At 29.1% G+C, this 118,376-nt stretch overlaps 4 protein-coding genes across 10 annotated transcripts; 2 read left to right on the forward strand and 2 right to left on the reverse strand.

The window, feature by feature from the left end:
* Positions 1–8,287: 8,287 nt before the first annotated feature.
* Positions 8,288–19,880, forward strand: LOC107438309 (protein singed wings 2). Of its 3 annotated transcripts, none has more exons than XM_071178506.2 (3): positions 8,288–8,405; positions 10,951–11,821; positions 16,068–19,880. In XM_071178506.2, the coding sequence occupies exons 2-3, from the start codon at positions 10,996–10,998 to the stop codon at positions 16,904–16,906; spliced, it is 1,665 nt and encodes a 554-aa protein (XP_071034607.2). In that variant the 5' UTR covers positions 8,288–8,405; positions 10,951–10,995; the 3' UTR covers positions 16,907–19,880. The 3 variants fall into 3 exon arrangements, with proteins under 3 accessions (XP_071034607.2, XP_015906056.2, XP_071034606.2); XM_016050570.4 differs by having other exon boundaries at positions 8,305–8,363; XM_071178505.2 differs by having other exon boundaries at positions 8,306–8,395.
* A 2,859-nt stretch (positions 19,881–22,739) lies between these two features.
* Positions 22,740–48,184, reverse strand: CNPYb (FGF signaling regulator protein canopy b). Its single transcript, XM_043038555.3, has 6 exons — positions 47,605–48,184; positions 44,897–45,020; positions 42,000–42,134; positions 39,182–39,266; positions 33,111–33,228; positions 22,740–22,967 (listed from the first exon to the last, which is right to left on the reverse strand). Exons 1-6 carry the CDS (start codon positions 47,729–47,731, stop codon positions 22,816–22,818), a joined length of 741 nt encoding a protein of 246 aa, XP_042894489.2. The 5' UTR covers positions 47,732–48,184; the 3' UTR covers positions 22,740–22,815.
* Positions 48,185–48,256: 72 nt separating this feature from the next.
* On the forward strand, positions 48,257–77,391 carry LOC107438307 (DNA-directed primase/polymerase protein). Of its 5 annotated transcripts, XM_016050566.4 has the most exons (16): positions 48,257–48,451; positions 49,203–49,263; positions 50,898–50,981; positions 51,100–51,178; positions 52,075–52,172; positions 57,464–57,510; positions 57,931–58,022; positions 58,132–58,205; positions 61,104–61,177; positions 61,899–62,045; positions 64,258–64,423; positions 69,892–69,995; positions 71,104–71,296; positions 72,388–72,470; positions 74,250–74,597; positions 76,505–77,391. In XM_016050566.4, exons 1-16 carry the CDS (start codon positions 48,430–48,432, stop codon positions 76,711–76,713), a joined length of 1,881 nt encoding a protein of 626 aa, XP_015906052.3. In that variant the 5' UTR covers positions 48,257–48,429; the 3' UTR covers positions 76,714–77,391. The 5 variants fall into 5 exon arrangements, with proteins under 5 accessions (XP_015906052.3, XP_087022159.1, XP_071034604.2 ...); XM_087166033.1 differs by lacking the exon at positions 74,250–74,597 and having other exon boundaries at positions 48,296–48,451; positions 76,505–76,845; XM_071178503.2 differs by lacking the exons at positions 50,898–50,981; positions 51,100–51,178 and having other exon boundaries at positions 48,378–48,451.
* A 31,348-nt stretch (positions 77,392–108,739) lies between these two features.
* LOC147808122 (uncharacterized) lies at positions 108,740–110,152 on the reverse strand. The gene has a single exon (XM_087166892.1). It carries the CDS (start codon positions 110,150–110,152, stop codon positions 108,740–108,742), a length of 1,413 nt encoding a protein of 470 aa, XP_087023018.1.
* Between the last annotated feature and the right edge of the window lie 8,224 nt (positions 110,153–118,376).

The following is a 118,376-nucleotide window of genomic DNA, read 5'->3' on the forward strand; positions in this document are numbered from 1 at the left end:
TATCATTTTAAGAGTATTTTTACGTTCATCCTAAGCATAAAGAATATTTAAATTTTAACGACTGAATTTTAATCAATTTTTTTGCTTAAAAATCATAGTTTAATACTTCATAAAGTATTGCGCTTGAACAATGCGCTCGCTATCCGTTTAAAAAACTTGGTTTCATAATTAAAATAATTGCATTTTAAATTTTAATGATCTAATTTTTTTTTTGTTCAAAAATCATAATTTAATTTCTTAAAATATTTTGCTAGTGCCATACAGTAATCTGTTTAAAAATTTAATTTGAAATAATTAATTAGTTAATTTTAAATAACTAATTAATAGTTAATTTAAAATAAAATTAATTAAAATAATTGCAATACGTTTCAAGTTGCGCTCTTACCGATCAAACATATGACCCCTTTGACTGAATGTCTATTGTGGCAGCAAATCCCACACTAACTTCACTGTACACCACTGATTCGCCAACAGTTGGTTCTGTTAACTGAAATCACTATAAAACCACATTACCAGGGTCGGGATAGCCTGAACGGTAACGCGTTGGGCCCATGTCCTAAAGTTCGTGGGTTTGAACTCCGCCGGCCAAAGACTTCCCGTGTAGTAAAGTGACTGATGCGCGTTAAATCTGTCAGGTCGCAAAAGTCCTCCATGTTCCCATAACAAATCAATACCTCTGGGGGTACTAGATTGAAGATCGATCGTTCTCTGATTCAGGTCAAAATTACTATCTGTGGATGAATGAATGGGTCCGCCCTATAAACGGGAGGGACGTATGGTGTGGCGAAATTCGAATTCGTGGCCATAGATGGCACCACTGGAAAATAAGATCAATCGCACCAACCTCTGCCTAAAGAGGCATACGTCAACAACACCACATTACCTGATTGAAAACTTCATTCATTTTAAATAAATAAGAAATAACAGTCCATATGTTCCGAGCGCTTCAAAAATAGGCGCCCATTTTCAAAACTTGCCAGATGCTTTCTGCTACGTGTCAGACCATTCTAACTGAAATATTTGTGCGGGCGTCAGTCAATATTTTCTTCAGAGCCGAGGTGGCTCTGGGGATAGTGTTCAGCTTCTATTGCGATTACCTAGGTTCAAATTCTAGCGATGGCTGGTTGATACGAACTTTGTTCCAGGCTCGAACCGACCACATCGCTGACACGTAAAATATCTTCAGTGGTAGACGAATAATAGCTTAGAATCCTCTTGCCATCCGAGTAACCATGGAAGGTTCCGTGGTTTTCCTCTACAAGTGACGCAAATGCGGGTTATCTCCATCAAAAAGTAGTCAACGATGGCCAGTTTACCCCAATGCTTAATTCAGTAGTTTTCTTGACTTCTTGGTTGGTTTCAAAATTACAAGACTACGGAGCTGAACATTAATAGTTGTGAGCTCAGAGTTGGATTGGCTGTTCAAAGACGGTTCTCAAATTAAAATTATTCTTCGGACCGTACAATGTTATGTCTTTCTGATCTTTATTGTTTTGTGGGGTTGTTTGGTATCTTTGTTAGAGTCCCCACTTAAACTTTAAAAAGAAATCTAACTCTAGGAAAACGTTCCACATGAAAATGTTTCCGAGAACGGGTTATAGGTTTCTTCATAAATTACGCTAAGTTTAAATAAATAACTATCTTTATTAACATTTAGGAAACTTGTAAATTTCACTAAAGCATTTTAACATATATAAAACTTAACCACTTTAACATTGAGGTAGCATAGAAAAAAACTGCGAAAAGGTAACCGGCGAGAACATGCCGGATTGCTAGCTAGAACCGACGGGGAGAGAGAGCAAGCTGTGAGGATGCGGCCAAGTTATATCCAAAACATACTGTGCGCGTTTTACTGATTTCGCCCTTCACGCATATCTCCATTCAGGTATGAGGTTTACGTCAATTACCGGCTGCAAGCTACGTAGTCCAACGTCAGAGATTCGTAGTTCGGACTTTGCATTTCAGACCGCAACGCCACAGTTTCTTCTTCTTTAATTGATTTTTAAAATCATCAGTCATTTTTGGGACACCACTCTGAAGTTGAAGTAATTTGATTAGTCATTTCTTGTAAAGTACTTTATATGTTAAGCCCTTGCAACTTACAGTATAATACTTAGAATGAAATAAATACTGTTGTTAAACAAAGATCTACTGTTTTTTTTTTTTTCTATCTTTTTCCTTAGTGCTGAGTAAATATGATTACTAGTAAAAAAAAATTTCTCCGAAAAATATTATGTGGAAATTCGTATCACTTTCATTGATCAACCTGAAGTGTCTCCTATTATTTTTTATTTTATTTTATTCATTCATATTTTATATATTTTACGCTGAAAAACGAAATATAACGTTAAAGCCTTTTAACCATAGGAGTTTTTCTCTCATCGTCCAGTTTAAAACATGACATTAAAGGCAAAATTTTTGTCTTTCATTTAAAAGAAATAAATAAATAAAAGAACAGAATTATCTTTAAATTGGATTGAACGAAATGGTTTTATAAGCATCACAAAATTTGGAACTTCAAATAGAAACTAAATTATTGTGCTGCCACCTACGATCGAGGTATCAAGTTACCTATTTATGGGAAGAGGAAAAAGCAATCCTGTTATTCTCTCGCATTCGCAAAAAGACCGGTTGTGGATTAGTCTAAGTCAGTGGTTCTCAACCTTTTGTGGACCATCGCCCCCCTCTTGGGGTTGGCTGACACATATCACCCCTTTCTCTTTTTGCTCAAAAAACCATTCATTGTTGCTTGTGAGCAACCAAACATTGAAAATATGCTATGTTATTTTATTTTAACTTAAATTGTAATACGAATAAGGAGGCACATTTATCCTGTCATTTTTATCAATTAAAAAAAATTGTGCATCTTTTTTTTTTCAAAAAGAAATTATATTTAAAACGGAATAATCAAAACAAAAGTAAATTTTTTTTTAAATTCATATTTTAATGTAATCAAGAAAAAGTTAAAACGTTAACAACTAAAATTTGAGAAAAAAATGAAGAGGAAGAAAGTACATTTTTACCACTTCAATGACTGCCCTATGCTTGGTGTATTTCAAGTTAAAGCTTAAATGTCAGGTTTTATGCTCGTCAGATTTAAACGCGGGTCTTCTTTGAAGCAAATGTCCAAACTATCACTTTGCTTTGTGAGCAACTGGAAGACAGAACTAAATCCTCTCTCCACTAAATATGTTGACGGGAACGAGATGAAAAGCGGCTCAGTTTGTTTCCACAATTGTGGATAAGTATCCATAAGCTTTACCCAAGCTAACTCGTAACCGTATTTTTTAAAGACGACATAAGCCTCACAGTCCACAACTTCGAAAGAGAAAGGATCGAAAATCTAATCTGGAATTTCTAATTTCATCAAATCTTTAAATCTTGATTCCATAACTGATCAAGGTGATCAGTAAAAATTAAGATTTTATTTTCGAGAATCTCGATATCTGCCATTGAACACTTTTTAAGAGTTGGAAATTGCATTAGCTCTTTGCAACCAATGTTTGACTTGTAGATATCAAACTTGGCAATGAATGAAGATATGATTCCCTTAGCCTTGATAATGTTCATCTTATTTCCATGAAGTTTAACGTTGATTTCCTTCTTTTTTTTCAAAATTTTGAGTGAGGTACGCAGTTTCCAACTTGCGTTGCTTCAAACTCTCACTTAAAACAGGATCAGTGGTGTCGAGAAACTCAGTAACCGAATCCAGCAATTCGAAGAAACGGCTCGGTTTCCTTTTGAAAGTCATCTCACAGCTGTATGTAGGAGCAGGAATTCGAAATCTTCATCATTTTCATGGCAAGGTTCTCACAACAAATGATTATTAGGAGAACTAGCTTTTATTTTATTGATGAAAGAAATAACCAATTTTTCGCAGCCAAAAGTTGACGATGAATGACATAATGAATGGTGAGATAACTTCCGGTACTTCTTTTTTAAGGTGACCCAGAAACCCAGTATGACAACCAGACATGGTTGGAGTAGCATCTCTTGCACAAGTACTTACATTTGTGAGTGAAATTTCTTTTACCTCAAAATAATCATTGACCAATTTAAAAATCGACGATCCTTTTGTATCTGTGTTCAAAGTTCTTGTAAACAACATTTCCTCGTTAATCTCCTTACTCTCATTTATGAGTCTCACGTACGCTAAACAGCTTTGTTATCTATCACAGTTGATTCATCAATCTGCAACGCAAATTCACCTTCTTTCAGAAATTTGATGAGTTTTGATTCAACGTCGGCAACCATCTCATCAATGCGCCTGGAAACAGTATTATTGCTCAGAGGAACAGAATGACTTATCAGATTTCCGCCTCCGATACCAAAACGTATGACGGAAACGATCCTGCACTTGAATTTTTTTTAACTGTCATAATTCTTTGTCTACACCAGAACCATAGGTTTCATACATATTTTCAATTTCAATCTCGAGTAGTTTTTATTATTTATATTATTAGCAATTTTTATCTTTTGAGTACTCGTCGCCCCCTGATCGCCCCCTAAGGATTATCGCCCCCTTGAGAAGCTCTATCGCCCCCTTTGGGGCAATCGCCCCCAGGTTGGGAACCACTGGTCTAAGTCTAAGTCATGATCTTGAAATTGCTGCATACTTCCATAAATAGCATATTTTCTTATCCTCAATCTATAAATAAAACACAGTTGCAAAAATATAATTTCTTATCTTTAGCAGAGAATATTTAAACCATTTGATTTGATTTACTCTCTGAAATTTAGATGAAACTTGCTAGCTTTTGTCAGATTAAAATAACTCTTTATTCCTCAAAACTAGACCTTACTGAATTGAATTGGTGTAGCGAATAAAGAGAACCAAAAAAATTAACTAGGATTTATAAATTAATTAAAATTCTTTTTGTAAAATTAACATATGTTCTACCTTTACACGGAAGATTCATTTTTATATAATGAATTTTCAGATTTTTCAAGAGAGAAATATTATATAATATCTATGTTTATATAATAATATATATGTATATATATATATATATATATATATATATATATATATATATATATATATATATATATATATATATATATATATATATATATATATATATATATATATATATATATATATATATATATATATATATATATATATATATATATATATATATATATATATATATATATAAATCATTAGAAATAGTTTTAAATTTTAATAATATTTAGTGCAGGAATTTTTAAAAAAAAATGTGTTGACACTACTGTGACGTCTTTTTTCAAATGGAAAATAATACTCAGATTTCCTTCAATTAAAATATTATACTTATTAACTATTATATGTACAAATATATTTTTTCCGAGAGTAAATTTATAAATTTATTTGTAATTCAGCCATTATACATTTTTCCATACTGATTACCATTTTCAACTTTATTACAGAGGTACTTAGAACTGCTAAACTGAGTCCAAAACAGTCCATATTCGAGACATTAAAATGGCAGCAGAAAAGAGAGCCTATTAATGTTTGAGCAAACTGCATAATAAATAAAAAAAAATTTATAAAATTTCATGTAAGTTTTAGTTAAGTTAATGCAATCTGATTGTGAACATTTTTAGATTAAAAGTGACAAAAAATTCTGGGCATCTTTAGAACTTTTTATTTTCTTGATTCAATTTTAAATTTTTAAAGAGTCTTGAAATCATCTGTAGTTCACCAAAACAGAGCATAGCAGAAAAAAAATAACATTTCAAAAGAAAATTTCTTAAAATATTGTAAAATCAAATTTAGAATTTTAAATAGATTTAAAACAAAGGTCTTGGAATGGTAATATACAGAGTGAAACAGAATTATCTTTACAACTTTGTTGCACATTTTATATCAAGACAAAATTATCTTGCTTGCTTCATTTAATAAAGCTTTTAAATGCTTCTTAAAAATGTTAATAAAACTCATTTATTAATCCTTAATTCACGTCTGAAAGCTTACATATATCAAGACGGAAAGATCAAAAACTGGAAAGAAAAAAATCATGTCATTATAGTTTCAAAAAGAAAAAAAATTAGTAAAATTGCGCAAACCCATATTTGTTTCCAAAACTGACTTCAAATGAAGAATAAAACAAAGAAAAATTATAGAATTATAGACATATGAAAAAAAGGGGGAAATAATAAGTAAAAAAATAACAAACAACAGTTTATTTAAAAAAAAAAAAAAAAAAAAAAGAAAGGTTAATTAAAAAACCGGAAATAAAGTACACTATTGTATTAATATATTTTGCTTTGGCTTTATTGATACAATATCAGAAAGCACTCTGTTTTGCGGATATAATCGGGTGGGCTGAAGAAATGATTATATCTTTTTTTCCGGTTTTTTAATTAGCCTTGCATTTTTTTTTTTAATAAACTGTTCTTTGTTATTTTTTTACTTATTATTCCCCCCCCCCTTTTTTTTCATATGTCTATAATTTTTCTTTGTTTTATTCTTCATTTTGAACTTATCTAATGAGTTCTGTTTACTTCTTGCTGCTTAAGCGCAATAAATGAAACTTATTGTTTTTCTTAACTTTCTTCGTGTTTTCTTGTATTTATATATATATATATATATATATATATATATATATATATATATATATATATATATATATATATATATATATATATATATATATATATATATATATATATATATATATATATATATATATATATATATATATATATATATATATATATATATAAACGCGTAATAAACTTTCAGAAAATATGTAAATACCAAAATATGTATCCCAGAAAACTTACATCGGTCATTTTATGGTTAAACGCCTTTTCCTCCCTTTCTTCCATCGATAAAAATAGTGGTAGAAACGGCATTAAAGTGATTTGGGGGAAAATAATTGTGAAATATTTGGAAAAATAAAAATATAGAAAGAAGAAATTATAAACACGTATATTAAGTTGATTGCAGCTACTTATTTAAATTTGAACTCTTTTATTTCTAATATAAACCACTGGTGGTTTAGCAAATGGTGATATTGAGGGAATGTTTCTCCCCAATACACTATTACCCTATCTAATTACACAGAAAAAAAACCTGTTTTGCTATGTGGCGAAAACTGCAGGTCAAGATATGACTCTTTACGTGCTTGTTGTTGTAGTTTATTCACGTTGCACTAGGACTGCACAATGGGCTATGGGTGACAATCTAGGAAACATCCCTTAGGATGATCCGAAGTCATGCCATCACAATTTTGATCCTCTGCATAGGGGATGACACACCCGCTTTGGTAGCCCGTCAACCTGCAAGCGAAGTCGAGCACTTTACGTTAGAATATAGTTTAAAGATGAACAATACCGCACACCCTTGGTCCCTACGCAGACTAATCCAAGTGACCACCCACCCACAAACTGACCACAGCCAGGATGCTTGACCTCGGTGACCTGCCGCATAGTCAGTTAACTTAACTACAAGATGAAAATTTGGCTAGTTGTCCTTTTAAATTGGAAAATGGCCGGAATAAATCATTCTAATAAATATATTCGGGATAGAAAATTCTTAAAATTTTCCAAAAAGTCTATGTTTATTTTTCATTGTTAAATAACTTAGTCGGCGCTGCTGTACCAAATTCATGCTATGTGAAATCACTCTGCTGACTTAATCTCGCGATAAACTCCCGTCTTTTGCAGTTTCTGTTCTGTTACTTTTGTTGTTGTTAATTTACGTCGCACTAGAGCTGCACAATGGGCTATTGGCGACGGTCAGGGAAACATCCCGGAGGATGATCCGAAGACATGCCATCACAATTTTGATCCTCTGCGGAGGGGATGGTTCCCCCGCTTGGGTAGCCCGACGACCTGCACGCAAAGTCTAGCACTTTACGATAGAACAGTTTAACGAGGACCAATACCACACACCCTCTGTCCCTACGCAGACTGATCCAAGTGGTCACCCACCCGCACACTGACCGTAGCCAGTGATGCTTGACTTCGGTGATCTGCTGGGAACCGTGTCTTATCGATCAGTCCACTGCGGGACTCTGTTACTTTCATAAAAGCTTAGAAACTAAAAACTTTTTGATTGTTTTCAAAAAAAAGTCATAAACCATCCTTCGTCCGACTCTTATATGATTAGGCAAGTAAATATTATTAGAGGTAAAGAGATCTGCCTTACGAGAGGCTAATGGAAAGCTGATTGAAACTGGATTAAATGATGCGAATATTTGCCTATGCGACTGAGAATCTGATTGGTGCAATTGCATCGATTGATTTTATTACAGCGAGAATAAGCCTAACAGAGAAAAATGCTAACATCTGAAATCATGTGCTTACTAATTCGATAATCTGGCAACAAATAATATTTCTGTTTGTTTACAGTCAGTTTTGATTTTAGAAAGGTAAAAGAAGTTTCGTGAAGTCGTGTTTAAATGTAATTATTAGTAAGTCTTTAATTCATTATTCAAATATATTGGTGCAGTTTACTGATTTAGTTAATATTATATTTTAAGTTATTTTTGTTGCATTTTTTCTTTAAAAAAATAGCATCATTTTATAATATTTACTTGAGTTAAAAGAATAAAAAAGGACTGGTTTTGGTTTCAAATTTAATTTCCAAACATTAATCTCTCATCAACATTAACTTTGACACTTTTATTAAAAGTTTTGAGGTCTCCGTGCTGCCTTAATGAGATGTCCTGTAGATATCGCCAGCAGGTAGCAGCATAATAAATGCGATTCACATAAAGTATTACTTTCCTTACCATTATATAACCAAAATTTTTATTACACCTTTTTTCTTATTTTCTTTATTTTTATCTCAAAATACACACAGCTGTTGTTTTACAAGTAGATCCTAATACGAATTTGAGCTTGATGTTTCCATTAGCAAAATATTTTATTTGTTTGGTGGGGATTGGAATTACACATAATGCTACTGTTTAATTTCTTTCTTTATAAAAAATAACAATGCAGTTTTAGGAATTACACTATTGATTATCATAACCAGTGTTTTCATTACAGAAGAAAAATGGGTGAGAATTTCTCACCCTTTCTCAAAAACAGGGTGAGATTTCAAAAAGTTAATTAAAATTTCTAAAAATTAAAAAAAAAAAAAACATGAATAGACTTGGAAAAAAATTCTTTAATTTATAATACATTTTTAACATTTTCTACCTTTTAAACCATAGAATATTTTCATTGCATATGGAAAATGTTCCATATCAACTTTTTCATCAGCTATTCTCATTAGGTTGCTCAAATGCTCATCAGTCAATCTGTTGTGATATCTTATTTTAATTTGGTTTTGGGTGCTAAATGACCTTGTAACAGATTCTGAACTATTCGGAATCACTAATTAAATTTGTAGCATTGTGCACACACTTTCCTGTCCTCTACATCTGCCAGCATAGGCTTTTGAATTATTTCTGTTATAGAATAGCGAAGTTTGCTGAAGTTATTTCCATGTTCATACTTCTTGTTAGGTCTTCCAGCATAATTTTCACAGACTTCAAATTTTACAAATTGCTGTAAATTGTAGAGATGAGGGAGTTTGGTAATTTATTAACATCTAAAAATAGAGCTAACTTTAAACAACTTATTATACAGGACTCATTTTTTTTCTCAACACTTGCTGTAGCTGCTTTCATGTCTTTTTCTAAATGGCATAAGATGAAATTTTTTCCAAAATTTGAGAGATTTCCACGTTTTAAAATTGATTAATAGAGTGCGCGAACTTCTCACATTAATAATTTTTTAATGAGAGGAAAGAAAGAAATATGCGAGATTCTCACGTTCTCGCGCTGTTGTGAAAACACTGATAACTTTAAATATACTCGCGTTTGTACGATGAATATCAAAGTTTTCCATCAGTATTTTATAAAATTTGTAAGGAAATTGCCCTAGAAAATATTTTTTAAAAGTATATTAGTATTTAAGGTTACTATTTTAGTAAATATATTAAAATATCTTTTTTTTCATTAAAAGGTGTTTTAATTTTATCTTGAGAAAACTTAAAAAAGATTTTTAAGTGCTTCTGATTGTAAATAAGAATAAGATTCAATGACTGACAAATTTATTTTCAAAAAAGAGGTATCTACTTACATACCCTCCAACTGCTACGGAATTTCCGTAGTTTCAGAAATCTTCTTTTCAGACGGTAGCAAAATAAATGTCTTAATATTTTAAAAAAATTAATTTTAGCATAACTTGTCCACTATTACTTATAAAAGTGCAGGCCATATGGCTAGATTCTTAAGTTCTGATAAAAGTTTTATGAGACATTGCTTTAAAAATTTCTACTTTGGTTCGCTACCACTAGAAAGAATTATTTTCAAAATCCTCATAAGTTGGAGGGTATGTACTTATGCATATTTATTCCATGTTAGTTTCATACATCTTTGTTATTACTGAAAGTATCTTGCAGAAAGATATTAGTGCTAGAAAGTTTTGTTACAGAAAGCCTGAAAAAATTCTGCTTACGGGGTGGCCAATTTATCTGCATTTAATGGTTATTCTGTACTTTTTGTGAAAGGTCAGTTTTCATAAAATCGTGAAAAATCTACTCATAATTTTGTGAATTCGTTAAATTATGGACCTGATTTCTTAAAAAAATTACAAATACCAGTAGTTGTTCGAACTTTCTGGAAGAAGGAACCGTTCCCGTGATAAAAATTTTATAAAGGATTTGTTTTAAGGGTAAACTATTTTGTGAAGGGTTCTTTTTCATGATAAAAACTTTTGTAAAGAATCCGTTAATCGACGGAAATTTCTCCTAAAATGACTCTCAAATACTCTTTCTTTTATATTCGGAAGAATAGAAGTATTGCATTAATATTATATGAATATTTTTATATCATATTGGTTGACAACATATGTTTTCTGGTAGTTATTATGAAGGAAAAAAATAGTTAGTTTATATTGCCTTTTTAAGTGTTTAAATTAACTGTTTTTTATAGTGTCTAATAAGATTATTTCTTTCTTTTTTAGCCTTTAAAAAACAACACTGTGAGATGCTTTTCTAGAAATACTGTAATGGCTTTATTGTTATTAATTGTCTCTTTATTATTTATAAAATCCAATGCTATCTTGGATGATTCAGGTAATGTCTGTTTTACTAGAAAAATTTTAAATAGCATTTGTAAATGTGAGAGTGTATTATCTCCCGAAGAAGAGCAACTTCAGTTTAATTTGTTATGTGAAGGGCCTGATGCTTTACAGGCTGCTATGAAAGCCACCAAATCTCAAAATGATGTTCGAGATTTTGTAAGTGTGGTTCTACGCAATGGTACATTTACCACTATTGACAGTAGTGATCTAAGAGTCTTTTCATCTGCAAAGATACTTAATTTTTCAAATAATAAAATATCTTCCATCGGAGATGAGGCATTTAAAGAGCAGAAATATTTGGAAATCCTTGATTTATCTATCAATGATTTAAATGAATTACAAAATTCTGATTTTAACCATTTAATGAGTTTAAAAAATCTCACAGTTTCAAAAAATAAAATAAAAACCATTGGGGAAGATACTTTTTCAAACTTGCATAATCTTTTATTTTTAGATCTTTCGGACAATGATATAGAACTCGTTAAAAGTAAGTGGTTCTCACCACTCAGATATCTTCTTTACCTTTCTTTAAGTCACAATAGAATTGAATTAATTAATAACAATAGTTTTGGTCATCTTAGCCATTTGCAGTATTTGGATCTGTCTTACAACAACTTAAAAGCTATTTCTCATGTCGGATTTCAACGAATGAAAGGCCTGAAATTTCTTTCACTGTCTATGAATGAGTTAACTACTTTTAAAGAAAATCCATTGAAACAAAATCTATTATTGGAGCAAGTAAACCTCACAGGTAATGGTTACTTAATATTCCAGCATATATAATAATGCTATATATAATTAAAGCATATAGGTATCAATCAAAATAATATTATATGTGGTTAAATATTATTATTTGGGACAATTTTGTGATTAAATACATCACACTAGAGCTACTCAATGGGCTACTGTTAACGGTGGTAGAAACATCAGTGAGGATGGTCTGATCACATGCCAGCACAATTTCAATCTATCTGCAAAAGGGAATGGCTCCTCCACTTTGGTAGCCAGATGATCTGCGGGCCAAGTTGAGCAATTTATGGTATAACAGTTAAACAATGACCAATATTGTGCATCTTTGGTCAAACTCCAGGCTTAAAAAATTTTTGTATCAAGATTTGCCACGCCAGCTATAATCACCAAGGCCCGAAATGTCGTAGGGTGGCTATAACTTAGACCCCTTCTGTGATTTTTTAAAAAGTTTTTCCCAAGCTGCTGCCATGGCAATCGTTTTGGTATGGTCACTTTACAGGCGGGATGCAACAAGCACTTTATGGTAGTACAGTTTAATGAGGACCGATGCTGCGCACCCTTGGTCCGCTCATAGGCTGATGATAAGGGTCACCCAATGGTTCACTGATCGCAGACGAGTGATGCTTGATTTCGCAGGGATGAGATTTTTCCGCTTTGTAGCGGATTTCCGCTTTTTTCACTTTTATCTCTTGAATTTCAGATTTTTCTAAAAATTTCACTTTTTTTAATAAGTATTCCGCTTTTTCAGAAAATTCACCGATTTTCAAAGAGAAACAGAAAATTCAAACTACATAGCTACCAATCCTTTCTCATTTTTACTTATTTTAACTATTTTCTCCCTTTTTACTCGCGGCAGATAAGATTTTCTGAATTTTTTACCCGCCCTCTTGATACATCCGATTTTTGTAGTTCAAACGACTCTGCTTCTGACAAGCCTTCTAGAGGTCACAAGCCTGGAATCTGCCAATATCTCGATCTTATTCACACGATTTTAATATCAAACATAGCTTTTAATATTTGCGTGTTGCAATTCTTATTCACGCGATGTGAATATTGTACGTTGCAATTCTTATTTACGAGATTTAAAAATCCGATATTGTGATTCATATTTACGCCTTTTTAAAAACCTATGTAGTGATTCGTATTCACGCAAGTTTAAAATTCAATGTCTTGATTTGTTCATGCGGTTTATAATATCAAACGTTGATTTTCGTATTTATATGTGATTTTAAAATAAGGCATTGGGATTCGCAGTCATGCATTCTAAAAATTGATAATTCTTATTTATGCAATCTAAAAATTATGCATCATGATTCGAATTTACGCGATCTAAAAATTATGAATCGTGATTTGTATTTACGCATTTTAAAAATTCTATATCCCAGTTTGTATTTGGAAAAAACAGAATTTGTCACAAGATGTTTGAAGATGGACTAATGACTAAACATAGCAGACCTAAAAGATATAGCAAACAAAAGCTATCACTTAAAAAGGGATTTAAATAAAATTTTTTTCGGGGGGGAAAAGAGTTAATTAACTCATCATCAAAATTTAATTTATAATTGCTGTTATTTATGCTATAAAATGCAAAATTCTTATCAAATAAAAAACAATTATCTAAACAGTTTCTGATTGTCATGTAATTTTTCAAACTAAAATAGCAATTTTTGTATGTTAAGGAGTTACTATATATTTCTACTTCACTGTTATTGATATGTTTCAAAGGGCTCTAGTTAGATAAGACTATAATATGAACATAATGATTCGGTCCATTGTTAAAGTTGTTTTTTTTTTCAATATAATTTAAAAAATAATATTACTGATATATTTGCTATAAATCACATAACAGTATTTATTAAAAGAAATGAAATATTAATTTATATTCTCAGTAGTTTTAATTTGCTGAATCAGGTAGTTTTTCAAGTAATAATTGTCTCTTATGTGAACTGAGGAAAAATATAATTTCCAGCTTTATTTTTTCAGTTGTTAATTTTTATTTTCACTAAATGTTAAGTATCAATGTAATCATTTATATAATAATAGATTAGTACACAATTGTATGTCAACACATTATTTATTACCTTAAACTGTCTGGAATTTATTATTAAAGGGTTGCGCTTGCGTAAAATTTACCATCGTGGAAATTCAGCTTTTTTGCCTTTTGGCTAATCTCATCCCTGATTTCGGTGATGTACTGGGAACTGTGTCCTATGATTAGTCTACTGTGGGACATCTTTAGTCTGATAATGTAACTTGTATAAATACAGAAACATTTATATTCCCTTATAGCTTTTTATTTGTGTAAACTTAGTTTTATATGTTATTATTGATATATACCATTAAGGCAAAGGATGTGTGCTTCTTGTTTTCCAATGGCGCCATCTATGGCCAAGAATTCGATTTCTACCATACACACACGTCACGGCTCTTTTTATACACATACGTCACAGCTCTTTTATATGGCGGATCCATTTATACATCCACTGATCGTAATTTTCACCTGAACCAGACAATGATTAACCTCCAATTTAGTACCACAAGAGGTATGATTTGCTATGGGAACAAGGAGGACTTTGTGATCTGATAGGCACCATTTGCTACATGGGGGATCTTCGTTCAGTAGGGATCGAACTCACAATACCTTAGGCACGGGCCCAAAGCCCTTAGTTTTATGTGTTACATTATAATAAATTTATGGTTTGTTACTTTTGTAGCAGTATATTATTTTAAATTAAAATCATGTCATGAATAAAACATAGTTCTTATTCTTCATTAAATGGCAAAGTGCTCAAATGAATAGAGAGGTGCTCAGCGTTGTTGATGTTGAAGTGGTTAGAGGTGGTAATTCAGTCTAGCTACCTAATTCTGTCATAACATTCACCTTCAATAAAATCACATTATTATCAGACACATATACTGGGCATAGTTACTTGCAAGTGTTAGTCATTTTAGCACAAAGAAAACTTTGTGCTTCTCAGGTCTAACAGAGGTATATTCCCTCTGCCAGGTTTACCACAACACTCATGGTGTCACATTCTCATAGGCATTATAGTGCCATAATTTATAATTCCTTTTTAATTATAGTTATTTTGGCACTTTAGTCTTGCTAGAAAATCCTTTTAAATATTTAGTCTGTAATTTCATGCAACAAAGTCTAGTTATTTACAGATGTGACAAACCAGCTTTTACAATGTTACTCTGTGGGAAATTAAGTTAATAGGAAAAGTCCGTACAAATTAATGAACATACATAAAAAAAAAGTCAAGATAATACAAACATCGAAACATTTTTGACATAGTGAATTTAACTGTTTATCATTGAGTTTAAATTATTTGAACTGACGAACAGACACGAAGCTAGAGAATGGTCTTTTGGGTGCATGGACTGATATATGCACCCAAAAAATAAAACATAATAAAATTGAACCAGCAAACATTGTCACCTTAAATTACAGTAAAACTGGGTAAAATCTATGCAGATCATAAGCACCACGCTGTATAAGTCATCCAATTCCCGAATTTGAATATTTGAAACTTATTATATTTTTTTTAAATCTCTTTCATACCTAGTTCTAAATTTAAAGCATATTTCTTACATATTGCTGTTTATATTTGTGTTACTATCAAATAGTTACATATAAGTACAGTACAGAACCCGTTATCCGGAAATCAGAAAAACGGAAAACCAAAAAACCGGAACGAAATTTGATTCGTTTCCCCGCCATTTTTTTTAAAAAAAATTTCTTTTTTCCTCATAAGATTTTAGGATTTTTCGTTCTTTTTTGAAAAATGTTTACCTTACCATCATTTTGGAAATAATCATTAATGTATTACTTCATCGTTTTTTCTTCTTTTTAAGATTATTTTTAATTTTTTTTTCGTTGGGTTTAACTATAAAAAAACGGCTTTTTGTTGCGATTCAGAAAACCGGAAAAATCAGTTATCCGGAATATCGATGGTCCCGATCGTTCCGGATAATCGGTTCCCTACTGTAATAAGCATTGGATTATCCAGAAATTTCGTGCCAATTGTATAACACTAGATAATGTATTTATCAGCACAATTTTTTTGGACAACCCAATGCAAACTGCTTACTGAGCAGACAACTTCCAATATTTTTATGTTACTGAAATTTAAATCTTAGTTTTTTTAAATTTTGAATCTTGCTATGTGCTTTGCTTGTAATCAAATGTCTGTCTATGCTTAAGGTGAACATGGAATTTTTTTTGAAAGGTTTTCTTCTTGCAGGTAATCCCTGGATTTGTGATGAAAAGTTACTCCATATGAATGATTGGTTAAAAAAATATGAAGCTTACAAAGAAGGAGCCATATGTAAAGATCCACCTGAATATTACAATTATACAGTGCAAAGCGCTTTGGAAATATTATATATTGAACGAAAAATAGACGAGAGTCCCATTTGTAATGAAACTATGTGTAATTGCACAATCTCTAAAGATAAAGTTATAGTTACTGTTAACTGCAGCAATAAGGGATTAGTTAAACTACCTGGAGCAGTACCATACAAAACTAAAGTTCTTGACCTGTACAACAATAACATTAAATCTCTTAATATTGATCACATTAATGTCACTTTATGGTCAGATGTCTCATTTTTGTATTTAAACAATAATGCTATTGATTCTTTAAAGGGATTAGAAGGCACATGGCTGCTAAGGAATCTTGTTGCTTTGCATCTTTCTAATAATAGTTTGACAGAAATACCAATTCATATTCTGGAACAATTCCGTGGTGGTTTATTGGATGAGATGTACCTTTCTGATAATCCCTGGACTTGCGATTGTAACACTGTTCGTTTTCAAACATGGTTACAGGACAACTACCGAGCTGTTCGCAATTTTCAAGGCATTTGTTGTTCAAGAGATAGTGTGTTTTCCAATCAACCAATACATCGCTTGAAGAAATCTCAGTTGTGTCCACAACAAGAGCAGTTGGTAAATTATCTTGATGTTTTAAATGGACTTATTGCTATCACCATTTGTATTATTATCATAAAGCTGTCTTATGATTATTGGTTGCAAAAAAGAACTGGTAAATTGCCTAAGTTCTTCAGCTTGAATTTATAAATTCCAGCCTCTTATTTTAAGTTTATCATTAACATTCTTTCAAGTTTTTAAGCATATATTAAAAATCTAATTAATTCATTATTAGAAAAACATGAATCATGGTTTTCACTTGATGTTTCCTTTGTTTTCTAATTGTAAAGACTGTTTATTTTATGCTGCAGTGTTAGAAATATTGAAGGCACTCATTGTTCAAAAGATATTGTTTCTAGTTAGTTATTAGATTACTTGAAAAATCTTAGTTGTGTTCCCTACAAATGCAGTCAGTAAATTTTCTTGGTGTTTTAAATGAATTTATTGCTATCGCTATTTTCATTATTACCATAAAATTGTTTGATGGTTCATAGTCCAAAAAGGACTGGCAAATTGTTCAAGTTTTTCTGCTTAAATTTAACCCCTGCTTCTTATTTAATGTTTAACATTACATGTTCAAGAATTTATAAGCATATATTTTTTTTATTTCATTACAAGAATTAATTCATTATTCCAAAAAGCCGCAATCATATTTCATGTTTGAAGTCTCGTGTGTCTTGCAATTGTGACATTTTGTTTTATGCAGCTGCTTTAATCTTTGAAATGTCATTGTTCAAGAGATAGTATTACTCTAATTAAACAATGCATCATTTGAATGACTACTGGTTGCAAAACTGAATTATCAAATTGTCTGAGTTCTTTGGCTTAAATTTAATATTGTCATTCTATGTTGATCATTAAATTGTTTTCTGTTCTTGCTATTAGAATCTCATTTCTGTTAATATTTGCGTTAACATTTAACTTTATTTTTTAGCGAGTACTTAAACTGCATGTTTATATCAAAGTGCATTGCATTTATATTCATTCATTTTTTTTCTCATTCCCTTGTTTTTAAAGATTGTGAATGTGTAACTACTGTGTGAAATTCTATGCTCAATTAAACTGCTATGTAGTTTCGAATTATGAAGTGTATTGCTATTTTTTGTATGTTTTCTTTTTTTTTTTGCAAAAAAAATGCTATTTTTTTGCTAAAAAACAGCATAATGTTATTGCAGTATGCTATTCTTTTGCAAAAAAAATTTTAAACATGTAATTTTTTCATAAATGTTTTTTTCAACGTGGAACATGTATATTTCAAAAATCTTCTTTTTTTTTTTAATTTTATTGAAAAAAACTGACTTGTAGCAACTATATTTTAACAAAAATTTTCTACAAAAAAAAGTGTCAACTAAATATAAATAAAAATTTAAGTGTTTCATTTCATCCTTCAGTATTTTTAAATGTTATGTTTTCCTTTATTTTTTTTTCTCCTTTATTAACCTTTTGAAAATTGGTTCTTTCTCTGTTCAAAACTTCAGAAATTCTGCTTTTCCTTGAAATAAAACAGGTTTTTATTTGTAATTTAACACAAAATAGTACATCGAGAAGAAAATATATAATTTTACTTAATTCTTGGCTTTAAAATTAATAATATTTCAGTTAGACATTGCTACTAGATTACTTTTGTAACAATATTGAACATTTCTTTGAATGAATTCTGTAAATTCACATTTATTTTTCAATTTCTGTTGCCATGTGATATTACTTTAAGTTTCCTGATTTATCATATCAGTTTTTTATGTTATGTCAGAAGTTTAGTTTAATTTTATTATTCCTCAAATTGTATAAATATGGTAGCTAATTTTTTAGCATACATAATTATCTAACTCAACATTTTTACAAACTTTTGTGTTCAACTATTAGATCTCATTCTCCCTACTCACAATGATTAATTCATTAAAATTATTTGAATTATAAGTTATTATAATTTTTAAAACTAGTATTACTCTTTATGTTCATCGTAATTTTATTGATTTTTCCTATTATATTTTTATCTATAAATGCGGTTTTGGTTTATAATATTTCCATGTTTTCTCTAAACTAAATAGTTTAACTTATGTGAATTTAAGTCAATTTAATCTATGCTCATTATGCTTATTTCTTTTATATAATTTAAACATTTAGATTTCACAGAATTTAAAGATTTGACATAACATTACTCAGTCACAGCCAAAATGTAATATACTTCAATAGAAATTTTATTTCTTTGAGCTCTTTTGGTTGACCTACTGTTAAAATGGCATAAAATTTCTAGGCGTTCTTCTACAATTTTTAAACTCCTTTACCTGAGAGCAATAAATTTACAGCAACACAATTGTATATATGAAAATACAATTTCAAAAATTGTTATTAATTTAATAATATAAGATAGTAAAATTATTTAAATGTAAAATTAATGCATTATGCATCAGTATGTTGAATATGATACTGAAAAAAATATGATATAATACTGAATTTTAATTGTAATTATGCATTTTAGTTCTTTTATCTTCATACAAATGTTTGAATTTGATCAAATCTATTTTTTTAAAAGATTTATCCCAACCTAAAATGAAGTGTAATTTTTTAAAAAAAAGGTTATTTCTATTGTATTTTCTAATTAGATTATTTCCTTTCCATATATAGAGTCTTTTCAACATTTTTTAATTACATTCGTTGTTTCTTGATCCTTTTTGTAACTGATAGAGTTTTGATAACAAAATATGTTATCAATATGTCAGTATGTTATTTTATAAATATATGTTATCTATGTTCTGTAACACATTTTAAATGTACAGTGCCAAATAGCTCAATTTAATTTTTATTTGTTGTAAATTTTCTTAAATGAAATGTTCCTTTTAGCTATAGTTTTTTTTAAAAATTATATACTATGGTGTGTTATACTTATTGTTTGATGTATTAACTATAATCCGGTGATATAAAATGTTGTAAATTCTTTATAAATTATGCACATTAGTATAGCATTAGAAAAATCAGTTGATGTTTGTTATACAATGAAAATTCATTCCTTGAATGTATTTGAAGTCAAAATGTGTCTGTAAAATGTTCGGAAGCTATATATATATTTCTATGTTGTGTTTGGATGTTTTGTTTGTATGTTTACATATTAAATGTTTATACAGCAGTTTTAGCATTTTTTATTTTAGGCCTGATATGTTATAAAAAAAATTTATATTGTTATACTTATTATTGTTTTAAAGAAAATGTTATTTCTTAATATCCAAGAAACATTTTTAATATTTTGTGTACTATAGGGCTCCCAATAAAAAACAGGGAAAATTTCCAAAGAAAATAAATAGTTTCCAAAATGTAGTCTACATTTGCACAAAAATATTGCATCACTAACACTTGACTAAACTTCAAGAATTGGGCTTTGGAAAATAATTAATTTTCTATTCTCTGAATTCTAAAATATATATATATATATATATATATATATATATATATATATATATAAATTTTTTATAGAAAGTAAACACCTGCTATACTAAATACATACTACATATATACCAAGAATAATGATATGAATGAATTCTTTAATAAAAATATATATATATATATATATATTTAGATACATTGCATTTGATAGATGCTTTGCTTGCTTGGTTTCTAATTCACATTTTGAGGGAGAAAACTAATCGACTGTCCAAAAGTAATAATTTTTCTATTTTAATGCTTGTATGTTACAGTAAAGAGAAATAATTTATTTAAAAGTAAAACATAAGAAATGACCAGGAAAAAAGGCAGATTAATGCAACAAACATTATGTATAAAAATGTAGATAGTCTTTTGAAAATGAACTTTCAACATAAAATTGAAAGAACATTTGACTGTAAAAATTTTTTTTCCTTAAATGGCAGTCATCCTTGACTAATGATAATCATCTCTGATAAAAACTGATGTGCATTTATGACAGTTTAAGTTTTTTTTTTTATTTTTCTCAAAAAAACAAAAAGGTGTAATATCACCTAAGACTTTCTCTTAAGAACTTTTTTTTAAATAAATACTTTTGCCAAAGCTAATTTTCTTCAGCTTAAACTGTTTTTCAAGTTAACTAGTTTCAGTTTTGATTTCTGGTTATATAAAAGTTTACTTGTGAGAACTTTTTTCTTTTATGATATATAGATTTATAGGTTTGTTATAGCAAACCTATATATATATGATATATAGGTTTGTTATAATCATAGAGGCATCAGTTTGTTATATATTACTTATAAAATTTTATCTAACATCTTATTTAAAAGACTTAAACTATATAGACTCTTAAATTGTAAGTTATCAATGTGATTTTTACATAAGGAAATCTACTAAAAATCAGATCTTTGTACTTAAGACAAATTTTGGAAAAGACCAGAGAATTTGATATTGCCACACATCTTTTCATTAACTTTAAAGAAGCTTACTATAGTATTAATAGAAATTGCTTTAATGAAGCTCTGGTTGACTATCAAATACCTCCTAAATAAATCATACTTGTAGTAGCTAGTTGCAAGTATATCTACATACAGGATGAAATTTTTGGGGTTTTTATCTAAAGAAATCAAAATCAATAATAGTCAGGGTGATTCTTTACCTTGTCTTCTTTTCCGCATCGATTTATAGAAAGTCATATGAGATGCAAGAATTAACAGAGGCTACATTTTTCAAAATCAATATAAATTCTGGCCTTTGTGGGTGATATTGACATCATTTTAAGAACTGTTCCCACATTAATAGAGACTATCCTTATTTTAGAGAGTGCTACTAATAGCATAAACTGTGCTAAGACGAAATATATGTCTATACTAGGCAATGAAATCTTTCATGAATCTCATCTGGAAATTGGTTCTCACAAATTTCAGGTTATTAGACAGTTTTACTTATCTTGGTTTTAAAGTTAATCTTCACTACTATTGAGAAATACAAAATTTTTACCATCCATAACAGACCAATACTTATCTATAACTCAGAGAACTGGATCCTGACCGAAGCTGGAGACAATAAAATAGACATTTTCGAGAGAAGAGTTTTGCAAGCTATTTTTGGTGGGATAGAAACCAACTATGTTTGGAGAAGAAGATATAGCTTTGAGTATTGATATATAAAATCTAAATAGGGCCAAGTAAAGTTCTTAAAATAACCTTATGAACTGGGCGGCTTCATGTATTTAAAATGGATGATGATTCCACATAAAAAAAAAAAATTTTTTTTCACAAACCGCCAACAAGCACGAAAAGGAGTAGACTCAAATTGACAATGGGATGGATGGAGCTAAGGGATGCTGACTTCCTTGCTATTTGGGAAAGAAACTGGTGCAGAGGTGTCAAAAATAGAATGCTGTGAGGTAGATTTCAGAAAGCACTGGCTCACTCTGGGTTGCCTTGCCAAATATAATGATGATGAAAGATAAATATTTACTTAAAATATTTGAAATTTTTTTTTTTTTTTTGAAACACTACTTTTATCAATGCAAACAATACATTTTCAACGTTTTTAATAGATTGATGTTCATTTTCTGTAAGTTTCTGTATTCATAGTCTTCATCAGTATCACTTTGCACTTCTTAAGCAGCTTCTACAATCATTTCTTAAACCAACAACACACGTTTAAACTTTTTTATCAAATGATGCATCAAACATGATGTTCGAGGTGTTTTTCTCAAAGTATATTAAAATTCTAATTTTTTTCTTCATCACTAGCATAAAGAGTTATCATTTTCTTTCTGAAAATGATTTTTTTTAATGTCAGAATTTCTGAACGATAGACACAGGAAACAGCTATCTTTAGAAACGATCAAGACGAGTATCATTAGTGTGATAAGATTAGCATTTGTGACGGTACTATTAAAACAAAATGATACAGACGTCTAAACCCAAAGATAACAGAATTGATGGATCAAGGTTCAACTGTATAATAAAAACTACATTACTTTCTTTAAAGTATTATTACAAACATGCCATTAATAAATGGGAATATTCACAATTTTTTTAAAAAAGTAAATAAATTGAAAGTAAAAAATTATAAAAGATTTATTAAATTTAAATTACATAAAATAAAACTACTTATAAATTTTTTTTTCTCTACAATTCATCTTTTGTTTCACCTTTTCTATTTTCTTTTTTATTACTCTCTTCCTTTTTATGTTTTGTTCTTTTTTTCTTTTTGGCATCTTTAGAATCTCCTTTCGGCTTTTTCTCAGGTGGTGGAGGAACATAATTTTCATCTAAACATTCTAAAGACACAAAATAATTCATTTTAGCAAGACAAACCAAAATACATTTTAGTGAACCAAAAATTTCTGTTACAAACTTACTGGTATCATAAAAAGTTTCCAATGTTGTTTTTTTAATTTATAAACTACATGCATAAAATTTTAAAAACTCAGTACACAGGGCCAAATGCAACTAGCCAATATAGTTGTTTATACAACTTCAGCAACAGTTTACCCTTTTTTTTTTGATTTGATGATGGACAGAATTAAATCTAGAAACCTTATCAGGGTACCATACCCAAAATCTTGGAGCTCTTCACAACTTTTCATAACAATAGTCCAAAACATTGAATGCACACAGTATAACATAACACAAAACAAATTAAAATATCAATGCTGGAGAAATGCAATTAAAAGCATAAAAAATTAAAATATAATATATACTATCACTCGCACATAATATCCCTAGAATCAATTTCACCTTGGCCACAGTTCTGACTCAAAATTGGCTAAATATGCTTCCTATAAGAACATGTGCCAAATGACAAATATTGGGCTGTCTAAATTTTTTTAAATATTGGTCCTAAGGGCTGGGATAGAATGGTTGGTAGGGGTTTGGGACCATGTCCAAGAGGTCGTAGGTTTGATCCCTGCAGGCCCAAGAATCCCTGTGTAGTAGACTGGTCCAAAAAAAACTTTTTTTAAAAATGTGCAGGTCTTAACCCTGAATACTTGTACATGTGACAAAAGAAGCCCCCATGCAAAATTTCAACTCATTTGAAGTACATTTAGAGGTAGCTCAAAGACTTTGAAGTTTGGGATTTTGCATTTCATATAAGGGTCATTCTCACAAAAACAGTCATTTTCATGTCCCCAGTATATTTTATGTTTGTTATACAGCTTACGAAAAAAAAAAAATTCAGGGAAAGTGCCCCTCACAATGCAAGCTAACAAAAGAATAAAAATAAAATTATCAATTTTTATTTTTTTTTTATTTTAGGTAATTAAAATATACCAATATGTCATTCCCTCACTTGTCCCCACTGCTGAGTTAAAAAAAGAAAAGAATTGTTTCTGAAATAAAAAATTATTTTTTACAAATTCGTGTTTTTTATTTCAGAACACTGAAATATAGAATTCAGAAAATCAATTTCAAATTTAATTTCTGATAAAAATATTAACACAGCGCTATTTTAAACTTTGTCCCCAGTGTTTTGCATCATTCCCTCACAACAATGTTCTTATCACCTGCAATCTTCTTAGAATAAAAATATTTTAATAAAAACTTCAGAAGTTAACAACTGGCATCATAGAACAAAATTGCAGTATGTTTCCATCTTCAACTTAAAGAAGCTTTGCTGTGGAATAAATTTGAATGAATCAAACCAGGTAAAATTTTTTATATTTGTCATTCCCTCATGTCAGTTTTTAGAGTAAAATAAAATACAACTTCATCGAGAAAGTGGATAATTATATGTTGCTTTCTTGTATGAATATAATTGTATGTGATTGACTTCAGAAATTAATTAGGCCTAACTGTTATTTTCAAATTTTATTGAATTCGTCATTCCCTCACTAGTGTATAAAGTGAAGGAATGATTCAAGATGAGTATATTATCAAATTTTTTTTGTTCAATCGTGCCAGCCAATTTTATTTCCCAAACCTGTAAAAACTATTAAATATATAAGACTAAATTGTAATAAATTTAGATATACTTAGTATGTTATCATTTTCAAACTTTAAGTAGATGTAACTTAGATAAAAACATGTATTGAAATAAAATATCATTCCCTCACTATTAGTGTCATTCCCTCACTTTTTAAATAGTGAAAATAATTAATTTACTTATTAATTAATTTGAAAAATAAATTAAAAAATTATTGAATTAATTTATTAAATTAATTAATTTATTTATTAAATTAATTTATTTATTTATTAAATTAATTAATTAATTATTATAAATTAATTAATTATAAATTAATTATTTAAAAAATTAATTAATTTAAATATTAAGTATAATTAATAGGATATATACTTTCTTTATAATGCCATTACATATTTCTATTAATATAAAAAGTTTCAGAGCTTTTTATTCACTTTACTTTTTGGGGATTTTATGAACTGAAAAATGACAGTTTTCGTGAGAATGACCCATAAATAAATGACAAAAAAAAAAAAAACATTGACACTATACCTTTATTTGTATTTTCCCATCAAAAACCATGAATTGTACACTCATATATACATATTTCTTATTTATATCATAAAATACAAGGGAGCGAGCCAACACAATATCTATTAGTAAGCATATATGAAGAAAATCCTAATAAAAAATCATACATTTTGAACAAGTGTGGTTTTTTTAGTATCCTTAAATTTCTTTCTGTGGGATTCCACAACTTGAAGTAAGAATTGTTTTTGTTCTTCATATTTAGTTATCAGTTCATTGTAGTCTGTAATGAGCGCTGCGCCACTTTCTGCGCAGTCATTTACTGTCTTTAAACATTTCACTTTCTTTTCACCATCATGGTAAGAATAAAATTTCTTCCATTCCGATGGGGACGAATGTAAGAAATCGCCTTGTATATTCAATGACTTAAATATCATCCAAAATTTCTCATTAACAAAATCATGCAATGATTTTTCATTAACATTTCCGATATCTTTTTCCTTTAATCATTTAGAAGCATTGGTTACATCTTCTATATGTTTATCTATTTTAAACAACTTCTCAACCATTAAAACCTTATCTTCTGTGCTTACATGACAGCTGAATAGGCTGAGCATGAATAAGTCACCGTTTAATTACCACAGATGCCTCTTCAACCCATTGCGTGCAGCTTTTGAGATTTCTTTGCATTCATTTTTCACCAAATTTAAATGTTTCAAAAATTCTAAGTCTATGAAAGGTGCATTAGCTGCGTTAGAGCAGCGAAACCAGGCTTTCATGTACAAGTGTGTGTTAAAATCATTAAATCGTTTCAACCCTTTAGCTTTTGGTGTGAGCTTGAACTGTTCACGAAACATGTATATTTTTAAACAGTAAATAACTTTGGCCATCCACCGTGCATGATGGAATGCTCCTGGTGCTGCAAAATGTAATCCACATGGAGGCTACTGTCCATGATAGATCAAAGTCAGTTCTAAAAACTCTCTGTAGTCATTTCTTGCCAATGATTTTGTTTCAAACGTAAGATTATGTTTCGCAAGTTTAATAGCTTCTTCTTTTAATACTTTCCAATTTTCTGAAAGTACTATTGTTTCTTCTGGACATTTGAAAGAAGATTTGTCTATAAAAAAGACTTTGGAATCTCTTATATACGAGAACACAAGGTGCACTAGAATATCCAAATACTGCAGAAAACACATCACCGATAATGATTTCATAAATATGATGCCTGCAAGCCAAACTGAGGAGCTGTTTTCCAATCTTCTGTTCCAATAATTTACATGCTCCTGTGTGAATACCAGCGTTACAAGATGTAGTGTCAAAGCACATGCCTTGAATTTTATCTATGATCTCCCAATCATTAAGTGTATCAAATACTGCTTTTGCAATTGCCTTGCCTGTGCCAACTGGCAGTTTTGGCACACCAAGTAATTTCTCCACATCATTTCCTGTGACAAGAATAGGAAGGCGGTCAAATTCCTCCATTTCTCCAGAAATACTAGCCATGAGTTTCCCATCCCAGTGGACGACAAGCGGACCATCAGGTTTGAAGTTATGCTTCAAATCCTTTGCTAACTGGGCTCGAAATTTTGTTCTGTGTCTGCGAAGTGTACTTCGTGAAACAGTACTTTCACTTACATTTATTCCTACTGTTTGGGCTGTTGCTGCAATTAAAAATGTAGCACTGCGATCCGAGGTTTTTGTTCGATCCAATGCAGACATCAAATTAGGTGAAAGAAGTTTTTTTTTCTCCCCTTTGCTGTCTTTTCTGAAGTACTAGGATATTGAAAAGTATCATCATCAGTATCACTTTCTGAGGACTAGTTGAACCACAGTCTTCTTTAATTTCAGCACTTGATGAAGGATAACATACAGTTTTGTTTTTATTCATGTCCACACTATTAGATGGTAGTGTCTCAAATTGCCTCCTTTTAGATGAGCGTTTCTTTTTCTTCTCAAGTTTTCTGTCGACTGACAACATACAGCCTTCAAATCCTTCCCGCTGTTTAAGCAAAAACTTCTTATCCTCTTCAATTTTTATGATCTGTAAAGCACCGACATGAGCAATATCCCACAACATTTTGCATTCTTTGAAAAAATTCTGTTCATTGTCTTGAGTATTCGTACGCCGATTTCTGTTCTTTTTCAATTTTTGGTACCGCTCAACTAATTTTTCTAACTTTCTTACTGCATTCTGCTTTTCGGTTGTAGGAATTCTAGCCTTATTCCAGAAGGTCAACACACTATCAACAGTGTGACTTGCACTTTCATGTATTGTTTTTGTCTCATGGTGAAAGAAGAAGTTTCTTAGTACTGCATTAATGGAAGGTAGTTTACATCCTTTTATTTCACTTATGGGAAAACCAAGTAACCAAATTTAAGAGTCTTTTCTAAATCTAATATTGTTTGTTGACATTGTTTCAATAAAATCTCACCTGGTCACAGATGTAAATAAACAATGTGGTGTTGCCAAACCCAAATAAAGTAATTTGGTGTTGCCAAAACAAGAAGCAAAATGTTAACTATATAATAATTATATTTATAATTATTATATTTATCATAATATATGGTCCCGCAGTGGACTGATCCTTAAGACATGGTTGACAGCAGATCACCGAAGTCAAGCATCACTGGCTACGATCAGTGTGCGGGTGGGTGACCACTTTCCCAAACTGTCGCCAATAGCAAATTGTGCAGCTCTAGTGCGACGTAAATTAACAACAACAACATCATAATATATGACCATTGTTTATGAAAATAAGTAAAAAAATAATAAATAGTGATAATATGGAAATGACTTTTTTAAGGTTTCAAAGTAAAAACTTCAAAGCCTTTGAGCTACCTCTAAATGTACTTGAAATAAGCTGAAATTTTGCATGGGGGCTTCTTTAGTCATGTGTACAAGTATTTAGGGTTAAGACCCGCAAATTTTAAAAAAAAGTTTTTTTTGGACCAGTCTACTGTGTAGTAAATGGTGATTGATTCATGTTATATCTGTCGAGTCACTAAGTCCTCCATAATCTCGTAACAAATCATACCTCTGGGGGCACTGATCCAGGATTTTCCTTGTCTTCTGGATTGGTTCAAAATTACAAGGCTACGGAGTAGAACATTCGTAGTTGTAAACCCAAAATTGGGTCGGCTGATCAATGACGGTTATAAAGTAAAAATAAAAATATATTGGTTCTAGAATGGCTATGAATCTGCTCTTTTCCAGCTATCTAAGACCAATATTACAAAATATAGACATCCCAATATTGTAGATCTAGATTGAATAGAAATGAATCATGGTTCATTACTGAAAGTCATTCTAGGACAAACACGAAAAAAATCTAGACATCCCAATATTATAAGCCTGTAAGGGTCCCATATAGAAATTAACTTTGGTCCCATATTCAAAACCATTCTAGGATCAATGTTCAAAATATAGATACACAAAACTGGGTCCATATTGAAAGCCATTACAGAAACATTACAGGCTTGCAATATAGGTCCAGTTTAGGATTTACATCTATTGAATCTAGAAAGACTTAAAATATTTTAACAATATCCATTTCCATATCAAGTTCCCTTATAAGTGATTTACAATACAAACAAACCTACCCATATCAGAGTTTTCCTTTTTGCTCATAAGACGTTTCCGTTTATTTCCTAATAGTGTCTAAGTACAATAAAAACATTTATTTTTTGAAAAGAAATATTTTTTCTTTATTTGCCTATTAAACTTCTGATAGTTTATGAAAAAATTGTGGTAAAATTGCGGAGGGCAGAAAGAAAATTTCTTTTAAGGATTATTTCATTTTAGGTCATTCACAAAAACAGTTTTAAATGATAAGCTTTTCACAAAAGAAACAAAAGTAAAGTTCTCTTGAGATTCATATAAAGGAGGCATTCATAGAGAATAACTCCCCAAGATAACTTAAAGTATAGAAAACTACGCAAATAAACAATGACAAGACTTTAAACAAAGAGTGAACTTTGAACTGAGCTTAATTCATATTTGCTATACAATTACACATTCCATAAACACATTTTCAAATTATTATCACATTTAGTTTTTAATCCGTCTCTTGTTATTTATATATAAAAGACGGGTGGTCATCAATCTCATAAGGGATGAGAGAAATTGATTTACTTTCACATTGATTTTGAAAATTTATCACTTTGTCATAAACTAGGCAAAAACTTAAAATATTCTGCAAAAAAAAAAAAAAAAAAGATATCTAATATATTTGCAAGAAAAGAAACAGTGCAAGTTATTGAAATTAAATTAATATTAAATATATTATTTTTCTTAGTATTTATTCAACAATGAGATAACACTTGAGACAGGCAATATAGCTCATTTCTGTCAAACTATTATACCACCTTTAATCTCTTTGGGACAGGTGAGTCAATATGCATTCTGTAAGAATATTTGTCACATCCAGGCAGATCACTCATGCGTTGTAGGAGAACTAGTTTAGTGAAAGGGTGAGGCATATGCGTTTTTTTAAGCTCAAATAATCTTTAAAGACCACTTAATTTCCTCCTGTGTCCATCGTGTTACTGTTAAAAATATTTTTTGTGCTTCTCTTTTTTTCCTGAAGACATCGACTCCAGATTTTTATGGCGAAAAAGCATTATTTGTCTCAGGATGAATATACTCTCATAATAAATTAACCAAAAATTATGGCATTAAGGTTTAACCTTTGTAATTTGTGATGTTTTTCTTCTAAGGTTAGGCTTAGCGACTATTTCACTCCCACTTTGTTCCGAGGAAACACCTTAAACAAAGGTGTACATATATTCCTTTTTCACTCCGAATTGCAGCATAGGGCTTCTATAATAGCTTTCCATCTCACAGAGAACATGATCAATCCATTCCTATTTTTTAATTTCCAGATCAATCGGTTTCTGTTTTGCTTTTCTACAGATTTCTGCATTACAAATTTTATGGCACCACTTGAAATGCAAGATTCTTCTTAAACAGTTGTTAATAAAAACTTAAAGGTTTTTCATGTTATTTTTATTGCAGTGCCATTTCACAGATCTATACAGTAGGACAAATTTAAGATTAGCATTGAAAATTCTAATTTTTGTTGAATTTCTTATGTTTTTATTTTTCCAGAATTTGTTGAGAATAGTATAAATGCCTTGACTTTTGAAAATACATTCAATAATGAAAATTTTGAATTGATTTATTATTTAAAGAAATTCACAAATAAAACAGAATTCTTTTTACTTAAAAATAAATAAAACTTTCTATATTTTTTTTTATTAAACCCTGTCTACTATTAGAAAACAGCATTATTTTGTTCTTCTTAGTGCAACAGAAATATAAGGAGAAATTTGGGTTTCTTAGCAGACTCTTCACTAAACTTTTTGCCCTTAAAATGCATCCTTCATTAAACAGTTTATCATGAGTATATTTTATCATCCTTCACAAAACTTCTGAAAAATTATGTTTCTAACTCAATTTAGCACTGAAATTCCTTAAAAGATATAAATTGTTTTTTTTTTCCCTCACAAAAATAGGACTTTTTTCTTTCCTATTCCCAAAACTATGAGTAGATTTTTCACAAAAAGCGTATGTTTTACAAAAAGTCTGAACAAACTACTGATTTTTGTTGTTTTTCCCAAGATTGGGCACCTATTTTTGCAAATTCATTAAATAAAGATTATACCTTTCATAAAAAGGACTGTTCATAAAAAGTATGGAATAAACCTTATGGTATATATAGACTATTCTTTGCTTGGGATACACTGTACATGCAAAGACTATGTTAAAAAGATAAAAAGTTTTAAAAAAAGACGTAGGCAAGCTGTTTAGTTGTTAGAGATGCCAGTCATACATGAGTGACATTTAATGTAGAGAAATATATCAGAATCAAGAAAAGTTTTTTTTTTTAAAAACTCTCTAATAAACTTTAAAACAGAAATCAATTAAAACTATGATGAAACAACACAGAACAATCCAAGTCCCTACAGAAAAACTTATGTTAAGAATAGAACTATTTATGCCCAACATCCTACACGTGACAGTTTAAGATAAAAATCTAATCATAATTTTTATTCCATTTATAATGTAATATAATAGTAAATTTATAATATAATAGTAAATTTATAATATAATGCAACTATAAATAATTTTGTTTAAATAAAAAGGTTCCTTTTTATAATTTTAGTTCGGAAAATAAAATTATTTGCCACTAAAAAACGTAATTTACTAAGGAGAGTTGTTTTTGACCAACAGAACATTTCTATTTAATATGTCTTGTTACAGAAGATATGAAATAATTCTTGTTCTAGAGCACTCCTACTATCTATCAAACAGTCACAAAAATGCTTTTGTGTAGTCTACAAGAATGCAAAATTACAATTTAAGAATTTAAAATAACACTTTTGGAATAAGAATGGACAATTTTTATGAGTGAGCAAAAGCTACCCTTATCATTTTAAGGCGTGTAATTTAACTAACTACTTTTTATGACTGAAATTAATTTACAATTATAAGGCATGGTAATAATTACAAATGTAAGTAGAGTCTATGAAATTATATAACATTGCTGATATGTTAAAAAAAAAAAGGAGAGTGAGAAGATAAACATTGCTCAAAGCTTGCATTTAACATTTCAATAAAAATAAAAAGGACTTGAAGGTGTAAATAAATTTTTTTTTATATATATACTAGGAGGCTCTACATGCGGTCTGCTTTGCTTACCAAACCCCGTAGTTGCTTTTTATTAATCACTGAAGATCAAGGGGAATGAACGGCTTATGTCAATTTTTTACAGAAGTTCCGATTGGATTGCCATCTGTTGCTGACTAAATTTTAGCAAATCAATAACATGAAAATTGGAACTCTTTTACCCCCACGAGTTTTTCCTTAGTGAAGATAGAACATGCTATGAAAAAAACATTTCATGTCCACGAGCAAATCGCTTTTTTCTCAGAATCAGATTTAATGATAGAAACTGTTTTTTTCCTTTGATTTTCTTAAAACATTTTCCTTAAAAGTTTATAAAAAAAGATAATTATGTTAAGAAATGTAATTACAATTTTATACAAACACATTGTATTAATATGTTAATCGTCACGAAAAGAAATGATAGCTGGATTAAAATAAACTTGAAAAATATAAACTTATGAATACAGAATATGGGATGAAATAAGCATTAATAAATGAGAAGTAATTTTACTTGTTAACAAGGTAAAATGATAACCTTATACAGTCGAACCTGCTTATCTTGAATTCAAGGATGAAAATTTGAGATAAAGAGGTTTCGAGTTATACAGGTACTTTAAAAAATTCAATTTAATTAAAAAATTCTATTTAAAGTGCTTTAATTGTTTTTAGTAGAAAAAATACTGGCATTTTTGTTAATTAATTGTACCACACACATCTATTTACATAAAAGTTTTTAAACATACATTTAACACTGCAAATAATTTTTCAAAGATTTCTGACTATTAACCTTCTTTGTTTCGATAATTCTTTTCAGGTTAGAAAGAGCAGCAAATCCCTCATAGCCAACATTTTCTTGGGATTCAAGAATTGTTTGTAAGAGTTCTACAACTTTTTCTGCAAATTAATTATTTAAAGAAAAAACTGCAAAAAAACACTTCAAATTGTAATAAATTTCAAGCAAATAGGAATTTTGAAAAAAAAAAATACTCTCACTTAAGTTATTATTCAAAAAGGTCCAATCAGCACATAGAATTTCAACAAAGTCATTTTCACGGACAATTGAATGTCTAACAAGGTTTTTTTTAACTACAAGTTTAACAACTAATAATAAACTAACAGTCAAATTGTATTTTTATTCCATCCCCAGTACACTTTTCTATACATTTTAGTAATATCAAGTTTCTAAATCTTATAGTTTTTTCACTATAAACAAAATGAACATCCAAAGCAGCAGTGGCCTTACAATTGTTCAATATTGAAATAAATAAATAATAGAATAAGATACAAAATACATGAAACATTTAGAATAAAATAATTTTATACCTGTATCTCCTTTATGCAAAGCCTTATCCATACATAAAAACTGCTTTAAAGGAACAGCTTGATGATTAAAATACCAATCTTCAATATCAGCTTCATGTTTCTCTAGTAAATTTTCACACTGAAAAAAAATTATACAGTTTATATTATACATCAGGGAAGACACTAGGCTTTCAAAATCCCGGGTCCCTGGGACCCATGACTTTTAAAAAACTGGGTCCTTTTGAAAAAAAATGGGTCCTTTACATAAATTTTTAAACAAATACAGTAGAGAACCATTTATCCGGTATCCAGATAACCGGGAAACCAGAAAACTGGGAAAAATTTTGCTCGATTTTCCCACCATTTTAAACTAGAACGAAAAAAGCGGAATTTGGACTCATCCTTGAAGTTGAGTAGAGGAAAATGTAAGGAAGGGGAAAATTTTTCCCCCCGTTTACCCAGAGAAACGTCATTTCCTCTGTGACCTTGAAGGCAGGGAAGGGAGGAATGTTTTATTTTTTCCTTTAGGCCGTCAATCAAACTCAAGGGTGTGGCATGCTGATTTCGTTTTCTGCTTGATTTACGAGGGGGGTGGGGAAAATGCATTGCATGCATATCAGTGAACAGAAAAAGAAAAATATATTTATTTGACATCAACTAATAAAAATAAAATCTTTTTCTTTTGAATAAATTCTCATTCTTTGGAAGTGCGGTATCAATTGGTTGCGGTTTTTCTTGGTGTGGAATCACATCTGCAGTAATTAAAAATGTTGTTTTATCAACAAAAAAAAAAAATAAAATAAGAGGAGAATTGTTTATTAATTTAAACATAGGATTATTTTATGAAGCAGATTACAGTTTTGTTTTTCTGATTCCACTATGTTTGATTTTTTTTCTTTTCGCGATAAATTTCGCACTCAATAAATTAATTCTTTCTATTCATAAATTTTATCATTAGGTTTTTTTTTTTTTTTTTTTGAATTCCGTTGATTTTGCCTTGTTCCGGGTTTTAATATTTATGCTAGTGCCTTTTTTAACTATCGTTTAAATCATTATTTTTATTTCATTGTCTGGCAAAGTCATACTTAAATAATATGTTATTAGCTTTTTAAGATTAAGAAATTAAAAGTAAATAACTAAATGTAGCACACATCCTATAATGTATTTTTATTTGAAAGCTTATCTTTTACAATCACGAATAAAATTGGGAAAGCATTCAAAATAAAATAAAAGAGAGAAAAAATCTTTAGTACTCTTGAAAATATTCCTGTACGATGCGACCGCCAGCTATGAATTTTTCGCCAAAATGGAAACCTCCATCTTGGAACAAGTTTTCAGAGCCCAAACAATAGACTAGCTCTCTCTACCCTAATATCTCCTCTAAGTGCTATAATGGTCAACATTTTGAGTCATAGAACTGGTTTCCCACCTGTGTGTCTAACATGTGTTGGTCTAACTCTGGAGACAGGGTTTTTTTTTTTTTAATACCGAGGATGCATACAGATTTATTTTTTTGCGTCCCAATTTTTCGATTTTATTAAAATGTTTCGATATCAAAGATTAAAAAGTCGGGAAATTTATAAACTTTCTTCAAAAATTTACGCGTCCCGCGGGACGCGTAGCGATCATTTTTTTGCGTCCGATTTCAATTTTTTGCGTATTTTACGCGCTATAGCGCGTAAATGTCTTCCCTGTTATACATAACAATTTCTGTGATAAGATTAAATGTGTGTATTTTTATGATAATTAATATAAGTATATATTTAATAATTTATTTTAAGAAAATGCGAATAATTGCACATAAAATCAAAACTAATTAGATGTTTAAAAGTTAGAAAAGATGGAAGCTTACATAACAGAATACAGGGAAAAAATTGGGGTGTTTTCCTTAGAAATAAAACAAAAAACCAAGTACAGAAGGGAACTGATTATCCGAAACGATCAGGACCACCGCTATTCTGGATAACTGAATCGCTATAAAAAGCCATTTTTTTTCGTGTTAAACCCAACTAAAAAAAAATATTTGGAAATAATCTTAACAAGAAGAAAAAACGATGAAGATACACTAATGATTATTTCCAAAATGATGGTAAGATAAACATCTTTCAAAAAAGAAAGGAAAATCCTAAAATCTTAGGGAAAAAACATTTTTTTTTAAAAAAATGGCGGGAAAATTTATCGAATTTCGTTCCGGTTTTTTGGTTTTCCGATTTCCGGATATCAGGTTCTGTACTGTAGTAAAAAAAAGGAAAAGTGTAAAAGATCTATCAAATATTTATAAGGATTAATTTCATTTCACTTGAAAAGCAATTTTTTTTATAGAAGAGAAATTTGAATTTTTCATAATTTTAGGGGTTGTTTAATCAGAGTTTGTACACCATTCATTAATGATAGTTGACCACTACCTCAATTATTATGATTCCAAAGGAACTTATATTTGCAAATTGTACTCAATATAAATTAGAATAAGTTGAATTTATACAACAATAATCTCTGTCTAATTGCCTTACGGTAAAATCAGAGGAATTTGGATTTATGAAGATAGTGCTCCAGATTCATTTCATAAATTCTGCTACCGGGTATTTCATATACAAAAGTACTACAAATCATAAAATTTTGTAAGTGATAAATGATAATGCATGATGTTCCAAAGTGAATAAAAAAAAAAGAGCATAGTAAGGAGAGGTCGCAGTATTTGGAAAATATATTAATTCATCATCATCATCATAGTTGGCTAGACAGCCCAATGTGAGCAAATGCCTTCCTCTGAAGATTTCTCCATGACGACTTCCGATTTATCTTTGATCTCCAATTATTTTCATTAATTGCGAGAAAATCAGACTCCACTGAGTCAGCCCATCTCAACCGTGGCCATCCCTGCTTTCTAATTCCAGTGGGTCTAAAAAGCAGTATCTTAATGACTAATTAATATATTTGTACAAATATATTAATTAGTCACTAAATTAAACACTTTGAAAATTAATGTGCAAGGATTAAGGATACTAACATATAAATATACATATGTAATTCATTTATTTATTTATTTTTGCATTACTCTTTCCCTTTCTGAAATTAGATACAAATTTAAACTAGACGTGAAAAACGAAATTACAAATCTAAAAATGTATTTAGTTTTAATCTATTTAGTTATTTATAATGTATGTCCTTACGAAATGAATGCATTATTATCATGTCGACAATATAGCAATACCACAAGTACTACTTACTGAACTTGAAAATTCAGTTTCATATAAATGAACCTCTTGAGAAAAAGAATCTAAGGACATTATTATTATAAAAAACAAGGCAATATCAGAATATTTTTATGCAAAAACCATTTTTTCCATCTCAGAATATAAAGTAATATTTTATTAGAGAATATCCTGAAAAAATTATGAGAGTTGGCATACATTTACCATAACAAATGATTTGAGAAATTCTAATATAAAATTCAGTAAAGATTTTTAGGAAAAGAAAAATTAGTTTAAAAAATTCAAAATAAAAAGTAATATTTTTAAAAACCACGTTTTTGTAGTCGAGAATAATAATTAAAAAAAAATTGAAAAACGCAAAACGTGGGGCACATGAAATACATAACAGTAATGTTATATTAGTGTGTGTATGTGTGCTCTTGAGAATATGTGTATGTATATTTGTAATTGTATCTGAATGTGGATGTGGAATATGTTTGTGTATATGCATATGTATGTGGATGCATATGTGGCTGTGCATGTGTATGAGTAAGAAAATGTGTATATGTATGCGTATATGTACTGTTATGTATTTCATGCGCCCCACGTTTTTCGTTTTTCAATTTTTTTTTAATTATTATTCTCCACTACAAAAACGTGGTTTTTAAAAATATTACTTTTTATTTTGAATTTTTTTATTTTAAATTATAATTTTTTTAATTTTTATTTTATATTTTTTAAAAATTATTACTTTTCAATTATTATTCTTCACTACAAAAAACGTGGTTTTTAAGGATATATATTTTTATTTAGATTATTTTTCTTAGTAAAGAGTAGTCAAGACTACTACAAGACCACTACTAAAATAATAGAACTTTCATTTTAAATTAGGGATACAAAAATCTTTATAGAAGAACAATACCTCTACGACTTTCAGTAGTTTTATGCTGATGACAACCAAAACAATCTGGAAATGAATGAGGAAAAACTGGATCCTACCACGTGATTTTTCAGCCAATAAAAATACTCCGACAATAAGAATCGTTTCACCTGACATGTAATACTAATTTGAAATAACGGAATCGACAACAAAAGACAATCTCGAAACTAATTTTTTTTTTAAATTTTAATTTTATTTTACTTTGTATGTCTTTTTTCTTTTCATTTTCATGCATTGTCATCCAATTCTGAACTATGTGCCAAATTTGAAGTTTGTAGCTAGTCGGGAAGTTAGTTTAAAACCGATTACAAAATTCCACCCGGACAGACATACACGAAGGCAAGTTTATATAAACGTGGTAAAAAGGTTACATGCATTTAACTTATTTTTTCAACAAATAACAATGATATAATGCACAGTTTACCCAAAAAGGGCACTATTTGAAATGCTTTGAGTGATGTGATATTCAGGGATAATTTTGATACTAAGTCAAAACCCCTAAAAATTTTATAAGCAAAAACTTATTGTAAAAATTAATATCAAGATATTAATTTATACACAAATAGTTTTACAAACGACACATTTAACATAATTCTTAGAACTAAGATTGGCATTTTAAATACCTACCAATGATAAATATATCACATCTTTATGCTAACTAATTTAAGAAAAAACTTAAAACTATTAGTTCTTACAAGATTCCACTACAGGAATAAAACTTTATTACAAATGACACCAAGTTAATTTATAGATAATAGTTATAATATTCAAGCAATTTTTAAAGTAAAAAAATTATATTCAAGCTACATGATTAATAATTTTTTTTCTATTCTATTTCCTTATAACTCCACATGGATTTAAGATGGAATCCAGCACAACAAAAAGTGATTCCCAAAATGCTTAATCCGAATTTTGCATGTCACAACAATATTGCTTAAAAAATATTGAGCTATTAAAATCTTTGCCAAAATCAAAAACAATAATTGAAAAAGCAATTAGAACATCTCATGGATTTAAAAGGAAAATTGTGCAAATCAAGAGCATTAAAAGTGATTACTTAAATACTTAATTCGAAATTTAGAATTTGCGGATAGTGAAACTCCATGACCATTTTGTTGGTACATAAGTTTTTAATTCGCAACATGTGTGTTCTGTGTATATGTTTGTTCCTAGCAAAAATTTATTCCATCCCCCCTATTTTTGATAACATCTGCATTTATTGTGTTATGCCCTTTAGCTAAACAAAAGCTAATGTCAGTATAATTTACTAAGTCTTCTATTTCTTTTTGCCAGAAAATTCAAGATTTGTTTCACATTCTTATCTATCTTCAACTATTTTCGGGCCAAATTAAAGAGAAAGAATTATTCTTGGGCCATGCAAGCCTTGGCAATAAAAGCAGCATTGTGCAATTTTAAATTTAATTACAGTAAAAATATTTTATAACCATATGATGTAATTTATAATGAAATAAAAAAATAACATAAAAAATAATATAAACTAATATTAATAATTAAAATCTATTAAGGCTATTTAACTTGCATTTTTATTTTTTAAAGCTGGAAAAAGGAAAAAAAAAGCTGATGTAATCAACTTTTCAGTTTAAAATATTTAAAATAACATGAGTATGTAGAAAAATTTAATTTGTAAAAATAATTTCAATTTTTTTCGTCAATCATTAAATATAAAAAAAAAACTTATACATTCTAATACTATTAACATTAGTATAAAAAAAGTAACTAAAATTAATAAAGCAGCAAAAAACATAACAAAGTAAGTAGTTATAGCAACTAAAAAAATCAATATTGAAAAATTTGTGTTGCAAAAATTAGTTCAGCTTTTCTTTCCTAGCAGCTAACAAAAAAGAAGAAAAAACGCTGATGTTACCATACGTTAATAATATTTTTCATTAAAATTATTCTAGATACATGAAGTACAAAGAATAAATTGTTATAAAAATTACCTGCATTTTCAAATTTGTTACTTCAGCCGAAGGTTTGTCCCATAATTCTTCGGGTATTCCTAGCTCAACCTTCACACCTTTATCACTAATACATTATAAAGAATAAAAAAGTTAGAAAATAACAAGTGTCACTCACAGAATAGGAATAATTAAAAAAGATTTTTTTTAAACAAAGATATTTTTTTTACTCAAAGATTTAAATAACACTTGTGAGGAAAATTTTAATATTTTTCCAATATTTTTAGTCAAAACAGTATATGCTATTCTCCATTAAATAAAAACATAATTAGAAACTTGAATTTTTGAACAGAATTTTAAGGATTTTCAGATTTGATATAAACATTTTGCAAAAATCTATAAGCATTATTATTGAAAACAATGATAAGTATATACGGTAGATAAATGTTTTGCTTAAAGAAACATACTTAATAGAATTAAAGCAAGGTAAAAGCTTAAAATTAAAATATAATCAAGAAATTATAAACCATTAATAACCAAATTCAAAAAAATATATTTGCTTTCTCTTATATATAAAAAAAGAAAGAAAAACATTTTATCATTATTAGTGATAAAATCATGAGTAATAAGGAAACGAAATATAATTAATAAAGAAAACAATGAAACAAGTTAAAAACTGATTAGGATCTTTTTTATTATAGTTACAAATTTAATAGTAACTTTCTCTGAAAGGACAATGCAAAATTCAGTGTTACAGAGTAATATACCTCTTTTTATTTCTTTCTAAACAATGAATAGGATGAAAATGGATGGGATAAAAATAGAAGGATGATGGAATTAATGATGGATGGGATAAAATTGAATTATAGCATTTTAGTATTAAATATACATTCAAATAGCACTCTAGAAATGATTATGGATGAAATTGCTGAAACTTTCAACTGTTAATATTTTCCTAAATTTCTTTATCTATAAAAACCTAAAAAAAAAAAAAAAAAGAATGAAAAAGATTTTTACATTAAATTGGAAGTTAAAAAAAATTATTTATGTTGTGAAAAGAATAATTCACATTGATTACCATGATTTTGCTTACCAATTTTTAAAGTAAAAGAAATACAATTTAGGAGCTAAGTTGACAATTTTTTTTTACAAATTTGACAAAACAAAAATCTTAAGTAACTAAAATTTTGAAAATTTCTGTTTTTTTTTTATTCTTATATTTTACCTATAATAATACATTAATTCATTTTTATGTTAATTTCATTATTTTTCTGTTAGCAGCAGTTCAATATAATTTTGTTTTGATCGATGTTTCTACTATAGTGCAAGTAAATATTATAATATGGCAAACATTTCAATATTAAATAATAAATACAGATTGTAAATTTTTTTAAGTTTCTTACTTCTGCTTTGTTTCCATTTCGCAAGTTTAATTTTTTTTTTATAGATAACTTAAATAACTTCTGTAGCAAACTATTTGATTGGGATTTTTCTTTCTCTGCAAAGCATTTTTTATGAAAAATAAGGTTACAGCAAAAATGAGTTTGCAGTGCCCAAATATAAGGAATTGTCCTTTATCTGAAATGTGCCTTTTTCCTTCAAGTTCCAGATAGTTGAGCTTTTACTGTAATTTTATTCAGATTTTATAAAAATGAAATATAGTAAGACTGAATATATTAAAAATTTTTAGATCACTATTCACCAATTTCTATATTTATCAACAAAACATCTAATAATTTTTTAATTAGGTTCAATTAAATGAATTTTTTAGGCAGGGAAAGACAAGTTTTTTTCTACAGTGTAAAAAAACATCGAAAAAACCACACTCTGAAAAATGGGTTTTTTCCAACCAATGTAGAAAAATTTTTTTTACTAAAAAATATTAAACAGGAAATTAAATTTTCAAATATTAAATAATACAATTACGAATAATTTATCTAGACCTACTTATCTAGATATAAGTGCACATATTTATTTCAGGAAATTCGGATAGCATAAATCAAAATAGTTATATTAATAAGGTACATTTTAAAATTCTGAATAAAATAAAAATAATTTAATTAATTTTAAAATAAGTTAAAAATAAAATTTTTATAAAAATAGTTACTTTTAAAAATAGTTAAATGTAAATTTTTTACATTTTGTAAATTTATTCATTTTAAATTTCAATTATTTTTTAATAAACTTTCGTAAAACATTTGCATCGGTCAATTTTAGTTTCTTCCAGACAAATTGCCAACCCTGTTTTAAGGAAAATCTTATATTTCAGAACTATACTTAGGGTTAGTTTGTAACATGCAAACAGTTAGCATGTGTATGCTGTGTTAACAATGCTGTTGTATGCACACTATTAGTAGCTGTTGCAATAACTTTCAACTAATTTGCTGAGTAAAGATAATTGGCTGCTTATAGTGCATTTTTTTTAAAAAATTTCTTCTGACAGATTTTCTTTTACTACTGATTAATGAATACTTTCTTTTTATTAATTGCAAGAAATAGGAAGCAAACATGTTCTTAATTAAAGTGCAAAGAAAATATTAATTACAAGAAACAATTTTGTTTATTGGCTCACTTCACTGTAATTCTTATTTTTTAAATTGATTCCCTATGCAACTCATTATAAATAAGTATGGTACTTTAACTCTAAACATCTCAAACACAGATTGTTAAATTATTTTTTTAATGATTATAAATTTGAAATTAAATATAAATATTAAGTTATAATATAAATGTGCAACTAAATATGGAAAAAAAATAAAGATTTATTACAGGTAAAAGATGATAAGGGTGACACAAGATAAAGACCACACTAAGAAACAAAACATTAAAAAAAAGAATAAAATACAATATTTATACGCACACTAAGTCATGAAGAACTTTAAATGTAGTGCTCATGCCTTTTGCAAATCTTGTACTATCTTTACGTTCCTTGTGAATATTGTAGTCAAGTAATCTATCACAAATACCTTCTAGTGATTCCACAAGACGTAGTTCTCTATAACAAATGGAAAATGTCGTAAGTGTTTGCAAAAATACATGACCCCGATTCAGTAAAAGCTTAGCTGCAAAATAATATTTTATTAAGTACCATGTATATATAACTTTTACAAAGATGCTAATATTATAATTAACTGCTTAATTTGAACTGTGCCAAAAAGAAATTTAAAAATATAAATTCAGTTTTTCTTATGCCACATTATAAAATTATTAAGGCGTTGAAAAACAAACAAAAAATATTACAAAATAAACATTACTAATTATTTATCAATAGCATAAGAAGCAGTTTTCAATTTTAATAAGTTACTTTTAATTGAAATAATTACTCTAACTATATAATCAAGGCAATACAATTAACATAAACAACCTCATGGTAATTTAAAAACACTTAAAGGAAATTTTTTTAGATATTTCAACATTTTTATTTATCTAGCCATCAATCACTGAACCATAGAGTAATATACAGACACACTTTGAATTTAGAGCACTTGCACAAGTGATTGCTTGCCATGCTGGCATTTCCAAAAGGTTGGGATCCCGGGAAAAAGTGAAACCGAAAGTGATGATGAAAGTGTTAATGATGGGGATAAACCCGAAATAAACAATGAACAGATAAATTTATTTTGCTCCTATACGGAGAGCTCTGATTTTGCAGGTTTTTAAGCGATGCATGTATAGATATCTGAATGAATTATTCTTTAGTTTTTCTGTGAACCAAATTTGTTTGGATTTACCATTTAATGCTGATTTAAAAGTAAGATAATTTTATTTTTAAAAATTTTAATAATTTTTGTAACATTAATTATTTGATTCATATTTTAATGGTTACTTATCCATTTTATACAGTAGGATTGTTTCTATTTTTTTGTATATTCAATATCCTTTTATTGATTTTTATTTAACTATTTAAATTATATAAACAGTGCACTCCCGATTATCCGGGCTAATCACTGGGACAGGTCGCACGGACAATCGAAAAACACGGATAATCCGAAAACTCCTTTTATTTAAGAAAAAATCAATATCAGTACAAAAAATATAAGAATTACTCACATTTGCATGCTGTAAAACATCAAACTAGGAATTTTCCTTTTAAAAAAATGTGTAATGCGTCTTCGGCATTCATCGATACACATATTTTACGAACCGCAGTAATGTCACCGTAATCAAATCCTCCCATATAATCTAATAAAGTTTCCACAGAGCAGCAGTATGAGAAATTGTATTTCCCTCATTTACTACATCTTCTACATCAGTTACTATCATCACTATTTGATTTAACAACATAACGATGTCTTCATCTGTCAAATACTGGAAACCAATCTTCTAAATTTTCTTCATCAAGAATTTCGAAACCTTAGATTCCTTTTGCTTGTTTGAAAATACTGTTACAGTGTTTTCATCTCAGAAAAAAAATGGGTAAGACTTTCTCACCCTTTCTCAAAAACAGGGTGAGATTTCAAAAAGTTAAGTGAGACTTCAAAAATTAAAAAAAAGAAGGAAAAAAAAGAAAAAAACACCAAGAGACTTGAAAAAAAAAAATCATTTCGTTAATCATAATGCATTTTTAATATCTTTTAATTTTTAAAGCATTGAATATTTTTGCAGCATCATCAAATGGAAAGTGTTCTACATCTACTTTTTCATCAGCTATTCTCATTAGGTAGCTCAAATGCGTATTTGTTTCGTTTTGATCGTTTCTACCCACATTTGTTTCATTTTCATTTGTCCGTTTCGGAGTAGAAGATATTGGCTTTACAAGGTATTTGTCCATCTTACATTAACGAGCAAAAAATTTTAACATCTTACATGAAGAAACCTTACCTACGGTAAACACGTGGTTGCAGAGAAATGCGTTCTGAAAGAGGTTCCGTGGTTCGGAAGGATGGTGTTCTGTTGTTCTTAAAGGTTCTGAACAATACTGGTAAATAGGGAAGCTAGATAATGGGGCAGATTTTGAAAATAATAAAAGATCCAGGAAGAAAAGTGAAACGGATTTTATTCTAAATGGCGCAAATGAGAAATTTTTTTCAAAATGCGAGAAATTCGCGAATTTTGAAATAGGTTTATAGAATGCGCGAATTTCTCGCGGTTATCATTTTTTAATGTGAGAATATAAAAAAATATGCGAGATTCTCGCGTTCTCACACTGTAGTGAAAACACTGTGTTATCATATTTTTCTTGAACATCTGAAGAAGATTGTTCATCAAGCGGTATGATCTCTCTCCAAGATCGTGATAACATAGACGATTTTACCCTTGACCATGCTGCTGATATTCCATATACTGTAATCCAATAACGAATATTGCTTCCAGAAATTTTGTAGTGTTATAACTGCATTAATCAAATTTTCTTAATTTTGAAAATGTTTCTCTTTATATTTTTTGTGACTTCGGAATGAGCATGGATAATCCGCGCACGGATAATCGAGAGTGTACTGTATATGCGTATTTAGAACATGTGTTAAGTCTGCAATCAATACCTGCGTTTGTATAGTAAATCAACGTAAATTTTTTGGGGCCGATCTTTGAGGGTGCGGCGTATATACCAAGGAGGCGTTTCTTCACGAAATTATGGTTACTTTTTTTTAGAAGTAGTGAGATATTTTGACACGCTTAAATTAATAATAAAAATAAATTCTTTAGGAGAAATTATTCTTAGACCATTGCTATTATAATGAATCAAAATATTTTGCCATATGTATGTTATTCAAAACTGGTGCCCTTTAGATTAGCATTATGTGATCTTTCATAACTTACGATAGGGTATATTTTTTCTTTTTTCTTGCAGCAGGGTCCAATTCATATCCCATTTCAATTACTTCATGCGTTTTGCCAGTTTCAGAAAGCCTATTTTCCAATTCCAATACTAAATATTTGCAAACTGAAAAAAAATATAGAAATATATTTATAACGAAAAAAGTAAAATTCAACAAGTGTTGGAAAATATTTTCACATCAGTATATGTTGATAAAGATGTTACAGTTATAAAAGTTTATCTTGAACTAGAGCCGTGATAAAAGTTAGGTTACCTATATTTACCAAATTAATAATACAAAGGTATTTATAAAGTAATCATAGATATTTCACAAGAAAATATTAAGTCTGTTTTTTATTAATACAAACACAAATAAAATTATTGGCCTCGTATTTTTTTCAATATTTTTGGGATCGACAACTGCAAAAAAAATTCAACTATTATTTTTTTTTACTTCAGTTTATTCAATAATTTTTTCGCAAACCTCTATTTTGTTTAGTGTTTCAAAGAAATAAAATAAAAAAATAGTAAAACATTTATGGTGATCTACATTTTTCGGGCGATTTTTCGCTGGCGTTCGTTTAATCAAAATGTTCATTTTTTTCTACATTATACTGCAAATTTGTAAATGGTTCTGCAGAACTTGAATTGAATTCAAGGAGTGCGATTGATTTCAAGATATATGTCAATTTATAATGTTTCATGTCTAGGACTTTTTGCAAAGACCAAATCCCTATTGGGAAATAATTAGATCTCTGTACTGAAACTGCTCCCATTCTGCAGCAGATCAGGACATATATCTCCCTTAAGATAATTAAAACCTATGAAAAATAAACACTACATTATCTTCAAAGGCTAAGAGATAATGAATTTCGGTTCCTTTTATTACTATAAATAAGTTTCTTAAAAATGTTTAGAACTCACTAAAAACATAAATTTGATACCATTACATTAGCTCATTTTTTCTACACTTCTACCAAGCATAATCCTGAATCCAGTCATACGTTGGTAAGCAAAGGTAAATGCTGAATTCGCCAAATTTTGAAATTCAGAATTTGGCAAATGCTGAATTTAATTTAGCAAATATTTTTACGTATTTTAAATAAATTGGCTTTAAATTTTTGAAGGTGCATAAGAACTAAAAAAAAATTTATAAAAATGAATGAATTTATTAATGAGTTTCAAATAAAATCTTACAGCATATAGGTCAAAACATTTTGTTTTAATACAAATAAAAACTTCTCAGAAATCAGGGTTCATTTCAGGAGAGTAACTTAAATGAAATATTTCCACCTTACATGCCCTTTGAAACCAATTAACCGCCCCAATATATTTATATTTATTAATAGTTAAGAAAACAATACATTTGCGCTATTTTTTTTCTAAATCTTTATGATTTTCTGATTATTTTTAAGGCAATAATTTTTTTTCAACCACTTCCCCTTTAGTTTCAAAACATAATTAATATGTCATTATGATATGCATATTTTGAAATTCATCTATCATTTTCTTGAAGCATTTGTTTCAACACGGTAATTACATATTGTTTGTCTTTCACGGTAATTACATATTGTTTGATAGTTTTGCAAATTACGATATAATTAATATGTCAATACGATGTATGCATATTTTGAACTTCATCTAAAACTTTCTTGAAGCATTTGTTTCAACACGATTCCATGGTAATTACATATTGTTTGATAGCTAGTTTTTTCTGAAGTTATTAATTCTTTTTACATGGCTTTTAATGCGATATTAAGAAGAGTTGAATTTGTGGCGATTCCATCACTAGACAAAATTAAGAACTTTGCATTTTATTTGTATCTTAAAGCCAAGAAAATATTAAGACAATAATGCCCTTTTGGTGATAGGTGTCCTTTTCAGTTTCTAATGCCTTGCCCTTTGTAAGGTCTATATTGAACCCTGATTAATTAATTTGTTCATACCTCCTATCTACTTTTAATTATTGTATTCAATTAACAGCATACAAATTTACCTTTATAATTTTTAGCAAAATTAATACCACACATTTCTTCTGATTTTTCCAAATTATTTCCAAGAGATAATTTAAAAATTAATGGAAAACTCACAAATGAAATTATTAATACGTGCAATCAAACCATATTGAATAGATTCTACACCGTATTGAATATAAATTATCAACGCTTGTCTTATCAACGCTTTACATGGCTTTTAATGCGATATTAAGAAGAGTTGAATTTGTGGCGATTCCATCACTAGACAAAATTAAGAACTTTGCATTTTATTTGTATCTTAAAGCCAAGAAAATATTAAGACAATAATGCCCTTTTGGTGATAGGTGTCCTTTTCAGTTTCTAATGCCTTGCCCTTTGTAAGGTCTATATTGAACCCTGATTAATTAATTTGTTCATACCTCCTATCTACTTTTAATTATTGTATTCAATTAACAGCATACAAATTTACCTTTATAATTTTTAGCAAAATTAATACCACACATTTCTTCTGATTTTTCCAAATTATTTCCAAGAGATAATTTAAAAATTAATGGAAAACTCACAAATGAAATTATTAATACGTGCAATCAAACCATATTGAATAGATTCTACACCGTATTGAATATAAATTATCAACGCTTGCAGAAATTTTATCTACTTCTTAATTTGCGAACTTTTAATTATTTTATCTATTAATTATATTTTACCTACTGATTAACAGCATACAAATTTACCTTCACAATTTTTTGCATATTTAACACCATACATTTCTTCTTCCGGTGTTTCTTCCTCATCATTTCCTTGAGATAATTTAAAAATTAAACACAAACAGAAAATAGTCCATAAACGTAATCGAGCCATATTGAATATATTCTACACGTTAGAAACACATGCGGGTATGTTTTATCTACTTCGTTTAGCGGCTCAATTTACGCGTACTTCTATCAGTGGCTACTGATAATTAGATTACGCGCTAACTTTTAACAAGATGACAAAAAAAATTTTTAATTAGCAATATTGAAGTGATAACATTTTGGTAAATAGGAAGTGTTGTACATCTAATAAACACTAATATCTAGACATTTCCTGCTACATAAATAGTTAACAAAAACTTTCTACAATATAAATTAAATTACAATAATATACAAATGCTGTCCGTCAAAAAAGAAAGAAAAATAATCAAAACATCTGCGATATTTAGAATTTAAAAGAATGACGATTAACAACTGTAAAAACTTATTAACTTCACTTTTATTCCTTTATTAATAACAAATAATGTAATTTAGAACTACCACTTGAAAAACTGTTTGAACTGAACTCTAAAAACAAACGTTCAACTTAAAAAATTCTACGAAACTATTTCGGAAAATAAGTATCATTAAAGTTAACTGCGTTTGTAGCGTTTAGGGTTAACATTTCGTCATTTTTGTTTGTTATTGCTCTCTAATTATGCAATTCAAAAATTTAAATCTTAGCGGGAGATATTCTTCTTTTTTATTTATCATATATTTTATTACACTCTTTAAACGTGATTTTATACTTTATTTTTAATCGTATTAATGGAGCCTTTCGATGACTCAAGTAAGAATAAACTTAAGATATTTAAAGATTATATGTGTAAATAAAATGAATTTATGTTTAGTTACTTACGTTGTTTCACAAAAGAATTTGATTTTCATTTAAATTAGTTCATTCTATGGTAAAAGTTTACAATAGTGTGCCCCTCTTATTTTGTCACTATTTTATGTTCTTGCTGAAAACAGAAAATTGAATTAAAAGTGGAATTTTCTAATATATAAGAAATTGCGATAAAATTAATAAGAAAATTGATGATTTCATACATTGTAAAAGCTCCAAGTAAAGGGCCCCGCTTAAAACCGCTAACAAATAAGTCAGTATAAATTACTAATTTAATGTTCTACTTAAGTAATGATTAATTTGCAGTTTCACTGCATTTACCTATAAATTGAAATTAATGTAGGGTAGATTTCTGCATCGTAATTTGCTGCAGAATAATTGCCAAGCCTTGGCAACTTCTGGGCAGTGGCTCCTTGAGGAACTAAAACGAAAAAAGTCCCCAGCAAACCTCTGTGTACTTCTATAAGGAAATTTGTTGGTTTAAAATCCACTTGGTGTCTTAGTGGTTGTAGTTGGAGCTACAAATCATGATACAGAAATTTCCCTATTAAGCTGTGCAGGTGTAAGACTTCATAAAATTACTTGAATTTACATGTTTAATATCTATAATTCTCTTTTTCATTGTCTTAGTTCATTATTATTTCTTCTGTGATATAAATCTGTTTTTAAGAGCGTATATTCTTTTACCCTTTAGATGTGACTGACGATTTCATAGCAAAACAGTTTTATGGACCTACACTTCATGCCTCTAGACGGTAACCATATTGAATTTATAACTTTTTGCATTGTTACAAAAAAAAATATTTTTCAGTGAAATTTTATATTTTTTCTGTGAAATTGTTTATGGAATTTGCGTTTTGTTGCTCCAAAGATGCTCCAAAACCATGTTTTGCCACTTACACCACTGCTCATATTGAGTGAAAGGAATTCAGATTTTTTTTTAAATCAAAATGTTTGTTATTTCTAAATCTCAATGAGTGAAAACTGATCTTTATAAATATGTGTAAATTTTTTGATTTGCCTAGTTTGTGGAAGGTTTATAATTATAGGTAAATAGATCATATCTCTAGATAGATTTTCTAACTGTGCTCTCTAAAACATTTCCCAGTGCTATGTAAAAATCTAAGGACATGTTTTAAATTTTAAAAAAAAGTGGGAAATTTTTTTTATATTTTATGAGTTTTTGCTCTTTTACGGTGAAGCACACTTAGATAAAATAAAAAACTTTCTGCAAACAGAAAATTTCAATTAAAAAACTTTCTGCATGCATTGATTTACTCTTGTAACTAGTTTCAGTCCTTTCGTCGCCACCTCATTTTGGTGCTATTTTTTGGAAAATGTTTAATTTTTATCAAACTCTATATTGATTCATAACGAAGGGATGAGTTTGGAAAATAACCAAAAAAAGAAGCTGAAAATAGAAATCAAAAAATGTTATTTACAAAAACACTTTTTAAATAATTGGAAACATATCTGAAATTTGAGCAAGAAAAAAAATATATGTAGATGTAGGAAGCATTTATCCACAGAATATTATCAATGTTTTAATAAAAGTATTGATCCGAGTACATTATTTATTTATTTTAATTGCATGGATATGATTTGCAGTGTGAATTTTATATAATCAGTGAAATCTATTTCTCTTCATGCTTAGAGCCAAACAACCTTTCATTGTTAATGCTATTTGGAATTCAATTAACTTCAGCTAAATAAAGGTTATAGCTGCAAGATAAAATTTAGTGTTCTGCATTAAATTTTTTAATTTCTAAGGTGCTCCTTTGAAAGTAAGGAAGGACTGTATAATTTACAGAACTCCTCATTTATGAACGTATAATCAAAAGTATGTACAGTACTTCTAATTATCTGTGCTTGCCTAACTTGTGTAAGCATCTTGGGTTCAAAAAATCTCTATTATTTTTTACATGGCCTGCTGGGCATGTTTGTCTATAGGATAATACCTAAATAAAACTTTTGAATGCATATTAATAAAACTTATAATTGTACCTATTATTAATCTATCCATAAAAATGTTATTGGCAAAGAAGTATTTTAAGCTAGAATAAACATTGATGGCGTAAATGCAGAGAATTCTTATTAACAATGAAGTGGTATAATCAATATTATTAAGTACTATAAGCAAGTGAATGTCTGATATGTGTTCTGAACATTCAGGCAATATAATTACTTAGGTCTTGTAAGCTTAATAATTTTGCATCATCATTTGACTTATGATGTTACTAGTTTAGGTAAATTTATCTAAGTTTTAAAAACAGTAAAGTTGTTAATTACAAATCTCTTAAGTGACATTTTATGATATTATTTACATGTCTGGCCGAGCAATAGTTATCCATATAAAATAAACTTACAGGTTTTATTTTTAATCCTTTAGGAACTGGAGTGAATCCATTTTACATTTGCGAAAGATTCATAGGGAATTGCAATCTAAACCCATTCCATCAGTCTTTAAATCTAGGTGAAAATTTTTTTAGTATCACTCTGTTTTTTTATTTTAACATATTGTTAGATTATTTTTATTACTACATTCTTCTTAGTGTTATTTTGGTAAAATCTTAAATTTTTGCATTTTGTAGATTAGAGGGACCATCTACTTCATGGAAAGTTTTTAAACGTTTAAGTTTGGCTGCTTCTTTTGCTGATTCTGGCACAAAAGTAATTTTTTTATTACTATTAGTTGAATAAATTAATTTTCATTCATTTTATGATTAGTTTATTCATTCTTATGATCAGTTAATTTTTCATTCTTACCCATAATTTCCTTTTTTTTTTTTTTACCATTGTTACACAAAACAAGCTGAATTTCAGTAATTAGAATAATTTTATGAAATCATGCGATCTTCTTATTTTTTTGACATTCCAGACTTGTTTTGGTTTTGAAAATTCCAACTTAAAAAAGACAAACCATGATGCTTGTACTTTTAAAGTAAAATATTAATTTAAGAAATAAATTAAATATTAGTAAAATTCTCTTGTTAATAGGGTTCTGTTTTGATATAAATTGTGCTTAACTGATTTTTTAATATTTTTATAGGAAAGAAAGACTGACTATATCACTTACTGTGGTACATAAATATAAATGGCATTATAACGAAAATTGGTTTTCCTCAAGTTCTATTTTTGGCGACAAATGGCTTTTCTAGTTAACCTAAACTTTTCTTTACCACAATGTGTTGTGAGCCCTGGTAAAGCCAATGAATAAACTATTCTTTGCCATCCAAACTTTTGTTTTTAGAAAATGGGTAAAGGTTTCAAAGGAAAGCTCAACTCTAAATCTGTGACCAGTCTAAATCATCTTTGCTTTGTTGGCAAAGTAACCTACTTCATGGTATTGTTTTTCATTTTTTTTATTAATTTTTATATTAAAAAAGGGGATATCAAAAGACTGAAAAAATATACAATTTAAAATAAAAATTTAAACAATAATAATATTCATTCCTTGCTCCTTGTATTATGAATTACTTGAAAGCAGTTTGATGTTATGAAACTAAAAATAATTTAAACTCCAATTGAAAAAAAATTTTTTTTTAATATTTTATTTGCTGTTACAGGATTGTATGATTTTTTCTTTTGAAGAACGTAATACAGATCATACTGGTCAGAGATTATTTCTTGTTACTCATCCACATCATTTGTGGTTAAATTATAAGTAAGTTATTTTTCTTTGAAAGAAAAATTTCAGAATTGTTCATTTATTATAATTACTTTTTTAAAGTTATTACATAATTCATCTTTTGTGTATCGTATATTTGTCATTTTTATTTTTTGCTTTCAATGCAACAATTTTTATTCCTAAAATAACCATTTTAACAAATAAAACATGCTAAATTATCTATTATTTTAAAAATTGTATGCTCAAATCCAACCCATTGAAAACTATAAAATTATGTCTGTAAACCCATACGAGTAATTGAACAAGTATTGATTTTAAAATAACATTGCAATTCAGAATAATTTTACACTTTAAATTCAAAATAATGTCAAGAACAATGTATGAAAATTATTGTTAAAATTATCAATAAAATAAATGCAAAATTTCTAAGAAGAAAGATTAATTTTATTTGCAAAAAAAAAAAAAGGAGCAAATGAAATTTGGATCAATTAACTTTAATTTGCAATGAAATGTTATCTTGGCTTAAGGAAAAGTTGATAAAGGGAAAGATACTGAAAGGGTCATTCCATGTCAGTTCATCCAGCCATGGCACCCACCGTCTCAGATTTTGATGAAAATTTGTACACTTATAGAGTTTTTTGTGCTGATTTCAAAAATATCAATTATATTTAAATCGGTTAATGGGTTTAAAAGTTATAAGAATTTATACTTTTGCCAAAATGGCTCATTTGCCGCCATTTTGATTCATACATCAAAGGCTATTAATGATTGTTACTCACCTTATATTTGTCATAGAGCAATAATTTTTTTTTTATTTTGTTCAGAATAAAGTAATCTGTCATATAAACACTTTTTTTTGCAAATAAGTATCTTACTTTTTTAGTAAATGGGTCTGTTTTGCAGTTTTTTGATCAGCGGAGTTGAGTAACTTCAGGAGATTATTTCTGGCAACTCGCCCCCTTCAATTTCAAAAATATTTTATTCAAGGATAGTTGAAAGTGCAAACTAACATCTGATACAGAAATATTGATGGGCCGTTCACTCACTTTTTAAAAAAAAAAAAATTTCCTAATGAATCATTATGCGTTAAAAGTACTCGTAGTTTGATGATTTATAGTCCTTAATTATAACTAGAATATAATAAAATGATATAAAAAAATGTGAATGGTAGAAAAATATGTAAAATAAAGTAATCATTTATTAAATTATTTCTTTCTTCTTTCTTTGAGCCCTCCCCCCCCCTCAAAAAAGAAAAGAAGAAAGGAAAAAATTTGAGACTGAGCAAGACAAACACAATTTCTGGCCAGGAATTGCTGAAATTTGCAATTTAGCTCTGTATGTTTTAGCCTGATCTACACTTATGACATGAAGGGAGACTTTCTTGGTCTTATTGGAAGGAGAATTAAATAAGTCACATTTTTTTTTCATTTTCTTATATAGGGTGACCTTGGATAATTCCTGATCAAAAAATGCAAACATCTACTTTGTGAAAAAACTATTCAAGATAGAATTTCAATATTTACTGGAAGTTTGAGACTATATGAGATGAGTCCTATGCTACCTTCTTTTGTTGGAAAATCTAATTAGAATTTAAAAGATTTTAAATTCTTAGTGATCAGAAATTACCCCTTCTCTTGATCATTTCTGGGGTAATTCCTGATCACTTCTGGGGTAATTACTGATCACCAGTTTTTATAGTAAAGGGGTTGTTTAAAAATAATTATACAATGGTAATTAACAAATAAGACATCAAGATCAAACAAATAAACCAAAGAGATGTTTAAGCAGCTAATAAAACGATTTCTTTAAAAGCAAAGAATAAAGATTAACACTTTAAATTTTCCAAAAATCTTTGCATCGTGCGATACATTTTAGGCAAGCAGCCAACTCATTCTCATATTCTGTTGGATTATAAGAAAGAGTTCCCACATAAGTTACTTTTGCTGGATTTTTTAACTTCATTAAGTGAGAGTGTAAAGTTAAGTAAGGTATGTCAACAGCTCTGACAGTAGCTCTCACACTGAAATTTCATTTTCAATCATTAAAAGAAATTCACTAATTTTGCTTTCTAGAAGCTTAGTATCTTTTTTAGTGTTATAATTTCTCACCATATTTATATTAAGCAAATTTATAAACTTAAAAATTATTCTAACAATGTACACACATAAAATTAAGATAGAAGCAAGGTAAGGCAAACCAGAAATGGGACAAATCAGAACACATTTGTCTTGTATACAGTTAATAAACAAATTTTGTGATTACAGTTAAAATATATTTTAATGGTTGTTCCACTTAATAAATATGAACTGCCATTTAAGAAAAGACAATTAGCTATTTTTAATACTATTTATAAAAAGAAATGACAATGATTAGGAATTACCCCAGCCCAGTGATCAATAATTACCCCATGGGGGGCAACATTTGATATAGTTTCCTATAATTAATTATAATGCTTACAGTAGATGTGAAACAATTAAACAAAAACTTACACTATTTTTATATCAAAGAAAAAGAAAGTAACTCAAAATATTTATTATTAAGAGAAGGAGGGGATCTTTGCAGAAATGTGCACATTTTGAAACCCATCTTTAAAATGGAAAATACAGAAAGCAGTTTAAAAGATACTTATTTTGTTAGATTAAACAAAAAACTATAATTAAGTAAATGTAGTTATACTTTAGTAAAATGTACAAACATTCTTGTCCATGTCTCAAATTTAAAAAAAAAATTTAAAATAAAACTTAGGTGATCATTATTTACCCCAGAAACAGAGTGATTGTGAATTATCCCTGGTCACCCTATATATTTCATACTGATAAAGGAGATACTCCTTATGTATGAGGCATATAGTTGAACTTTCCTTAAAATCTAAATTGCTCCTAAATGAAATAAGTTATATATTCTCTGAAGAAAGTTCTAACATCTTCTATGAGTTTAAACTGCACTTAAAATCTTTCAAAGTTAATCCAATACTATATAATACTTGGGTTTTCATAATAAAACTCTTTTTTAAGTATCAAATTGATACATTTAAAACTTTTGAAAACTTATTTATTTCTGTTCTAAATAAATGGAAGAAATACAATTTTACTGATTGGAAAGAAAATAAATTTTACATGACACTCAATTCTGATTGGAGCAAACAGAAATGTTCTGGCAGATGATACATTCTGATTAGTCAAATTTCTTTTTTGGGAAGGTAGAGATGGAATGTGTCAATAGTTTTCAGTATTTTTTTTTTCTATTCAGAAGTTTTTTTTTAAAAAATTGGATGTATATAATTATAATAAAAGTTTTTGAGAATAAAAAGGGCCTGCAGGTATTAGTGATGAAATAAGAGCATGCAAATTATCTTATAGTTAGTGATATAAAATCATTTCATTTCAATATAATTATAATAAATAGTTTAACTTTATCACTGTTTCAAATGAAATTTTGTAGGGGTATCTCATTACCATAACAATCATTGTGACAAATAAAAGGATAAAATTAACTTCAAATATTCATAATTTGGTCTTACATTTAATTACATTTTAGAATCAGACAAAATGTTTGAATTAAATTAAAGTGTACAATGATTTTCTCCTTCCATAAAGATCAAAGTTAGTTCAATTAAAAAAAAAATTTAATGGCTGCTTTTTATTATTTGGCACTGCCCTCTACTCTTTCAGAGAAACTTTTATTTACATTTTTTTTAGATTCTGATCCCTCTCATTCACCAAAACTATATGATTCTGGATAAATTTATTTGCAAAAAAGGTGAAATTTTGTTCATTCTAAAATTTTGTCTTTCTTTTCTTTTTTGAGGGCTCAAAGAAACAAGAAAAAAAAATTTAATAAATGATTACTTTATTTTACATATTTTTCTACCATTCACATTTTTTTATATCATTTTATTATACTCTAGTTATAATTAAGGACTATAAATCATCAAACTACGAGTGCTTTTAGCGCATGACGATTCATAAGAAAAAAAATATTTTTTTTAAAAAGTGAGTGAACGGCCCATCGAAATTTTTATATCAGATGTTAGTTTGCACTTTCAACTATCTTTGAATAAAATATTTTTGAAATTGAAGGGGGCGAGTTGCCAGAAATAATCTCCTGAAGTTACTCAACTCCGTTGATCAAAAAACTGCAAAACAGACCCATTTACTAAATAAGTAAGATACTTATTTGCAAAAAAAAGTGTTTATATGACAGATTACTTTATTCTGAACAAAATAAAAAAAAAATTATTGCGCTATCACAAATATAAGGTGAGTTACAATCATTAATAGCCTTTGATGTATGAATCAAAATGGCGGCAAATGTGCCATTTTGGCAAAAATACAAATGCTTATAACTTTTAAACCCCTTAACCGATTTAAATATAATTGATATTTTTGAAATCAGCACAAAAAATTCTATAAGTGTACAAATTTTCATCAAAATCTGAGACGGTGGGTGCCATTTTTGTAAAATCCTGTATGATTTGACATGGAATGACCCGAAAATTAAGCCAAGATTTGTTAAACTATAGATACCTTGGTTTGCTTAAAAGGGGCTATTTAAATTAGGATAAAGTTGATTGGGGATAAAAAAGTACTGAGAATTAAAAGAAGTCAAACTAAGATAAAGTAATAATATAAATAAAATTGGAAAACAACAATGAACAGTAAGTTTCTCTCCAAGTTGTAATTACTATTATAATTACTGTGTTTTAATTTTAAAAAAAATACTTATTATTCTGTAATGCATTACTGTATAGATTTTCAAAATGATGACCCAACATAGAAAATGTTCAAGAGTTTAACCTACACTGTTCAAGATTAAAGAATGTTGATTTTTATAACAATATCTGAGATCCCATTTATGATGATCTGTCATTTTGTTTTCAAAGTCTGATAACTTCTGACAGACCAATGTAATTACTTTAATTATTGCTTTACACAAATTACTAGACTGTACTTAAGGTCCTGATGAATATAATGTTTGATTGTACCTTCATTACGTGATGCTACCATCATCTGCTTTTTCAGATACTGCTATCATGCGGCTTTTGGCTCTTCAGTACTAATTCCCAACTTTCTAATAAAATTATAGTGCTAAATAAAAAGAAAGTGTTTTTTTTTAAATATTTTCTTACTTTATAAATTTGATTAACCCCACACACTTTAAGTTTTCTTACATGTTCTATATTTTTTATATGCATGGCTTTATTTTCCATATTAGTTATCGTCGTATATGCTCTTAATCATATATTATGTAAAAGTTTTGATTTTTAAATTCTTCAGTTTTGAAGTACTTGTTTCATTAAAGTAATTAGACTTCGAACTTTGAAATAGGTCTCGACCACCTGATGAGCGATGTACTTATGAAGTTATTAGAGAGAGTAAGTTATTTAAATAGTTTTCTTAGTTTAATGTTATAATGGCTTTTTTTTTTCTACTTTAAGCATTTGAGTTTTATTTTTGACTTTATAAATTAGTTTTAACAATCTTGAATGTAAAAATTCTCATAAAATGCCACTTATCAGTATGAATGTTTAAGCAATGTTTATGTATCAATGTCAATGCTAAGCATGTTATGTATTTATGTATATGAATGTTTATGTATCACTATGAATGAATTTTACTAAACATTTTTGATAAAAATTTTAATAACATTAAAATATATTTATATTTTATTTCATTAATTTAATGCACTTATTAACATATATTGATAAATTTTCTAAAATTTAATGCTCATTGTTATGAATTATGCAATTTTTTAAAAATATGATCCCTAAAACCATTTTTTTTTTTTCATTCAGATTTTCCTTGTAAGCTTTACTTTGATTTAGAATTTAACAAAATTTTAAATCCAGCGAAAGATGGCAATGATATGACAAAACTTTTTATCCAGGTATACTATTTAATTAACAAATATATTAAGTAGATATTTTTTACAGATCATTTCAAAGAAAATTGTATTTATTTAAATAGTTTTTAATATTATCAGTTTCACTTTTTAGTGCATCACTGCAGAAATGTCGAATGTTCATGGCATACATCTACAGGAATCAAACTTCTTGTGGCTTGACGCTAGGTAAAACTAATTTTCTTTATTTTATTTTATGAAATATACCATCCTTATCAAACGAGAGAACGCTACTGTGTTTTTCAAAAAATTTCCGAACAGATAAACCAAAATTATATTATAGAGAATTTAGTCTCACTGATCTTATAAAAAAAAAAAACCCACTTATTTCATCTGCTACTGACACAGCAACAAATATCATTGAGATATCTCTTATACAAAAAAAGGTTTACCCAAAGATTCCCAAATCCAAAGAAAAAAAGGATTCCCAGATCCATCAGGGACCTCCAGGATATCTGAATATCAATGAAATATCTGTCAGATATCCAGGGGTCGTAACTGTGTGATGTTTAACGCATATTTGGATATTATGTTTGTGACATCTACATTATATCCCGGAGACATTTGACAGATATACGTAACTTTCACAGATATCCAGCACATAAAATTGATATCTGAAGAGTTTTTTCCTGATATCAATTTTATATATTATCTGGATATCTTGGAAATTTTTTTTTTCAGTATTAGAAATATATCTTACTTCTTCTTAAATTACTCTTCTTCGACTGTACTAAATTTAATGATCTAATATAAAGAGTAAATTTAAACATATGACCTATAATTTTATGAATAAAATTATTTCAAACATTACAGAATGTAAAGTATAAATAATCTTATAATGTTAGATCATTTAATTTAACAGAAAAAATTTGTGAAATTCAGTTTTTTTTTATAATAGTTTTTATCAATTTTAAATTTTCAGTATTTATTCATGATTTATAAATATAAAAAAAATATTGGAGAGATATGAAAGTGTGAAATAAAAAGTGCTTATGATAAAAATTCTTTGTATCGAATTGAAGATTTGTCATTAAGTTGATTTTCTTCAGTTAGCAATAAAATTTTTAAAGTTTTTATTCAATTTTGAAAATTATAGTGTGCAGTAATATAGATAGTAATATTAAATTAGTAAATTGGTCTAACAAATGCCTCAAAAGAAGCTCATATTATGAAAAAGGGTGGTGTTCTTGATGAATCAATTATTCCGTATGAAAGCAAATTATGTCTTTTTGTTTCCTTACATTAATAATACCATTTATTTTGAAAACAAGACCATTGAACCTAATTTTGAATTGGTTCTGTGTATTCTGAAATTTCTGAAAATTCATAGGTGTGCTCAGACTTTTGACAAGGACAGTATTTTCATCAATTAAGAAAAAAAAAATTTAAATATTGTAAAAGATTATTTATAAACTTAAGTTTTTAGATATTACAGAAATGAAAATTTAAAGTGAAATTTTTATTTATTTGTTTCTAATTTTGGCAGAATTTGAGATGATGTAAATCAATTTCTGCCCAATCCCCTAAAACGTACAGTGGGCCAAAAATGTTTCCAAACGTTTGTCAGTGTTAAATTTAGACATTTAAATTGGGACATTTTATTGAGACTTGAATATTTTAAAAAGGTTTTAAATCAAATGTTAAATATCATCAAGTGCCACCTTCCCCAAAAAACTTGGAAAAAAAATGCATTTTGAGCCCAGATTTTGTGGAAACCATGCGTGAAAGTAGACAGGCGATCTCGAATTTTAATACATGTGTAATATTATATATTGTATGAACTATTATATGTATATATTATATTATTTTTAAAACAAATACATTACCAAACTTAAAACAAATCGTAAAGAAACGAATTGTTACAAAGTCATTGAATGCCACATTCCCCAAAACCTTGGGGGGAAAAAACTCCATTTTGAGCCCAGATTTTGGGGGAAAGTTACGTGAAAGTAGACAAGCAAACTCAAATTTCTAGTATACGTCTAATGTAAGATATTATCTATACTATATTATACATATATTAAATTTAAAACAAATACATTACCAAACTTAAAACAAAATGTATAGAAACGGATGGTTTAACATTTAATGAAACAAAGTCAAAGAACCACTAAAAAATTTGAGCCCAGATTTTGGAAAAAACTTGCTTGATAGTAGATAGGCGTACTCAATGACCTTTCACTTAATAATCATTCGTTTCTATACGTTTGGTTTAAAGTTTGGTGATGTGTCTGTTTAAAATATAATATATATATATATATATATATATATATATATATATATATTAGGCATTATACAAATTTGAGATCGCCTGTCCACTTTCGTGCAAAGTTTCCACTATGTTTGGGGGTTAAATGTAGTTTTTTTTTGTTTCTTTGTTTGTTTTCCAGGGGCGGTAGCACACAATGAGATTTAATAGTAGATGACAAAGTTGCCTTTTTGAAACCTCTGGCGTTATTTTTTCTTTATTTACTATACATCAAAAACGGAAGAAAAAAATGAGAAATCAATATTCCCATGCTACAGAAACCAAACTCTGATTTCTGTGTGTAAAATTTTAAGAATTGTTGATATTTTGTGACATGGAACATGCTAACAATTTTTGTGGCCCGATTTTTAAACTGTGGCTTAAGTTTAAATGGGTTAAGCTATAGGGTTGAATTGCATTTTCTGTGTTTTATTTATTTAGTTGTAAAACAATATATTGTACAATTTACTTTATCTTGGAAAAGGATTTAACTTTTCAAAAATCCTACTCTTAAACGAAGAAGAAAATTCAATTTTCTTTTCTTCTTGTTGAATAAACTAGTTTACCACATTAAGAAAGAATGCATTCCTCAAATTCGATAGCCTATGAATGAAAGTGTCAGAAATAACTGAATTTTTATCAAATTTAATACATTTAACCAATTTTAAAAATATATTTAGAAAGGTTGAAGAAAGTTAAATGAAAATTTCTGTATTTAAGGCGTAATAATAAATAAATTTGTTTGCATTTCAATAATTTAATATGTTTATTTTACTTTTCGTTTGTCCCATTTTTTTTACTTATTTTTTTATTTTTAGCACTGATACTAAGTTTAGCTCTCACTTGATTGTGCAAACACCTGATGCAGTTTTTCAAAACAATGTTATTGCAGGTTTGTTCAACTATTCACTCTCCTAATAATTTCTCACAACTTTCTTTACACATTTGATCACTTTGAATGGATTTTTTTTTTATGTGTTAATTAAATTGTTATGCATGAAATGCATTTATGTAATTTATATTATTTTAAATTTATTTTGTCAAATGATTTCTATTGTTCTTGTTGCATGTAATAAGACAAAAATAGACAGTAATAGACAAAAATTATTACAGTGAAAAGAATCAATATTATTTTGCATTATATCAAATAATTAAAATCCTTAAAAATTTTCCAATTTAGGGGTTTAAAATATTTTCTTGAATGACAACTGTGTTCAAAATTGTGTCCAATGTAACATTTTCCTTGTCGTCATGAACACTTATCCTTTGTAATTTTAATTTGACCAATTAATTAATTATTTATGATTTTATAAGATAATTCAAGTTCTGATGGAAAGTACTATTTGGATAATAAATTGATTTCTTGTTTTGCTTTATTAAATTTTTATTTGATTCTTAATTACAGCTTTTATCACTTGGAATTTTTAAAGGGTAAAGAAAGTTTTTTTTTTTGTTATTTCACATTCCACTGTAGCTCCTGTTTCTTTTTTTCTTTTCTTTTTTTTTTTGATTATTCACAACTATGAAATATTTATTACCTTATACTATTAAAAAAATTTCATTTTTCTCTTTAAAAATATTGTAAACTTTTAATTTGAATTTTCTAATTGCAGGTTTTTTTGTGTCATCTTTGTCACACAAAATAATATCCAAAATAGCAAACAGTGCCGATTCTGATCAATTATGGCCATCCAGTAGTCAATTGAAATCACTAATTATTCTGAAGGCAAATGAAAAGAAATCATTTTTCTGGGATTCAAGTAATTTATTTTTTTTTTTTTTTAATATTATGATTATTTTTATTTAGTGATAACAATTATATTGCGCAAAAATTACCTTTCTCACCTATTACTTGCTATTAAATGGTATTACTTGCTATTAAAAGTGAAATTTCAGTATTTATTTTATACAAACCAATGCATAAAAGGAATTATTTAGTTGATTGCATATAAGTATGTGAGATTCTGTATAATTATATTAAGATAAAAGTCTTTTCATTTTGTCATAAAATTACTTTCATACTTTTCAAATAGTAATTTTTGAATACATTTCCACATTTCTCTGTTTTTTCCTTTTTTACTTATTTTTAGAGTTGATAATTTTGATTGGACTCGCTAATTATTTTTATCATATTTTTTTTTGTTCATTTTTGAATTAATATGATTATTTGTATTTTCTTCTTTTACTGGCTGATGTTTCACTTTTAATGAAGAAAAAATTTTGTTCTGAAAAGAAAAAGTAGAAATTATTGTTTTAAAATCAAAAATTGTATTTTTTATTTTTTGTGTATTAAAATTGTCTAAAAGGCTTTCTCATATTATGAAAATATGTCATAGTCATATGATACCTTCATTTTTAACTCAGTAGAATATAGAATATTAAAGTGTCATGGAGTAGAAAATACAATTTTACTAGCACAGAGTTGTTCTAAGTATAAATCGTGATAAATTTCTGCTCAGATTTGCTGAAATCGTATAAATTAATCAAAATAAAAACTAGTTGTGAAATAATAAAAAGTCAATAAATTATTGAAAATTTTAATTTGTATTTTGGCTCTATAATGAGTGATATGTGCTGATTAAGTTATTCTATTAATCAAATAAATAACAAAAATCCTTGAGTGATGTGAAATTAAAAAAAAAAGATATAGATTACTGTTCTATAGTTTAAAATAAGGTATTTATTTTTTCTCTCATTCAAAGCCCATCAGTTCCCATAAAGTAATATCTATACATTTCATAAATATATCTCATGCATGTTAGTTTTATAGCTTAATAGTTCAAAGCCAACCTGCTTCCTTAAAGTAAAATCTATATATTTTGTCAATATTTTCTACACCATTTTAATTTCGTAGTGTAATGATTCAAAGCCATATATTCTCATAATGTAAGATCTATATATACTTTATCAATATTTCTTATCCATTTAATAGTTCAAAGCTCTTCTGTTACTGTAAAGTAAGATGTGTATACTTCATTAATATTTCTCAATCATTTTAACTTCATTGCGTAATAATTCAAAGCCCAACTATTCCCTTTGAGTATTCAATTTTTTCTTCCTACATACTTCATCATTTCTCTGACTTTTTTTCGTCTTCCATATACTTGCTAAATATTTCTCAACTCTTTTAATTTCATGACTTAATAGTTTTACCTCTTTATCTATTTCACATGTAATAGTGTAATATGTACTATTTTGTATCATGTCTTTTCTGTTTCATAATGAGTTTATATGGATAATTATGTTTATAAAATTATATTTGATTGATGTTATTACAAAGATAAATGAAATCTTAATGAAGCTTAATTTAAAATGCTGTATTTTTTAAACCTATGTCTTTTGTGCTCATAAAGAAATATTTAGTTAAAATGAATTTGCTTAACTTTTAATTAGATTTTTATAGCATCTTAAATTTATATTTCAAAAATATCAAAATCGCAAAACGTGTTTGATGTTTATAAATACAGTAAATTTCTTATTATTTAACATTTACTTATAAATTCCTTTCTGTTTTCTGACTTCAAACAAGAAAGGCTAAGCATTGTTTGTAACTCTATTAAAAAAATTTTTAAAACCCATGTTATGATTTTCTATACTCAACAACAACACTGTTGACTTGGGGTTCACAATTACGCTTTTTAAGTTATGAGAATATGAAACTCAATTTGAAACTCGTAAATTAAAGCGTAACAAGTGAGATGTGGAAGTACGTGAAATTTGTTAATCTTAAAACTCAATATCAAAATGTAGCACTGAAAAGTAATTATTAACCAACTAATAATATTTTTTACTGCCTAATCCTGTGTTGCATCTCCTCAATTTCAAAAAAAAACTTTAAAAAGTCAGTCAGTTTTAAGAAATATATAAATTTGTTTACCATTTTTTTTAAACTCTGTGGAACTCCCTGTTATAAACTGTCAAAATAAAATAACTCCTTTTATTTTTAAAAGTAAGAGTGTATTTTATTTGTAGGTGTCTATACAAAAAATCGAAATTTTCGATTATTCTTGTCCACAAAGCTTGGCAAAAGGGCTCCTTTAGTGGTATCAAAATATAATCAGTATGTGCCAGCTAAAGATGTAACACGAAGAGAGTTCGAAGAACTAATGTTTTGTGATTCTCTTGTTACATATTTCAGGTACTGTTTTTTCAATATTTTAAACTTTAATATTTGAGTATTTTATCAATCTCACACACACTAACATTTAACCCTGCTCCTATGGCCCTAAAGGGGCACTTATCGCTTAATGGTTAAGGTTGGAAGACAAGACAGATAGAACAAACAGAAAAATTGCAAATAGCAACAAAAAAGAGAAGAAAAAATAACATATATAAAGTTTTTTAAAAAAAATACAAAAACTAAAAAAAAAAGATTTTTTCCATTAGTTAGGATATTTTGATTAGAAAGTATCCAGGGTTAATTGGTCAAGTAGTGGTTGGTGCTCATCATTGCATAATTTTGTCATTTTTTCATGAAAATTATTTCAGAATTCCCTCGTATTCTTCGAGAAAATTAATTAGGTTGGTTGCCTTCTATTTCAACTTTGGATTCTTATTGATAAATCTCTTCCAGGCTATGAGGAATTCTAGCTTTGGTTGTTTAAAGTGGTAGGATGTATTAAGCAGACATTCTATTGCATAGTGCCACACTGTTCCTGCTCCACCACAGATGGCACATGTGTTGTCAGTAGCCAGGCCGAAACATGAGAAGACGTTTATTTGCTTGAGATTTTTAACATTATCTAAAAAAACTTTTCCTAATTTAACTTGCAACTCTATAAATAAATCACTGATAACATCGTCTTTTGTGCACTTTGACTGCTACATGAAGTTATTATTGAGATTGTCAAAAAGAGCTCTCCAAATAGGAGCCTCACACAAACATTTGAATTCATTTTGATCTACCTATTTGTTTTAATATTTTTTTTATGTTTCCATACATGACCTTTTCCTCATTTGGTGGCGAGGTTTGAGGTTTTGATTGTCTCTCCTAAAAGTATTCTTCAACACCCAGTTTATGGAAAAAATTCGTGCCTTCCAAACGTAGTCATAAATCAAGGTGATCTCGCCTGAAGGTTTCACTGTATTTGCAATTATGAGTTCAAAATGTGATTTGTAATATGTTTAGTATTTGATTTGTTAATTTAGTAGCATTTATAAAATTTGATTATGATGTCTTAACAGTTATTTATATAATTATCAAGGTTTCGCAAAACTCATTTGAGATAAATACTGATGGATTACAATTATTTTTAAGAAATGCGATAAATTTACTTTATTATCTTTCAATTGTTGCTTTTTAATTTTCACACATTTAAGATTGTTTTATTAAATTGCTTGGAAATTAATGCTATCATTCAAACTAGATCGCAGAAAACAACATTTATTTCTCTCTGTGTGGTTTTTTCCATGTTTTTTTTCACACTGTGGAAGAAACTTGCGGTCCTTGTTTTAAAATATACTCTAAAAGTTAATGTTTGACTTTGTTCATCTTCACATTGTAAGTACATTTATGCATTTAATTTATAAATCTTATTTTATAATTTTTGGTTTATAATTAGTTTCATATTAAGTTACAATATTTCAAACAATATATATATACATAGCCAGCAACTCTACTGGATTTTTTCCAGTTTCTCCTGATCTACTGGTTTAATAGAAATTCTAGTTCTTGTACATTTTAGTAAATTCTCCAAAATTGTGTAAGCTTCCTAAAAAATGCCTATTGAAATAGAATTTTTGATTATTGCTTACTCGAGTATTAAAATAAGTGTTATACGAGGGTAGCTATTTATATTTCTGGCCTAATAATGAAAAAACAAATATGTAGGATCGAAATTGGTTTTATTGTTTTTCAAAATATTCTCCATGATGATCAATACACTTTTGCATGCATTTGAACCAATTTTCAAAGCACTTTTTCCAGTCCGATTAAGGTAACTCCAAAACATGCATTTTGAATGCATCAACCGCTTCTTTGGGGATCGAAAATCGTCCACGTAATTTATTTTTGATGTGTGGGAATAAGAAGAAGTCATTGGGTGCCAAATCAGGCCTGTGCGGCGGATGACCCATCAGTTCGATCTTTCGCTCCGTCAGAAATGCCTTTGTTTGAGTCGATGTGTGAGAGCTCGCATTGTCATGATGAAGAATGATTCGCCTGTTCTGCTTTTTTCGAATTTCTCCGATGACTTCTGGCAAACAAATGGTTGTGTACCATTCAGAATTGACCGTCCTGCGTTGCTCTAACGCCACTGTTGCCACATGACCGTTAATGCCGAAGAAACAGGCAGTCATTTGTTTTGATGTGCTTCTTCCTCGAACAACTTTTGTTGGTTTTGCTTCGTCTTGGAAGACCCATACAGTTGATTGCTGTTTTGTTTCCGGCTCATATGCATAGATCCATGATTCGTCACCTGTGTAGATGTTATACACAGCCTTTGATGTACCTTGAACGTATTTTTCCAACATTTCCTTGTCCCAATCGACACGAGCCTTTTTTTGAGCGTTTGTCAGATTATGCGGGATCCAACGCGAACAAATTTTTTTTTCGCTCAAATGTTCATCCAATATTTTATTGATGCTAGTCATACTAATGTCCAAAGACGCCTCTATCTCACGGTATGTCACATGACGATCTTGCTTTATCAGTTCACGCACAGCATCGATCTTTTCTGGCACAACAACGGATTTTGAACGACCTGCACGGGATTTGTCCTGGATCGAACATCGACCACAATTAAATTCTTTATGCCAATTTTTTACAGTGCTGTAGGATGGCGCTTTATCGCTGAATAAAGAATTAAGTTCATGGAAGCACTCTTGTCTTGACAATCCACATCGAAAGTTATGAAAAATAATGGCACGAAAATGTTCACGATTCAATTCCATTCTTTGTAAGAGAAGAACTTTTCAATTTACTGTCAACAACACAAATGAAGCTATAATGGTAAATCGTCTGCTGAATTTATGTTTAAAAATATCAAACTTTTGATTAGAATCGTCTGCGGTCGCCTAGCAACACTTACTGTTGCCAAGGCCAGAAATATAAATAGCAACCCTCGTATATAATAAAGCTAGCCTCATTTATAGAAATTAGTTTAAAAATTTTTTTGTCTTAATATGTTCAGTTTATTTTTATTCACAGCTCCATTTTTAAACTAATTTAAAAATATTTTAACTATCTTTGATAAATTAAATGCTTATTGCTATTCAAAATTATCAGTAAGCATAATACATAACACTTGAAGATCATTTAATGTCCATCCTAGCTGGAAAATATTGTTATTTTTCTATTTTGATGACTATAAAAATCCCTAAAATTCTCCATGCATTAAATATTTAGTACATTATGCAGTGTTTTCATCATAGAAAAAAAATGGGTGAGAATTTCTCACCCTTTCTCAAAAACAGGGTGAGATTTCAGAAAGTTAAGTGAGATTTCTAAAAACTAAAAAAACACAAATAGACTTGAAAAAAAATCATTTCTTTTATAATAATACATTTTTAACATCTTCTATATTTCAAAGCATTGAATATTTTTGATGCATCATCATAGAAGATTTTGCCTTTACTAGGTATTTGCCCATCTTACATTAGTGCATAAAAAATTTGAACGTCTTACATGAAAAAACCTTACCTACGGTAAACACGAGGTTGCAGAGAAATGTGTTCTGAAAGGGGTTCCGTGGTTCGGAGGGGTTGTGTTCTGTTGTTCGAAAAGGTTCTGAACAATAATGGTAAATAGGGAAGCTAGATAATGGAGCAAATGTTGAAAATAATGAAAGATCCAGGAAGAAAAGTGAAACGAATTTTATTCTAAATGACGTAATTCGAAGCTTTTTCCAAAATGTGAGAAATTCGCGAATTTTGAAATTGATTTATAGAATGCGCGAATTTCTCGCGATAATCATTTTTTAATGCGAGAAAAGAAAAAAATACGCGAGATTCTCGCGTTCTCGCGCTGTACTGAAAACACTGATATGCAACAATTAACATGAAAGTTATATTATTTCATAAAATCGACTGGATTTTTCCTACCCATGTTGGCAGTTATATATATATATATATATATATATATATATATATATATGTGTGTGTGTGTATGCATTTTCACACTTTTCTTTCAAAAGCTAGAGTAACAATGGAATGGATAATCAAATCAGAAATATTCTTTAGAAATGACAAATTATGCTAGATTTTTAAAATATTTCAAAAAATGGTCTTAATGTATGAAATTGTTTAGTTTTCTTTGTTCAATACTTCTTAAAGACCTTTGTCATTGATTTGAATTTACCCATATCGGGGGGAATTTTTCTGCTTTTGGGCAGAATTCCATCTTTTCATCAATTTAATAAAATTAAATGTTCTGTTTTTTTTTCCCAAAAAGAGTACTATTTTTTTAAATTTCCTCAAGAAAGATTAATTTGAAATGCTTTTTCCTATCTATATAAACATAAATCTAAATTACAGGATTTAAAATCACACATACATCGCTTTTGGGCAGAATTCCATCTTTTCATCAATTTAATAAAATTAAATGTTCTGTTTTTTTTTTCTTCCAAAAAGAGTACTATTTTTTTAAATTTCCTCAAGAAAGATTAATTTGAAATGCTTTTTCCTATCTATATAAACATAAATCTAAATTACAGGATTTAAAATCACACATCGCAATCCATATTCACGTGATTTAAAATTGCTCATCTTGATCTGTATTCATGCGATTTAAGATTTCACATTGCAATTCATATTCATGCAATTTAAAATCACATATCGTGACTTATATTCAAGTGATTTAAAAATCTTATTCTGGGATTTGTATTCATAGAATTTAAAAATTGCGCATCAAAACTCTTATTTATGTGATTTAAAAATCTCGTCATAATTCATATTCACCGGTTTAAAAAACACTCATCAAGATTCAAGCAAGTTGAAAAAAAATTTGTGCTTTGACATTTTTTTATTAAAGCGTTCATGATATTTTATGGATATATGATTCCTACACACACTTTTTTCTTGTTCAAAATGTATTTTTTACACATGATTTTTAGATTTCTATTTTCACCTTTTTTGTTTTTTACCAAACTCAATATCTGTAACTGTCATTACCGTATCCTCAGACTAAATTACCTTGTTTTGTAAATATCATGATAGTAACGTTTTTAATGTTAAGCCTATTTAAGTCTAAATTGTAACGTGAATGTAGCACATTCGATATTTATTCAGAGTATAGAGCTCTTTTTAAATAATTCACCAAATTTTTATTTTTTAGTTATGTATATCTATAATACAGAAATGCAAATTTCAGAAATATGAATCAAATATTAAAATATGTTGATTAAACTTTTGAAATAATCTTTAATTTTTTTTAAAAAGAAAAAAAAGTAAATGAAGTAAAAGGATTAGTTTCATTAATCTTAAACATGATAATTCTCTCAAGTCAAACAAAGAAAAACATTATCTTCTATATTTTCAACTTCACTAGCATGGAGCTTTGTTCAGTTTCTTTCCTTGTTAATGTTTTAAAAATTGTTATTGTAATCACAAAACTGGCATTTTTTTCTTCTTAATAGGCAAAAAACATGTTTTTATTATTTTACTTTTCAGGAAAAACATACAGAATTTACGAGTTTTGTCCAGTTCAGATAGTTTCATGATGGAAGCTTCTTCAAGAGAAGGCCTTTCATTGAAATCTCGAAGCAGTAATTTTGGTAAATATAAATTTTGACTTTTAAAGTGCAAATGCAAACTGCTTAGATTTTGACTGTGCTTTGATTATAATGCTTAAAAAAACCATTTTTACAACAGCCTGTAGTGGGCCAGAGAGTTTAAGACTCCACCATTTCATAACCAACAACATAATGGTGGTCAATATTTGCACCCAAGCCACTTTTACTTTTAAGATAAGTTGGTACCAATTAATCTGAAGCTCAGTGGTCTGCGAGCCCGCACTGGATCATTATACTTATTATTTTGTTATATAGATCTAAGTGTTTTTGATAACTTAGTTAAAATCTTAGTGTAAAATTTAAAAAATTGTAATAAAAATAAAGAAGAAATTAAGAAGTGTATTTTTTCTGTATTTGTTTTCTAGATCATTTTTGATGTATTCCAATGAATATTTCCGCATATAAATATCTTTCCAAATAAGTTATACAATATACTTATCTAAATTTATTTGATAAAACCTTTTATCTGAAATTATTCATTAAGTTAAAATTGATAGTTTAACTATTTCTTAATAATTTCTACGATACATGGGAACTAAAAACAATTTATGATTTTAAAGTTTATATTAGGATCTTAGAACAGTATTTTGTGGCTAAAATAACATTGAATATAAAAAAAAATTTTTAGGCATAAATTTACAACTTTTGGCTATGGTATTTGATTTCTAGTATTGAATGGCACTGATAAGATTTGCCTGGTTAAAATTTTGTTAATTATTATATAAAAATAGTGTATGGATTTTATCTCTCGTTTTTATTTTATTTTTAACTTACTGGCATGAATTGATTATGTATAATCAATTGATACCAATAAGTTAGAAATTAAGATACACCACAATTTAAAGTGTGTAACTGATGTTTTGAAAAGACTTGACACCATCAGGTAAAAAACAAGGAGAAACTTTGTGAATATGGTAAATAAATTTCTCTCTTCTTCTTCTTTTTTTTTCTTTTTTTTTTTTAGATTATAAAAAATTTAAACTTTTTACCAATTTTTTCCTACATAGTTATAATTTTTCTTTTTATATTTTCAAAAATAATGTCTACTGTGTTATTTTTCTGTTATTTTATGATATTTGTGCATTTTTAGGATTATCAAACAATGGCCCATCTCTTTTCCCTGAAATTGATGATTTTATTTTGAGTCAAGTAAATGATCATAGAATAACAGGTTTTATTCGTAAATGGTCTTACATTGAAAAAGAAGAAATTTTAGTTTATGAGATAGGAAACTACAGGTATTGCTCTAATATTGGTCGCCATCATAAAAGTAATAATATAATGTAAGTATCTCTTTCAATTTCATAACTCTGTATTTTATTTTAATATTATGAAATTAATCAAAATAGATTATCAACTGCATGATCTAAAATAAGAAGGCTATCTTAAGAAAATATGCAGTTTGGGAAATATTTGTTTTCTTTTTGACTAGCGGGAAGAAATTCTCACATTTTTTTTAAAAAAACATGTAGTACTTATTGAAGAATTTGCTATTATTCTTCTCTTTTTTTTAATAAATATTCATGAGCTAACTGTGAAATTTATAGTTTTAGGTCTCAAAAGATAGATTTTGTTTTATTGTGTATTTTGAAATAAAATTTATGTCTTGCATCAAATATTACTACTTTATATGTATTTAATTTTATACATAATTGATAACTAATGAGACTTAAATAAAGATGAAAAACTTTCTGTGACTGCGAAATCTGAATTAAGAAACTTTCTGCAACCAATTTGTAATTAGTTTAACACTTGTAATTAGTTTCAACCATTTCATCGTCTCCTAATTTTGCCAAAATTTGTTCAAAAATCACTGATTTTTATCTTGGTGTTTTGAATTTTATAAAACTTTAAGTTGATTATTATGCATACCAACTTATATTTCTTTGGTATGCATAATAATCAACTGAATTTAGCAGTTTTTTGAATATATATAACTAGTTATTAGCTTATCTCTTTTATCTTATACTTGACTTTCTTTATATATCCAAAATTAAAGTCACTCAGAAACTTTTCGGTACTCGCATTTAATAAATTCTTCTATAATATTCACTTTTCAATTTTTCTATACTTGAATAATCTGCTTTTTTATTATATATAATAGTACAAAAAATTATATTGGCTGTAGGGTTGAGTGAGGAAAAAATGTATTATTTTTTTAATAATGAGCAGTATTAAAACGTTTTCCACGATGATGACAAATTTTCTGTAAACAGCAAGAGCAGTGTTTGTTTATATTATGCATATTTGTATTATAAGTATAAATTAAAATTCTAAACTTGTAAATTTCCTATTTATTTCTCATGCTTTATAAATTTTATCATTACTCACAATTTATTTCTTGCATTAAAGTTAACGTAAAAATTTGTTTCAGGTTGATTGTTGATTTAAGAAAGAAACACTATTACCAAAAGTGCCATGATCCTGAATGCCGAGCTGAGAACTACAAATCAAACGGTATGCTCTAATTTATATACAATAGTGTAATACTTATATATAAATTAAATTTCACTTTAAGGTTTTAATGATTTTTGAGTCTTATGTTTAAAACATTTTATTCATTATTATCAATATATATATATTTTATTCATTATTATCTATATATATACTGGTATTTCTCTATCTATTCTTTGTAGCACTATACTTATTATGCAATTTGTTAGGTTTGTTGTCATAAGTAATAATTTAAGTTGTATAAAAAAGTTAATTATACGTTAAGTATTTTTTAAGATTCATTTTGTTGGATTATCTTTTCTTAAGTAATAATTTAAGAAATGTTGAATAGTTAGTTATACGTCAAGTATTTATTTAGAATAATTTTGCATTTTTACAGAAATAAAAACTTGGTTATGAAATAATGAATTATTTCGATTTATTTTTTTTTTGATCTTTTCTAAAAATGGTGGAGAAATTTTGAACACAAATGGTGCCTTATACTGTCACATACCAATTATTGGTAAGGGAACTTTCCTTTTTCAAGCAAAATCATATATGTATTATACAATACTCAAGTTACGGTTCGAGAGGTGCGGGAGAAAGTAGTACAGCACATAATGGATGAGTTTTTTTATTTTATCTCACGACAGAGATCAAAATATTTTTATATATCTCTGCTGCCTACCATGCTTAAATGTCCCTAACTCATACATATGGTGGTTTGGTTGATTTAATGGCTAGTGGTCAGATTTTAAATTCTTGCTGAAATCTAAAGTGCATAAAGAATTTTGACAATATCGCGGGCATTTCTTAAAAGTAGTTAAAATTATAATCGAAGTACTTTCATGTGGGCAACAGCCGGATGGTTAAAAAAAAATTTCATATAGTATTTAGAACTAATTAAGGTGTTAGAATTTAAGGAAGGGTAAAAAAATTAGAATATTTAAATACAGTAGTGCTGTACATTCGGCTTTGTTACCATCAAAGTCTATATGTTGTACAAGATAATTTTGAAAGTTGACCTAACTGGTCACCAAAGGGAATTTGCTTTTTGATATACTTAAAACATCTAAGATTAAAATGTAAAATAAAATTAATATTCCTTAAAGTAAATAGTTATTTGTATTAAAATTTTTATTTATTATTTCTTTTAAAAAAGAAATTTTTGAAATACAGTGTATGTTACGAATTCTTTTTTGAAATAATATAAAAAGTTTTTTAATTGATTATGAATAATAAGTTATAAACTAAAATAAAATGCAAAACTTTAATGAAAACTTAACGTTTTTTTTCCTCAAATTTTTATTAATTTTAAGGGATTTATGACTTTAATTAATTTTAAAAGATTATTATTGGGATTTATTGAGCCAAAGTTTTATTTTATGTACTTCTCTGCTTTCATTTGTCACATCAACTAGTGATAAACTAATTCAAATATCCACTTATAACCGCAGTCCTTTTTTCCATTAAACACCACGGCTATGAAAAATACCTGATTTATTAACTGCTTCTGCAGGAGTGGTAAATAATTAATTGGTTTAGCTACAGTAACACTTTTGATAAATAGTTACTATATGCCTATTTTCAGCTTGTGATGCACTTCCAATTTCATTAGTATTGAGAAAACTATTCACATTGCTTTATCTGAAAAAAAGTTGTTTAAAAAAAAAGTACAAAAATATGAATTGATATTTAAAATTATGTATTGATAAGATAATAATCTATTTTTAAAAAAATCATCTAAGCTTATTTTCTATAAGTTTTAAGAGCTTTCATTTTTTAAAAAAAATCTCTTTTTAGCTATATCACTTCCTTTATCATTGTATCTACCTGAAGACTTCTTTGACATGGAATGTTTTTCACAATTAAAATCAGAACAAACTGAAACATTATCAAATTCAGAGAATAGTGAAAAGAAAGAAGATAGGAAAGTGGAAAATTTCAATGATATATTGGTTGAAGATTCGTTTTTTGAAGACTGTTTCCCTTTCACTCAGTTAAATCCAGCTATTAAGGAGGATTCAGTTAACACTGAAACTTATGCACCAGTTCAACATGTTATGGAGGATTCAAACTCATTACAAGATATAAATTTTGATGATGCTTCAATAAATGATTTTGAAAGTGATGATATGACAGAAAGAACTGGTATGTCTGCTCTTATTTGTATAATAAAAGTTTCTCCAATATATATATATATATATATACAGTCAAACCCCGTTATAGTGACCCTTCAAGGGACCGAAGTTTTGGTTCATTATAACCGGGAGTTCACTATATCAGTACTGCAAACAATTTTAACTAATTTTTCCGAACTGCCCCCTTTTATAACACATTATTAAAATAAATCACCAATAAAAAGAAATACAAAAATGATTAAACAATATGTAGTAACAAAAAATATGTTGATTTTTATTTTTTATTACTCGTTGTCTTGCGTACAAAAAATTTAGGGATGGGAAACTGAGATAGAAGAAGCAAACAAAACAAAAAAATGCTTATGGTACATTTCACTTAATAGATGGTTTTAAAAATCGGTATATGTATTTTATGTAGAAATTTCAAAATTACCAAAAAATGAAGGAAAAAATCAGTCGAAGACAAAAAAGTTCACAGTAACCAATTTCCTCTTTTCTTTTGGTTTCTCTACTTCCACAAAAAAATAATATTATATGTGTATAGCAAGGCACGGGAGCGAACATTTCGTTCACTATAACCGAGAGTTCGTTATAGCGGGGTTTGACGGTATATATATATAATAATAATAATATATATTGTATGTATAATGTAATAAAAATATAATGAATAATATATATATAAATATAATAATAATGTATAAAAAATATTTTTTTTAAATACCTTTGAAAAATATTTTTAATAATTTTCTTCTCTTGTCATTATTTTTTATTATTTTCCATCTTTTCTCAATATTTTAACTTCAATATTTTAATATCAAAATCTATAAGCTACCAATGTGCAGCATTGCAGGACAAAGATTTATTTATAGGTTTCTCTGATGAGGATTAATTTATTTCTTCTCTCACGACGTATGATTTTTTTGACCGTTTCAGGCTTGCTTAATATCTCCACATAGGTAGCAGTGTTTATCTTTATTTAATAGTCTATCAAAAAATTGGGTAAACTGTACATTAAGGTTTTTTCCCCGTAAGTTTCTGCATTGGCTTCAGGAAAATGTAATTTCTGCATATTTATGACTTGATGTTTCTCTGTGTGATATATTTTTGGATGTTATGTAAATGTCCAATTCTTGTGCTAATTCAGCATGATTAAATCAATCGTCTCCTTAACGACTTAAAATATGATGGGCGATCTCTTTTCTTAATGTCTCAATTATTTTAGCATATGTGATTAAGTTTCTTAACGCTTTGTGTCAACTTAACGTAATTTTCAATAATACTCAAAATGCAAATTTTTTAGACTAGCAAATTGAATATTTATTGTTCCACAATTTATAACTTGTCTAACTACAGTGTCACCTGTAGATAATTTCCTTGCTCAGCAAAATTCACTGTCTTTTGCGACAAAACCGTAATGGTATTCAAAAGAGTTTATTTTAAAATAATACTATCCCCTCCAAGGGAATGTCACATAGTTTCTTTAAAGCTACAACTACTTCAGGAGAGTAAAAATAAAATTAATTGCCATTGCATACATTTGCATTTGCACCCTGTATCCCTTTCACAGAATATCAAAGACGTAAAAAATTCATAAAATGCTCTGAGTTTTTAAAATCTCCGATGCGAGCGCTCATAATTTATAGTAATGCATGGGGTTAAGGGGGGGGGGAGGCAAGCTTCTGTTGTTATATATTTTTTTTCACAAGCAGGTTTTTTGAAGTCAAATATGGAAGACAAATGTCTGTTTCAGTTTTATTTCTACCTTATGTTAACCCACCCTAAATATCTACCCATGTTATAAGATTTTTACTAAATGAACCAAATTTACTTCTGATTTTTGACATTCATAAAAATTGAGAAATAAACTCCCTTCAAACTTCATTCACTTACTTTAAATAAGCTTCTTTTTTTTTTCAGATTCCAAAGCACCGAAAAATAACGATGTCTATCTTAATAGCGCCATTGATGAAAATTTTTTTAATGAAGATACAAATGAATTATCTAAGGAAGATTCGAATTCAGATTTAACCTCTGATGAAGATGAAATCATAATGGCTGAAGCAGCTGCAATGTTAGAATGCTCATTTACTTGTGAAGACATCATGTCAGAAGAAACCATATTTTAAATATTTATTCAATTTATGATGAAAAGTATAGGAATTAATATTCAGCCGAATGAGAACATAGCACAATTATATGTTTTTAAATGACTGAAAATAATACCATTCAATTTTATGTACTTAATATATTGCATGAAATTTCTCTATCATGCAATTCTGTCACCACAGCTTCATTGTAAACTAAATTAAATTTTTTTATTGAAGCTGTTTTTTAAAAATGACAACATTAGTGTCAATGATAAATTTTATGCAAGTTTATGTTTATTCTAATTATCCTTCTTCAAATATAAAGTTTTTATCAGTAATTTTTAAGGTTACAATATAGAATAGTGTGCCCCCTAGATTGAGCTTTGTACCTTGGAGCTTTTACTGTATATGAAATCTTTTCTATTATTTGTGTTTTGAATTCTTATTGTTAGAAAATTTCACTTTTAAGTTTTTCACTTTTGTTTTATTTTAAAATTTCACTTTTATATTTTTAATATAATATCATTGTTGAGATATTATAGCACTATTTTTATTTATGAATTTGAAATGGATTTGTTTTAATCCCATGTTATCAGAGTATATATTTGTACATTAATATATTTTTATTTGTACATAATTCATATTTTTATAACTTTTATGGAACTTCTGTAAACAATTGAAATGCTTTAAATTATTAAATTTATTTTGTTATCAGTATTGTTTTAGTGTTATTTTAAGGATTTCTCAAAAAAAGAAGTACAGTTAATCACACTTTTTTTGTTTTTACTGTAAAATATCTATACATTTAGTTATGACCCTGCAATACAAATAATAATGATGCGAGTAAATTGAGTTCTGAAACACTCCTACTTTTTGTATACCTGCTATAAAGACAACATTCTTAAATAAATTCCAAAAAACTGAAGCGGTAAAATTTACCTGATCAGAAACTTTATACGCTTCAAAAATATACAAAAACGAAAGGACAGTCGACATGGTTCAAGCACATCAGAAATATTCACCCATTTTTAAGACTTGACTGACGTGAAAGTAGTGCAACAATAATGATTTGGAAAAAAACATAAAGTGGTCAACGAAAAATGGGGAAATAAAGGTAAGAAAGAAAAATTAGAGAACCATAGAAGCTGAAAGAGGTATCAATAGAGCTGCACAATGTGCTATTAGCGACGCTCTGGGAAACACCCACGAGGATGCTCTGAAGACCTATCTTAATTTTTATCCTCTGCAAAAGAGATCTTATTTGTTAGGTCACTTCCTCAATTTAGACTAAAGGGCAAGGAAATTTTCTTTGGATCTTTGTACTTGTGGTACAGCTCAGTGACCAACCACAGGGTTTTCAATTCCACAGATTTTAAGAGCACGTATATCGCATGTACCAGGTGGGTCTTGGCGGAGTCGAGGATCGAACATCGGGTCCTCTAGAATGAAAACCAATTCTCTAACCTCTAGGCTACCACGGCCCAAAGCCAAGTTAGGAAAAAAAAAGATGAAAAACAGAACAAGAAAAAACACAGTGGCAGAGAGGCAAATCAGGGTAAAATGTATTTTTCACATGTTATGGATAAGTGTGGAGGAACTAATGTAATTAACAGGGGAATCGGCTTTCGAAAGAATAAAATAGGATTCCAGGATATCAAGATGAGCTGATGTGGCGAGGGTGGAAATTATTTCCACCGAAACGATTGGGTACTTACAACTAACCTCATATTTGTCTACTCATGTAGTTGTGTGTGGCGTGTTAACGTTACAACTTTAAGTCTTTAGTTTAGCTGAATCAATTTTTGTATTCGATTTATTTTTATACTTTTTGGCTACATCATACTTGTATGTCGATTCTGATTGGTGAACCAATGCGTGCCGTCTTTTGCAAGTATCTAATTACTTAGCGAAGAAAATTTTTGTTATTGAAATATAATTATCAAACAAAAACATTTTGTTAACAAGAATTTTATAATATTATTCTAACACCAATTTTATTTAATATAGAGGAGAATAGAAATTCAACAATATATTGTTAAAAAAAAAAGACATTAAGTCGTAATATTATTTAGAACAAAATAAACGAACAAGAATTTATATATAAATTGAAATTACAGAGCAATAGTTGTATCTGAAACTTTATTTATTTGAAGTGGAATAATTGATAGCAGTTTTTATCCCAGTTTCTTACAATGACTCAATCAAACGATAAAAGGGGGAAAATATACTGGAGAGTGCCCCTTGGCGAAATTAGCGACTTATGTTTGCGCGGAACACCGTGGTAACAGGAATAGCAGCCAGAATGATATTTCTTTTTATGACTGCCCACATACCTTCGATCTTATTGACCAGATTCAAAAGTAACCTTACCAGCCGGTATCCAACTTAGAACTAACGGACATTTAAAAATAACGCTAAAATCTAAACCAATCAGAATCACGATTGGGTTTCATCACCCAGCTTGGGGAGAATCAAGGGGCACAATCAAATATAGTCTACCCGATAAAAGTTATAAGATTTCCTTCATTCAATTTTATTTTCTTCCTTTAAACTATACGCTTGAAGCAAATTAAAAAATCTTAAAATATTATATTTTTAAGTTTTATTCTGAATTCTCAAACTAAATTGAAAAAAAATAGTGCGTGGAGTCCCTCCGCGCGGAAGAAGTTAAACTTCGCAACCTCCGACATTAATTGTAGAAGAATCAGCAGTCGTAGAAGGATCACTAGTTCTATTCAACGACTCTTTTTCCTGCTCCGCTCACTTCCGTGCTCTGTAATCACGGTAATATTGTGCATTTTTCCCTCGTGGACCTCTTGAACCAGTGGAAGTGCTTGTGGTTGCCTCATCGTCTCGCCCTGGAAAATGTATTTGTATTAATAATGTATATGAATGCATCATAATGTAATTTCAGAAGAGAAAACCTAACACTCAATTGATATTCACAAGAGACGTACCTTGGCATAACCTTAAATCCGTCGCATTGTCCGTGGGATTGTTTTCACTCATTTTTTACAATTGCTATCCACTAAATTTGAAAATAAAAAATACTGCATTATTAAATTATATGTGTATCAAAACAAACCAAAAAAGTATTCGCGATCGCAACGCTCGAGTACGCCGTCTAGCGGGAGCCTGTAAATATCGGACATTAATTTATCACGTTTTCATTTAGTTCCATCAAAGTCATTGACTGAATCAGACGCCATTTTTTAGCAGCAAATAAGAAACAAAATTTCCCTAAGGAAAAGGCCGAAGAACTTGAAAAAAATCTCCAGAATATTAGTAAATCTTTCAGGAACAGAACACGCCAAACATTTGAAGAAAAATTCCTCAATAATCTTTTATTTCTATTATCAACAAACTTGCAACTGATGACTTCCGATTTTGGATACTGTTACAGATGTGTGTATTAAGGTAAAATGCATTTCTTCTGTCTTCAATTCATTACGAATTAAAGTGAAGTCAACATTGCTTTCGTCATTCCAGTGAATAAATATGAATTCAGAACATACAGAATTGTAATAGTTATAGCATATTCTTCTTCGTTATAGAATAGTATATATTTCAGTATCCATATAATTCGGAAAACAACAATAAAAAATTATCCAAGTTACTTGAAATAGTGCCATTTGTGCTGATTCTTAATTAATTTAAATCGTTTTCTTGGTAAGTTTTTTTTAATTTTGAAAGAATAAGTTCAACTAGAATTCAGCTATTCTGCTTTTAGCTACATATTCAAATTCATATCAATTATAAAATTTTGCTGTGTAGTATGTTATCTAAAAGTAATGAAGGTATAAACTATGTATCTATTATTTGAGAATAAAGTTTTCAAACAAGGAACTTATCATTTTGGAATTCTCCGGGAATCATAAATCAGGTAAGTGCAATGATTTTTACAATAAAAAATTTGCTTGTAAATATTTTTTTTTCATTTGATGATGGTTCTCTACAGAATGGTTTTTTACGTCTGATTAAGAACTATAAGAATAATAAAAAAAGAAACAATATGAAAGTTTTTATTTCAATGTTAATAATTCTTAAAATAGTTTTTTTTATCCTAAGAATTCCTTATTTTCCGTTTTTTTGTTTATAATTTTTTGATAAAAATTGTTCTCAAAATACTCTTGAAAAATTAAATGGTATAACATTATGTGTTTATGTATACTTCTTGTATATTCCAATGTTTGAAATAATATGATTCAGAAAAGTATGGAATAAAAATTCGGTACTTACGACGTATTAACGCCACCGCCGCTACAGATTTGGCGGTTTTTAAGTGCCACCAATCTACACTTAAAATTTTTGCGACAGTTCATAAAATAAAACACTTTATTTAAAATCAAAATAGTTAATTGGATTTCGGTGAAAAATGAGCCGATATAGAATTTAGCATAGATTCAAAACAATCATATCGCCATATGAACTCTGATGAATAAGATTCCAAATGAAATAACATTTCCAAAACGTACGTTTGCCAAGATAAAGTTTTATGTTGTGGGAATTGGTACATTTTCGTTTTTTCGGTAAAATATTTCCCTCCTGAAAAAATAAAATTGCATCTTGTTTTGCTTTTGGCAAATCCCAAAGAAGAATTTTTGTAGCACTAAAAATGGCGACAAAAAGAATTGTTTTTTTGTTTTTGTTTCGTCAGCATTCTTTATTTTACGTTTCTTAGTTTCTAAATAATGATTTTTATTGAAACTTGAAATTTTTTGATAAAAATTGTTGTCAAAAAACTTTGTTTACAAAATTAAATTTCGTAAAATTATGAGCCTTATGTATACTTTTTGTTCATTTTAATTTTTGAAGTAATATGATTCTTAAAACTATAGAATGTAAAGTTTAAATGGGCCTTTCATGTTATATCATTAAATTTAGTAATACTATTTCTCGGGCATAAAGTTTTAACTCTTATAAGAATATACATATTTTTTTCTGTTAATGTACAAATATTTTTCCGATGTGTTTTGGATATTCCTTCTCTAATAAAAAGAGATACCATTTTGTTTTCGGTTGTACAAGAAAGAAGATCAAGCATTTTTCTTTTTTAAATTTAATAAGCCACATTAAAGAAGGAACGTTGCAATGCTACACGCTACATTAACGACGTCTCCAGAGTAACTGAATGACGGTTCATATGGAAATCGCAGGTAAGCGTCTCATACAACAACGCCCCCTATAGTTCGTTGCGATCGCGAATTTATAGAAAAACAATACTTTTATGCTAGTGAGAACCAAAACAATATGGAAATGAATGAGGGAAAACTGGATCCTACCACGTGATTTCCCGGCCAATAAAAATGTAGCGTTAAACGTTTAACGCAACCTTGTTGGAAGTCGCATAAGAAGTATAACTTCAAAAAATACACATATCGCGCATAAAATTTAAAAAAAAAAACTTCGCTTGATATGGAGGTACTTAAATTTTATATTGTTAATTAAAATATAATTATAAATTCCTAATCTACCAATTTTACTTAACTGGATTAAATAAAAGATTGTCTGGACTTATTTTTTCTCTACTTAGTAAAGTAAAAGATTACCTGGATTAAAAATTGCAGTTAACTTCATTAAAAAAAAATCAAAAGTAGGAATGAATTTTGTGGTACGATACGAAGAAATGAGTTAATAATAATTTTACTCATTAACGAACGAGACATATAATATTGTTAGACATATAAGCCACAGATCAAATAGAAAACGACTTTTATACTTCTGGCAACATCTAATCACTCTCTCTTTTAACTCTTGTTAAATATATAATTTTAAATAGCACTTTCAGCTAGTCAACTTACAGCTCTTAGTTGCATTTCAGCAAGCAGTAGATCGGTCAACATGGTTTCTGTTTTTTAATTACAAGTTTAACAATTGATAATTCTCAATATCATTGATCAATTTTTTCATTCCCTCAAATTTCTTGTACATTTTCTATATACCTTCTTAATTGCACGTTTCTAAGTGCTATTGATTTTGTGCAGCAAAACAAAATATATCTTAAAATAAAAAAATTGGAAAAAAAATCGTAAGAAAAGCACTTAAAATTGCAATAACTTTCGAACAAATTAGAATTTTGAAAAACTGTGTGATATGTTCAAAAACAAATTGGCTCTTTCAGTCTACCAAATTTCAACTCTGTAGTTCGGCAAGTATTTTATTTTTTCAGTATAATAGTTAATAATTCTCAAACTAATTACTGAATATTATAATTTTTTTTTATTCCTTTGTATTATCTGTTCATTTTTCCTACCCACCTTCCTAATTTCAGATTTCTAAATATTTTTGCTCTGCAAAATAAATTTCAACTTTGAGTTTAACACCTAAAACGGAGGCGGCCCTTAGGACCTTTTAAAATGGAGAGATTTAAACTATGCCGCATGGTTGCGTTTTCTATACGACACTAATGCTTGTTTTTTTCTTATTTTGAATAAACATGCATATTTGTGAATTGATTAGTATGTTTGACCTTCAACATATAGAGAATAGATATCTGAAAGATAGAATCAGAATCATTGAGACATCTCGAGCTCAAGATCTTTGTTTTAAAAGCTCAAGCTTGAGTTGATTGCGAACGTAGATGTTGCCATGAAGATAAAGAGATTAAAGATAGTCAGATTAATATTGATTGATCTTGATCTCAAGATTTATATGGAAATTTTTTAAATATGTAAAAAATTAAATTCAAGAGAGAGAAAAGCTGTTTCCTGTTTGAACTACTATAATGATTTAAGTCTCGTTAACAAGTAAATTTACTTTTTCTTCTTATTGAGTAGCAAAATTGAATCCCATTTCTTTTTGGTTAATTTATTTTTTCCAGTACAATTTATTTTTTAAATCCTGTAATTGTTCGTTTCGTTACAGTTAACTTGTAAACAAAGTGTTCTTACGTGAAATTGCAATAATATACATTGAATAAACCAAATGTTCTTTATTTTTTGGAAAGTATAAATTTTTAAGAAAAAAAACAATAAAATATGAGAAGCGATCATGAGTGGTCAGGGTGCGGAGCGTCCTAATTATTAAAAAGTGGGATTCGACATACTTATTTTAAAACCAATACACCTGCAATACATTTCTGATGCCAAATAAAAAACTCCACAAATCATAAAAAAATGGAGCAATAATTACATTTATTAAATTTTAATGCTTTGCATCTTGTATTTTTGAAATTCTTTATACTCGTAATGCAGAAATGAACGAATTTATTTTCTGCATTAAATGAGCTTCATAGATAGACGAATAATAAACATAAACATTCATCTGTTCCGCCGTTAAAGGACTATTTCTGTATCTGTTTATTGTACTATTCCATAGTTAAGGCATTGGAGCTTGCCTCAAGAGACTGTTCATCAACGTGTGGACTGATCGCAGTGGACTGATCGTTAAGACACGGTTCCCAGCAGATCACCGAAGTCAAGCATCACTGGCTACGGTCAGTGTGCGGGTGGGTGACCACTTGGATCAGTCTGCGTAGGGACCGAGGGTGTGCGGTATTGGTCCTCGTTAAACTGTGCTACCGTAAAGTGCTCGACTTCGCGCACAGGTCGTCGGGCTGCCGAAGCGGGGGTGCCATCCCTTCCGCAGAGGATCAAAATTGTGATGGCATGTCTTCGGATCATCCTCCGGGATGTTTCCCAGACCGTCGCCAATAGCCCATTGTGCAGCTCTAGTGCGACGTAAAGTAACAACAACAACAACCTAATTTACATAAAAAAGATTTTTTCCTTTATTATATAGCTGGTTGTTATTTCTAATGCCACTTGCCGATGCAAGCGACCCTGGCTTGGTGAAATCAAGCGAATTTAAGGCAGAGGATGTGTTTATTGTTTTTCAGTGGTGCCATCTATGGCTAAGAATACGACTACAGCCACACTCACGTCATAGCCCGATGTAGAGGCTGGACACATTCATACATCATTCATTCACCGATCGTAATTTTGACCCGAACCAGAGAACGATCAATCTCCAATTCAGTACCCCCAGAGGTTTGATTTGTTATGGGAACATAGAGGCCTTTGTGACCCGTCAGATTTAACCAGTCACCATTTTCTATAACTGTAAAAAAAATCATTTAAGTAATACGTATTTAATATACTTAGATACTATTGTATGCCAGATTGGGAATTCTTTATACTCGTATATTGAACAGACAATAGACCACCTCGTATTTGACTGAGCCCACTTCCAGACACTCTGTGGAGATCAATTTGAAGGTAAAAATCAACACCAGTGTTATGGAGAGTTGGCTTGCGGGAATAAAATCAAAACAATCTTCAAAACCACGCCTACAAAGGTACTGACAAATATAATCACCTGGCATCAAAACCTGTCTGCTCCAGACACTTAATCACTTATCTTGTCTACTTAGGTTTTACCAATTTCTCATTTTATTCGGGTGTCTCACTGTTTTTATCACCTTTTATCCCGCTGAATTTTAATTGTCTGCTCAGTTTTTTTTAATGTTTTGATTGCTTTAACTCGACTTTTGCACTTTTTACGCTGTTTTAACTTCGAATTTTAACCAATTTTCTTGTTCTTAGCCTCCCTTTTTTTATTTTAATTGTTTTCATCTTGGCTTTTCTTATTTTTAACAACTTCTCTAATTAATTTTAACTATTTTAGATTTTACAAGCCCTTTTGATTTAAACTTTTTTCTGATTCAAAAAGCCCTTTTGGCTTTTGATTTTACAATTTACTTGATTTTATTGTTCTCTTAGATTTATCTATCTCAACACCATTTAACTCTTTTTTCTCCTCATTTTTAAAATAATCTTTTATATTTGGTTGCCTTATACTAGTGTTTTATCCCCTTGCATGATTTTATTTTTCTATGGTTTATTTACTATGGATTTAATTTCGTAGTTGCCGCTCAACCCACTTTTAGTGGTGAATCATTGCGTAACTTGTTTGTTTGTATCATTGCCTATATGTTCTGAAACTTAATTTTTCTTGAATTGTGAATTTAAAAAATTACTCCGTATTCCCTATTTAGGACAGTTCGGTTATTTTAGTTTATTTATGTGCTCGTATATTAGGATTCATTTTTTGCATTACATGGGCCTCATAGATAGACGAATCATCAATATAAACATTCTATTCCGTTGTTAAAGAACGATTCTAGCATCAGCTTATTGTTCCTTTCCATTATTATTAGGTATTGGAGGATGCCCCAAGAGACTGTTCATCAACGTGCGACATCCTAATTTGCATTAAAACGACTTTTTCTTTTATTATACAGCTGCTTAGCTATTTAGTAATGCATTCATATGTACAATCATTAAGTTTTTGTATCGTGTTCTATAACTGTAAAAAATTGTTTAAGTTACATGCATTGACTATATCCAGCAGTATTGTATGCCAGATTTTTGAATTTTTATACTCGTAAATTAGGATTCATTTTCTGCATTAAATGGGTCTCGTAGATAGATGAATCATCAACATAAACATTCATCTGTTCCGCAGTTTGAGGACAATTTTAGTATCAGTTTATTGTTCTATTCCATAGTTAAGACATTAGAGGATGCCTCAAGAGACTGTCCATCAACGTGCGACATCCTAATTTGCATAAAAACGACCTTTTCCTCTCTTTCCTTGATTCAGGGTCGATCCAGGTAATCCCAGGGATTTGCGGACGGGATTACTTCGTCCACCCCTCTGCTCCGAAGGAAGGGATCATCTTCCCCCTTCGATCGTCCATAGACAAACGATGACAAACTCTCGAACTCCCCCGACGCGAGTAGGAGAATGATTTCGAATGCTGAAAAATGATTAAAAAGGGGGAGGGGAAAGTCGTCTGGAGTTTTGTATTGTTCTTTCTAGAGCTATCTGAATGAACATCTGGTTTGCTCAAAGTGTCGAAGGGGGGCGCCTGATTGTTAAGTCACTGAGAGATGCAGTGTTAAGTTCATCAAAGATTAGTGACAATTTATTTAATCTTTAAATTAAGATTTTATGCATTAAAAAATGTTTTAATAAGAGAGCGGTGTATTTGAATAAGTATGCTATCTTTGCCAAGAAATTTTAACATTAAGGAAAAAATATTTTTTTTTTGAAGAAAAAAAAAGAACGAGTGCATTTTTGAAGAAAGAAAAAAAAAAACAAATAAATAAGGGACCATTTAAATATTACGTAAGCATATATTCATATTTCAATTTCAGCCTTCCTTTTTCTCGTATCAGTAAAAAATAAGCGAATCAAAAATCTCCTTCTATGCTTACGTAAGAAAGTTCCAGCAGCCCCCTTCTAGTTTTTTCTTTAACTTTGATTTTTACTATTGTAATTTAACTTTGGAATTAATTTGAATTATAAAATGCAATTTTGCATGTAGTTGAACTGTAGTTTGCAGCATGTAGTTTGCTGTAGCATTTGAACTGCCTATTAGTTACATTTTTTATTTTGTTTTTTAAGATATTTTTTAAAATGAGTTAATTATGATGCACTCTCCCACTGTCGGCGAAAATTATCAAATCACAAGCCTCCTCCTCTCGATAAGTGCTAACGTAATTTATAGGAACAGCCCTTAGATATCAAACAGTCCGAGTTTTGTCCATATAAATTTTCCCTACAAGCAAGCATGTGCCATACATAACCTTTTACACATTTAATTCACATTATTTATGCCCAAATATAAGTCTTTTAGGGTCATTAATTCACATTATTTATGCCCAAATATAAATCTTTTTAGGGTTATTAATTTCATTTCAGTTTATTATGTCTCCCCCCCTAATTTTTTCAGGCTTAATACAAGGGTTTCCAATCTAAGTGTAAAGATCTAAATTGGTTCACCATGGTGAGTTGTCAAATATTCTCGAAAATATCGTTTTTTAGAACATTTCAAAGTACTATCCTTTCTTATTATAACACAATTAATTTATTCAACACTGCAAATAATTGCAAACCTTAATAACATTCCTCTTGCTATGAAACTTCTCGCTTGCTATGAAATTTAAGCACGAATTCTATTGTTTTTTCTAACGAAATCTCTCTTAATAACAAAAGGAAAAAAACCTATAAATCAAAATAATCAATAATTCCTCATAGTTCTTCATCCAAAAAATTCTAATTTTTACAATTACAATTGAATTTTAACATCTTTTATTTTTACCAGCCCCAACTTTAATCTTTCCTTCCTAAACCTCCTGGGAAACCCTAATCAATAACCGAGATTACTTTTAATTAAAATTAAAAATCCCATTAGAAGAAGTTTCCCTTGAACTCATTAAATGAATCAAAACAATTACAAAATGAGAGAAAAGGGAACTAAATGAATCCATTCAGAAAATGCAAAAAAATATGTTTCAGTTATTTGAGTTTTTTTTCCCCGTGTAAATTTGCCTTTTTGTTATACCAGCCGTCTGACATCACACTGCAGTGAGTGTGTGTGGTGATGAAACTGTCGGGAAATGGGGTTGAAACGAGGGAGTTGAGACCTGGATTTAACCTGGATTAAGAGATGCTGTGGGAGGTGGTATTCGGGAGAATGTAGTAATCGCTTGATCGAGGGTGGAGTATTACTCACTGGCAATGAACGTTGCTGGAATATTGAACAGGCGCTCTTAATATAAGAACACCAGTATGAAATAGCTTCTTAATTTGGATGTCCATTAGACCACAATTAAGTAGAATAGAAGAGGCCATTTGAAAGCAATAGAATAAAACTATGTTTTAACTAATTCAATGAAACTTTGTTTTGTTGGAAACTTGTATTTGAACTTGTTGTAATATAAATAAAAGCATGTTTTTATTTAAGTTTCTTTGACCTGCGTTAAGTGACCCTCCTGAAAGAACTCAACTGTCAAAGGGGTGGAGGCGGGGGGAGAAAATTCTAAATATGCTTTTAATCCTTTTCATTTATTTTTCATAAATAAACTCATGAGGGATATTTACTCTATTTGACAATATTTTTCTATACATGATAAATCGCAGGCCGCCACAGAGTAAGAATTTGAAATATAACGCTGTAGTTTTATGGATTCTCCATTAATTTTTTGCGCCAAAATTATACTAATAGAATTCGGCAATCAGCAGTCTCCGATAGGGAGTTAAATAATATGCGGTTATCTGTTAAAGAATTTTGATAAATATCTTTATTTTTATGCAATTAAAGTTAAAGGAAATTTCTGAAGTCATCCAAATTGGTTTCATCAGTTTAAATTGTAATAAAATCAGATTTTAAAAAAAATCTAAACACTAAGCAGCTTTTAATTTTAAATCCCATACTCAGAACCACTCGCATCATTTTGTTGTCTTTAAGTTTTGAAGAAAAATTCGTAGAAGTTCTAAAAATTGTGAAGCGATATTTCTACTAATCTAATAAAGCAACCCTTTTATTTTCCACCTTTTTTGAGAGGTATGGTGCTGCTTTATAATACTATATCATCAAAATTTTCTTAAGCATAAAAAATATCAATAAAACACGAATAAGAAATTTAACTTAGAATCCAAGATAGTGAGGGTAGAGGCAGGCCTTTTAAGGGAATACATTGCAATGCGACTTGATTACGTCTATATTGTTTTACACTGCTTATGATCTACGGATGTAAAAACACTTTTCAAGCCTTTGAGACAGATGGGACTCCAGTGTCCTTTTAATATTTTTTTCTGGCACTTTAATTACAAGCAAAAAAATATTTTAATATTTTTTAATCATAAAAAACGGTCTAATAGTTACTAAAAGAAATATGTTCGATTATCGAAATTATATTAGTACTAAAATGTAAAACCCAGAAAAAGTAGTTTTTTTTTTTTTGAAGTGATACTTCTTATGCGACTTCCAACCAGGTTGCGTTAAACGTTTAACGCTACTTTTTTATTGGCCTGGAAATCACGTGGTAGGATCCTGTTTTCCCTCATTCATTTCCATGTTGTTTTGGTTCTCACTAGCATAAAAATAATAAAAGTCTTAAAAGTATTGTTTTTCTATAAATACTTTAGTTTGATTTGATACACATATAATTTAATTGGGTATAATATTAAAAAAAACACAACTACTTCCACTTAGTAGGAATAACATTTACCATGACGCAATGCTAAATTCTATGCCACTATCCACATAAATCAATTATTAATCAAAAATCGAATATCAATTACTTTTCTTTATAATGCAATAAAATCTGGCGAGCAGCTATTTAAACGATCAAACACTTCGTTTGTTCATTTGTGGCTTGAAGTTAGGCTCGCAGAAAATGCCGTTCATGGGTTAAATTTAGTAGGAATAACACAACCTGTGACGTAGGCTATAGTATACCCAATAGGGTAGTATTTTTTATTTTCAAATTTAGTGGATAACAATTGTAAAAAATGCGTGAAAACAATTCCACGGACAATGCGACGGATTTAAGGTTATGTCAAGGTACGTCTCTTGAGAATATCAATTGATTGTTAGATTTTCTCTTTTCTAATTGCCATTTACATTTCACCAAATGCAGCCATGAGGGATATTAAATTGTTTATTGCAAAATCTTTATTGCCACTATCCACTGCAGGTTCACAAGCTCTGGCAGACGTTACTGGTGAGGAAATTGATTATTGTGAGCGGCCTGTGATCCTTGCAGGAGATTTTAATGTGAATTTTTCGTTACCTGAAGCTGAAACATTATTAACCTTCCCTAAAGACAAATTTGGATTGGAAATGATAAATGGTAGGAATGATCCAGCAACCAAAGGGGTAACTACCATTGATGCAGTTTTTGCTAGAAATATTGAAAAAATAGAACTCAAACATTTCGTATCTTACTTTAGTTATCATAATCCCATTGTATATGTTATAGATTTGGATATTTCTCCACTCGAAAATGATAGTTAAAAGATGCGATCAATTGAGAATTGTAAGCATTGTTAATAAAGTTAGTCTTAAAGAAACAATATGATTTCACTAAAAATCAATTTCTACCCCTTCCAATTTTCATTTCCACATTATGAAGTTTCACTTCTTCCACGCGGAGGGACTCCATGCACTATTTTTTTCATTCATATTCAAAAATTCATAAATAATTGATTGTGTAAGTTTAAGAAAATGCATCAGAAAAGCAATGATGAATAATTGTTTCTTTTAGATCTAAATAATGGCAAATAAGTGCAAAATTGAAAAATTATTGTTTGGAAGTGAGTGTGTATTTGGAAGATTTTACCGTTAACGCAGAGAAAGACAAAAGTGTTTAATACGGTATTTCATAATCATAAATTAATAAAATACTAAATATAATATTTTTCACTAATTTCGATCTAAAAAAGAAATCGAAAGGCAAAATAAGGAAATTATAAATTTGACAAACATGTTTAATAAAAATTCTTTGTCAAAGGCATAACGGGAAAATGTGTATTTTTCTGCTTCGATCTGTGACCTAAAATATTGTAATGCGTTGTTTTGTTAATCAAAGTTTTTTTTAAAATTTATTTGAAAGAAAGTTTTAGAAAATAGTCAACTTTCGTAGAAATTTCTTCTTTCTCGGCAGCTACGTTCAGTACCCCATGCTAAATGTTATTTTTCTGATACATTTTCTCTGGTCGTTCTTTAGTAATTTATAAGTGCCGAGCCCAAAGTAATTACGGGGCTCTTGAAATTCTTATTTTCAACAAATTTTTATATGTGTCGTTACAAAGATTTACAAATTTTTATATGTCAAAATACTAAGAGGGTTTGCTCGCCAACCCCCGTAATTGTTTTACATTCACCACTGTTTATTGGTTTCAAAACATACAATTATTGCATATTTATGTAAAAACATTTTGCTAATGTATTAATTGTAAGGAAATAGTGGGTTACCTAAATTTGAAAAATGAACATCTGTACTGTCAAAGAATTTTAAGGAATGTACGATTTAATAAGAGGAAATAAATGCGAAGTAATTTTATTTGTTGAAGAGACATATAACAATTGGGTATAATATGAAAAAAACACAACTACTTCCACTTCGAAAATTTTACTAGGAATAACATTTACCATTTAGTTTAATTAATAAGCAGAGTTTTAAATATGTTTACTAAATTCTTAAACTTAGATAAAACAACAAAATAAATTATTTCAGAAGGAACTAGACTAACACAATTCCAACCTGCCGAGTAGCGACTTATAACAACACACTTCATTTAATGTTTACTTGTTGCTAGAAATCAGGTTCGCAGAAAATGCTGTTTCCTAGTTAAATTTAGTAGGAATAACACGACCTGTGACGTAGGCTATAGTATACCCAATTCAAATTGGGAATGGTTTTTATTTTTATTCATTAAGTTTTTTTAAAAAAAATTTCCAAAAATTTTATTATGAATGTTAATTTTTAGACCTGGCAACATGTAATCTCTCTCTTTTTTTGCTACTTTTGATAAACGCCTACTCTTGCGAAAATTTTATAAAATACAAAATAAAGATCTCGAGAGGAAAAAATAAATTTTCTACAACAATGGATAAATAGTCAATATTTAAAGCAAAAAGCTGAAAAAAATATCTCAAAGCACTTAAATTTGCAATAAGCAAACAGAAATTTCGAAAAAAAAGAAAACTTTGTTAAGTTTATAAACTGTTTCAACATGCCAAATTTCAACCCCGTAGTTGCACTCCCTTGACTTGCAGAGCGGCTCTTTTGATATTTTTCTCAAAAAGTTTAACAGCTAATAATTCTTGAACAAATGATCGAATATTATTTTTTTAATCCATCATAATACCTGTGCATTTTTCTACACACTTCAGTTTCTCAAATTTCTAAAATCTATGGTTTTTACGCGGTAAAACAAAATGTAACGTTAAGTTGAACATCCAAAACGGCGTCACCGTTGACCCTTACGATTTTCTAATATAGAAAGAAATTTTTTTCTGAAATTTTTTTTTTACTAAATATGTTTTTATTTCCTCCCATGCAAAACACAATTTTATTTTTATTTTTATAATTGGTAACTTTAAATTTAGCTTAAGTAATTAAAAAAAAGAAACATTTTATGCCTTAGAACTTGTACTTTATTAGTCAAGTAAATAATATTTCTTCTATAAATTATTCATTTGATTTATTTTAATAATTTATCCTCATATTTTAACGAGTTAAAATAAGTAGTAACTAGAAACAAAAGCGGTAAAGAAAATTTTAACACAATTAGTACAACGAAATCGACAGTCATGAAAAGTTTAAAATATTTGAATAAAATTAAATTTAACAGCTTTAAGTTTATTTATTTTATATTATTTAAATACCGAGGTCCACCTGATTATTATTTAAAGAAGTTTTAAAACTAATGTTTTTCTCAAAAATGCTTAATAGCACATGAGTAAAATTTTCATCGCTGGTTCGGTTTACGTTCAAGGGGCCTATAGCATTTTTGGGCCCAGGCACCTCGCTTTGCTGAAACGGCCTTATTCAGAAGGGTATTACAAGATTTATTTCAAGATGAGATTAATAATTAAATACTCTTTGATTGTTCAGCCTTTGAAATACTAGTGTACTAGATAGATAATTTTAAAAGAAAAAAAAAAAAAAACAATTTATGTACTAAATAAGCTTTTTTCTAATGAATGGTGCAGCGCCTTAGATAGTAATGTGGTTGCTTGACAACAAGATTCATTGATTTCAATTCTCGCTGAAGGATCTTTCTCTATAAAACAATTTTTTAAGAAAAGAAGTAAAAAGATAAATTATAACCTTATATTGAAATATTTCCGATTTTTTTTTTCTTCTTTAATTAGTGGTGCTCAAGTTCAGAAACAAGACGTACATGGCTACAATAAAAGTAAAACGCTTGGAAGGATATGTCTACTGTTAATTCATCCAATATCTGAAACTTGGAAATAATTAGGAAAATTGAAAGGTATTAATTCTTCAAAAATAAAAAACTATTGATTTTTCTATTTTACTTAACGCTTTCCACATACGCATTTTTGCATAAGAAAATTTATTAAATGCAAAAGATGTATGTAACGTGGAAAATGCTTTCAATAATTAATGAATCTGGTTATCTTTATAACTGTATTTCTGATTTTTAAAGTCTTAATCAAATAATTTCTAAATTTTCGTAAATTTTTTGTTGTTATTTCGAACATTAAGAAGAGCATATTAACGAGCGAGATTACATTAAAAAATGCCATTTCTTTTTATTCTATTGTTATTTTTCTTAAGAAAATGAAAATAATGAAACACAGTGAGTGTCACTCAGTAGTGCAGCACCGTGACAAAACAAAATTTTTCTCCACCCCCCCCAAACTCTTGTTCCACTTTGGAACCAGAACTTTAAAGTTGCACTCCCACCTCAAATCCTCCCCTCTCCTTGCCACCTGGCCCCTCCAAAAATTTTAATGAGAAACAAACTGTCTTCTTTGTTAAGGAAAGAAGAAAAAAAAAGAAAATAAAAAGAGAAGAAATTGAAATTAAGAAAGGGAAAAGAGAGCGGGAAGCGTAGGAATTGATCGATACGGGGTGGTTGGTATAAGTGGCTTTGCGCCTAAAGAATGGACCACCCCTCCCCTTTATTCTTTCCGGTTTTAAAAGGAAGTGGCCGAAATCCGCTTCTCTTTCCCAAAGAAAATTCCGGAGAGAAATACTTTTTTTTTCCTCTTCCTATTTTCCTTTTACCGGCGAAAAGGAAGTAGATGACTGGGTGTAGAAAGGGGAGTAGGGCGGGCGTCACTTCGTGATGAAGATAAATGGCTCTTGGAAAAGAAGCGAGCCCCATGTCTAAAGCCAGGGCGCAATTTTTCACGCCCGCAGCGCCACCCCCTAATGCCTCGGTGATATATTCGTTGCGGGGCGATATTGTAAGAGGAGACGTGTAATTTGAATAGGGCGCGCTTTTTCCACTAATACAACAGGGCCAATATTTTTTATTATTTATTTATTTAAATATGGGGCTACACCCGAGAGGGAAAAAAAAATATTTATAGGAAGTGCATTCTTTATCTCTCAAGAGAAGATCAAGATTCGAAAAGGGGGGTGTATTGGGAGTTGTGGGTGAGGAGGAAAAAATATGTAAACAGTTAGTTTGATGGATTGCACATTTAGGGAAACACCCAGATTCTCCTCCTCCCCCTTCCTTGCCGGGGCTGAGAAAATGCTCTTTTGGGGGTGGATAGAAGAGATGATTACAGCGTGTTGTATAAAAATGCGGCATAAAATGTCTCAGGGAAAAATACCGTGGTCTTCAACGAATCCCTGAACTTGTTCTTGAAGATACTTGAAAAAGTTCTTAGGTTCCTGAAAATGAGATCATGTTTTGGAGGATGTGCTTGCTTTGATTTTTTTCCCTACCTTTACCTTTTTCACGCATGAAAAGATACATTTTAGTGTCGAAAAAGAAAACAAAATTATGCTTTGTTAGCAGGGAGGAGAAAGGCTCTTTATGTGAAATGCATTTTATTTGAAATTGTTTTGATTTGTATTTTGATTGGAGTTTTATTGTTTTGCTTTAGGAGACTTTAAAACAAGCTTATTTTTACTTTTTATTTTATTTAGAGAAATAGTACAAAGGTTTATTAGTAAGTGAAAATTTTGGTATCTTGTAATGAAGTTTGAAATTTTTTTATTACGCGAGGAAAAATAAAAATATGGCTGATTACTTTTGGAATTTAGATTCAGTTCTTTTGATTAGCACTTTTTGAAAAATGTGAAGAATGATGAATAGTAAACTAGTAAATTCATAAGTACAATGATTTTGCTAAATTAATCATTTTAACATGAATTTTGTTAATTTTGCAAGCAAAATGTATGAAAGAGTGATAGTCAAATTTTGACTTACGCTTCTGAAACGTGTCTTTAACATTACAAAAACATTTCAAATTGATTTAAGTAATTCCTGATTTCGGTTATTTTTTCTTTTAGTTCAGCAATTCTTTAAACCTAAATTGCTGTTCGTTGAAATGAAACAACTCCTTACCATAAAAGATTTTTTGAAATATGGAAAAATACTTTATATCCAATGTCGCGCTTATTTATAAAAATAAGGTAAGAAGAATTTGCACACAATTCAACAAAATAATTTCAAAAATATTAATTATTAATTTTTTGCAATATTAACCATTAATAATGTGATTACATTAGTTTTTTTTTTATACATTTTCATTATTATTTTGTTACTATGAGTTAGTTTTAAGCAACAGTTGTACTGAAACCAAGAAAAGCTTTTTTGCACAATCCGTCTTTACGTGGTAGGACTTTCTTGTAGTAGAAATTATTCTCATAGGTAGGTGAAAATGTTATTGATAATAACTGCAATTAAGTAGTTAAAAATAATAATTACAATAAAATAAAATTGTTCTATGGTTTTTATTAACAAATATCATAATTTTAGAATTGAATATTTCGAATTAAGTATTAAAGTACCAGAAAATGAAGGAATTTTAATTATAACTAAAAATTAAAAAATCAGAAAAATTAACTTTTTTTAAATGGATTGATGACTTTTAAATAGTCTTGAATATGGTGTCATCTAAAGAGAAACCACTTAATTTTAAAATATTTCATATCAGGGGATCTATGAAGAATTTAGAAGAAAAGCTAAGAAAATTCATTCACTTGCTGTTTTTTTTTCTCAAAACAAAAATAAACAGCTATGTTTAATCCTTAGCAATCAATTTGCTCCTTCCAGTACAAACTGCAATACTCGTCTTGTACAAATACATGGAATCGTAGTGAGCGTATTGTAATCTTTTCCCTCGATCTTCCTTGTGAGCAATTTCTCCTAGCTTTAACATATTAAAAAAATACTTAAAAGGTATTTCTTTTTAATTATTGATATATTTTCTGCTATTATTCATATTTGCTTTAAAAATGGATCACTTTTTTGTTAACGAACAGATGCTTTAGCGCAAACACACGATTCTCTTAAATATCGTTGCTATAATAAAATGTCATAAATGCATAAATATATTATTTTTCGTGAAATTTAGCAGCAAGCAACAAAGATGCCAAGATAATAGCTGGTATAATCTTATTGATTTTCAGAGTGTAAACACACACACTAGTTATAGATTGTCAGTCACTTTTGGAACTAATACCAGTTATAAAATTAAACTTATTCAACCTCCCAATCCCAAACTTCGCCATGAATTCAATTTTTAAAATATCAAACTCCTTTTCACACAAGAAAAGTCAATAAATCTTGATGCACTCAATAGAGCTTTTAGCATCAGTATTACGCTTTTATTAAATAGATTACGTGTCTTTAACGGTGAAATATCGCAAATGAAATTTCAATCACTTTCCAATTCGCTAGAGCACTACTAGTGCTTCTACTGGCTCTCCATGTCTGATGATAATGCAAGGTTCTATCGTTTCTTCGCCGTTACAAGTATAATTTATGTCAAGTAGAATTTATTGCAAAACAAATAACTGCAGTTCTGGGCTTGATGACAATACAAGTTTCAAACGTTTCCTGATCGCTCAAAACAGAATTTATTGCCAAATTATAGCTAAAGGGATTTTATTCAGTCAAAATTCTGATAATTTTCTAACTGAATAGTGTGATAAAAATTTAACTAATCTCTATATCTTTTACCAGCTACCTAATTGCTTTAAGCAAAAATTGCCGCTAAATATCTAAAAATATCTCCAATTAAAATTTCGACCTCTTTCCAACCATCAAATGTTCAGCATTAAACAGAATTTCTGTTATGGGACAGCAATACAATTTTCCTATGTTTCACGACCACTGCCACCAGAATTTATATCGTAAAATAGAATTTTTCATAAATTGAAATTTCGATAACTTTCTAACTAGCTAGAGTACCCAAACTTAAACTGGAGCTATGTGTCTGATGTCAGTACAAGTTAAAAACGCAAGCAAAATTTCCCGCCCTTTTATCGTACCTCATATTACGAGATGAAGTTATTGATCACTATTAGAAAGACCCCATGCTCCAAGTTGGACTGATGATGTAAAAAAAGTAAGTTTAACGTCAGTCAAAACTTTGATAACTTTCAGACATAAAAATGTTAATACACAGAAAGCTATTAAGAAAAAACTAAGAAAAATATTAATAAAGCAAGATGAACTTTCAAAAAACTATGTTTTTCACGTAGACTAAGAATGATGCAATAATTTTGTCATTTTTGAAATAAAGAACAAAATAATTCACCCTATGTTTCAAATTTTTGGTCTGACAAAATTGAAATTGAACTCTCGTTTTTAAACAACATGATAAAGGAAGTTTTTAAAATATTTATTTCGCTTAATTATTCACATTAATGTTCTTTTACTTAGACAACGACTTTTTGCATCCCCTTTGTATAGCGTGCATAGATTTTTTTAGTCACTTTGAAATTAATCCCTTACAACCTGGAATTATTTCGATAAAAAATAATTACAATAAAATTAGTTTCATTTATAAAACAGCTCTGAGCATAGTGTGTAGCAGCTAGATGAATTTCCTTTTCTATCTATTGCGCTTGTAATTGCTAAAGGTTTTTGACAACAAAGTTACCTGCTACAAAAATACGAGTCAACGATAATCTCCAAGTTTTATTAGGCTGTCAAATTGATTTTGATGCTTTTCATCCCAAGTTATATATAATGATTCGGCATATTTTCACCAAGCTTTTGTTTTTTCCTCTCTTAAATATTAATTTGTTATCCCTAATACTCACAATTTTCTAAAGTTTTTTACAAAAATTCAAAAAATATTTATTAAGGCTATCCTTACATAACATCCTGAATATCCGTCTAAAAAACGCAGAATCTCTAAAAATCACCCTAGTTTAATTAGTTTTGATTGATATAAAATTTGGACCAATCACCAGCCATGCTAATCTCGTCGTAAGATTGCTTTTTGCTAAAAAAGATTTATTTACAAAGCAGTTTTGTTCCTCTTTCTCATATAAATCAACTAAATTGATTTCCCATCTAATCTATTGCATGTCTTTTTTGATTGCTAGATTTTGGACCACTTTACCTGAGAAATGCTTTCAGGGTCATCTTTCCTTTGTTCTAGAAACAAAGAATAGAATCGACGTATAAGAGGAACATGGTGTCTTTTGGATGCAAGGGCAAATTCCTGCGGCTCATCCAATCACAGAGGGTCCAGATACAGTCGTCCCGACGTGACAGCCAGGGATTTATGAACGCCGGACATCTCCTACCATTGGCTAAATTCGAGCTGATGGCAGGATTTGGGCTCACTCTATACCAGTCTCCCCTCACCCCCACTGTCCTACCCTCTTCAGAAGCTGGTGTCCTGGATTGCCGGACAACAGGAATGGACTCCAGGAGGAGGAATATGTTTAGCGTCTTGGGTTTGTTACCCGGAAGAATTTCCGGAATGGTTGGAATGTAGAAAAGGAGGGTGGGGGAAATGGTTTCCAATGTTATTCGTTTTCTAATGTGATTTGATTTTCCGTTTTTTTGAAGAAAAATAAAACAAAAATTTAAAATTGCATTTCTTTGAGAATAGCTAAATCTGAGTTATTTGAAAATTATTATTTTTTGCAAAGTATCATGAAAAAGATTTGAGATTGTTTTTATAGTACATAGACTTGTTTCGCTAGTTTGAAAAAATAGACATACTATTTTTACTTAAGGAAACCCCGAAGATTATGCAAGACGAATAAATCCACTCATCTATTTAATTTGCCCAAGATTGATTTAAGAAGCAAAATTTTATGAATTGCAAATTTTTTCCTTTTTAGTTGAAAAAACTATGATACATAACATTACTATGATACATTACTATGACGCATTGCTCTGATTCATTATTATGATATAATATTGTAATACATTATTACGATACATTGCTATGATACATTACTACGATACATTACTATGATACATTACTACGATACATTACAATGATACATGACTTTATTATATATTTTTCGTAAATCATTTTGAAAAATTTGTATCAAATCTTCTCAAAGCACCTTAAGTATAAATTAAATTACAATCAACTTACAATTTTATAATTACAATTTTATGAACTGCAAATTTTTTCCTTTTTAATTGAAAAAATCTATGATACATAACATTACTATGATGCATTTCTATGACACATTGCTTTGATTTATTATTATGACATATTATTGTAATACATTATTACGATACATTGTTATGATACATTACTATGATGCATTACTATGATACATGACTTTACTGTGATAAATTTTTAAAAAATCATTTTGAAAATTTTTTATCTAATCTTCTCAAAGCACCTTAAGAATAAATTAAATTACAATCAGCTTACAATTTTACAATTACAATTTTATGAACTGCAATTTTTTTCCTTTTTAGTTGAAAAAACTATGATACATAACATTACTATGACAAATTACTATGACACATTGCTTTGACTCATTATTATGATATATTATTGTAATACATTATCACGATATTATTGCAATACATTAGTACGATACATTGCCATGATACATTACTATGATACATTACTACGATACATTACTATGATACATGACTTTACAGTGATAAATTTTTAAAAAATCATTTTAAATTTTTTTCTATCTAATCTTCTCAAATCACCATAGGAATAAATTAAATTACAATCAACTCTTAAAATAAGTTTCTTTTCTTGAAATAAAATCTTGGAAAATCATAAAAACTACATTGAATAACAGTTTTGAACAAAGGAAACATGCAAGACTGGATCCATAGTTAAAAATACGACATAAAAACCTCTATTTCTTTATGGCTTTAAATAATTCCTCCAATTGTCTTTTGCTTTTTATTTACAGCAAAATTAACACAACTAATGAAGTGTGAGTCCCTCGACAGAAAAGTTAACACGTGAGCTTGAAACAATTGAAGGGATGTATTTAAGTCTGAATCCAAGTATGGAAAAAATTTTATGGCATATTTTTTAGTTTTTTTTTTAAATGCTGAATTTAATTCTATTTTATTTGTCTATATAGATAATTGTCACAAATTATTTTCGTCTCTACTTTTAATCACATCACAATTAAAGTGTATCTATTTTTGATTTTTTTCTCTGTTGTTCCTTTTATGTCTGATTTTTTTCTTTTTTGCATCAGCTCAAAATGGAATATGTATCTATATCTGTTTTTTCATTCAAAAAGTGTTCCACAATACAGAATTTAGACCTAATACGGTTTTACGTCTTATTATCATACAGTCGTAGAACCGTGGTAATCTGAACTGATATTACGTCCCTCTCATTATAAATTAAAGTTTAAATTAATTTGAGAAGTAAGGGAAATCCAATGATGAATTAAATTTAACTAGTATTTTGAAAAACAAGAGAAGTTGAAATGAATAATTTGAAATTCATTAAAAACGTGATGCTTTTAAATGAAAACGTAGCACAGAATTGCACCGAGATAGAATGTTGCAAATGCTTTAATTTAAAACGTGAGATTCATAATTAATATTCTTATCTAAAAACTAGCAGCTGAAAACTATGCAACTTTGAGCGCTCTCTTGATCAAACTATTGGGATTATATTTCCCCGATTGCGGTCACCCCCTATATCTTGGGGGTCAGAAATCCAAATCTGTCGAAAAGAAAGTATGTTTATTCAGAGAAAGTGCGTTTGTGTGTCTGATTTCGTAACTTAAAATATCATCTGCACTTATTAATTAGCATATTTGAGGTCACCCCTTTAAACCATTAAAATTGAGTCCCAAAACATGAAAATCCGATCATTAGATCAAAAGTTATTCTGGGTGGTCCTTTTTTTTGTGCGCACTGTACATCAATCAAAATCAGAATTTCGGAACTCTGCAATAATAACGAAATGAAGGTTCTTAATGAAGGAAGGTTAATATCTCCCACGTGAATATGTAGATTAATACTGTCACTAAAATTAAACAATATACGTCAATAGTCAACACAATTTTTCTAAAAAAATTTTTAAGCGTATTTCATCAAACTTACTAAACCTTTTATTTTCTGTTTTCTCTTTATTAAAAATTCATAAACATATTAAAGCTCATTTGTGAAAAACTTACTAACAGTTCATACCCCTTAGGAAACTATTGTCTGTTGTCAGCTAAACCCTAAACTTATCAGGCTTAGTCTTTGATAATTCATGACAAATAATTTTTGTTTACCATCTAAAATAATGCCTTTAACAGTTAAAGAAATCCAGACTGAAAAAAAAATTAAATCGCTCAGAAATTAACAGAACAAACTAGACAACTACGTAAGTACTAAGCGCCTCGACTGCCAATAAAAATCATCACTTCTTATTCTGAAATAATAAAAACAGTTGAAAAAGAGATTTGCATTGAAATTATTTATTTCCTTTATTGATATACGTCTTGCTGTGATTTCTCTCTTTATCACACTTTCATTTTTCTTTTATGAACGAAAATTGAAAAATTTCTCGTTTCTTTAATCTTTAATAAAGCTGTCTGACGTATGTAAATTTTTTAACACCATACATAAGTATTTATTGAAAGAAAGCAATTCTAAATAACACTTTTCCTTTCCAATCTTTTGTTTTAATAATTATTACTGAATATGTAATTTGAAAAATCGTACATAAATAGTTTTTTTTCCTACGGTTTGATATTGAAATGAAGAATAACAATAGTGAGATATTTCTGCAATTTTTTTTCTTTCTAATATCCGTTCGTATTTACATACATTTCCTTTGGAATAGGAATAAATTATGAGTTGTGTGAAGAAAGTAAATCAAATTAGGAATCATATGTTAAGCTTTTACCCCCGAAAATTAATGTGGTAAATCCAATTGTTCTTAAGTAATAACGTTTTTTGACGTTCAAAAAGTTTTGGTAATTTTTAAAATCAAAGCAGTCAATTTTGCGTTTAGCTTATCCTTCAAGAAGTGTTAAATTGGATAATTTTTTTATCTTGTTTACTTGATTAGCGGTAAAGTCATATGATCTGATTTATTTAGTAAAGATCATGTGACAGAATAAATAAATATATGAACTAAAATATCTAAGTACTTTTGAATATTTATTCAAAAGTATTTTTCGGTTTACTTTTTAATTTGATTATTAAATCAAAAGAATTTACGCGAAAATTAAATGATTTTGTCTAAATTAAACTTCAGATATTAGGTTGTGCAAAATAATATTGGAATTTCACCATTCATTTTTTCTGAAAGTGGAAATATGCATTTTTTTATGTTTAAAAATAATTATTTTTTCAACCTGAAAAGAAGAAAAAAAATTATTTTAAATTATTTTATTGCTCAATTTAAAAAATAATTATGTTTTCACCTTAATAGCAATAATGTTTCAAGGATATATTCCATTAAATATATTGCATGGTTTGTTAAACGAAGAATTCACCTTTTTTTGGGCGTTTTAGTAAAGTATATTCTGCACTTATGTGCAGTGCATTTTGGAGTTGGCTACTAATTCAATAATTTGGAGCACTGAACTGATTCGGTGATTCGAATCACCAACCTGCAATTGATTTGAATCAATAGTTTTTATTTTTCAGCCTAGCGTCTATGATTCACAAATTCTTTACGGATTAAATATCTCTTTATTAGCAAATGTTTGCAATTGTTATAAATACAATCGAAACTATTATTTGAGCACTGCTGACAGAAAATATCCTCAGTAGAAAATGAATCATGGATTATGGGTTAATGTCCATTAGGACAATCATAGAAAAAATTGGTATTTTTTTCTTCCCCTGTAACAAATTTGCGAGCTAGTTTCACAAAAAAAATCTTCTGCGTGTATGAATTTGTAATAATGCTTGATCCATTATTTATCTTGTCTTCTGCGCAGTGTTAAAACAGGGAAGATTTGAACATTGATAAACGGAAATTCGATATGGGTTAGTTATAGTATGCCAATGAAAAATAAAAGTTTGTGAATCTATTTTAAATTTCAATTATAATTTTGAGGCAAAATCAAAACTGTCAATAATAAGACTAAGAAGTGGCCCAATGGGACACCTGCAAGCGACTGAGTGTGGGTATCTCGATCCTGATTGGTTGTTGAAACGTGGCGTTTGTTTAATATATCAACTGCTCTTTCCATTTTATTTCGAATAAGCCAAGTCCGTCAAGTATCAATTCTCTTTAGTGACACATTCTAAATTCTTTCACACGTATTCTTTTTTAAAGATTTCAATTCTTTCACTATATATTTAGATGGAGATTTAACACAAAGACAGGCTCGAAGCCATGTGAAGTTGCCAGATACACAAAACAAAAACATATCATGGTTACTAAAAAATACACAAACAACTAATAAATCTAAGTTAAGTAGAAGAAGTAGACGAGAAAGATTTATATTTCTACAAATTCGATGTGCGATACAGAGCTGTATTTAATTAACGTATCATTAATTAACATTCTAACTTATGTAGAGAAGCTTAGCTCAACTTTAATACGCCATTTTGGTGATGAAGCAGAGCTGGAGCTGACGTCATAGATCACATGTGTGGATATGGGAGGTCTTCCTCTTCTTCGTGAAATGCAAGTACCCGATTGTTCGACAAGAAACTTTCATTTTCTGGAAGCACTATTTCCTTTATAAATAAAAAAAAATTCAAAATTTAAAATCCATCAAGCATTTTTTATAAAAAAAATAAAATTTATAAAATTTTGCAGATAATATAAGTTACCCTGAGGTGAAGCTAGATAAGTTCAAGAGATTAAAAATTGATATTAATACATCATAAACCATTTTCTTCATCTCAAAAAACAATTTTTTTCACCTATCATAAATCACGGTTTTATTTATTACTTCTACGAGTCTGTAAATTGCAGATTTGACGAAATATTTTTTTAAAAATAAATTTAATTGATTTTATTAAAATATGCCTAACGCTAATTGAATTTTAAAATTATTTTCTCTCTCCTTTTTTAAACTGAAATATTAAAGTTCAGCATAAAAATATAGAGCAGTGTTTCTAGCTGATTTGAATTTTTTTAAGTAAGCATTGATTTGTAACATCTTCTTTTAATACTCAAAATTTTAAACCCTTTTTTCAAAAAAAAAAAAAAAAAATTATGAAAATGAAGGAAAAATAGTAGCTTTTTTCAATGTACTCGATAAATTACTGGTTACAAAATTGTTTTCACATTTGTAACTAAAGTAAAAACGATTTTCCGACGTCACATCGGTCAAGTTGTGCTATCTCTCTAGAGAACCAATATTAGAGAGATTTAGCGATTTCATGAAACATTCCGCTCTCTCACGTATTGTAACGTATCATAAGCTATATCAAGAACTATTCAGTTTTTCTTTTAAATAAAAACTTTTATTAACAAACACAAACATTAAGAAATATGCAATACCCGTAACGGGATAGTGAAAACATCATAAACAACTAGAAAACCCGTAACGGGATATAAGGAAACTCAAATTCCACAATAAAACTAATCTAAAAAAGAATCAACAACTCTGTCGTTCTAAATATTGACTTCTAATTTAATCGTCTGCTTTTATTTTAAGTTTATCTCTTTATGTGTTTACTTTATTTTAATTATGATTTTGCAAACCCATTATTTCTTTAATATTTTTAGACTTTACAATCGTCTGCTTTTATAAATTCTTTAATATTTTTAAACTTTACAACTCCTCTCCCCTTGGAAGAACTTTTCCACAGAAAACAGGGGAAAAGTTTATTATGAACTTTTTTTGTGTCCTCTAAAACTTTAGGTTGAAACCAAAGCATTATGTTATAATCAAAACATTTCACTTTTAAATTTAAATTTTCTAATTGTCAAATTAAATGCAAGATACAATTTTTACATTAGAAGTGATGTACAATAATTAACTTTAAAACTTAAAATTTCTAAATTATTTTTAGACTCTTGCAGTAAACATTAATAGACAATTCACTTGTAACTCAATTTTGATATCAAAGTAAAATATTCGAAATAAAATTAGAATGTAAATAAATATTATAATTTAACTTCACACAAAATAAATACAAATTAACACAACTATTTACATATATACAACAATATCTAAAAACTGAAGCTAACCAGATTTTTTTTCTAAGTGCTTTTTTTTTTTTTTATCTTGGTATAACTATTTATTTTTTTTAATCCAAACAATATACTTAAGATTTTTAAGCTTCACATAATTAGATTCTACTCAATCTTGTTAATATTTATATGCATAAAAAAATAACATATTTAAGAACACTAGCACTTTTCTCTACAAACAAATTCGCTTAACACCTATGTTTCATTTTCAATATAATCATTTTTAAACACTTTCTTAAATTAAATTTAACTGGTTCAATTTCCAAACATCAATGCATTTTTATTTTATATTTTCACCTTAATTAGAGCTTTAAGTCAAACTTTAATAGCAACTACTTTCTTTACGAGTTAGTTTTTTAAAATAAATAAATCATACATATGAATAAGGAAATAAGACTAATCTGTATCAATATCAATAAGAAAAACAAACATTATTTACATATTCCTCCCCCTCAATTAACTTTTGTCTAATTCAAATCAAGAACTTAAAGATACTCTACTGAGACAATCTGCATTCTTGTTCTTAGTACCAGCTCTATGCACAATTTTAAAATTAAACGGTTGTAATGCTAAAGCCCAACGCATAAGTCTGGCATTTGAACTAGCATTTGTTTTAAGCCAGGTTAGCGGGTGATGATCAGTCTGGATAGTAAACTTTTGCCCATCTAAATAGTGTCGTAATTTTTTTTATGGCAAAAATTATACTGGCGCATTCTTTTTCCGTAGTACAATATTTTTTTTCGGACTCATTAAACTTTTTACTCAGATATATTATGGGGTGTTCATGGCCTTCATTATCTAGTTGTGTTAATACCACACCCATACCAATTTCCGAAGCATCTGTTTGCAAGATAAATTCCTTTTCATAGTTGGGAGAGAAGAGTATAGGTTGGCTCGTTAATTTTTCTTTTAGTTTCTTAAAGGCTTCTTCGCATTCAATCGTCCAGGTAATTTCTCCCTTTTTTGTTTTGCCTTTTAAAGTGTCTGTTAATGGTGCAACCAGAACAGAGAACATTGGTATATATCGACTGTAATAGCCCGCTAGTCCCAAAAATGCTCTGATCTCAGTTTTGGTCTTAGGTACAGGAAATTCGGCAACTGCTCGTGTTTTTATATCAGAGGGTTTTCTATAGCCTTGTCCGACAATATGTCCTAGATAAAGAACATGATCTTGCGCAAAACGGCATTTTGAAGGCTTCATTGTAAGTTCTGCTTCTTTGATACGCTGCAATACACAATTAAGATGTTCTAAATGAAGATCCCAGGTATCTGAGAAAATTGCTATATCATCAAGGTATGGCACTGCAAATTCTTCTAAACCCTTTAGTAGTCGTGCCATTAATTTGCTAAAAAAATAGGGGGCATTCTTCAACCCAAATGGAAGTCGTAATGGCCTATAAGTTCCGAAACTGGTAACAAAAGTAGCTAATCTTTGAGCGTTTGGACTAAGCTTAATTTGCCAATATCCCTTGGCGAAATCTAAAAGACTGATAAATTTTGCCTTGGCTACCTCTTCAACTCGGTCTTCTATGTTCGGAAGTGGGAAATATTGTGTTACCGTTATTTCGTTGAGACGACGGTAATCAATGCAGGGCCTTGGATCCTTATTTGGTGCTTCTACTAGGATCATAGGAGAAGTATAATCACTCTCACCTAAATCAATAATTTTTAAGTCCAACATTTTCTGTACTTCAGTTTTTAAAATTTCTGTTTGTCTGGGTGAAGTTCGGTAAGGCTTGGAAATAATTGGCTTATTTGTACTAAGTTGAATGTCATGCTCAATTAAGTTAGTTTTTCCTGGGTTATTTGAAAAACTTTTCGAATATCTTCTTAAAATATTCCTCAATTGGTTGATTTCATGTCCGTTAAGGCGATTATCTAGGTGACTGTCTTTAATCATTTCAGATACATCAAATTCATCTGGTGAAATATACACTTATGGAAAGTCAATATCTTGTTCTAAAGATGAAGAATCGTTTTCTGCACATGATAGAAAATTAATTATTGCAGGCCGTTTATAATATGGTTTAAGCATATTTACGTGATAAATCTGTGAACTCTCTCTTTTTCCTGGAATATTCACTAAATAATTAGTTTCAGACATTTTGCTTTCTATCTTCCCCGGGCCAATCCATTGAGCAGACAATTTATTAGCTCTAGATGTAGCCAAAACAAGAACCAAATCTCCGGCACTAAACTCTCTCCTAATACTATTTTTATCGTAATACGATTTCCTTTTTAACGCTGCATCTTCCATCTTGCTAACTGCAATTTCTTGGCATCTTTTTAAGCGGTTTATTAGGTGAAAAACGTATTCCGTCGCAGGAGATTCGTCTATTTCTCTTTTGGTCCACTGTTCATACAACAAAGTTTCAGGAGTACGCAAATTTTTTCCGTGTACTAACTCTGCTGGCGAAAATCCTGTACTTTCATGTGTTATAGTTCTCACAGCCAAAAGGGCAAATGGTAAAAACTTCTCCCAGTCAGAACTAGACTCCAAACAAAGTACCCTTAAGATCCGCTTGATAGTTCTATGAAATCTTTCTACGGGATTCGACTGTGGGTGATGAACGGAACTATGCCGAACCTTTATGCCAAATCGATCAAAAAACTCAGTTGTTAGCATGCTCATAAAAGAAGTTCCTTGATCGCATTGGACTTCTCGCGGGAAACCAGTTCTACAAAAAATATTAAGTAGGGCATCAGTCACCGACACAGATCCTATATCATTCACTGGGATTGCTTCTGGATATTTTGACGACATACAAATGGCCGTAATCAAGTATCTTTTTCCACTTGGCGTGGTGGGAAGAGGACCAACTGCATCAACGTTTAGTTTTGAAAATATTTCCTGTATGACCGGTACAATTTTTAAAGGAGCCTTTTTTTTATCATTTGGTTTCCCCGCTTTTTGACAACTATCGCAGGTTCGTACGAATTCTTCCATCTCTTTATAGCATTTTGGCCAAAAATAATATCGCGCCAATCTATCTAATCTATATCTTTGGATTTGGTTACACCAAGGTGTCCGGAAGTACTTTCATGACATAACTTTAAAATTCGGCTTCTAAATTTCTCAGGTATAACTAAAAGTTTTTTTTCTTCTCCTAATCGTCCTTCTTGGCACTTAAAAAGAAGTTTTCTTTCAACCAGATAGCGATGCTTACTGTTTTGATTCTGAATAACTTCTTCCACAGTTTAAAAAACTGATTTTAACTCGGCACTTTCCTGTTGAGCTTTAACGAATTCATCGTGATCTACCTGTATTAAAGAAAGTTCATCAGAGTTGGCATTTAGAGTTGGTAATATCTCTTCCATTTCTGAACTGACGGCATCCGTTTCTAAAACTGGCTCGTCATCTTTTTCATCTAAAATAATTTCTTGATTTTTATTATCTTGTTCGGAAGAGTTTTCGGTATCGTTCGAATTTTGTTGCTCATATTCTTCATTTTCTGCTTTTAAACGAGCTTGCGATCTGGTACTAACTGCGTTTAACTCTGAAATTTGCATTGGCGTCATTTGCAGATTTGGCAATCTAGCCGCTGTTCTATTCCCAAGGAGATATCGACCTTTATCCAACTCACTTCTAACCACAGCCGCTTTGGTTACAATGTTGCCAAACTGACCAGATAACGAAACTTTTGCTAATGGTAAACAAGTTGGGCCTTCATCTAATGGTTGTTGTACCCACACAGTTTCGCCAGTAAACATATCTGGAGTCACATATTTTCTGCATATGATATCAATAGTTGCACCTGAATCTCGAAGAACTGGCATCCTAATTCCATTTACTTTCGCCATAAGAGTGTACGGAGTTAGTAATTTGTCTTCTTCGTGTCCTGCTCCGATTCGATTAACTTGAGCGGGTGGCTTTTGGCACTTAAGCTTCGGGCACTGAGGTCGTAAGTGATTAGTACATCCACATTCGTAACATTTTAAAGGCGTACGTCTATCAAATTGATCATAAATTGCTTGCTTGTACTCATATTTTCTTTTATTTTCTTCATTTCGGCTATTCTTTGAAGTAGCTCCCTGTGAATTTTTCCGTGTGGCATTTTCTTCTCGCCAATTAAATCTCCGATTTTCAGAATTTACCTGCAAGTCAATTCGTTTGCGACTTCCGCGTACATTCTCGTACTCGTCAAGTATTTCTGCCAGCTTTGTAGATGAAGTTATTTTTGACCAAGTGTCTATAAAATGATCACGCACTTCATTGGGAACTCTTCGTTTAGTTTGATCAGTAACCATTAGATCCAGCAAGGTTTCAAAATCTTTTACTTCCAATCCTTGAACCCATTCGTTTAAATAGTTCCTTAATTCAAAAACGAAATCTTTCCAACTATTATCGAACTTCTTTTGGTGCTGAATAAATTTGATCCTAAATTTTTCTGGACTTAGCTTAAACCTCTTCATTAAAATTTCCTTAACATGATCATAGTTGTACGTTTGTTCTTCAGATTCTCTTGCTATTAATTTTGTTATGTCAGGTGAAAGAAAAGATAATAAATGAGTAACCCACTCTTCTTTTGGTATTTCTGCTCGTTTTGCTTGACGCTCAAAAATTACCAAATAAAGACTGATTTCATCTTCCTTAGGATCAAAATTCTGCATTAACTTATGAATATCTAACTTATTCCGCAGAGTAGTGCCAATATTTTGATTTGAAGGGCCACTTAATTGGGCACTAAGCCTTAATTTCTCGAGTTCAAATTGGCGTTCTTCTTGTTTTTGCCGTTCTTGGCGTAGTTTTTCTTCCTCTTCTTCTTGGCGTTTTCTTTCTTTTTCTTCTTGGCGTTTTCTTTCTTCTTTTTCTTCTTTTTCTTCTTTTTCGATACGATTTTCTTTAATTGCTTCTAATATTTCTTTAACTAGATTCACTTCGTAATTTTCAGATTTTTTTATAAGATTTATCAACTCACATACTGTAACATTTTCAATAATAGTTTCGCCCAATTCCTTGCATAATTCTACCAAATCACATTTTTTTGCTCGTCCCAAGAAAGCCATAAGGAATAATATTTGGAACACAATTCCTTTAAATCAAATGGTAAATCGATCCCACCGCTGCCACCAATTAAATATAGCTGTAACGTATCATAAGCTATATCAAGAACTATTCAGTTTTTCTTTTAAATAAAAACTTTTATTAACAAACACAAACATTAAGAAATATGCAATACCCGTAACGGGATAGTGAAAACATCATAAACAACTAGAAAACCCGTAACGGGATATAAGGAAACTCAAATTCCACAATAAAACTAATCTAAAAAAGAATCAACAACTCTGTCGTTCTAAATATTGACTTCTAATTTAATCGTCTGCTTTTATTTTAAGTTTATCTCTTTATGTGTTTACTTTATTTTAATTATGATTTTGCAAACCCATTATTTCTTTAATATTTTTAGACTTTACAATCGTCTGCTTTTATAAATTCTTTAATATTTTTAAACTTTACAGTATAGATGTTTCACACAAACTCTGTAAAAAAAGAAAGGTTGCTCTGCAGTAAATGTAGTGTGCAGAACATATTCACGTAAAGAGGATGGGATGTGCGTGAATGGACTAAATCTGTTAATTGTTCAGTAGTAACTGCACTGTAAAAAAGTTTTGTGTATCTGAATACCAAAAATGGTGGCAACTACTTTACACCAACGTGGTGTTTTGCTAAGCGTTTCATTACACCAAAACCGAGGAGAATTCCTGTGGTGAAACACCTAGAATATACTTTCGCACTACTTGGTGTAAAGTAGCCACCACCATGCTTGTTATTTAGTAACACTAAGATTTATAATTATAGTAAGAATAATACATGCAAAAATCATTACTCTTATGATTTTATATAAGACAAGAATCATAAATTTAGGATGAATATATACAATATTTTTTTTAATGAAATTTGTTTTTAAATCAAACATACACTCAGACCTACAAAATTTTTTAATTCAATACAACAAGGACACATTCACCAATTTATCTATACATAGTACCATCATGTTTGTGGTGTAACTACCTCTATAAATGTTAAATACCAATTCACTAGTATGTAAGATATGTTAACTTGATTCTGTCTGGAGATACCTTTTGATAGATGAAGGTTGACATAGTCATTTATTAATTCCCTCATGTTCACGATATTGTCAATATCTCGACTTTGTACAATTATCCGCTTTTAAACTTATAATAATAATCCAAAAGTATTTGTTTTGCGTTTACAATAAGCCCTATCACCATGAAGCATAAGAATTTGCTTGAATAGTTTAAATATACAATAATTATTGGCCAAATTTACGGAGCTCCAAAAAACACAACCTGTTTCTCCAAATGAGACGCAAATTGGTGTGAACTTTATCAATTATCGGTGTTAAGATTTAACTACACCCCTTGAAGTGAGTAAGAATCCACTATTTGGTGTTAACTTGAAATAAAGTAATCATTCACACAATTCGTAGAGCTTTTCAAATTTGGATAAGTATTTACAGTTTTTATAGCGTACGTTTACCTACGCATGCGCATTATAATCACTGTTGTTGGGATAAAATATTCTAAAATAAAACTCTTCATCTCTTCTCATAGAATTTACATATAAATAAATATTTTATTATATTTATAAAACATCTCTCCGTATTATGATTTTGAAATAATTGTATATAATTTTAAATTGCGTTTAGTCATTTTATTTAGCTCTCGTGCTTTTGCTTTATGCTGTTACTAATATGATTTTTCAGTACTTCTGCGATTATATCCAAGTATTTCTACGTTTATGAACTTTTTAATCTGGCAATTAAAAAAAAAAACTAGGTTTAGCGCAGCATGTCCTTCTAGGATTTTTAGCATTAAATGCCGCATTTAATCAATCAATCAATTACTTTTTATAAATATCAAAACAAATGTTATGGAAAGCCTGTTTCCAAGGTGTATTCTTTTTCTCATTTTTCTATCGTCATTATCAACATTCCAAATGGTAAACAGTTTTTTCAAGTCATGAATTTTCTATAAATCATAAATGCAATTTGTACGTTTTGCTTTTTCTTTTCTCAGCATATTTGCATATTTACAGATATTCTTATAATTTGGAGTATATATATAAGTTAGATATTAGATATCATTGTAGATATTAGATATTAGAGCAGAAATATTATAACTTAGAGTAAAGTATGTGAATAAATTTCTCTGGCCTACGACTGAAAGTGCGTAAATTATGAAGCTATTTTAATTACTTGTTGAAATAAAAATAGAAAAATTGATTTGAGTCTTATAAATATTTTGCAAAGCTTGTTATGATAACTCATGAATTTTAATATTATTTACTATTTTAATTTACATTATTAATGACCTGTTCTTTGAATTTACTCTCAATTTTTATAATCTTTTCTTACTCGTTTAATCTCAATTTTTTATTTCTTATTTTTCATTATTTTGGAATTGTCTGAAAATAGTTAGAAAATTTTACTTAATAATAAAAAAGATTCAGATATCCAGACGCTGATTTCTGTAATTATTTTTCGTTTTAAAAACAGGCTTTCGGGAACACCTACACCAAGAATTATGAAGAAGAATTATTTGAAAGAATGGCACGAGTGTACGAAATCCTCAGACACCATTTTCCGACTCAGATTGAAACAACGACTTCATCCACGGATAACGTAAATGGAGTTATTCAAAATGAAAATGAATTTGAAACCAAAACCGGCTCTCATAAATATAAGAAGGATGCTGAAAGCGTCAGAACACCACTTCCGAAACTCAAAAGTATTCAAAAGCACAATTTTCTAAAAACCATGAAAATTTCACCCAGGACCCAAAATCTCATTAAAGCTAATCTTGGCAAGCATTTTGAAGCTTCCAGGCAAATGAACAGACGAGTTTCTAAAGAATTTAAGAAACGTAGAGTATGGCCTTCGGGAAGGCAAAAAGGTCCTTTGAGAGCAACTGATTCATCAAAATATCATGGACAGTTTTCGAAAATAGAAAAAGAACAAAGACGTCATTGGTACCCAAGAGGTATGAGAAAAAACCGCTTTAAGCAATTAAGATTTCACCGACCCAGAAAGGATAAAATTTATAATCAAATGATGCCAAAACAATTTCTTAAAAAAAGAGGTAAAACTCAAAAAAGAGGAGAGAGAACCAAGACATTGCCTACTGCAATTCATGGACAGTTAGAATCAATTACAGGCTATCATCCGCTAAATGTAAAATTCAGCCCTTTCCCTTTAAACCAAACATCTCATATAGGAACTGGCATAAAAAAATCTAACGGCTCACTAGTTTACTCTGATAAGTCGAAGAATTTTAAAGAACAAGAAAATAACAATATAAGTGGAGATATATTAGTTTTGACTAAAGACTATTATAAAAAGTCCACTATAAATGATCATTCCCCTAATTTAACATCCTATCCTTTCTATTTAAATCAAAAATCATCTTATGCAATAAAGGGCAGGAAAGAATCCAATAACTCATTAGCTTTTCCCGATGAGATAAAGAGTTTTAAAGAAATGGAAAAACACATTAAAGATAAAAGTGAAAATAAACCCATTTTTGAAGCAAAACACAATCAATACATGCAGAATGTCAACAAAGTAGAAAGCAGGGAAAAACACGATGTTTTTTCAGAGAAATTAGATGACTTGAAAGAAAGTGTCCAACCTCAATCGAAGAATTCTGACTTTTGGAAAAGTCCTTACTTTATTGGGTCTTTATCTGGCTTTGTTGTTCTGACGGTGCTAGTATTTTTAGTTGTTTGCGTTTATTCAGTTGGAAAAGTTCGTATGAAGAAAAAGAGAAACAAATCTTCATGTGTAGTCAATAAACACGAGTCTCTGAACAAATCTGAGTTTGCTTCGGGTTTTGAAAACAATTCCGAAAATGAACTTAGCTCTGTTGATAGGAACAGATCACTGAATCGAAAATCAATTCAGACCAATCAGGACATACACAATCGTTTTTCAATGAATCATGAAACTGTAAGTACGGGGAAATTAAATAATTCCAGCAAATTTAACTCAGTCAATGATAAAAGCAGTGATTTCAAACACAAGCCAAATACAAACCCTGGTAAGAAATTACAGGAACTTCACGGAAATTTTAAAATGAGGCAACAAAAGGAAAATATCCTACGTAAAAAACCATACCCGGAAGCCACTCGGATAGATAAAAATAAACAATGTACCGAAATGATGAAACCAAGAAGCTCTAGCAGTGATGCATCGCATTGTGTCCTTGATCTCGTGCAGTCCCAAAATGAAGCTTCGCATTCGGAAAGCGTACAAAATCATTCAATGTCTATGGCTTATTCCAATGAAAAATTGAAAGAGATGCTGCTTTATTTGGATAGAAATCCATTGGGATCACCCCACATCAGTAATCTCGATATTCGACAAACTATTAGCAACTTGTTGACTTTAAATGAATCGATTTGCGAGAGTTCAGAACGTACACCTAAAGGTAACACAAATCACAACACGAAAGAGGTGACCAAACGGCCAAAGCTGTTGCAAAGTAAAAAGAACGAAAGTGATTTGTCGAAGTTTGAAGTTCTTTCATATTTCCATTAAATTAAAGGGAAAAAAAACATATTTAAAAGCAATAATGCACTAGAATCTTTGAAATTATTCAATAAATAAGGGAGCAATTTATGTTATAATTGTTCGGAGTAAATATGTATTTTATGTTATGGTATAACTATTATCTTATAAATACAATTTTGCTCATTAATAGTTTCTATAAATCTTACTTAATGCACATACTACAATGAGTGAACGAAATCCTCAGACGCTATTTCTTGACTCAGATTGAAACAACGACTTCATCAACAGAAATGAAGTTATTCAAAATAAAACTGAATTTAAAACTAAAACCGATTTTCATAAATATAAGGAGAAGCATCCGAACCCCATTTACAAAACTGAAAAATATTCCGAAATACAATCTTCGAAAAACCATGAAAACTTTACGCAGAACCCCAAAACACATAAAAGCTCATCTTAACAAGTATCTTGAAGCTTAAAGGCAAAAAATAGATGAGTTACTGAAAAATTTAGGAAGCGTAAGCTATGGCGTTCTGGAAGCCAAAGAGGTGCTCTGAGATCAACTAATTAGTCTGAAAATCGAGGATAATTTTCGAGAATAGGAAAGGAACAAACACGTCATTGGCACTCAAGAGATATGAGGAAAAACCGTTTTAAGCAATTAAGATTTCACCGAACCAAAGAGGATAAAATTTATAATCAAATGATGCCAAAGGAATGTCTTAAAGAGTTAAAACTCCAAAGAGAGGGGTTAGGACCAAGACATTGCCTACTGGAATTCATGGACTATTAGAATCCATTGTAGGCTATCTTCCGCTCAATGTAACATCCAGTCCTTTCCCTTTAAACCAAACATCTCACATAGTAACTTGCATTAAAAAATATAATCGTTCATTAGTTCACTTTGATAAGTCGAGGTATTTTAAAGAAGAAGAAAATAAAAATATAAGTTGAGAATAACTAGTTTCAAATATTAACTAGTATAAATAGTTTCGAAATTATCATTCACTTAATTGTGACTGGATGTTAAAACCATCTTCGTAGTATAGGGCATCTTATGCAGTAAATATTTTATTCTCTTCTTAACAATCAACAGCTAACTTTTTAATTTAAAAAAAAAATTATAACTCATTAATTCACTGTCGTGACTAAATCGAACATTAAAATCTATGTTCAACTCTTTATTCCTTTATCTACTTTATTTCTCTTACCACAAAAATGTTTCAGTTACAGAGTTATATTAATTTTCATGGTCTTTTTGGGGATTAAGCTATAGCTACATTATTTAAAATTTAATATTAATAACGTGGGGTTGGCTTTGTTATGGGCTATTTGATCATTCGATAAATCGCCAAAAATGGATTTTTCCCATGCGTTAAGTGTCCGTTGGGAAAAATTCAGACACTTTTAATTTAAAATTCCTGGCGTTATGACTGAAGTGTTTTGGAAGCTCGAGGGTCCCTCAGCTGGACCGTTAATTAATTACTAAAAGGATGTTAACAGTTAAAACCGTTATTTAATTACTTTTTTTAAAAGTGAATGCCTTCCTCTCTATAAGGTAATATTTTGTTGCTGTGCTATTTCTGCATATGGCCATATATCTATGCTCTAAAAATATTTCTTAAATAAAGCAACAATTTTTTTTCCTTTTAAGTATTTTTGTTCGAATTTTATCAATTTTTTACTTCTATCATTCTTTACTTATAATTGTAAAGTAGTAAATCTATGTAAATTTCAAAAAAAAAATTCAAATTATTATTGAGTAGATATTATGTTATTTTAGATAATTTAATATTATTTTAGATAATTATTGTAGATAGCATAATTTGCGTAAAACTCTTTATCACTCAGTCACTTTTAGCATTTCTTATTTACTCATGATTGCTATTTCATTTTTACCAACAAACTTTTAAATTTTATAATTTATCTTATAAATTTAAGCTAAAAAATAGTTTAAATTAAAAAGATAATAATTAGTAAGTGTACTAATGTAAGTAATTTTATTTAGTCTTGTTGAAATTCAGAAATTTCAGAACATTATTGTTCATGATTTTACACAAATTTCAAACTATTTTAATTCATTATTACATAAAATTTAAAAGTCTCTTTGTTCAAGTATTAGTCAAGTTTTTACAATTTATAAACAGTTCTAATTCAGGCCAAATCTGCAAAAATTTCAAAATGATATCGTTCATATTAAGTTTTTCTTATTGAAAAAACATTATAAGGAACATATATTTAGTTACTGAATTTTCATTTTATTCAAACATGGCATATTGTTTTTCAAATAAAACAAAATCTGAAGTCTCTGTGTACAAGTCAAGTTACTGAAATTTATGAATCGTTCTAATGCATACGAAATTTGCGAAAATTTCAAATTGTTACAGTTCATATTAAGTTCAATCTTTCATAGTGAAAAAAAATATGAGGAATATATATTTAGTTATCAAATTTCATTTTATTCGAATATAACATATTGCTTTTCAAAAAAAAAAAAAAAAATCCGAAGTCTCTTAGCTTAAGTCAAGTTTTGACAATTTACGAGCAGTTGCAAAATCTGCAAAAATTTCAAAATATTATAATTCATATTGAGTTCAGTAAAATTTCGTAGTAAAAAAACAATGCCAAGAACATCTATTTAGCTATCGAATTTCATTTTTTTCAAATATAGCTCATTGTTTTTCAAATAAAACAAAATCCCAAGTCTCTTAGTTCAAGTCGAGTTTCGACAATTTACAAACTATTGCAAAATCTGCAAAAATTTCAAAATATTATGGCTTATTTGAGTTCAATCAAATTTCATAGTAAGTAAACAATATAAAGACCATATATTTAGTAATCAAATTTTATTTTATTCAAATATATAATATTGTTTTTTAAATTAAACAGAATGCTAGAATTTCATAGGAATGGACTATTTTGCTTTTCAGCTTCCATTTTTCTCTGATAGCTAATGCATATTGTCTTGGCGTAAAACAAGTTTCTCACCTCCAGTAACTAAGAGGCATTAAAATGTCAAATGAATCGGTTGATGTCAGGCATCGGATGTCCGAGGTCAGCGGAGCGTCGACCTCCTGCCCCTCTCTTGGGGCCGGATAGTCCGGCCATCCGAATGATTCGTTTAATGGAAGAACTATGGATCGACGATCCTGTCTAACTGGGTGATGGGCGTCATTCTCTCCCTACTTGTACAGAACCATTCGAGCTTGCTTTCGATAAGCGAAGGGAAATAAAAATTTGAGTTATAGAGGGGATTCGTTCGTAAAGTTATGTTTACATTTTTATTCAAATAACCATCCGAA

Source organism: Parasteatoda tepidariorum, chromosome 6 (genome assembly GCF_982258835.1).
Source record: "Parasteatoda tepidariorum strain Cologne lab strain chromosome 6, Ptep-v5.0, whole genome shotgun sequence".
Classification (NCBI taxonomy): Eukaryota; Metazoa; Arthropoda; class Arachnida; order Araneae; family Theridiidae; genus Parasteatoda; species Parasteatoda tepidariorum.

Coding starts and splice junctions, on each gene's coding strand:
- LOC107438307 (XM_016050566.4), top strand. CDS start 48,430: ATGGAGCCTTTCGATGACTCAA. Junction 62,046..64,257: donor ATCATTTTTCTGGGATTCAA/GTAATTTATTTT, acceptor TTTTATTTGTAG/GTGTCTATACAAAAAATCGA. Junction 71,297..72,387: donor CATAAAAGTAATAATATAAT/GTAAGTATCTCT, acceptor AATTTGTTTCAG/GTTGATTGTTGATTTAAGAA.
- LOC107438309 (XM_071178506.2), top strand. CDS start 10,996: ATGGCTTTATTGTTATTAATTGTCTCTTTATTATTTATAAAATCCAAT. Junction 11,822..16,067: donor GGAGCAAGTAAACCTCACAG/GTAATGGTTACT, acceptor TTCTTCTTGCAG/GTAATCCCTGGATTTGTGAT.
- LOC147808122 (XM_087166892.1), bottom strand. CDS start 110,152: ATGCAGAATTTTGATCCTAAGGAAGATGAAATCAGTCTTTATTTGGTA.
- CNPYb (XM_043038555.3), bottom strand. CDS start 47,731: ATGGCTCGATTACGTTTATGGACTATTTTCTGTTTGTGTTTAATTTTT. Junction 39,267..41,999: donor AAAGTTCTTCATGACTTAGT/GTGCGTATAAAT, acceptor ATAATGTATTAG/TGATAAAGGTGTGAAGGTTG. Junction 33,229..39,181: donor TAACAAATTTGAAAATGCAG/GTAATTTTTATA, acceptor ATTTTTTTTCAG/TGTGAAAATTTACTAGAGAA.